General features: G+C 41.8%; 3 protein-coding genes across 14 annotated transcripts in view; 2 read left to right on the top strand and 1 right to left on the bottom strand.

Moving 5' to 3' along the window:
- Positions 1–35,510, top strand: part of dock10 (dedicator of cytokinesis 10) — a 210,030-nt gene extending 174,520 nt beyond the window's left edge. For 8 of the 12 annotated variants that reach the window (XM_062976588.1, XM_062976587.1, XM_062976590.1 and 5 more), the window contains exons 39-57: positions 108–209; positions 2,961–3,085; positions 4,682–4,794; positions 6,921–7,058; positions 9,693–9,875; positions 10,298–10,408; positions 11,895–12,110; positions 12,403–12,460; positions 12,912–13,010; positions 14,177–14,283; positions 15,076–15,198; positions 18,926–19,039; positions 22,164–22,310; positions 23,558–23,768; positions 24,613–24,803; positions 31,424–31,524; positions 31,736–31,874; positions 34,496–34,571; positions 35,122–35,510. In XM_062976588.1, coding sequence (XP_062832658.1) covers positions 108–209; positions 2,961–3,085; positions 4,682–4,794; positions 6,921–7,058; positions 9,693–9,875; positions 10,298–10,408; positions 11,895–12,110; positions 12,403–12,460; positions 12,912–13,010; positions 14,177–14,283; positions 15,076–15,198; positions 18,926–19,039; positions 22,164–22,310; positions 23,558–23,768; positions 24,613–24,803; positions 31,424–31,524; positions 31,736–31,874; positions 34,496–34,571; positions 35,122–35,189 — 2,422 coding nt within the window. In that variant the 3' untranslated portion in view covers positions 35,190–35,510. The remainder of the gene's footprint in view (positions 1–107; positions 210–2,960; positions 3,086–4,681; positions 4,795–6,920; positions 7,059–9,692; positions 9,876–10,297; positions 10,409–11,894; positions 12,111–12,402; positions 12,461–12,911; positions 13,011–14,176; positions 14,284–15,075; positions 15,199–18,925; positions 19,040–22,163; positions 22,311–23,557; positions 23,769–24,612; positions 24,804–31,423; positions 31,525–31,735; positions 31,875–34,495; positions 34,572–35,121) is intronic. The other 4 variants (XM_062976591.1, XM_008106276.3, XM_008106269.3 and 1 more) reach the window with 2 other exon arrangements.
- A 56,841-nt stretch (positions 35,511–92,351) lies between these two features.
- On the top strand, positions 92,352–103,082 carry ccdc195 (coiled-coil domain containing 195). Its single transcript, XM_008106278.3, has 3 exons — positions 92,352–92,748; positions 98,033–98,294; positions 102,650–103,082. The coding sequence occupies exons 1-3, from the start codon at positions 92,484–92,486 to the stop codon at positions 102,780–102,782; spliced, it is 660 nt and encodes a 219-aa protein (XP_008104485.1). The 5' UTR covers positions 92,352–92,483; the 3' UTR covers positions 102,783–103,082.
- A 1,603-nt stretch (positions 103,083–104,685) lies between these two features.
- Positions 104,686–136,412, bottom strand: LOC100565491 (guanylate cyclase soluble subunit beta-2). The gene is made up of 16 exons (XM_008106279.2): positions 136,112–136,412; positions 132,511–132,584; positions 130,116–130,210; positions 128,836–128,996; positions 127,425–127,524; positions 126,685–126,905; positions 125,606–125,717; positions 122,654–122,757; positions 121,021–121,237; positions 119,634–119,954; positions 118,495–118,643; positions 117,509–117,655; positions 115,960–116,114; positions 114,903–115,117; positions 107,008–107,112; positions 104,686–106,336 (listed from the first exon to the last, which is right to left on the bottom strand). The coding sequence occupies exons 1-16, from the start codon at positions 136,112–136,114 to the stop codon at positions 106,182–106,184; spliced, it is 2,334 nt and encodes a 777-aa protein (XP_008104486.2). The 5' UTR covers positions 136,115–136,412; the 3' UTR covers positions 104,686–106,181.
- Positions 136,413–144,179: the final 7,767 nt, after the last annotated feature.

Genomic DNA, 144,179 nt, shown 5'->3' with positions numbered 1-144,179 from the left:
TTCATCAAAGCAATCTTATGCATATTCACTTAGTAATAAGTCTTGTTCTGTTGTACAGGAAAATGTGTTTAGGATATCAAGTTTACCTCTTTATTTATTTATTTTAGGAAAATTGCTGCTGCTTTTAAATTTGCTCAAACCACCCAGAATAATGGAACGCTGAAAGGCTCTAACTCATCCTGTCAGGCATCTGGGCTTATTCCCCAGTGGTAAGAGTTACATTTCACTAATGAGCAATTAACTCCATTTATGCCTAAAGGCAGCTCCACCACCAACTTGTTTTCTCTTGCCTTTTCTCTCACAGTTGTTTAAAGAAAAGCTACACAACTATAATATCTGTGTACATTTGTATTGCATGCAGAAATTCTTCCCATGTAACAGTCAACTCATCAATCTAAGCAAAATTCATTTCCCTCACCACAGTACTGCTGAACAGACATATCTGATTATATGCTGTCTTAATATTTTGTTCAGAGCAATAGTAAGCACAGCCAATACTGAGCATTGGTATGCTGGGCAAAGTCGGGGGCTACACCAGTCTCCCAAGAGGTTTCTCATCAGTACTCTTGACACTGCTTTTCTTAAAGCCAAGAATGGGAATTTTCTGGCCCGTAGGCCACTTGTCCTTCTCACCCCAGCTATTTTTTCTAGAAGAAAAATCCACCATTTAGGGTAGTTTGTTATTCTTTACAGAAATTGAAGAATCTAATTGTACTCCAGAACAAATGACTTTTTCCTACAACACAATTGTAGCACTATAATTTCATTATAATTGCCACAGCTCTCTTCTGTGGGATCTTGGGTTTGTAGTTTTTTATGACATATTTAAAATGCTCTGACAAAGAGCTCAGGTGCTTCATCAAACTATAAATCCCAGGCCTCTGTAGAATGCTGCCAAGGCTGTGAAAGTAGGATCAAAGTGCTGCAATTGTGTAGTCTGAAATTTGTGGAGGAGTTCTACCACCACCCCTCTCTCTCACACACACCCCATTTTTATTTTTTAAACCCTGTGCTTTTCCCCAAAACTGGAAATCTATTATTTCTCCTCCTTTCCATTTTCCTTCTTTTTCCTTCTTTTCCTCCTCTCCCTCCCCCCCCCCCCTTTAACTAAAACGATCTTCTAGCCACCTCTGAGTCTCCCAATTTGTTGTCTAGACTTCTACAGGTAATAATTTATTACATGATTGCCTTAGCTGCATAGCTAAGTAGCATATTTCAACACAACTTATCCAGTTCGGACTTACTAGGCAGCAGCTCCTGTAAGCTATGGGGATCTGTTATGCTGATAACTGAAATACAGTGGACTGATGTTTTCATGCTCATCTTGTGAAATATCTTCACTGTGCCAGTCAGAAGCAGGATTCTTTTCATAATTCCTCCTTGCAATAGATATCACTGATGGGATAAGGCTGAAAATATCAGTCTGCTGCCTCCTGGTGTACAGGAAAACAGACTCCTATTGCTTGCACCTTCTGCTGTACCATATATCAGGATTTAGAGACTTTTAGGGACAATTTCTACCTATTGAATATTGAATATGTTAGGATCTCAAAAATGAATCACTTATGGATGCCTATGCACTCATAAATTCCAACTGTTATTTATTTACTGGAGAATGCTCCCTACTTTCTTTGGTAAGTTGCTGTGTTCTTATGTTACTTCCTCTGCTAGTTAATTTTATGAGTGAAATTAGCTAGAGCAAAATACTAAGAGGCATTACCATTGTTATCTCCCTTCCACTATCATCATTGCTATAAGACCGTGAGAATCATATGACTTCTTTACAGGTAAAAGTTAGGTATGAGAATACGGAAGATGTGTCTTTCTCTCTAGTGTCACTGCAGTTGCCTCACTCTTTCCAATGGATGCCAAGGTCACTTCATCCTTATAAAGCTTATGATAGACAGCCAAGACTATACTGTTTTGTATGGAATTTTAACTTTAAAGGGGCATTTAGTTCAAGGAAATGTGCTAGAGCTCTCTTGCAGAATGTTCTGAGTACTAGAGGACAGATTGCAAGATTCCACAAAATGAAGGCATGGCAGTTAAAGTGGTATCAAATTGCTGTCATTATGTACTACTGATAACACATTGTATTCTGTGCATCTTATAAACATACACATGAAGTGCTTATTTTGGAAAATGTATCCTGCCTTATGACATGTGAATGTTGCATTCTGTTTTTCTTTTGTTTTTTACCTATTTTACACATCTTAGTGAAGTTGAAGCAGGGAAACAATTGCTTATCCTTTCTTGCTTCTGTGTTCCATTATTAGTAAAAAAAAAAAAAGTCATGTTAAATCATATATCATATTAACAATTTGATGCCTCACGTTACGTAATACTGCCTGTGATGCTCACAAGTATAATTGTCTTTATTGAAGCTCACAAGTATAATTGATTTAAAATTGTACCCATAGTCTCTGGCACAAAATGTTCCAGGCATAAACTCCAACACTCCAGTTGTAAATAAACACAAAAGGAATACAGTTGCCTAGCTACCTAGGTTGCATAATATGAGTGAATAAAACATTAATTAAGAGTAGTTGTAAGTGGAATGATGGAGGAATGAAATAGCAGGCAATATCCCATTTGCAAAATTCTGCTGGTTTACTTTAGGCAGGGTTAGGATTCCTCTGCTCATACCTTTCCTAGTGACCTTCTGATCCCACTTAACTTTTTCAGCTTTTCCTTGCTTTGGAATATTCCACAGGGAAAGGTTCTCAACCTATGGTCCCCCAGGTATTTTGGTCTACAACTCCCAGAAATCCCAGCCAGTTTACCAGTTGCTAGGATTTCTGGGAGTTGAAGGCCAAAACATCTGGGGTCCCACAGATTGAGAACCACTGCTATAGGGGGGGGCATTCCCTAAACAAAAGCCAAGATCTTACTGCATGGTGCAATAAGAAACTTGTGGGCATAAGGTAGAACAGTTAATTGAAACACTTTTCATTCTACAGGATACATTCTGCTTCCAGCAGTGAGGTTCACAGGCATCACAGATCTCAAACTTTACCAATCATCCGTGGCAAAAATCCTTTTTCGAATCCAAAACTTCTGCAGATAATAGACAGCACCATTGCAAGTAAGCAGAAAAGAAGACCGTATAGTCAAGTTATCAAAGAACATGTTTTGCTGTCTTATGGAATGTTACTATGGTGTGGCGCTGGAACAAATGGAAGGTTCTGTTAGGTGGGCCAAAGTAGTCTTGGCTCTTAGCTGTCATTTAAAGATGAGGAATGATGGAACCAAGTAGACCTTCTATGGCCATCACAGACAAAGTCTTTGGTTTCTTTCATCCCTCATCTTTCCCTGGCAATGGTTCAATGGATGTATGCATATGAGGAAACTGGCAAGAATAGTAAAATGGCCCCACTGAACATTTTGACAACCTAAGCATTCCACATATAACATATGATTCAAATATAATGTGTGATTATAATGTACACACTGGGATAATGTAGCACTTTTGAGACTGACGGAAAGAAGTTTGTGGCATAAACTTTCATAAACTATGCATATAATCAAGTTGACTCAGTCTAAAAAAGCTTATGCTACAAATGTCTTTCTCTTCTCAAAAGGTGCTACAATATCCCTTTGCATACTAATCCAGGCTGATATGACTACAGTAGTCTCGCTTATCCAATCTTTGCTTATCTTATGCACCTTGGCTGCTTCTGCCTTGGAAGAATAAAAACAAGGCTCTTCCCCTTTCTCAGAGAATTGCAACAAGGCTCCCCTTCCTTCCATCCATCCTTCCTTCCTTCTCTGGCTCCTGCTCCAGACCCCTCATCTCTCCTTGCTGTCTCCTCCCTGGGGACTTTCATTTAGCCCAGGTGAGGCTTTGAGGAAGCGGCCTCCGTGCAGGTAAAGAGCCAACCAAGGGTAGCCAACCAAGGCTACCCGCTGCCCTGGCTGCTCCGCCGGCCTCTCTGGCGCTTTTGATCTTGGTACCCATTCTCGTCTTCTCCCCCTCTCTGCAGCCGGCCTTCTCTCCCCCCTCTCTCTCTCACCAGAAGCAGCAGAAATGTTTCCTTGAGGGAGGGAGGGAGGGAGGGAGGGAGGGGGAGAAAGAGAGAGAGAGAGAGAGAGAGAGAAAGCAAGCAAGCAAGCACTGAAGGCGGGAGACAAGGAAGGGGGGGACGTGTGTGGGAAGAGCCTGGGAGTGATGTTAATATCCCCCGCTCCCTCCCTCCTGCCTTTGCTCGGGCTTTATAGGCTTTTCCTTAATCCGTCCATATTATCTGACATTTTCGCTTATCCGACGTTCTGGTGGCCCATTTATGTTGGATAAGCAAGACTACTCTATGTCTTTATAGTATGCATGTGGTTTATTATGTACAGCGACATTTCAGAAAGGAGGCCTATGGCCGTTGTGTTAACACATGGGCACAGAGCTTAACCAAGACATTTTGCTGCCTGAAGCAAAGCACAAGGCTCTCCCACTCCACCCTCATCCCTTCTACAGAAGTAAACTTACATGGAACTGAATGTTACTAAAACTCTGATAACGGGGATGCATTCTCTATCTCACCTGCAGGGAGTAGGCTGGTTTTGGGTATTGTCTGGAAAATACAACTCGGCCTCACAACCAAAGAGTTAAAATGCAGTAAAAATGCCTGATCTTTTCTAAACATGCTCTGCCTTTGTTAACTTTTCCATGATATTTATGTTGTTGTAGGTGGCTCAAATGAAACAGATATTGTGAGCTACGTAGACACTGAAGCCAACATCGCTACAGAAGTTTGCCTTGCTATTCTTGATCTATTATGTCTTTACACTCAGCATCACCAGGTATAATTTTCATATCACAAAATCATGACATTATGCTTACGGTGCCAATCACAATTTCTATGGTTTATGCCAATCCATAATTTTATCAATGCATGACATATTTATTCATGAATGACATCAAACAATGGAAATGTCATATCTGTGCAGAATCTATGAATCATGCTTTTAAATATCCAGGAATGTACAGGGCTAATATGCTTCACAGAATACATTACAGTGTTTTCTTTTGTAGAAGATTATCTAATACTTTCCCCCATTACCATAGTTCATTCTTGCCTGTCAGATTTACCAAGCCACATATTTTGCTCTTGTCAAGTTTACTATGCAATATGTACAGCAATATAAACATTGTTTGATATGTTTTATTGCTTGTTTTTATATTGTCATGATCGGGCTTGGCCCCATGTAAGCCGCCCCGAGTCCCTTCGGGGAGATGGGGCAGGGTATAAGAATAAAATTATTATTGTTGTTGTTGTTGTTGTTGTTTGTTGTTGTGATAGACATTTGCATGTGGGGCATATACAAATTTTCCTATTTGTTGACTACCTTTATTATTTTTCAATGGAAACACTGGTGAAAAGGCTTGATTTATAACCCACTCACTTTGCACTTAACTACATTTCCTGAAGTGCATGAAATGATGGTTAATAGCGTCCAATGCAGGGGCATGAAACCTGTGGCCCTCCAGAAGTTACTGAACTACATCTTCCATCATTCCTTATCAAGACCATTCCTGATTGTCTGCATGGTCTTGACAGGAATTGGAGTCCAGCAATACCTGAAATGTTGTAAATTTCCCTGCTCTGATCTGCAGAGTCTCTTGAGTGTTTAAGTTACACAATTCTAGAGAAATAGAAAACACAAACAGGCTAGAATGTGTATGTTTACAAAAAGGTGTGTGTATTTAATTTTAAAAGCTGGAGTTCCAAAGAATCTGTACATTCTGAGACATTATTTATTTTGTCTTACACATCCATATTTAGGTTATGATCCATCATCTATGTAGGACACCAAATTTAAATTTGAACTAGTAGATATGCAGGTGGTTTGCAGTGGTTGTTATCAAGGTTCTTATCAACAAATAGCATCAACCCAGGAACAAAAATACTGAAATAAATGACTGAATAAGGAGGCTGAAAGACCATGAGTGTAGTTCTGAGAGAGAAAATATTCAACTGTGGCACATCTGGCTGTGCTCAGAGATACCATTTACCTTATGTTACAATGTATTTCTGACCCCCCCCCCCCCCAAGCTATTTTTAAAATTTCCTTCTAGTTGATGGATCTTTGGAATTCTAGCAATAACAATGGTAGCAGCAGCAGAAACAACAAAATAGAAGCTGTAAATTTAAAACCTATTGTACAAGTGGGAAAGAAGAGTTTTTTCCCCTAAATATTACCTTGCAGGGCAGGGAAAAAAGAGATATAAGCATTTAGTTCATTGTTATGTACATTCAAGTTGTTCTCAACTTATAGCGACCCTAAAGCCTTAGAAGGTATTTGCCTTCTGAGGCTGAGAGTGTGTGAATTGCCCAACGTCAACCAGGAAGTTTTCATGGTCAAGGAGGGTTTTGAACCTTGCTTCCTTACAGTCTTAGCCCATCACCCAAACCACTACACCACATTGACACTTATTTAATTAATTGGCACTTATTTAATTAATGTGTTCATTTACATTTTGTTAATAGTGTAGGAACATGTTTGATACCTTTTCAGATACTTTTAGTTCCATATTTAATACCTTGCTAAGAGGCAACTCTTATGTGGGTCTTTGCTAGTGTTCCTTCGAGATGCCATGGGTGCTTTAATCCTGTAGTTGACCACTGAGATATATGGCTTCCAATGTAGACTGTAAGATAGTGGCATTGTGCTAAGGGCTGTATAGAAAATTTAAGTTTGAAAATAGAGAGAAGGATCATGTAAGTGTCATGGGAGTGCCTTTCTTAATGGGCACCAAGAAAGAAATAGCAGAATTGGGAACATGACAACATGTTAAATAAAGCTAAAAAGAGTGAATTAACAGACAACGGACATGAAAAATAAAGTATATAAAAGAGAAAAAAGAAACAAAAAAAGTTAAGTAATTTAGTTTCAAAAGCTGAAATACTGTATTATTAACTTTTCAGAGGAAATTGCAACAGTCAGATTGTCAGAATACACTGATGAAAAAGGTCTTTGATACCTACCTTCTGTTTGTACAAATCAATCATTCTGCAGCAGCCCTCAAACATGTATTTGCTGCTATGAGGTTGCTTGTGAGTAAGGTAAGTGTCTGTATGATAGATACTCATTGTTGCTGAAACAACCTGGACTAATTTCTGGAAAAATATATAATTAGAGTAAAATTTCAGATTTTTGGGGGTTTTTTTTCCAATTCGAGTCCAATCTATCTTTGTGACTGCATCTCCCCCATGAACTGTCACGGGCTCTGAGAGCTGCCAGGGAGGCCCTCCTCTCGGTTCCACTTCTGTCTCGAGTGTGGTTGGTGGGGACGAGAGAGAAGACCTTCTTGGGGAGGCCCCCCAGCTCTGGAACGCCCTTCCCAGGGAACGTGGGCAAGCTCCCTAACTACAACACTTTTGAAAAGAGCTATAAACTTGGTTTTATCAGTAGGCCTTTGACAACATTTAAGATAGTTGCCAGATTGATTGCCTATTACTTTAGCATCTTATATCTATTTTTAAGGCGAATACAATCGGGATGCTAAAACATTGTTTGGATCTTTTAATCATGGCTATAGCCATATTTTACTGACTCTATTTAATAGAGATTGCTTTTGTTAATTTTATATGTTTGGTTTTATGTAACGTATTATTGATTTTATATGCTGTTTTATTGCATTTTATGTTGTATGGCACCACTGTGTATTTTGAAAGCTGCCCCGAGTCCCTGTGGGAGATGGTGGTGGGTTATAAATAAAGTTTATTATTATTTTATTTATTATTTTGATTTCAGAATTTGATCTTGAAATTTGAGCACTCTGGACAGTCCATTGCCTACACCATCTTTACCAAACTCCATGTATCAAATGCCACCTCTATAGTCAAAATTAAATGCTCTCAGAATTCCAACAAGTGTTTTGCATGTATTGAATCAATTGCATGAGATGTGTAGAAAAGCACTGAAGATCAATTGGAGCTATGTTCAGCCAATACAAGAACAGTAAACACTGCTTGTTACCATATCAGATTCTTCCCAGCAATCAATATTGAAAAACAGATATTATGAAGTATTTTCATCAAATAGCTTTCCCCTCCTCAGTGATCATTCTGTTCCCTGCTGTCCATCCAGTACTCATAGTGATTGTCTAAGAATGTAATTTTAGCATGCCAGTTTTGGCAAGATAATTATGATTTATTATTATGTTTATTTATACCCACTTTCTCTCCATAAAGAGACTCAAATTAGCTTGCATTAAAAGCATTTCAATACAATTTAAAATCTACATCTATCATTAAAACAGAATTAAATATCAATGGTATTTTTAAAAAATCACAGTTAAAATCCATAAAAACATATTCAAAGGTAAAGATGACAGCATAAAGACGGCTGTGCATCTTCCTCAAATGAATTACTCATACAACATGAGACTATAATGCTTTCCCCACCCCAGACGTTTGATATCATAACTCTACTTGTAATACCATATATTCCTATGACCGGTGAAGATACAATAGGCAAAAGCAGTTATACATTACATGTCAGATTGCTAGTCAACTATGGGCTTGTCTACACCAGCCCAAAATCGTGAAGTGGCCCAGGAGTCACAACTGGCTGTGTTAACAATGTCCGGGGACTTCTGGTCCTTACCCATGCTTGTAAACTGAGTTGAATCATTTTATACCTTGCTAAGAAAAGTTGTGGAATGCTTGGTGTTTTGGCAAAACTCAGGAAGAGCCGTTAACTTTGAACAATTGACTAGCTCTGATGCAAACTAGTCCACACAGGCTGGAACTGCCAACCTCTTTGCTCCCTTCTTCTCCCTGGTGAGGTGGGCATGTCTGCTGATGTCAGTACAGGGCTCCCGTGATAGTCAGGGGCTCTTCTGGGGCTCTGTGGCCATCCAATAGCAGTGATGACAACATGGAAAGGAAGCTTTCTCTTCAGATCGTATAAATCTGGTTTCTCTTCAGATCGTATAAATCTTTCGCCTTTTACACTGGAAAGGAAGGTGACAATCAAGTTGGGCCAAATAGGTTTTAGCCCAGTAGACTCCCCATTGCATGTCAGTTATGAAGTGTGTAAACACCTCCATGTCTGGCCAAGAAATCGTTCCAGACTGACCCTGAAATTACTGTCCAGTGTAGACAAGCCCTATAAGAAGAGAAAGTAGGAGTGGAGAAGTATAGATCATCGGATTCATGTCCTTATTGAATGAAATGGAAAGAGGGTAGACTTGTAAACTTATCAAAAGTATAAATAGGGTACTGTTCTGTAAGACAATGTTAATTTAGAAAACTTCTTGCTTCATTTGAACATTTATTTAATGGTGTCTTTTTAATAAATATCATAGATTAGATCTCTCTCTAGTTTTAGGTGAAAGAAATAGGGAAGCTCTGTCTCTAGTCAGACTTTGGATCTCAGAAAGATATTTACAAGTATAATGGTAATGCAATGATTAAGAGACTGGAAGTGTAATATTTTATCTATCTATTTACTGATTTATTGATTTCCCACCTTTTACAGCACCTGGAATTCATTAGTGAGCTCCCATTCAAGTACTAACCAGGTCTGACCTTGTTTAGTTTCCAAGATCAGATGGGATTGAGTGTTTTGGCAGTATTTAGCCTATGTAGAGATGCACAAAGTCCCCGGTTAACTTCCAGCAGTGTTGTATGTTGCCTATCGACAGTCTATAGTGAAGCTGTACTGAGCCTTTCTGTACATTTTTTCTCCAGTTTCCCTCAGCTTTCTTCCAAGGTCAAGCTGACTTGTGTGGCTCATTCTGTTATGAGATTCTTAAGTGCTGCAATCACAGGTCACGGTCAACTCAAACAGAAGCTTCTGCACTGCTTTATTTTTTCATGAGAAAAAACTTTGAATTTAACAAACAGAAGTCAATTGTCAGGTCTCATTTGCAGGTGAGTAAACCTGATGATTTGGTAAGTCAACACTAAATCTAGTAAGTCAACACTATTTCTCTTGTGGTATTACTTGAATTAATTTCTCTACTACATCCAAGACCTACAGATTTTATACAGCTCCCAAGACACTTCTGTTAGTTCGCATCACTTTTCTCCTTAACACTAATCCCAGCCTCCTGTGGCATGCTGCAGTCTTCCCACTCTGCCCAATGGAATTGCTGATTCTACTGAGATCCAATATAGGGTTTTGCTTTCAAAACTTCTAGAAAGCTGCTCATTGCCTCTTTGAACACATATGGGGACCTGGGGCTATTCTCAAAACTATTTGGTGTATTACGTTGGGCTGAACTTCTTGGAAAGAATCATGATTTACCAGCTTGATTTCCCTGTGCTAACATTCCTTTTTTTATCACCTTTAGCTCATCAAAGCTGTAAGTCAACTGATTGCAGATGCAGGAATTGGTGGCTCTCGGTTTCAGCACTCACTAGCAATTACAAATAACTTTGCTAATGGAGACAAGCAAATGAAAGTAAGAATTAATTTTTGATTTTGATGGCTACAGGTGTATGGGTCCTGAGACAACCTTCTAACCTACTATTGTTTCAGTTCTTATTGCAACACACAAGATATTGCAAATAGAAAAAAACATAGAACATGTATTTCATTTTCCATTGTCTCTGACGTGAATTGATCACTAATTTTGACATCTTTCCTAAATGGTGCTGTAGTGTCACTGCAGTCATTGGAGCTATTTCTGATGTAAATCATTTACTCTCTTTCAAATTATCATTTAAGAGAGTGTTAAATTGCCCAGGTTATTGTGGGCGGTAAGAAGAATTGCTTTCAGGTATCCTTCCTTCTGCTTCATCATGTCATGCCTCTCTGATTTATGAAGAATCCAGAGGCAGATACTTTTTGCTCTGCTAGCATCAAATGGAATCCAATCTCTTCATTTTTCAACTTTAAGAACTTTACAAAGGCCTGATCCAAATAAAACTACTGTAATTCATATTATCTATCTACTTATCCGTCTGTCCATCCATCATTTTCACCCAAGACTGGCTTACGGTGTGATAGATTGTAGTTGCAAGTCACACTGTAAGCCAGTCTTGGATGAAAAGTATATATGTATGTATAAATAGGTAAGTAGATAGATATGAATTACAATACTTTCTTTGGATCAGGTCTCTGTCAGATTCTTAAAGTTGAAAATGAAGAACTTGGAAATGTTGCTGAGATTCTATTTGCTGCTAGCAAAGTAAAAAGTCTTACCAGCATATGTCTGTGGGATTTCATGATTTGGGTATTATGTGATACAGTTAATGCTTCCTCAGAACTTGTAGTGCTCATAGTGAGGCAGTCAATGGCTATCTTGACTTGTAGTAGGGGAGGAGCTGAACCAATTGGGCCACCCAGAAAAAAAGAAATAGTGGAAGAAATAAGACAGAACCTATGGGCAAAAAGAGCTTAGATGCCATTCTGTGCAAGCTTAGAAAAGATATAACCACACAAGCAACTGGATACTGTGTGAGTTACTGGTACCTTTGAACCAAGAAGTAACTTTCCCAAGAGCTTAAAAGGGTTAATGGATTTTTACCTCCTTTTCCACACCTTTGAATCTGAATTCTTTTGACTAATTTATATATTCACTTGGAACTGAATATTTCAGAAATGCCTGGGAAATCATACATATCTGTGTTCCTCTGCATGGCTAGCTATGTGTAGCCACCACAACATAGGTGATAAACGTTTTAATGCTGCCAGAACAAGAGGAAATATTATACAAAAATGTAATCTAGTGCAATTCAATAGTTACCTTTAATTATGGCACAGTCCCATTTCAGTAGCAACATTTGACTGTGGGGCACTGGATGAAAAAAATCTGAAGTGGCTGCTATAAATATAGTGGTCGTGTATTTCAGTTGTGCCACCTAATCCAACTTCATGCAATTTAGTATAATAAGAGTGGATTCTCCAAGCTGAAAAATTACTGTGTTGCTTCTCCCCCCTCAAAGAACAGTAACTTCCCAGCAGAAGTGAAAGACTTGACCAAACGCATAAGGACAGTTTTAATGGCTACGGCTCAGATGAAAGAGCATGAGAAGGATCCTGAAATGCTGGTAGATTTACAGTACAGTCTGGCAAATTCATATGCCAGTACACCTGAATTACGGCGGACCTGGCTGGAGAGTATGGCCAAGATTCATGCTAGAAATGGAGATTTATCTGAGGTAACTTCTCTAAACATTGTCAGCATGTGGACCAGAGACATCGTTTTACAAATATTATACTCAGATTTAGTCAATATTCTTAGACTTTTTACTTGAATATCTTGGTAATTTTAACTGGCACTTGCTTCAAATAAATACATCAACATCAATTTGCTGTTTTGCTTAACTTGTCACACTTATTATTCTGTCAAGCAAAATAACCAGATTCCATTTTTGCATTTTGGGGCACTGATGAGAAATATATGTGTTACTTCATATTAAAACTTGTGTATTTTTGTTGTTGTTATTGCAGGCTGCTATGTGCTACATCCATATAGCTGCCCTTATTGCTGAATATCTGAAACGAAAGGGTAAGATACGTATATCCAGATACTATCCACTAATATAGAAAACAGTGAAACATGAGTCCAAATTCCAAATGACCTACATCTATCTGATGAGATTCATGTTCTTTTGTAGTTATCTCTTAAGCTGCTTTCACTCTTCTCAAATGTTTCCTGTGCAAGATATGACAACTAGTAAAAATGTTATTTTCCACAATGTTGCAGAACTTGGAAAGATTTCTTTCTTTTTGGATTTACTTCCTATACTAGATGAGAGATTCTTAGAGTTGTAGTTGTACTCCAAATAAATAAATATGTTCCATGCTCTGCAACCTTGTATGTTGTGTGAACGACAATAATACTCATTTTGGAAAAGAGGGTGGATTTTTGCATCTCATTTCATAGCGTATATCATTAAATATGCATGTATTAACCCATTGAGATAGCAGAATACTAATAACATCTCACACTATCATAGGTTACTGGAAAATGGAAAAGATTTGTACTTCTCGTATGCTCCTGGAAGATGATGAACTCTCTGATAGTAATGTCTTACTAACAACTCACACTGGAGGAAGTGAGTGTTCTAACCACATCTGTTTATGGGATAAACAACAACCTTCAAACCAGCTGCCTGCACAAATTGTAGCGATTTAAGGAAAGAACAGATTCACAAATGATATGTTTTGCTGTTGGGTATCAACTCTGATTCTGTTCTCTCTGGTTCTATTCTTGGTTTTGAAGGCTGGGTCATGTGTTTAAAGTTTTATCATTATGATGATATATGCATTTTTGGTACAAGAATTATCCAAAATAACTCCTCATGTTAATTGAATATTGATGCTAAGTTCAGGAAGGGTATTATACTGCTAAGCATGGCTAACAATGGTGTAATTGTGTGTTCACCTTTGAGAGCATTTTCTACTGTTTGCAGAGGTCACTCCCTCCTGCAAGAGACAGTTCTAAATATGTGGTGTGCATTGCTTTTGTGTTGAGTCAGCATGACCACTTCTGTGAGCCCCATGGTGGCAGCAGTGATGCTTTAAAAAAATGCCATCCTAGCTACTAGCTAGTCTTCCACAGCGGGAAGGACTTCTTTGCATTCTTGATAGGACCAATATCCCATATCCTACAGCAGTGGTTCCCAACCTTTTTTTGACCAGGGGCCCACTTGACCAGGGACCACTTTGACCAGGGACCACTCTCCAACATTAGTACCAAGCTGGAATTAATTTGGATGCAAATCAATTCACTTGAGTCAGGTTCATTGTAGATTTGATGGGTTTGCCCATCTCTCATACATGCATTACAAAAAGGCGTTCATATTTCATATTTTTGTAATTTCAGACTAAATACAAAATTTATATATGCTTCATTTTGTTGGATGGTCTATTATTTATGAAAAAGCTAGGAGCATTGTATTTTTTTTATAAATGGTCCAAATTATAAATGTCTAGCCTTATCATCCTTATAATTATTTTTGGTCTTGTGGAAACCTCCTCAAATAATGATTTTGGACAAGTACACACTTTGCCAGAATCTTCAAATTTTAACTGTTCCTACCTTGACAAGTGGCTTAATGACCAGGCTGGATTTATAATAATCCATCACAAATCCAGTGTGTTACATTCTTCTCTTCATCTATTGAACCGTAAAAAAACAATTATTCCTTTTTTCCACTTGGTAACTACTTTAAGGGGTTGTTATTGAAGCATTCATGAGATTCTTTCTCTCATTTAAAAGGCTTGTTTTCTATGGGATGGCCAGCTTTCCTCAACATTACACCAAATATTAAAGAAGAAGGGGCTATGAAAGAAGACTCTGGAATGCAGGATACACCATACAATGAGGTTAGCATTGCTAACTTTCTTGCCTGATTCTGTACCAGCTTTCTTTGAAGAAGACTCACTGGGTGCATTTAAATGTCAGCCAAAGATTTTTGAATACCATGGGTGAGATCATGTACACTGCCCAGTTGTTGCCACTTCTAGTAGAAGCAAACTATAAACAAGCCAGTGATGAAAATGTTGCTCTGTTTCTAATCACTAATTGCATTTTCCAAACCGTTTGAGAAAATTATTCTAAACAGAAAAAAATATTTTTCTAATCTATTTTTCTATGGATTATCACATGTTGGTTTAAAGCCAAGGAAGCTTCTTGTGTGCAATTTAATACCCAGTAGCCACTTAATCTTGGCCAATGTACTCATGGTCTGTGATCTCAGCCAAGTCCTTTCTTCCTGGAACTGCAGGCTACTGGTTGTGTTAGTTATAGTTACCATACCCAAATGCAAAAAATCAAGCTGCGTTTATGTATTAGCAGAGAGCATGTTATGATGTACATCTCTAAATATGTCACCATGTAATATCTACTGACACTAACTACACTATTTTCTGCCAGCACACCTACCAAAACAAGTATAATATTTTCTTTTTTGTAATTATTCATTTTTATTTGCACATACACGTTTTGTATCACTTTTCATATATACATCAACTTTTCCCCGCACTTCCTAGCTAAAGTTAAAAAAAGTAGCAGCAATTTTCAAAGCCTATTTAATCTATTCCTAAACCAAGCTTTTGGCTTCCATTCCATCTACTTTCAACACAGACTTAACGCTCTCTTCATGTATGGAATTGCAGAATATCCTTGTGGAACAGTTGGAATTGTGTGTGGACTATCTGTGGAAATCTGAAAGATATGAGCTCATTGCTGAAGTTAACAAGCCAATCATTGCAGTATTTGAGAAACAAAGAGACTTCAAGGTAAGGCAAGCTAAAAGTAAGCACTGGGAAGCAGGGCCGTAGCCAGAAAAAAATTTCAGGAGGGGTTTTGAAAATTTCAGGGGGGGGGGGTTTAACCCCTAGCACACACCCCTCCCTGCTACAAACCTGTCAATATCTGCTTGAAATATAGTGCCTGGAGGGACTCTTAATGTTTTGTGTCTCATAGACTTAGCATGGGGATTTGGTTAACCAGTTAAAATTCATGAGTAAACCAGGTTTTTTTTATAACCTGAAAAATTTCGGGGGGGGGGGGGTTGAACCCCTAACCCCCCCCCCCTCGCTACAGGCCTGCTGGGAAGTGTATGCTATCTATTAAATGGATGACTGCTTATATTATTATTTTCCACATTACCGGTCCATTAGTAACTTAGTGGTTTGCAGCATACATGGGGAACATTTTGACTTTCAGATGTATTAAGCAAGCTTGGAAATGTTACCTTTTCAAATTACAGAATGTCCCAGCTAGCCCAGACAGTGGCTGGGAAATTCCTGAAATTGTAATCCAAACAAATAGCTTTTCCAAATTCTGGTTTGGACTAGAGCTGTTACCACTTCTTATTGTTGGCTATACTGGGAGAGGCTGATGGAAGCTGTAGGCCAAATATTCCCCAGACTTGATTTACATTACATAAACAAGGAGTTACTGGGGTTTTTGAATGCGTAAGATTTGTTCTTCAAGTAGATAGCAAAATTCTCCAGGTAGGAAATAAAACCAAGGCTAAGTTTGAATGTTTTTACTATCTTGGTTGTTTAGTAACCAATGGGAAATGAGTTAGATGATTTATAAGCAGTTCTGCATAGAGCAAATATTCATATTCTAGAAATTCATGCCACAGTTGATACCAATAGGCTTACTAGAAAGCTGGTTACTGACTGTATGAGAAAGATCCACACATTTACTCTGTCATTACAATCACATAATTCATGACGGTCTTCCAACCAAATGACTGCATTGAGAGGAGTTTGGTCTTGGTACATACAATTTCCCCATCAAATGCAATATTGTATACAGCAGTGGTTCTCAATCTGGGATCCCTAGATGTTTTTTGGCCTTCAACTCCCAGAAATCCTAACAGCTAGTAAACTGGCTGGGATTTCTGGGAGTTGTAAACCAAAAACATCTGGGGACCTCAGATTGAGAACCACTGGTATATAGGGTTCTGTTACAAGAGCTTTCCAGTCTGTCGCACCTCTGGTTAGTTTCACCTTGCTGAAGACACCAAGCCACACGCAGGAAGTAGTCTTTTGTAGTTTATTTAGAACTAGCTTGGGGACCCGGCGATGCCCGGGTCATTTGAGAATGGTATTATTTGTCTTTTAATGTTATGTATTCTGTTTGGAGTGGGTGAACTACAATTCCCAGAATTGTGGCTGAATCCTCCCCAAACCCTGCCAGTATAAGTTGGCCATTTTGGGCGTGTGTCCCAGGTGTGGTGCAGTACTCTCTGGATGGGGGTGAACTACCGCAATTTGTAGATTCCCGGGGCAATTGCCCCGAAATATCTATCAGTATCCACAGCAGGCAATATGCAGTCTGTGTGCCAAGTTTGGTCTAGATTCATCATTGGCTGGGTTCAGTGGTCTTTGGATGGAGGTGAACTACAACTCCCAAAATCAAGGCCCCTTCCCACAAATACCTGGAATATGTTCAGTAGGTCATGAGGCTTCTCTGTGTGAAGTGTGGTCCTAGTGCATTGTCGGTGGGGGTCAGTATTTATCTGGTTGCAGGTGAACTATAACTCCCTTTTTCCTAAATTTGTCCAATATGTTGTATTGGTTATGGGAGCTCTGTGTGCCAAGTGTGATGCTCATTCATTGCAGGTGAACTATAAATCCCAGTACCTACTACTCCTTAACTTCCAGTTCCCCTCCAAACCCACCAGTAGTCAAATCTGGGCATATCAGGTGTGCATGGGAAGTTTGGCCAAGAGCCATCATTATTTGGGTTCATAGCGTTCTGGGTGTAGGTGAACTACCACTCCTGTATATTCCCCAGTAGGAGTGACAGTGCTCTGACTTGATGCAGGGTGAACTACAACTTCCACCATGTGGAGTCAATCCCAAAACTCCTCCAGTAAGTTTAGTTGCCGCTCAGTTCTGCTCTGTTTGTTATGCAGAGAGATTTGAAAGGGAAGGGCAGTGGGCGGGGCCATGCAAATTCCACAGCAATGGAGAACCCTGGGATGCCTGCCTGTGGTGGAAGAAAAAGCAAAATCTAGGATGAAATGGTCTCCAAACGAAAGCATTCATTGGGTGGTGGGCCGTAGTGTTTGGGAAGGACATTGGCAGGGGCTGGGCTGCATGTTCATGGCGCTCGCTGTAACCAAAATGTCAGTGGAAAAGAGTGACTTGCTAGATTCTGAACCCTGGCCATTATAGCCTGTTTGTGGAGGCCGGAGGCTGTCTGTGTGAGCAGGCATCTGTGCCACATACACACATATGAGTTTTCGCTGGATTTAGATTTAGATTTAGATAGGCAAAAGATAGTTCATAAAAGAGTAAAAGTCAGTTCCAAAAGATAATACAAAATCAAGGCTGTAAGCAATAAGTCCATAGGTACATGAAGCATAGAATGAAGTCCTTTTCATGGAAGCCCAAAAGTCCCAGCACACAGGATAAATCCACAAGATATTACAGGAAGGCAAACTTGCTTTTAGACCAAGCAATGGAGTTGCATTGACAAAGAGCTCCCTGCAAACAGACTGTTTTAAAAGCATGCGCTCTTGTTTATTAGCTAAGGGAATACTTCTCATCCCCAAAATTCCAGTCTCGAAGCCGATCAAAATCCCCAGTGCCAAGGCCAGGGAGCTCATTATCAGGCGGCAAAGCAGTATCCTCCCTTTCCACTCCTGGCACCTGAAATTGTTTGTTAGAAATAACATCCTGATTTATTCCCATAAGAACAGCTCCCTGCTCTTCATTTCACACAGCTGGAATGCAGCTATAATTCCCAGCATCAGAGCCATCTTCAAATTCATCCTGAATCCCATCATTAAGCACATAAAACCCAGAATCTTCATCAGAGTCATGCAAAGGCACATCAGAATCACACACAGGCAAAGGCTGAGCCACAACACAGTCCTACCTGGATGTGTGTATCTATCACACTTTTTCAAATATATGTATATGTATACCATATAAATTGAGCACAAAGCACAAATTCAGCATTTGCCTTTACAATATATTGAAACAGTGCATGGAGAAAGATTGGCCTCTCCTCTTTGAGACCATACAGAGGAGAAAGTCCACCTCTGGTACATTTCACTTATAATGATAAATGTAATTTGACTAAACCTATTTTAATTGGTCCCCCACCACTACCTCTAACACAGTGGATTAAGACATATGATGTAAGTAGGAATATCGAAAATGTTCTCAAGTTTTTTCATCTCAATGTTGCTTGTTGAGATACCCTGCCAAGAAATTTAGAATTGCTGCAGGATTTTTCACACTTGGGGTATTTTCATGAAAAATATGCACTAAAAAACAAGATTTAATGTTTTATAGTTTTCTAAAAGAACTACACAAATTTCTTTCCCAACATTTGCCAGTGTGTGACTAGTACTATCTGAATATTGTTGCTACAATAGGAAGAATGACATTGAAATTATTCATTCCCACTTCATATTCTGCCAACTAGTTATAACTGATTTGAAATCCGCTTTTGGTTTTTTAAAACATCTCATATTCCATTCTGTTTCTCCAGAGACTATCTGAGTTGTACTATGACATCCATCGCTCTTATCTAAAAGTAGCAGAAGTAGTGAATTCTGAGAAGCGCTTGTTTGGACGATACTACCGTGTGGCCTTTTATGGGCAGGTGAGTGGTTTGTATGTGTTTGAAAACCTACAGATACTATAGTTCTGTCATTATCTTTGGGCTCCGGATCTACAGATTCAATCACTCATGGATTGGAAATCATTTTTTAAAAAACAGATATTTAGTATTCACATTTTTTGGTATCCAAGGTACAGAGGGTGGACTATATATATGTTTCCCTTTGTGATTCCACAGATACTACCCTTAAATAAGGCATAGTAGCAAACATCAATTACTGGAATCCTATAGGTATATATTATGGAATGCTGCATTCTCAATATGGTACCATGCTGATATATTTAGAAGAAATGTGGGTTAGGAATCTTAAATAGTATTTTATTCAAGGGAAAGTCTAAACAGTATGAAGACTACATAAAACATTATACAAGAAATTGGGTTTATTGCCATGCTTTTAGGTAGAAGCCTGGGCTTTCTTAATGGGGAAAATACACTTATTGGGTCAAGTTGTTCTCTGATACAATGAGAGCAATTCATCACCTTCTTTCCAGCAGCAACATCAATTCATACCTTGTATCTTCAGGTTCTCTTTATAACAAGAATACAGAGGTAACAGTGCAGTCACATTTCTAAAGATATGGACTGCAGCTAAGATCCCAGAGCAGGCATCCTGTTTCCAGAAGAGACAGCATGGAAATAACCTCGTTACAGCAGTTGTACCACAGGATATATATGGTCTCCAGAAATAAAACTGCAAAATAATTTAAGCAATTATATTTTTTCCAAAAATCTGTATTCCTTTTCTACTTTCATTTGTCATACACTTTCTGGCTTTGCTTTCTAGCTTGCCTCTGATTCTTTATAGTACGTTGTAGAGCAGTCTTGTACCATTCACTATTTCTGCATGTTTATTTTAGTGCGGCATGAATTTATGCTTGCCTCTCCTATATTGCAAGAGATGGAGGAGCAAGCGTGCTCTTTGAAGAATGCTTTTTGAGCAAACAATTCAATTTAATCCCTTTTTAAAGTGTATAAAGAACAGATTGATCTGAGTCATTCTGCCCCCTAATTAGGTTTTAATGCAGAAATTTGCTCTTTTCTTCTTTTGATCTTATTCAAGGCTGTGGTAAGTCATCTATTCTTTTGCATGTTTTTAATTTAATTCTTCTTACACATTGTCCTCCCTGTATGGTCTGAGTTAGCCTTAACGCTGACAGCTTTTTAATATTCATTGTAAAAGATGAAATAACTTTGCTTTTACTCATTTTTATGCTGCTCTGTATCTAGCAAAACTAAACTAAAAGTTCTTCTAATGGGTCTTTGGATCCAAATGAATATGTTATTTTTAATTACATCTTATTTTCTTGAAAGCCATTCAAAGTGGTAAAATTTAAAACATATATTTTTAAAAGCCATAAAAGTATTAAAGACAACACATGAAATTAATCAGGTGATAACTTTTATTGATAAAGTGATGGAAGATATTTTGGAAGAATCACTTAAAATCAAAGCACAGCTGAAACGATATCACCTTACCAAGTTGTGCAAGACAATTGGCCATGTATCCAAGTGGGATTCCCTTAACAATGCATTCTGGACTACTGACAAAAGGACTATGCTCCTTGTAGCCACTTGATACATTTCAGTTGCCATGAGAAAACAGAAAGGGATTCATTAGATGCTGAATGAAGAGTGAGAAAGTGATCCTACATAAGACGGTGGGTTATGAGATATTGTACTCTTTGAGGCTGCAATACTGTATTGATTCACCTACCGTAAGAATAAATCCTATGAAATTCAATGACACTAATTCCTGAGTAGATACATATAGAACTACACAGAAATTGAATCCCACAATGAATAACGAATTCAGTTTAGGATCAGAATTATATATCCAAACAACAGACTGCCAGCAACATTTGAAATGACTGGAAGATATGTAGCACAGTATCACTTACTGATACACAAACTCTACTGCTATATTCCAGTTGCCAAGTATCTTTCACCAAAATGTAGACACCACTATGTAAAACCTTTTTAATTCCATTGGTGTTTACATTTCCAGTAGTTGTTTCATTTTTACTTTTGCAAAAAAAAAAAAATAACCCTGTGACACAGGGCAGATTTTGGAGTTCTTTGTAGGAATCCTTTAAGAATCCATCTTCAAACAACGAAATCAATGATAGTGATTAAGTACAGAGTATCCACAAAATGATACGAAGTCACACATATTTTTGCATCTCAGTTGCTTCTTTTGTAAGAGTCCCTTGCTATCTTCATCAGGTGAGGTGTTTATATCGAACAGCAGCCATCCAGATTAAAAGATGTGAAAATGTCCATGGAAAGTTCTTGGTTCACCTAAGTAGGGTTTATAGTGGAAATAGACATCATGATGCTATTTTGCAGGATATGGCAAAGCTATCATACATGTGGAATTCCACATAAGCATCAAAAATCCACAACGCATCCAATTTCAGCTGCATGTTTTCTAGCTAAATTTAATTGTGATTTAACTCCCATTGAAAACAGTAAGAGAACTGCTGGATTGAAGTCAAGTGTAATTTTGTTTATAATTGTACCCATTGGTGGCTTTACCTTACTAGGTTTCTAGTTAACACGATGCATTTCTAGATGGATTTTTCTGCGTACTGAGTGTAAATTCTGCTTAATTTGAATGAATTGGCTACATAACTCATAATCTTTGTCTGCGGCATAGTTGAGTGAAAAACTTTGCCCCTTTCTCAGCTATAGTTTTGACTAAACTTCAACCAATTATTGAACAAAATAAAAATAAATTATTTCTTTCTTTTCCAAATTTACCTGCCATTTCATATCCCCTGTGTCAGTTACTAGATTGTACCGCATGGTGGCACACTATCCCCATGGATGCACATAACACTCTAAAAGATACTTTGCTCTCAAAAGACCTTTTGTCCCACTATCAGAGGTTCAGATTCATCCTGTGCTAATACAGAGTTTGGTTTTTAACGCATTCCATTCCTTCATTACACCCAAGCTGATGCATTAAGATAAGCCAGTGTTTTCTGTATTTGAGCAATTGAGGTACGTTGTGCCTTCCATCAGCAGTGTATTGTGCATTGCTTGAATATAACATATTTGATTTACTTGTTTTGCTTTAATTGTTATACTTTTGTGTTTTAACCAGGGCTTTTTTGAGGAGGAAGAGGGTAAGGAATATATCTACAAAGAACCCAAATTAACAGGCCTGTCTGAGATTTCGCAGAGACTGCTGAAACTTTATGCAGATAAGTTTGGAGCGGACAATGTAAAAATAATTCAAGATTCCAACAAGGTACAAAACAAAAGGGAATGAATGAATGAATGTTACGTAGGCCAGTGAAGTTGTGTTCTGCTGTATAGGCTATAATTTTGAAGTTATTTGTGCTACTAATTCTAGCCAGTTTGGCATCGTGGTCTGAGCATCAGACTACAACTCTGGAGGCCAGAGTTCAATTCCCTGCTCAGTCATACTCTCAGTCCCAGAATCCATGCTAGGTCATCACAGTCAGAAACGACTTGAAGACACACAACAACAGCCATTCTAAATGCAAATGTTAGCAGTCAGAGTGCTATTCTCTGTATGCATGCAACAGTTTATAGCACTCAACTGAAAATGTCAGCATTTGTGCTAACTGATTAATAAATCATCCATAGTTGTTTTATGCTATTATTATGGATTATAAAAGTGACAAGAATAACTAAGGCAATCTGTATGCACACTAAAGGACTATTGGTTCCCCTTCGCCCCTTGGAAACACATAGGCAGCTTCACAAAATGGGAGACCAGTCAACAAATTCCTGTTTATCCAAACAGCCACCCTCAGATTGCTTGAATAGATAACAATTTCAGGTTGAAGGTTAGGTGGTGGGAGTATGTGTTTAGAAATTAGCCATATGCACAGCTGCTTTCTATTTGTGTTTATAATACACATCTCTGAAAAATTTGCAACAATATGGATGAAAATATTTTTATAAAACATAAAAATATAATGAGATATGAAATGATTTCAAGCAACTCATTTATTTTTGATGACTTAAGCTGTTGGATCAAATGCAAGTGGAAACAGAAAGGCCCTGTCCTGAAACTGATGACTCTATAGAGACTTCCAAGAGAATGTCCTGACTCAGTGCTCCTTCAGTAATCTGTGTCCTTCCCTCATTGTCGTGAGAGGTTTTCTCTTGCTTGCTTTGCTTCCTTTTATCTTTTCTACTCAGTCTGTATTGTTGTTGTTGCCTTTAAGTAATTCTCGACCTATGGTGACTCTAAAGTGAACCTATCACAGGGATTTTCTTAGCAAAATTTGTTCATACTCAGATAACATATGCATCCTGTTGACTGGAAAGACCAGAAACATGTTTACCACTTTCTCCTTCTTTTAATACATAGAGGAGCCCTAATCCTTGCCCACATTCATTAAAAGCCTATTTTTTCAATCTTTTCTTTGACTCATTTACCAGTTTATCTGTCATTGATTAGTGTTCAGTAGGATTTCCTGTTAAGATGTCAATTCTTTCATCTCATTCACAATATTTATACAGGTTAACCCCAAGGACCTGGATCAAAAATATGCTTATATCCAAGTGACATATGTTACACCTTACTTTGAAGAGAAAGAGTCTGAAGAGCGGAAGACTGACTTTGAAATGCATCACAATATCAATCGCTTCGTATTTGAAACACCATTCACTCTCTCAGGAAAGAAGCATGGAGGAGTAGAAGAGCAATGCAAGAGGCGGACTATTCTGACAAGTAGGCGTATTTCTGCACTATTTGATGTATGAAGGAGAGATTGAATGTCTTCTCTGAAACTGCTGAAGGCTTTGCTCAGGAGCATTTAGTTTCTAAATGGAATTTTGCATCTTTAGACATTTTTGTGCATTTCCTTTTTAACCAAAATTCCCTGAAATAATTAGATTAGGTTGGATCTTGGGAGCTAAGCAGAATCAGTTCTGATTGGATAGGGGTCCACCAAGCAATTCCAGGTGCTGACACCTACATTTCAGACAAAGGAACTTGCAAAACCATCTCTGAGTATTCATTTCCCAAGAAAACCATATTAAATTAATGGGGTAACCATAAGTCAACAGACCACACAAAGGCACATACACATGCACACACTTTCTTGGTCAAAATTCTTATATTGCTCTCAGAAAAGTTCATATGTGTACACATTATGAGAAGATGTCTATCATGATTTCTTTATCAGTTCTTTCGTTAGCTCCTGAGTGGATAATTAATTAATACTACTGATAGATTTTATAAAATAATTTTGTCATATGTGCATATATGCAAGACTTTGACAAAGGCAGGCAAACAGTAATGATGTTTATACACTTACAGATATTTAAAAATATATTGGAGGTTCATTATGGATTACTTATGTATGCTCTGCTACCAATCCCTACATTGTAATCGTAAATAATATCATGACTATTCTTAGATTGAAGGAGAGAATTGATGATCATGTATGACAAGACAAAACAAATTAGGAAACAAAGCTAAGAGATGTTCACTAGTGTTGTTTGTTGACTGTTCTGCACAAATCATTAGGGTAATTTTTCTTAAATGTATCTCCCCTTGTTCTTACATGCAGCCAGCCATTTGTTTCCTTATGTGAAGAAGAGAATACAAGTTGTAAGCCAAACAAGCACAGAATTAAACCCCATTGAAGTGGCCATCGATGAGATGTCTAAAAAAATTTCAGAACTCAATCAACTTTGCACAATGGAAGAAGTAGATATGATTAGGCTCCAACTGAAACTACAAGGAAGTGTCAGTGTCAAGGTAATTAGACATCAACCACTCATTCAGATGTACAGCATTAGCTGGTGGCTTCCATGATAGTAGGCACTGAACATATTCAAAATATTAATCCGAATTTTAAGGCAGCTGTTAAAGGGGCTGAACCTATTTTAAGGGAAATATTCATATCTTGGCTAGTTTTGTACTGTTCAGGGTGGATTTACCACCTCACTGGCATGGAATCCAGTGTATGCACTAGACATGTATGCATTTTTGTTCTCTTGTTATATACTTTACTAGCTGTGCCCGGCCACACGTTGCTGTGGCTTAGTCTGGTGGTGTTGGTCAGTCTACATTAGGTTGTATTTATGCTGTGACCTCCACCTTCTTTATACTCACATTAGTAGTAGTATTTGAAGTCTGTTACCTTCTTCAATTTTTGTGTTGATTGATAATTGCTTGAGATCCCTGTTGTCTTTGGTTTGTTGTTAATTGTAATGTCTGATTCTGCTGAGTGCGGTTTATATTTTTATTGTGGTACAATAGTCCTTTTTTTGTTTTGCCTGTGTAGGTGTTTATTATTATTGTTGTTGTAGTGGTCATGAAGGTTGGATAAGTTAGATGCTACTGTATTGTTTTTTGGAGGCCCAGTTTAGCACTGAGTGGCCTCTCAGCCTCAGTGCCTGGCTGTTTCTTACCTGTGATGGTGTTGATTCTTGTTGTTGTTGTTGTTGTTGTCATTGTTATTATTGTAATTGTTTTTTTGGAGGCCAAGTGTGAATGTAGGGATTGGGGAGGTGGATGAGTTGTGTTGTCAAATTTTGTATTTGTTATAGTCACAATGCGTTGTTGTGAGTTTTGTGGGTCCAGATTGTGGTTTTGTGGTGTGGTTGTGTTGTTACAACTGAGAGGCAAGGCTTTTGTGTTGTGTTGCCAAGTTTTGTATTTCTGGGGCGTTTAGTTGTGTTGTTATAGTCACGATGCATTATTGTGAGTTTTGTGGGTCCGGATTGTGGTTTTGTGGTGTGGTTGTGTTGTTACAATCGGGAGGGAATGCTTTTGTGTTGTGTTGCCAAGTTTCGTATTTCTGGGGCGTTTAGTTGTGTTGTTATAGTCATGATGCGTTGTTGTGAGTTTTGTGGGTCCGGATTGTGGTTTTGTGGTGTGGTTGTGTTGTTACAACCGGGAGGCAAGGCTTTTGCGTTGTGTTGTTAAGTTTTGTATTTCTGGGGCGTTTAGTTGTGTGCCAAATTTCGTATTTCTGGGGCGTTTAGTTGTGTTGTTATAGTCACGATGCATTGTTGTGAGTTTTGTGGGTCCGGATTGTGGTTTTGTGGTGTGGTTGTGTTGTTACAACCGGGAGGCAAGGCTTTTGCGTTGTGTTGTTAAGTTTTATATTTCTGGGGCGTTTAGTTGTGTGCCAAGTTTCGTATTTCTGAGGCGTTTAGTTGTGTTGTTATAGTCACGATGCGTTGTTGTGAGTTTTATGGGTCCGGATTGTGGTTTTGTGGTGTGGTTGTGTTGTTACAACCTGGAGGGAAGGCTTTTGCATTGTGTTGCCAAGTTTCGTATTTCTGGGGCGTTTAGTTGTGTTGTTATAGTCACGATGCGTTGTTGTGAGTTTTGTGGGTCCTGTGTGGTTTTGTGGTGTGGTTGTGTTGTTACAACTGGGAGGCAAGGCTTTTGCATTGTGTTGCCAAGTTTTGTATTTCTGGGGCATTTAGTTGTGTTGTTATCGCATGCTGCGTTGTTGTGAGTTTTGTGGGTCTGGATTGTGGTTTTGTGGTGTGGTTGTGTTGTTGTAACCTGGAGGCAAGCCTTTTGCATTGTGTTGCCAAATTTCGTATTTCTGGGATGTTTAGTTTTGTTGTTATAGTCACTGCGCCCACAACTTTATCATTTTATATATATAGACTAGCTGTGCCCGGCCACGCGTTGCTGTGGCTTAGTCTGGTGGTGTTGGTCAGTCTACATTAGGTTGTATTTATGCTGTGACCTTCTTTATACTCACATTAGTAGTAGTATTTGAAGTCTGTTACCTTCTTCAATTTTTGTGTTGATTGATAATTGCTTGAGATCCCTGTTGTCTTTGGTTTGTTGTTAATTGTAATGTCTGATTCTGCTGAGTGCGGTTTATATTTTTATTGTGGTACAATAGTCCTTTTTTTGTTTTGCCTGTGTAGGTGTTTATTATTATTGTTGTTGTTGTGGTCATGAAGGTTGGATAAGTTAGATGCTACTGTATTGTTTTTTGGAGGCCCAGTGTAGCACTGACTGGCCTCTCAGCCTCAGTGCCTGGCTGTTTCTTGCCTGTGATGGTGTTGATTCTTGTTGTTGTTGTTGTTGTCATTGTTATTATTGTAATTGTTTTTTTGGAGGCCAAGTGTGAATGTAGGGATTGGGGAGGTGGATGAGTTGTGTTGTCAAATGTTGTATTTGTTATAGTCACAATGCGTTGTTGTGAGTTTTGTGGGTCTGGATTGTGGTTTCGTGGTGTGGTTGTGTTGTTACAACTGAGAGGCAAGGCTTTTGTGTTGTGTTGCGAAGTTTTGTATTTCTGGGTCGTTTGGTTGTGTTGTTATAGTCACGATGCATTGTTGTGAGTTTTGTGGGTCTGGATTGTGGTTTTGTGGTGTGGTTGTGTTGTTACAACTGAGAGGCAAGGCTTTTGTGTTATGTTGTGAAGTTTTGTATTTCTGGGGCGTTTAGTTGTGTGCCAAGTTTTGTATTTCTGGGTCGTTTAGTTGTGTTGTTATAGTCACGATGCATTGTTGTGAGTTTTGTGGGTCCGGATTGTGGTTTTGTGGTATGGTTGTGTTGTTACAACCGGGAGGCAAGGTTTTTGCGTTGTGTTGCCAAGTTTTGTATTTCTGGGGCGTTTAGTTGTGTGCCAAGTTTTGTATTTCTGGGGCGTTTAGTTGTGTTGTTATAGTCATGATGCATTGTTGTGAGTTTTGTGGGTCTGGATTGTGGTTTTGTGGTGTGGTTGTGTTGTTACAACTGAGAGGCAAGGCTTTTGTGTTGTGTTGCGAAGTTTTATATTTCTGGGGCGTTTAGTTGTGTGCCAAGTTTCGTATTTCTGGGGCGTTTAGTTGTGTTGTTATAGTCACGATGCGTTCTTGTGAATTTTATGGGTCTGGATTGTGGTTTTGTGGTGTGGTTGTGTTGTTACAACCTGGAGGGAAGGCTTTTGCGTTGTGTTGCCAAGTTTCGTATTTCTGGGGCGTTTAGTTGTGTTGTTATAGTCACGATGCATTGTTGTGAGTTTTGTGGGTCCTGTGTGGTTTTGTGGTGTGGTTGTGTTGTTACAACTTGGAGGCAAGGCTTTTGCATTGTGTTGCCAAGTTTTGTATTTCTGGGGTGTTTAGTTGTGTTGTTATTGCATGATGCGTTGTTGTGAGTTTTGTGGGTCTGGATTGTGGTTTTGTGGTGTGGTTGTGTTGTTGTAACCTGGAGGCAAACCTTTTGCATTGTGTTGCCAAATTTCGTATTTCTGGGATGTTTAGTTTTGTTGTTATAGTCACTGCGCAAACAACTTTATCATTTTATATATATAGATTATATTATTACTAGCTGTGCCCGGCCACGCGTTGCTGTGGCGAAGTCTGGTGTTATGGGAAATAAAGTATTGAGGAATTGGTGGTAGTTAAGGTAAAGGGTAAATGTTTTCCCCTGACGTTAAGTCCAGTCATGTCTGATTCTGGGGGTTGGTGCTCATCTCCATTTCTAAGCCGAAGAGCCAGCGTTGTCCATAGACTCCTCCAAGGTCATGTGGCATGACTGCATGGAGCGGCGTTACCTTCCCACCGGAGCAGTACCTATTGATGCACTCACATTTACATGTTTTTGAACTTCTGGGTTGGCAGAAGCTGGGGCTAACAGTGGGGGCTCTGTCAGTTCCCCCAATTCAAACCTGCGGCCTTTCGGTCCAGAAGTTCAGCAGCTCAGCGCTTTAACATGCTGTGCCATCAGGGGATATTATTTCCTAAAGGTTGTGAATATACAATATTTCTGATTGTTTTGTTTTTTTTGTCTGTTGGAGGCAAGTATGAATGCTGCAATTAGGAAAAATGATTAGGATGTAATGGCCTTGCAGATTTAAAGCCTAGCTGTTTCCTCCCTGAGTGATTTTTTTGTTGGGAGGTGTTAGCTGGCCCTGATTGTTTCCTGTCTGGAATTACCTTGTTTTCAGAGTGGTGTTGTTTGTGATATTTTATATGCTTCTACTGTCTGTGGCCCTGAGAAAACAGAGGATTGGCCAGACTTTGATGATGGGAATCCTTTGTTGGGAGGTGGTAACTGGCCCTGATTGTTTTCTGTGTGGAATTCCCCTATTTTCAGAGTGTTGTTCTTTATTTAGAGTTCTGATTTTAGAGATTGTATTGTTCTGTTTTATTATACCACATTAATTTTTATATATTCTGATTTTAGTGTTTTTGAATACTTGGAGCCAGATTGTATTCATTTTCACGGTTGACCGCAACACAATAATAATAATAATAATAATAATAATAATAATAATAATAGTAAGGATAGTAATGATAGTAATAATAATGACTTTGGTAATACATAGTGCTTCACTGCCTTCTCAGCTTCCTTTCTGGAAGAATCCTTTCTTGGGAGGTGTTAGCTGGCCCTGATTGTTTCCTTTGTGGAATTTCCAATTTCCTTGCTTTATTTACTTTCTTTATTTCTTTATTTCTTTATTACTGTCCTGGTTTTAGAGATTATATTGTTCTGCATTATTCTATCCTAGAAATTATTTCATATCAAAGTAGAATCTCACTTATCCAACATTCGCTTATACAATGTTCTGGATTATCCAACACAGTCTGCCTTTTCATAATCAATGTTTTTGTAGTCAGTGTTTCAAATTCATTGTGATATTTTACTGGTAAATTTGTAAATACAGTACAGTAAAGTCTCACTTATCCAACATAAGTGGGCTGGCAAAATGTTGGATAACTGAATATGTTGGATAATAAGGAGGCGTTAAGGAAAAGCCTATTAAATATCAAATTAGGTTATGATTTTACAAATGAAACACCGAAACATCATGTTAGACAACAAATTTGGCAGAAAAAGTAGTTCAATACGCAGTAATGCTATGTAGTAATTACTGTATTTATGAATTTAGCACCAAAATATCACGATATATTGAAAACATTGACTACAAAAATGCGTTGGATAATCCAGAATGTTAGATAAGCGAGTGTTGGATAAGTGAGACTCTACTGTAATTACTACATAGCATTACTGCGCATGGAACTACCTTTTCTGTCAAATTTGTTGTATAATATGATGTTTTGGTGCTTAATTTGTATAACGATTACCTAATTTGATGTTTAATCAGCTTTTCCTGAATCCCTTCTTATTATCCAATATATTTACTTATCCTGCCGGCCTGTTTATGTTGGATAAGTGAGAGTCTACTGTATATTGATCATCTTATATTATCTGCTTAGAACTGGATTATATGAGGCCCCTTCTTCACAGTTGTATAAAATGCTCACTGAAGTGGATTATATGGCAGTGTGGAGTCAAGATAATCCAGTGCAAAGCAGATAATATAAGATTATAAATGGGTTATATAGCTGTGTGGAAGAACCTTGAGTCTACACTGCCATATAATCCAGTGCAAATTAGATAATCTGTGGAAGAAGCCTAAGTGAGGCCTAAATCTGCCTGTCCCCTAACTGAAACCTGGCTGTCCCTTGGTTGCTAGGCAACGAAGTGGGCAGAGATTAGCCCTCTAAACTGGCAGCAATTGGATAAAAACAATTATTGCTCTCCCTCTAATTAGGACTTTATTTTTCTTTTCTTTTTGTTGTATCAACCTTGAGGCGTGGATGATGGGTTGTGTTGTCAAATTTCGAGGTTGGGGGGCCTGTAGTTTTGTTGTTTTGTCCACTGCCCTGATGCCATCACTCTTTTATATATATAGATTGTTACTAGCCAAATTCCACTACAATCCTAAGAAAATTAAGTAAGCAAATAGAACAACTGAAATAAACATCTGGTTTTCCTGCACATAAGTTGTTGTTTCTATCATTACTCATTTAAATATCCAAATGAGAGGAAGACAACAATGACCTGTTCCTTCTTTTAGTTTCCTTTGCAACCAGCACTAGAACTTTGAGCTTTGTTGAACTTCAATAAAACCATTCTCATCCAGATTTAAACCAAAGCTGTGCAAACTGAAAAACAGTTCCAAGAGATAAAATGATACATTTTTCCATGTTAAAACCTAGCTGAATTGCTAGTTGAATTGTTTAGTGCTGATGATGGAACAACATCCCCACCATATCTAAAGGCCCACAAGGAAGGCAATCTGACAAATACCTCTCTCATTCATTGGCTTCCTGCCACCTGAAGCAGCAGGCTTAAACCTGGAAAAGAGCTAGCATTTCTTAAGAATACAAAAACGGACAGCAATTGTTCTTCATTTGAATTGATATTATGTTGACAACACAATTCATAGAAGATAGCTGGATGGGATTTTTGGGGGGTGCAGCTTTCATGGATGAAGCAAGTGAAAGATTGGTTTCTAACACTGCCAGATGAAGATTATCATACGTAGCACATTTGTACAAGCAAAACAAAAAAATCTATACTTCACAAGGTTTCTTCCTCGTTATGATGCATAATACTTTGTCTTGCAGGTGAATGCAGGCCCAATGGCTTATGCTCGAGCTTTCCTTGAAGAAACAAATGCTAAAAAGTACCCAGATAACCAAGTTAAACTTCTGAAGGAAATTTTCAGGTAAGTGTTTGAATTCCAGAAATAGCAAAGAAATCCTGGCAACACATCCAGCTATGGCCATAGAGAACTACATTCTTATCTTCATATAGAGAGGAGAGAGGGGAAAAGATTCAATTGCACACCTCCAACCGTGATCAAACTGCTTAATTCATCTTTAGATAGCAATGCTCATTTTCCCACTTAGATTTTTGTATTCTCTTGTGCTATGTAGGCAGTTTGCAGAAGCATGTGGCCATGCTCTTGAAGTTAACGAACGTCTTATTAAGGAGGACCAACTGGAGTATCAGGAAGAAATGAAATCTCATTACAAGGACATGCTCAGTGAGCTCTCTGAAGTTATGAATGAACAGGTTAGTGAATGAATACTTCTGGAATGTCTATAGCAGGCATCTTCAAACTGCAGCCCTCCAGCTGTTTTGGGCCTTCAATTCCCAGAATTCCTGACCATTGAACAAGTTGGCTAGGGCTTCTGGGAGTTGAAGGCCCAAACAGCTGGACAGTCACAGTTTGAGGATGCCTAGTCTACAAAATCATACAGATGTCTTTTTAAGGGGGCTTTGTTGTCTTACCCTAACTAGGGTCCCCCCGCCCCCAATTCTAATTTGTGCACTTTTCCAACATGTTATTTAGCTATAGAATGATTATTATCCAGCTAATTATATTAATGTCTAATCTATTTATTACCTTATCCTTGGGTCATTCATGTTTAGACTCTATAAAGTCACATATCGTGATTTTATCTCATTGGTTTCATAGGCTACATTGACTGATTGAATGTACTCTGACATAAAAAGGCAAAGATGAACAAACTGCAGACTGCATGATGTCACCATACCAACAATAGAAAACGTCCTTTTTTTTCTTTAGAGGGGGGTATGCAGCAAGTGTATACCTTATTTTTAATCTGAAACTACCTTTTATCTTTAAAATCAAGTACAGTAGAGTCTCGCTTATCCAAGTTTCTGGATTATCCAAGCCATTTTTGTAGTCAATGTTTTCAATATATCGTGATATTTTGGTGCTAAATTCATAAATACAGTAATTACAACATAACATTACTGCGTATTGAACTGCTTTTTCTGTCAAATTTGTTGTAAAACATGATGTTTTGGTGCTTAATTTGTAAAATCATAACCTAATTTGATGTTTAATAGGCTTTTCCTTAATCCCTCCTTATTATCCAAGATATTTGCTTATCCAAGCTTCTGCCGGCCCGTTTAGCTTGGATAAGTGAGACTCTAGTGTATGTGCTTTTCACACACTTCATTTAAATTGAAAATGTTCCCTTTTTGCCAGCATTGTACCATTAAATTCAGATTAGAAATGCAAATTTCCACTGCACTCACTCTTATTCCCAGAGGTTACCAATCCCAGTAGTCAGTGAATTTGCTACAATAAAAGAGACTTGATATAGAATTATTATTACTCAGTTAATTATATTAAACCTCCAGATCCTGTCTGATCTTGGAAGCTAAGGACCAGCTTGGTTAGTACTTGGGTGAAAGATCACCAACAAATCCTAGGTGCTGTAGGCTATATGTCTTGCCTAAGAAAACCCAGTGAAAGTCATAGGGTTGTTATAAGTCAACAGGTGACCTGAAAGCACATACATACACATAAGGAGACATGCCACTAGTTAGTTGTAACAGTGTTGTAACTCATTCTGTTCAATTGGTCCTGAAAATGGGGTGCAAACATATTGAAAAAAACCTGAAAATGGCAATCATATCTTAAACCATTCAGGAAATTTTGCAACAGTTAGAGACTCTATCAGTGGTATACTACAATAAGGGGACCAATGAATTTTATTGGTGGGAATATCACCTCAAAATCAGCTCCCACATGAAATGGAGCTCCTTGGATTGAAAACACACAGCTATCTCAAAAAAAACTGCTGCCTTCCAAATAAACCCCATATCAATTGATTTTTGACTTCATATCCTTCATATATGCCAGGAAACCATGGACTGTGGATATTCTAGTCTGATGAAAGAGCTCAAATCTCCCATGTTGGATTGTCCCATCTTCAAATCTTGGACACAGCTCCATATCAGCATAGATTGGGTGACACATAGTCTAATGGCCTGGCTCCTCAATTGGCTATTCAAGCCACTTAGTCCATCCATACCATTTCAATCTCACATGCCACTAAATAGTTTGTCCTGATTATTTATTATTATTTTATTTATTATTATTTATGTCATTTCTATCCCGCCTTTCTCACCCGAAGGCAGCTTATAGATCTGGCAAAAATTTAATGCCAATAAAACAACAATACACTCCAATAAAACATAAAGCAATTAAAAACAATTTACATTAAGCATTAAAACACATGAGACAGTATACAAAACTTAAAACATATGAAATGCATAAATCCATTCGTCCAAAGACCTTGCGCTTAATCCTTAACCCAGACTGTGTCGAAGCCATAAAAACTTGTTCATTAAACATTTGGGCACATAGCCAGGTCTTTAGTTTCTTTCTAAAACCCAGAAGGTTCTAATAGCCTCATAGGAGGAGATACGTTCAGACAGGTAAGTTGGGCCAGAAACGTTTAGGTCTTTATAGGTCAAGACCAGCACTTTGAATTGTCCTTGCAATCCCACATACCCATGTCAGCCTCATATGCTTGGCAAGCAAGACCTCTGTTCTCTATGTGACCACCCTATCCCTTCATAATTTGAAACATGTGATTTGGCAAGGGATTATTACATGGCTATGTGACTTGAACCCTTCATCTTCATTTTGTGTGGGAAATTGCAACTCTCATCACATGAATCCCTGTTCAGTCTGTGAATTGCTATTCAAATGCATATGGGAAATTATCTTGTTATAATTTAACCATATTTCACCATTAACTGTATTTTCTTGTTAGGATTGTGGGGCTCAGTGTGTTTGTCATTGTCCACATAGTTTGTGCCTCCACCAATAATGGCATCTTCATCAACATGTTTTTCTCTTTTTCTGGCAGCTCTGTCATGGTCAGTGCTTATACAACTTCTCTGCTTCACTGTCTAATATTTCCCTCAATACTATAGCAAAAAGTGGTATGTTTTGTTTTCTTTATGTCTACATTTATCTTCACTATCACATATTCCCAACTGCTAGTCTTCTGTCCTATCTGATCTATTTGCAAGACATTCTTGTTTAAGACTTCATGGACTTAGCAATAAGTCCTATTTCCACTTTCCCTTTCAATACAACAATTTTTAAAAAATCACATAGTGAATATTACGAATGTACTGGCACACAAAGATACTTTTACTGACATGGTAGCAAGGAAAAGCCCTTTTATGATTAATTATGTTACAGCTCTATCCATTAAGAGTGGAAATCATGACAACCTTGAAGTAGAAACATGTTTTACTGCCTTCCTGCTATCTTGATTCAGCAGACCTGGATTCTAGGAAAGCAGGAAATAGGATTATCAAAATACCACAAAATACTTGCATTTCTTTTAATACAGTAACTGCTGAATCATTAATAGGTGCAATACTTGGACATATATTTCAGATCAAACATTGAATAGATTACAATATTGCTAATTTCCATACACGTCCACTTATTTTCATCACTTTTTAAATCTTTTTTTTAAAGATCACATGCAAGGAGGATTCTGCAAAGCAACAAGGAGTGGAACAACCTTATTCCCATGTAATCAGTAGAACAATCGCAGCTCCACTTGGACCGGTGGTATCCTCAAATACTGACATTTGATGCTGCATTTGACTTTAAACAGAGTACTAGGGAACTTTGAGATTTTTTAAATAACAGTGTAGGTGAATCATGAAGGATTCCACAAAAAATGAAATGCGGTGCATTGTTCTTATTTATTGAATATTTACACTGTTTTTTTTAATTTTCAGGGTTTTTTTAAATGTTATTTCCTTTCCTGATATTTGCACATTTCGTATGGGGTTCTTCATTATGGGCCAGTCTTTATTAAACAGACTGAAAATAAAATTTACATTCAGTGTTTAGTTTCACAGCAAGCCTTTTATTTGCCATAAATGATAATATAATCTAATATAAATTCTAGTATACATATATTTTAAGGTCAAAAGTGGATGTTTTATAACATTTAAGTATATTGTAATTGTAAATAGAAGATGTGTAAAATATGTCATTTTTACAACAATTTTTAGTTAATGATTGACATGACTAAAATGTGGATAACATTTCAAATACCACTATATTAAAATATTTGTCTATGTGCAAAAAAAAAGTTATCTATGAATACTTCTTTGTGATACTGGAATCCCCTGGAAACACAGCACATTTGCTTGAGGGTCTGCTCCTGACAAAAGCTTGTTTGTTACTTTTGGACTGAAATTCCCAGAGTCCCCAGGTAATAGGGCCACTGACCATGCTGGCTGAGGGATTCTTGGAGATGCAATTCCAAAAAGTAATTTTTCAAAGCTCTAGTTCTGACCAGGTGCCAAGTTGCTGCCTTAGCTATTCTTCAAGTAGCTATTCTTCAAGTGTGTGGAGGAATGTGCATTTCTGGTGGAGGGTAAGATTGTATGTATCTGGGCACACATGAGATACAGCACACATGGCTAAATATGTCAAAAGACTGGGCAAAGAGTGTGTAGCCAAATATGCAATGTGAAGAGTAAGTGGAAGCATGTATACGAAGCCTTAGAAGGTTCCTGTTTTGAATTATTTATTATTTTATTATTTACAGCATTTATATTCCGCCCTTCTCACCCCGAAGGGGACTCAGGGCAGATCACATTACACATATAGGGAAACACTCAATGCCTTTTAACATAGAACAAAGACAAGACAAACATAGGCTCCGAGCGGGCCTCGAACTCATGACCTCCTGGTCAGAGTGATTCATTGCAGCTGGTTTCAGCTGGCTTGCTCTCCAGCCTGCGCCACAGCCCAGGCCCAATTACAAGCCCCAGAATCCCCTAATCAGTACGTGTAGTGGTTGAAGAACTGGAATGAATGTTCAACCTTTACGATATACAATATAGAGTGGTCAAACTTCACTCCTACCCCATTTTTGTTGGCACATTGCTGACAATGTGTTGAATCTAAACATAAGTCATGAGTATAGCAGACCTATTCAACTGGGTTAGATTGTTTATGACTAATTTGTCATGATAGTGTGAATGGTCTTATTCTAATTCTTACCCGTAACACAAATGTTCAGCTACACAATGGCTTCATTTCCCACTGCTATTCCTGTGGTTGCTTAGTTGACTTGGTGTAATCATTGGTAATTCTTCTATCTTTCACCTCTGTAATATACACTGTTGAGTGACATGCTCAGTTTAATGAAAACCAGTCATTTCTCACTATCAACGTCATGCACATGCTTCAGTGAAAGGAGTGCATATATTGAGATTTTTTATAACGCCTTTAAGATTCAATCATGGAAAAGTTTGTGGGGGGCACAGTCTTCTACTGAAATAACATCAATGTAACTTTTTAGGGGTGGTGGTTGTTGTTGTTTTTGTTTTTCTTTAAGATCTTCAAGGGTAGCCATTTCCAAAGGAGTTGTTCTCCCAGTGTTTAGAACTACAGCTCTCGCCATACCCCTGCCAGTATGATACTGCAATATTTCTTGCTAAGTAACTGGAGTTTTAATTAAAATCATGAAAAGGGGATCAGACTAGGGAAGGCTAATCTGGGAAATGCAAATGTTTCTTGATCAGTCAACAAGTAAGAGAACATGGACATCATTGAGGTGGATATGTCCACAGAGCTATAATGCCAACCGCATTTCTGCACATTTCAAAATGTGCATCCAATACAACATTGCTTTTGAACATTTCTTCATTTCCCGCAATCTTCAGAGACCTTAAATGTAATATTATTAATGGTTTTGGACTAGAAGGTGGCATTAGATCTAGCATGAGTGTACTAAAACTGGTAGTGAGCATGTCTATCTCAGAGATAGTTAAGAGGCAACATGATAGTCATGTTTAAATATTTGAAAGGATGGCATATTGAAGATCTTAGGCAGAAAAAATGAAATATAAAGATACAGAATGGGGGATGCCTGGCTCGACAGCAGTATGTATGAAAAAGATCTTGGAGTCCTCGTGGAAAACAAGTTAAACATGAGCCAACAATGTGATGCAGCACCAAAAAAGGCCAATGGGATTTTGGCCTGCATAAATAGGAGTATAGTGTCTAGATCCAGGGAAGCCATGCTACCCCTCTATTCTGCCTTGGTCAGACCACACCAGGAATACCATGTCCAATTCTGGACACCGCAATTGAAGGGAGATGTTGACAAGCTGGAAAGCATCCAGAGGAGGGCAACTAAAATGATCAAGGCTCTGGAGAACAAGCCATATGGGGAGCGGCTTATAGAGTTGGGCATGTTTAGCCTGCAGAAGAGAAGGCTGAGATGAGACATGATAGCCATGTATAAATATGTGAGGGGAAGTCACAGGGAGGAGGGAGCAGGCTTGTCTTCTGCTGCCCTGGAGACTAAGACATGGAACGATGGCTTCAAATTTCAGGAAAGGAGATTTCACCTGAACATTAGGAAGAACTTCCTCACTGTGAGAGCTGTTCAGTAGTGGAACTCTCTGCCCCGGATTGTGGTGCAGGTTCCTTCTTTGGAGGCTTTTAAGCAGGGGCTGGATGGACATCTGTCAGGGGTACTTTGAATGTGATTTTCCTGCTTCTTGGCAGGGGGTTGGACTGGATGGCCCGTGAGGTCTCTTCCAACTCTATGATTCTATGATTCTATAAGATGGAGCAAGCTTGTTTTGGCTGCTCCAGAGATGAAGACCTGAAGCTATGGATTCAAACTACAGGAAAAAAAGAATATACCTAAACATTAGGAAGAACTACTTGATAGTAAGAGTTGTTTGACAATGGAATGCACTGCCTCAGAATATGGTGAAGACTCCTTCTCTTAAAGTTATTAAACAGAGACTGGATGTCCATCTGTTGGAATCTCTCTGATTGTATTTTTTTTTTATCTGGCTGGTTCTTGGGATGCTTCTATATTGTAGAATTAATACAGGTTGACACCATTTTCAGTGTCATGACTAAATGCTTTGGAACCTTGAGAGTTGTCATTTGATGCACTTCTTTGGAAGAGAAGACTAAATACCTTGTGAAATTACAACTCCCGTGATTCTATAGCAATGTCCCATGACAGTTAAAATGGTGTCAAATTGCATTAACTCTAGAGGCACCTTTAGACTGGAAGTTCCTGATGGTCTCTTCCAACTATTTCTGATTTTTGGCAGTGAACAACATTCTTATTCCAGTGGTTGCTTTTCAGGCGATTGGAACCTGCAGCAGTCACCCTGCACTACACAGATATAGTCATTTGGGGGTAGAATTTAAACATACACAGCATAATATTTTCATTCCTATTGTTTAGGAAGTTATATGGTGTCTACACAAGCCAAGTTTTTGCTGGCATTACTGATGGAATAATCCTTTGCACTGGATACCAGCTGATGGGCTATAGGGCATTTTGTGCAATCTATTTGGGAATAAGTTCCTTTGAATAAACATGCAAATTAGATGTATATCTACAAATAATGAAACTTAATAGTAACCATGATTTAAAAGCTTGGTGTACAAACAGTGCTTCAAGTCAAGCCCAAGTCAAAAACAAATTTGCTTGTTGAGGTTCCATTTTTTCTGCCAGGTAGGTAAAATCTCAACTCGGAATGTTAATTTGTACCTTATATGTTCAAAACATGTTTTCCAGTCTCCGTTCCACCTGGAAGCTACCCTTACCATATTGAAATATGATGAATGGCTTTGATTATAAAATCACATTTAGAAAATACACAACATTTGTAATGGGCTGCACTGCTTTTCATCACGTATGATCTCAGAAAAAATATATAATGACAGTTACGGTCAAACTACAAGCCATGAAGGCAATTACATCTTCGAATGTCTTTCATTAAGTTCACATTTTCTTCCCAGTGGTTACCCTTGTAGTTTGGAACTGATGAGACTTTCTGTCAAACTCAGCACTGATTACTGTTGTGTGTCAATAAAAAAGACACCAGTAGTGCATGTGTGTGCACGCGCGCACACATATATACCATATATTCATTCATATCCCTCTGGCCAGGAATTGGGCATATAGCTAAGATGTGTACACCTGTGAAATTAAAAATAACAATGTTCTGGAACCTGAAAAAGGTTGACCTTGAGCAAGTTACAGAGTGAAGGTGTGAAGTAGAAGAACTACTGCTTCCACTGCATCATCATCATCATCATAATCATTATTTCCATTTATATCCTGGACCTAGCTCTTACTAACCTGATCAGTGGTGGAGATATTTTAATTGTTTTACACCATATAATTCTGGTTTTAAAGGATAATATCTGTTTTTTTAATTTAATATGTTTTGTTTACTTTCCACTTTTATGGATTGTTTCATTACTTATGTTGGTTCTATTTAAATTGGTTATTTGTTTGTTTTAGTATCATTTATTTTGATTATTGTTGTGTTATTTATACTGTTGTAAGCCACTCCAAATCCCTTCGTGGAGATAGGATGTTGTCAGGACCCAGGCAGCAGAGCACCAATAACCATGCACAGAGGCCAGAATCTATCTAATATCTTTATTAAAGAAATATGTAAAGTTAATAAAAGCAAGCGTATGAATTAGTCCAGGAGTAGACCTTTCAGGAAAGGTCAAAATTAGTCCAAAGAAGCAATGTCCAATATGAAATATTAAGGTCCAAAGTTGTAATCCAATAACCGAAACACTCACTTTGCCAGGCAAAGTGAGGGGAGATGACAAGGTCTTTTAGTCCATGAACTTGAACGAGGCTAGGAAGTAACTTGATTCTTGGAACAACAAGGCTTGGATACAAGGCAGCAAGGAACGAGGAGCAAGGACAAGATCCGTGGTATTTACTTGGCAAAATCCGGGAAACAAGGCAAGGCTGGGTCTTGGAAAGCAAGGCAAAATCCGTGGAGGAACAAGGCTGGAAAACGAAGGCTTGAATCAGGAACAAAGGCTTGGAAGCGGAGTAGCTGTCCACACACACTACTCCAGTTGCTGACGAAATTGACTCCGCAAGATCCCTCCGGGAGCAAGGAACCTAAATAGGCCTTGTTTTCCCCACCAGAGAACACTTCTCTGGGGAACCAGAAACGAAAGTCAATCTCTGTGTCCAGATGTATGACTCCCTAAAATTTCTCATGGGAACAGGCTTTAATCATCTGAATGCTTTGCTGCTATTCTCAAACTCCTGCGATTAGCCTGTTGCACTCCCTTCTGCTGGAGAATGTAATTACGGCGCGAAAAAGGGGGAGAAAAAGGGGGAGAACTCGACTCCGGGCTTGTTTGGGAGATTTCTGGAAGACAAGCCTCCTGCAGGTGCAGAGGCTCAATTTCTGGCTGAAATGGTTCCCTTTCTGGCTGAAATGGAGGAAAACCCAAGTTCTCCTCTTCGTCAGTCACAACAGCACTAGGAATGGGACTACATGACCCATGAGTCATCACACTATCCCCCTCCTCAAGCCCCCTCTCAAACTGGGACTCTCTCCCCGAGGCGCGAGGCCGCGGTTTGGCGGGATAGGTCTGATGGAAGCGGCGGGTTAGATCAGGAGCATGAACCGTGGAAGCGTCTTCCCAAGAGCGCTCTTCGGGGCCAAAACCCACCCAGTCAATGAGATATTGTAGGCGGCGGCGGTGAAAGCGAGAATCCAAAATGTCCTGAACCTCGAACTCTTCTTCTCCGTCCACCAGAACAGGGGCGGGGGCCGGCCGGTCTGCATCAGGGCGCACACCATCCGCCGGAAGGAGCAGGGAGCGATGGAACACTGGATGAATGCGCATAGAGCGCGGAAGTTGGAGTTTGAAAGTCACGGGGTTAAGTTGCACCACCACTGGATAGGGACCAATGAAACGGGCATCTAGCTTCCGGCAGGGACGGTGGGAGGGCAAAAAGCGAGTGGACAGAAGAACCCGGTCTCCTACCTTGATTTCGGGGCCCGGCTGGCGATGCTTGTCAGCGTGGCGTTTATAGTCCTCCTTGGCTTGGTCCAGTTGCTGGAGCAAAAGTTGCTGCGCTGCTGTGAGTTCCTGCAGCCAGTCCTCTGCTGCGGGAACTTCTGAGGTTTCAATGACAGGAGGAAAGAAACGTGGATGGAAGCCATAGTTTGCAAAGAACGGGGTTTCCTTAATTGAAGCCTGGACCCCATTATTGTAGGCAAACTCTGACAGTGGTAACAGGGAAGCCCAATTGTCCTGTTGGTAGTTTACATAACAGCGAAGGTACTGTTCCAAAGTGGCATTGGTGCGCTCAGTTTGCCCATCTGTTTGAGGATGATGAGCCGAAGATAAACGAGAGTCTATGCCCAATAGTTTTTGTAGTGCCTTCCAGAAGCGAGAGGTGAATTGGGACCCACGGTCAGTGACCAAACTCTTGGGCAATCCATGCAATCTGAAAACATGTTGGAGAAATAGATCTGCAGTCTCTTTGGCCGTGGGAAGGCCTTCGCAGGGAATAAAATGGGCTAACTTGGTGAAAAGGTCCACCACCACTAGGATCGTGGTGAATCCACAGGAAGGTGGTAGATCAGTTATAAAATCCGCAGAGATTATTTCCCATGGGCGAGATGGGGTAGGAAGGGGATGCAGAAGCCCTGAGGGCTTTTCCCTTCTTGTCTTGGAGCGCTGGCATACTGGGCAGGTGTTGATATATTTTTCTACATCCTTGCGGATCTTGGGCCACCAGAAATCTCTTAGGATCAAATGCATAGTTTTGAATAGCCCGAAATGCCCTGCTGGCTTGCAGTCATGACACAAACGAAGTGCCTTTTCCCTACCCGGTCCTGGGGGGATGTAAACATGATTTCTATAGCAAAGCAGCCCATCCTTAAGCGAAAAGGGGAAATGTAGTCCTTGGCGAAGTTGGTCCTGCGCCCAGGCATCTGCTTGCTGACTAGCCCTGATTTCTTGAGCACAAAGGGGCCCTGGAGTAGAGGGAGTTGATTCAATGGGAGTGGATTTGGTGTTCCCCACTGTGAGCGTGGCAAAGTTCCCGGGTTGTAGCAGCTGGGACTCAAAGGTCTCCTTGCGTCCTGCAGCGTATTCCGGTTTCCGTGACAGAGCATCTGCTTGCTTGGTCTGGGCTGGGGTTACATAATGAATTTGGAAGTTAAAACGTTCAAAGAATAAAGCCCAGCGTTGTTGTCTCTGATTTAGCTTGCGGGCAGTTCTTAGATGCTCTAGATTCCGATGATCAGTATGGACTTCAATGGGAAATTTGGCCCCTTCTAACCAATGTCTCCAAGTTTCAAAGGCTGCCTTTATGGCCAATAGTTCCTTTTCCCAAATGGTGTAGTTTCTCTCTGGTGCGGTCAATTGACGGGAATAAAAGGCACAAGGATGAAGATGATCTCCCACCGGTTGTAGGAGTACAGCCCCAATTGCTACATCGGAGGCGTCCGCCTGCACAACAAAAGGGGTTTCAGGATCTGGGTGCTGAAGGATTGGCTGGGACGTGAATAATTTCTTTAGTTGCTGGAACCCTTTCTCTGCTTGATCTGTCCAGCGGAAGGGCTGTTTCCCACGGATGCAGCTGGTGATTGGGTCAGACCAGCGGGCAAAATCTGGAATGAACTTGCGGTAATAGTTCGCGAACCCCAAGAATCGTTGCACCTCTTTTTTGTTGGTTGGCGCCCGCCATTCCAATACTGCTGAAACTTTTGCCGGGTCCATGGAGAGCCCTAGTGGCGAGACGCGGTACCCCAGGAAATCTACCTCCTGTAGATCAAAAGCACATTTTTCCAGCTTGGCATAAAGTCCATGATCCCGCAATCGTTGTAACACCATTCTGACGTGGTTCTCATGTTCTGATTGTGATCTAGAAAACACCAAAAAATCGTCCAGGTAGATGATCAAGAACCGATCTAGATAATCCTGAAAGATGTCATTGACAAAATGCTGGAACGTTGCGGGAGCTCCACATAATCCATAATTCATAACTCGGGACTCGAATAATCCGAATTTAGTCTGGAAGGCGGTCTTCCACTCGTCCCCTTCTCTGATGCGAACTAGATTATACGCTCCCCGAAGATCCAGCTTGGTGTAGACCTTGGCTCCTCGAAGTCGGTCTAGTAGGTCCGAGATTAAGGGCAGGGGATAGCTGTTCCGCTTAGTGATATTGTTCAATGCTCTATAGTCCACCACCAGTCGTAATTCCCCTGACTTCTTTTTCACAAACATCACTGAGGAAGCGGCTGGGGATTGAGAGGGTCTGATGAATCCCTTGCGAAGGTTTGACTCTATGAACTCCCTGAGAGCTTCTTGCTCCGGTTCAGTCAGGGAGTAGAGATGTCCTCGCGGGATCGGGGGCCCCTCCACCAAGTCAATGGCACAGTCATAAGGTCTATGTGGGGGTAATCTCTCGGCCTCTTTTTCATTGAATACATCCCAATATTCTGAGTACTTCTTGGGCAAGGTGATAATGGGTTCAGTGTCTGTGGTATGGCAGATCTTAGCTACAAGGCAATGGTTTTGGCAATATTTTGAAGCAAACTGCAGTTCTCTGTTGGACCAGGAGATGCTTGGGTCGTGAAGTGTCAGCCATGGAATACCCAAAATCACAGGGAAATGGGGAACCTCGGTAACAAAGAAGGAAATCTCTTCCATATGTTCCCTTATCCACATTCTGGTGGGTTCCGACCACTGACTTACAGGACCCGTCTTGAGGGGGCGGCCATCGATGGCTTGCACCACACGGGCATTCTTGAAATCATGATATTGTAATCCCAGAGAGTCGGCATACTCTCTATCAATGAAATTGTTGGTGGCTCCGGAGTCTATCATGGCATGGATCATGACGGGTCCTTTTTTTGCTGACCACAAGGTGACCACTAGAAGGAACAGGACCCCGGTTGGCGGCTCTTGAGTGGGTTTTTTGACCGGGTTGGCGAGCCTCTCTACGCCCGGTCGCTGGCTTCCCCCGCCGGCTGTGCGCCAGCCGCCTCAGACGTCTTCGTCTCCGTGGAGGACGCCGCCGCCAGACGGGCGGCGGGCTTCCCTTTGGCTGGGCATTCTCTGGCGAAGTGGCCCCCGTTTCCGCAGTACCAACAGAGATTTAGGCGTTGGCGGCGTGCCTTCTCGGCGGCATCTAATCTGGGACGCACATTGCCCAACTGCATCGGCACCTCCTCGCTCCCTCTGGGGTATGGGCTGGTGGCGGGGGTCTCCATACTGGGCGCGGCTGGACGCCGGTGGGAGCGGGAGGTTTCACCCCAGCTCTACCGCTCTGGCCTCGGACCCATTGTTTTCTGTTGGCAAGCATGACTTCAGCTCGTAAACATTGATCAATGAGTGCTTCAAGAGAGTGGGGAGGATCCACCTTGGAGATTTCTTCCAGCATCTCAATGTTGAGGCCCTCCCGAAATTGTCCTCTAAGGGCTACATCGTTCCATCCAGTGTTGTGGGCCAGCACTCGGAACTCGGCTATGTACTGGGACAAGGGTCTGTCTCCTTGGGAGAGGCGCCGGAGTTTGTGGCCGGCTGCCTCCAAATTGTCCTCGATTCCCCAGGTCTCCTTAAGGTGGTCCAAGAAGTGTTGCGCTGACCTTAGATGTGGGGAGGCTTGGTCGAACAGTGCCGTCGCCCAGTTGGCCGCTGGCCCGTCTAGGAGACTGTAAACCCACGCCACCTTGATGTCTTCTTGGGGAAACTCGGCAGCACGGGCCTCTAGATAAGCCTGGCATTGACGACGGAAAACATGAACCTTAGAAGCTTCTCCAGAAAACTTGGTTGGCAACGCCATGGCCGGGAGACGGATTCCGCGTTCCTTCAAACCCTTTATTTCCCCATCCTGCGCATTGAGCTTATCACGGATCCGGTCCACCTCATCCTTGTCGATGGTGTAGCTGATCGGTTGGCCTCCCGGCCCGGCTCCGGTAGACATTCTGGCCTAGGTTAATTGGTGCTTAGGGTGGCGGAGTCAAACTGTCAGGACCCAGGCAGCAGAGCACCAATAACCATGCACAGAGGCCAGAATCTATCTAATATCTTTATTAAAGAAATATGTAAAGTTAATAAAAGCAAGCGTATGAATTAGTCCAGGAGTAGACCTTTCAGGAAAGGTCAAAATTAGTCCAAAGAAGCAATGTCCAATATGAAATATTAAGGTCCAAAGTTGTAATCCAATAACCGAAACACTCACTTTGCCAGGCAAAGTGAGGGGAGATGACAAGGTCTTTTAGTCCATGAACTTGAACGAGGCTAGGAAGTAACTTGATTCTTGGAACAACAAGGCTTGGATACAAGGCAGCAAGGAACGAGGAGCAAGGACAAGATCCGTGGTATTTACTTGGCAAAATCCGGGAAACAAGGCAAGGCTGGGTCTTGGAAAGCAAGGCAAAATCCGTGGAGGAACAAGGCTGGAAAACGAAGGCTTGAATCAGGAACAAAGGCTTGGAAGCGGAGTAGCTGTCCACACACACTACTCCAGTTGCTGACGAAATTGACTCCGCAAGATCCCTCCGGGAGCAAGGAACCTAAATAGGCCTTGTTTTCCCCACCAGAGAACACTTCTCTGGGGAACCAGAAACGAAAGTCAATCTCTGTGTCCAGATGTATGACTCCCTAAAATTTCTCATGGGAACAGGCTTTAATCATCTGAATGCTTTGCTGCTATTCTCAAACTCCTGCGATTAGCCTGTTGCACTCCCTTCTGCTGGAGAATGTAATTACGGCGCGAAAAAGGGGGAGAAAAAGGGGGAGAACTCGACTCTGGGCTTGTTTGGGAGATTTCTGGAAGACAAGCCTCCTGCAGGTGCAGAGGCTCAATTTCTGGCTGAAATGGTTCCCTTTCTGGCTGAAATGGAGGAAAACCCAAGTTCTCCTCTTCGTCAGTCACAACAGCACTAGGAATGGGACTACATGACCCATGAGTCATCACAGATGTGGTATAAATAAAATTATTATTATTATTATTCCACTTTTCTTCCAATAATCAGACTCAGGGTGATTAACAATAGTGAAGGCAATGAAACCACTTCTGCTGGATCATAGGTACTAGCTAGAAACCTTCAGAACACACAAATAAAGGAGACACAGTCTACTTACATTACATAATTATATACTATAGATTTGGATTTTGAAGGGGCACTTGAAATTCTGTTATAGTATTTTAATCTAGAGCATAATTTATGGTGTCCTGTAGCATATTTTAAAGATATCCTTAGAATACTATAGTGATGCCACTGTTAATGTCAGAAAATCCCATATTCTCCACATCAGGGAGCTGTCTACACACAGATCTCTTTGGCTGTCTACCCAGGAAGACCTTCAGATTGTTTGCAAAACTGGGTTTGATTAATGTTGTTTTTACCTGCAGCAATTGCTGTATTTTACTGTTTTTAATCCGGGGGCATTGTGAAGTCATTATGTTTATGTTGGCTGCTTATTGTTTTATGTTATCGTTTCTGCACTTTTTGTTCCCTGTCAGCCGTGGCCACCCGCAGCACCTTCAAGGTCCAGTCAGTCACTTCAAGGATACCATCCATCTATCTTGCCCTTGGTCGACAGCCCCTCTTCCTTTTTCCTTCCATTTTCTTGTGGTCCAAGGCACTCTCAGAATTTTCCTCCAACACCACAGTTCAAAAGCGTCTATCTTCCTTCGCTGGGAGATGGTGGCCGGGAATAAATAAAGTTTATATATTATAAAAGAAAGAAGTCCAAAATATCTTGGGGGACCTCAGTCACCCTTCCTTAACGACTCCCTTGCTTAGTTTCTCGTTCCAGATGGGAATAATTATTTTGTTACAGTTGCTGCATTTCTATATTCCCTCTCATCCAGACAACTCAAGAATGTTTGTGTGCTTATTGTTTAAGCATACAACAAACCTGTAAAGGAAGTTTGATAGAGAGAGCCCTGAGGACCAGAATAGTGTCGTTGAAGGCCAAATGCTTCCTCCAAGCTTCACTTTGTCCACTTTGGTTTAAGCTTTGCCCTTCTTCATCCAACAATCTGTATCCTGAAACAGCATCTTCAGCACAATAATAATAATTTTATTTTTGTATGCCGCCTCCATCTCCCAACGGGGACTCGGAGCAGCTCACATATCATACAATCATATAATATCATAAAATCAATAGTTAAGACATCAAAGAATGCATTTAAAAACAAATTAACAAGTCATGATTTAAAATAGACATAATTAAAATATTTAACAATCATCCAAAAATAGAACATACATCAAATATAGACAACAAGCAGGGAAGATAAATCTGAACAAAAATCAAACTATAAAGTGACAGGCAAGTGTCAATGTGGATATGGGCCAGGTTAATAATGGACTTGTCTACTCAAAAGCACAACGGAACAACCATGTTTTTAATTGCTTCCAGAAGACAGTGAGGGTCGGAGCTAACCTAATCTCCCTGGGGAGGGAATTCCAGAGTGATAAAAGTTTCACCAGTCTTGAGAGTAGAGTAAATATATTCTCTCTTATTGGTTGCCCATTGCTTGCAATTGGAGTGAACTGTTTGGTTAAAAAACCCAGGAAGGATGGAAGAGAAAACTACAGCTGGAGCCCAGTACAGCATTGGAGCATATCAGAGCTTCTTATTGTAGAGCACTCTGACTTCAAAGGCAGATAAGTTAACTTACTGATAAATTAAAAATAGTTGAGAGCCTTTAATTATTTCAAGTCTTTAAAAAAAATCTATTTCTTTCCTTCTCCACAATTTCATGAAATTAACATTTTGACAAGGTTATCAGTTTCTCGTGTAGTGATTTTTTCCTTTTTTCCACCACTTGGACTGTGTGCCTCCTTTGAAATGGAAATAGTTAAGCAGAAAGATATGCTTCCTTTTTCAGTTCATTTCTCAGTTCTCATGTCAGAAGAATGACATAAAAATACTATATCAGAAAAACAGACACTCTCTAGAGAGCTTTTGGTTGTACAGTCAAAAAACGAACAACAAAGCAACGCTTAACCTGATGTTCACTTTTTCTCTTCTATCCTTAGTTCCCAGAGGAAAAATGAGTCAGCTTGGTATTATTCCCTTATTCTAGGAGCCTTAGAAATAGTACATGCCAAGACTTGAAACTTAAAAACTCAAAGTGGGTATTTTATTATCTTAAACTTCATACCACACACAGCTAGGACTGGACTGCTTGAGGCAGAACAGTCAGTAGCACCCATTAGAGACATAACTGTCACTGCAAAGTTACAAAACTCTACTTAATGCATTTCAGCCATTATTTAGAAATATGTGGCAGAAAATCCCACAACCACCATTTGTTTGGCAATAGAAATTGGAACCAAAATGTTTTGGATTTTTGTTTTTATTTTTGGGATTTTGAAATATGTGTATTTGCATATACATAGCAACTTGCTATTAGCAAGATACCTTGGAGATGGAATCCAAGTCTACATATGAAATTAATTTATGTTTTATATGCACCTTTGACACATAGCCTGACAGTAATATTATATGCATAATAATTGTGTACATTGAATTATCAGAAAGCAAAAAATGCTACTTTATCATGCTCCTATGTAGAAAATTGTGTATATTTCCAAATATTTTGGAATATTTTGGATTTTGGAATTCCAGATACTTAAATAATAAAATAAATAACAATATGTGCTCTTTCATGGCATCCAAAATATTCTTCCTATAGAGAACATTTTATTTGGTTTATCAGTAGCTTTCATGTAATATATGGGTTTCTTGTGCCCTAGGGCCTGTTTGTGTTACAAGGTTAATGGCAATCTTCTCTCTGTGTTACACATATACAGAAAGAGAGCAACAGAAAAGGGTAATCAGACACAAATATTTATTTAAAAATAAGGGTAGAATGCTAGACATGAGATAAATTACACAAAGCCAGGAGAAAGCAACATGCAATCCATGAATTCAACTCATAAGGGGTCTGGGATATACCTCTATGCCTTCCAGAAAGGTCTGTCCCTACTTCAAGTTCCATTGCTATATACATCTTGGCTTCCAATTGAGAGTACAAACCAGAGAAGCTTTTAGCTCTGGTCTCAGATTTTGCCTCTTATTCTTCTAAATACCAGTTTCAGCAGAGACAGGTCAGAGGGCTTTTGTCATTAGTGCTATGAAGTCATATGATGCCTGAAGCAGGGAAAGAAGAACCACCAGTGATTGTATTGTACTCCCCATTTCCAATTATGCCCGGCACCCTCCGTCCAAGTAAGTGGGTCTCAACCTGGGGTCCCCAGATGTTTTTGGCCTTCAAATCCCAGAAATCCTAACAGCTGGTAAACTGGCTTGGAATTCTGAGAGTTGTAGGCCGAAAACATTTGGGGATCCCAGGCTGAGAACTACATGTCTAGATCCATCATGCATATGCCCTCCAACAATTCAAAGACAACTGTCAAACAACAATAGATTGTTTTGAGGATGTGAAATGTTATTAATAAGAAAGAACACACAAGCTATGAGAAACTAGAAGTTTGAGCTCATTAGAGAATATCGTATTCAGTCTCCTCCTCTCTGCTCTCCCCTGCTCAAATGCAAGCTACTATTGGACCTCGAACTCAATTTTTAATAAGGTGAGAACAATGCAGAATGTGGGATGAGCAGAAAAAAACTGGAACATTCAAAAGCACCCCAAAAAGTGGAATGGCTAATTGGGACTACCACCATGCTATTTCAGCCAGTGAAGTTTTTTCAGGGCAGCAGTGACTTTCCCAGTAGGGAAGAAGACACAATTCTGGCCTAATTCTAGTGCTATTGCAGTCTTTCATGCTGTGGGCTTCCCATAGGCAGTAGCTAGCCACTGTCTGAACAGAATTCTGGACCTAACATGTATTTAACCAGATCCAGCAGGACTCTTCTTATATTTTTATATTCTCAGGGGATTATGGAACAGACTGAGTAGTCGACCAGGACATAGATCTGAAGATGGTGCCAAAAGCAAGGTTTTGACTCCTTCAGTTGCCACCTGCTGAAGGACTTGAACTTCCATTGTTATTTATCATTGATGAAGTGCAGTTGAGAAAGTCCCTTGGGGCTATAGGAAATTACAATCTGCTCTCATAAGCAAATCCAACAAAATGGGGTAAAATGCTGTCCTCTTAGTACAACTTGATACAAACCACCAACTTCCTAATCTTTGAGGGGGTGGGGGCATATGAAGTTTTCTGTAAGCAGACAAAGTTGGACAAAACTCCAACCTTGCTGAATCTGTTGAGACATTATTTATGCATGTGTTGGTGTCATCCCAACACTCCTAAAGGAGTTAAGAGTTATACATATTTTATAAGTAATCACATCTTCAGTGACACCAAACCACAAGCAAAGGTTTCAATTTCAAATTAGAGGAAGATGGATTTAATGTTTAATAGGAATCATTCCTTGCAGACTAATTATGTCTTCACATTCCCTGTAGATATTTTATTTAGATGACACTAGGTAGCCTGCGACCCGTTATTCCTCTGGATAATACAGAGATGGCACACTGAGATGTAATTCATCATTAACTACAGATGCCCGCACAGTATCCAACACTTCATAGATGAAAACAAGAGATATACAACCAAGAAACACTAAATGATGGACAAAATGGAAAAAAAGTTTGAACGAGGAAGAATAAAGAAGCTGCATCATTTTGCTTTTGCCCCAGCCTACTAGAAAGAGAAGTATTCCCCCACTCCTCTCCTTTCCTTTTGCTGAATTAATTCACTTTGTCAACAATTTAAGTAAATTGAGGACTAAGGAGGGAATGGGAGAAATAGAGAGAAACTGGGACATTTTTTTAAAAAAGCAACCAAAAAAGCAGGTTGACACAGGATTAATCTGGACTTGGCTAGATGAAATTTTACAAAAATGGCACATGGCTATTAAAAGTGCAGAGAGGTTCTTCTATTGCAAGAAGAAAAAGAAAATGAAAAATAGAAGGCATGTACCGGTAATACACCCATCAATAGTGGCACTAAGCATTTCTTCTCAGCTTGGCCAGCCTAATTCTCTTCTCTTTTAGTTTTCCTGTGGCACTAAAGTGAACCCAAAAATTATTTGCTGAGAAGAACAGTAACAGTCTCCCTGAAAAAATTATTATTATTATTATTATTATTATTATTATTATTATTATTATTATTATTATTTATACCCCGCTTTATCTGCCCTGAAGGGGACTCAAAGTAGCTTAACATAAAAGCATCATCATCATCATAACCATTTAAAATATACAAATATATGAACATTAAAATAGGATTAAATATAAACTGTATTTTTAAAATTCTCAGTTAAAAACGGTTAAAACATAATTAAAAATCACAGCACCCCCTGAATTTCTCTTAAAAACCTTCATCTTTAAAAGCCTGTCTAAATAAAAAGATTTAGCCTGCCGTTGGAAGGACAGCAAGGAGGGGGCCATTCTAGCTTCTCTGGGCAAGGAGTTCCGGAGTTGAGGGGCAGCCACCGAGAAGGCTGTTCCCACCAACCGAGCTTGAGATGAAAGTGAGACTGAGAAATGGATCTCTCCTAAAGATATCAGGACTTGGACAGGTTTGTACAAGGGGATGCGGTCAGCCAAACAGCCTGAAACAAAACCAAAATGGTTTGTCCTGAACACCTTGTGCAAAAAGTTCAGTCCAATGTGCAGTGTATTCTATGTATGCTTCCTTGGCACTAAATCCAGCTGCATTCAACATAGTTCATTCCCTAGTATAGCTTGGGAAAATAACTTCACTGGAGCCTTCAGAATGTCCCAGCCAGCATGGAGAAAACATGATACCGTGTTTCCCCGAAAATAAGACCTCCCCAAAGAATAAGACCTAGCAGGGGTTTGGGGGGATTGCCAAATATAAGGCCTCCCCTGAAAGTAAGACCTAGCAACTAAGGCTGCAGCAGAGTTCCATTGGGAAACATGGCTGCAGGGCAGAAGCAGCACTCATTCATACACCGGAGGGAGGGAGGGAGGGAGGGAGGGAGGGAGGGAGGGAGGGAAAGTGCTTGCTTTCTGTGCCTCCCTCCCTGCCTTGCCTTTCCTTGCCTGTCCCCCAGCCGAGGCTTGAAAAACCTTCCGTGGCTGCTGCTCCGCTGCCGTTTCTTCCTTCTCCGTCCTGGCCATGCTGGCCATGCTCTCTTCTTCCCAGAGGCTTCTGATTGGCTCCTGGAGCCAGGGTAAGGGAGGGTGGGAGGGAGGGAAGGAAGAGGGCTTTCATCCTGCTGCTTTTGCTCCTTAAAGGTACAGGACGCATTGGGATTCTCCTCTCATCTTCCTATCCTATGCCATGAAACTGATTATTTTATACTATTATTCTATTGCCATATTATTATCATCATATTCTGTTACTATTATTATATCCCATTATTATATTATCCTATTATTTTAAATCATTATATTATATTTTTCTATTATTATTATTATATCATTATATTATTATTCTATTATTCTATTATATTTTCATATTATTATATTATTATTCTGTTATTATTAAATTCCATTTTATATTACCCTATTAATATATTTTATATCATTATATTCTATACTATTATTCTATTATATTATCATATTATTATTTTATTATTATTAGCATATTCTGTTATTATTATTATATTCCATTTTATATTATCCTATTAATATATTTTATATCATTCTATTCCATTCTATTATTCTATTATATTATCCTATTATTATTATATTATTATGCTATTCTGTTATTATATCCCATTATTATATTATCCTATTAATACCATATTATTATCATTTTCTGTTATTATTATATCCTATATTATATTATCTCATTAATATATTGTATATCATTATATTATTATTATATTATCATATTATTATTATTATTATAGTATATTATATTATTCATCATTCATGACTACATTGAAACTAGAATAGAGAGAAATCAGCGTGGAAACCTTGTGAAACCTAAATTGCAAGAGGTACCATAGATTGTTGTACATGTAAATAATGCTAGTAACAAGAAATTCTTGATAGGATTCATAGTTTGTCTGGTTATGCTGGTTTGTGATGACAACTACTTTACAGTATATAATAAATGTTCATTTTGTTGTTCAACAATAAATGTGAGCTCTTCTTCATGGAAAAATAAGACATCCCCTGAAAATAAGACCTAGTGCATCTTTGGGAGCAAAAATTAATATAAGACCCTGTCTTATTTTCAGGGAAACAGGGTAGATGCAATATAGCAGCAGTGGGAAAAGTGTGGTAAAAAGATTTCTTTGGGCCATAAAATGCCTCAGTAAAGATTTGAAAAAAGTGACAAAAATTGCTCCTTATCTGAGAATTTGAGGCAAAAAGGAAAAATTTTGAGAGGGTGTTGCCTTACCAAGAAATATTGAGGAAAGCGCAATGTAGTGCCTAACCCTTGAAAGTCAATACTTTCAGGAGTGGGGTATGTGCCTTTAAATTGCCTCACAACTTATGGTAACCCCATGAATTTCATGCAGCTTTCTTAGAGTAAGAAATACTCACAAGTGGCTTTGCCCATTTCTTCCTCTAAAACATAGCTTACAGTAACTGGTACTCATTAACCGTATGTCTAGTGAATTCAATGGGGCTTAGTGAGTAAACCAATATATATATCGAGAAGTGTACCAAACAGGATTTGAGAGAATTGAGAAGGGATATATGTGGGAAAAGAAACATTGTTTTCCTTTTTCTTATAGCAATTTCAGAGCACAATTTCTATTCCTACCTTATTTTTCAACAAAAGCTGACAAAAGAAATAAGATGCAAACAACAAAATTGCATGTTTTTTTCTCTCTGAAAAACCAAATAAGATTAGGAAGGCTAGGCTGGAAAAAATGATGATGATGATGATGATGATGATGATGATGATGATGATGATGATGTGTAGACTTTTAAAAATATTCACAAACAGCATAGGCATGGAGATATATCCAACTATTGATGAGCAGTCAGGTTAGATGCTAAACAGTGTAAACCAAAGTCAGTATCTACATAGGGATACAAGAGAAGCTTAGATATTCTGTTCATACTTCTCATGTAGGCCCCCGCACATCAACAACACAGAGACACAGAAAATCCCCTGCCAGGCTGAGACATTCCTATGCTTGATAAAGCACTTGAGCATTACGACAAGCCCTCTTTTGCTTTGTCTTCAGACACCACTCCACATGATGTCCATGACAGCCTGAGCTTCGTGTCTGCTGTCAACGTCCTTCCTCTTGCCACACTTCAGTTGTCAGGCCTTTCCATTCCCTGCAAAAGCATCAGCATATTGATCCTGAAGCTGGCTTTCAATTACAAATTTAAATTCCCTCTCCCAGTGAATGCAGCAGAAGCTTCAGCTCAGTCGGATGGCTGAATGTGTGTTCATTTTGTTTCCTATAGTCTGAATACTGCTAAGTGCACTTTGAGATGTGGTAAAATTATTCGGTATCTCAAACATTTTTTCTGCTATTTGCCAAGAGTATTTATAGAGGAAAGTGGGTGAATGTAAGGATAATACCTGACCACCTTCCTTCTCCACTTCAGAGTTTCCACCAGTCTCCAAAAATAATAGACAGAACACTGTTGGTGATATATTGGTGCTTTATATATGCATAAGTCCTTTTATGTTAACTGCAAAAGAAATTACCAGACAGCTCCTTGTATAACAATGGGATTTTCCCTACCCCAAAATCCCATTGTAAAAGACAGATCTTTTCACTGAGGCGGGAGGTTAAGGAACCCCAGGAAATACCATATATGGGCAGAGATGGCGACAGCTAGCGACCCGGGTGCATAAACTCACAGAAACATGTGACTTCTGGGAAATCATGTGTTTCTGAGGAAATGAAAGCTAAAGATAAACAAACAGCGCATGCGTACGCAGGCGCTCTGAAAGATTTGTGAGCACGGCACAAAAGGGTGCAGCCGGCCTGCTGGTCAGCACTGATTGGGCAGCGTCACAACTCTAAGCCAATGAATTTGCTTGTGGGCGGGCATAACCCGAACCCTGTAGTGTGTATAAATGTTCACTCAGCATGCCACTGGTCGGTTCCCCTGGAGAAGCACTTACTTTGTGCTAGGGGGACCCCTAGTGGCCATTAGCGAAATAAAACTGCTTTCTGGGAAATTCCTTCAGTTGTCCGTCTTCAAATTCCTCCACTGCGCCAACAAGAACCGTAGCACGAAGGTTCCGCTACATTTTCTGGTGACCCCGACGTGATTTTTTCCTATAAGACGGGCCAAGAGATTTGGAGACGGATCCCGTTGGCGGGACGGCCTCAACTCAGCGGTGGGGGCCTGAGGCAACTACCGTGAGACGAGAAGGGGCCCCTGAATACTACACGACCGGCTGCGGTGCTTGCCTCTGATGCCAACGCCGACTGACGGTGAGAGCTGCAACATCAGCGAGGTTCCACAGAAACCGGCTAGGAGGAAAAGGATCCAGGGGAAAAAGCCCAGGGGCGAAGGTTGGTCCGACGTCTACAGAAATCTGGCAAGTATAGGGGTTTGCATGAGATATTAAGGGAACGCCAGCGCTGGGAGGGACAAAAAAAGTTCCCAGGGAGGTAGAAAGGGGTTCTGTCTTGTGTTTCCTGACGCATGCCGTGAGTGGCCGGGTGCCTAGGCCAGGACAGTCCCCTCTATTAGGCAGGATGGGTGTGATGACCCATGGGCCTTGTAGTCCTGCTCAGGACATTGTAATTCCTGATGAAGATGAAAACTTGGGTTTTTTACCTTCCCAGTCTGAACTGGATTCCTCTCAGCCAGATCTTTCCCAGGCAGATCTGGGAACCTTGCACCTGCAAGAAAGTTGTCTCCCAGAAGTATGTCAAACAAGCCCAGAGCCTACTTCTCCCGTATTCTTGCGCCGGGAGTTTTGTAAACAACAGAGAAGTTTGGATTCAGCTTCGCGCAGGAGTGCGAGGATTGCAGCTAAGAATGTGGCCAATTAAGACTGCTTCTCGTGAGAATCTTTGGGGAGTCTCACATCTGGTCTCAGAGTTAGCTTTCGGTTCTGATTCCCAGAGAACTGCTTCGGCGGGAAAGCTAGACTCTATTTAGGTGTTTTACCCGCGTAGTAACTTCGCGGAGTCAATTCGTCAGCCTACGGAGCGAGTTGTGTCTGGACAGCGCGCTCCGATTCAAGCCTCGCTCCTGCTCAAGCCTTGCCTTGCTATCCAGCCTTCGCCTTGCTTCCCAGCCTTGTTTATCTACGGACTTTGCCTTGTTTCCCAGGATCAATCCTTGCCTTGTTCCACGGATTTATCAAGTTATTCCACGGACCTTGTTCTTGTTCTTAGTTACCTTGTTCCACGTTCAAGCCTTGTTTCAAGTATCAAGTTATTTCCTAGCCTCGCTCAAGTTTCATGGACTAAAGGACCTTGTCATCTCCCCTCACTTTGCCTGGCAAAGTGAGTGTTTCGGTTATTGGATTACAACTTTGGACCTTAATATTTCTTATTGGACATTGCTTTTTTGGACTAATTCTGACCTTTCCTGAAAGGTCTAATTCTGAACTATTTTCTACACTTGTTTTTATTAACTTTATATATTCCTTCAATAAAGATATTAGATAGATTCTGGCCTCTGTGTATGGTTATTGGTGCTCTGCAGCCTGGGTCGTGACAGTTTGACTCCGCCCCCTAAGCACCAATTAACCTCGGCCAGAATGTCTACCGGAGTCGTACCTGGGCCGAGCGGCCAGCCGATTACCTACACCATCGACAAGGAAGAGGTGGACCGAATCCGTGATAAGCTCAATGCACAGGATGGAGAAATAAGGGGTTTGAAGGAACGCGGAGTTCGTCTTCCGGCCATGGCGTTGCCAACCAAGTTTACTGGAGAAGCTTCTAAGGTTCATGTCTTCCGTCGCCAATGTCAAGCTTATCTGGAGGCCCGTGCTGCCGAGTTTCCCCAAGAAGACATCAAAGTGGCATGGGTTTACAGTCTTCTAGACGGGCCAGCGGCCAGCTGGGCGACGGCACTGTTCGACCAAGCCTCTCCACACCTAAGATCAGCGCAACACTTCTTGGACCACCTCAAGGAGACTTGGGGAATCGAGGACAATTTGGAAGCAGCCGGTCACAAACTCCGTCGCCTTTTCCAAGGAGACAGACCTATGTCTCAGTATATAGCCGAGTTCCGAGTGCTGGCCCACAACACCGGCTGGAACGATGTAGCCCTCAGGGGACAATTCCGGGAGGGTCTCAACATTGAAATGCTGGAAGAAATCTCCAAGGTGGATCCTCCCCAGACCCTCGAGGCACTCATTGATCAATGTTTACGGGCTGAAGTCATGATTGCCAACAGGAAACAGTGGGTTCGAGGCCAGGGCAGTAGAGCCGGGGCAAAACCCCCCGTTCCCGCCAGCGTTCAGCCACGTCCGGTGTGGAGACCCCCACCGCCAACCCCATGCCCCAGAGGAGGCGAGGAGGTGCCGATGCAGTTGGGCAATGTGCGTCCCAGACTAGATGCCGCCGAGAAGGCCCGTCGTCAACGCTTAAACCTCTGCTGGTACTGCGGGAACGGGGGCCACTTCGCCAGAGAGTGCCCAGCCAAAGGGAAGCCTGCCGCCCGTCTTGCGGCGGCGTCCTCCACGGAGACGAAGGCGTCTGAGCCGACTGGCACACAGCCGGCGGGGGAAGCCAACGACCGGGTGTAGAGAGGCTCGCCAACCCGGTCAAAAAATCCATCCAAGAGCCGCCAACCGGGGTCCTGTTCCTTCTCGTGGTCACATTATGGTCAGCAAAAAGGGGACCCGTCATGATCCACGCCATGATAGACTCTGGAGCTACCAACAATTTCATCGATAGAGAGTATGCCGACTCTCTGGGATTACAATATCATGATTTCAAGAATGCCCGTGTGGTGCAAGCCATAGACGGCCGTCCCCTCAAGACGGGCCCCGTAAGTCAGTGGTCGGAACCCACCAGGATGTGGATAAGGGAACATATGGAAGAGATTTCCTTCTTTGTTACCGAGGTCCCCCATTTCCCTGTGATTTTGGGAATTCCATGGCTGACTCTCCACGACCCTAACATCTCCTGGTCCAACAGAGAACTGCAGTTTGCTTCACCGTATTGCCAAAACCATTGCCTCGTAGCCAAGGTATGCCATGCCACAGACACCGAGCCCATCATCACCTTGCCAAAGAAGTACTCCGAGTATTGGGATGTATTCAATGAGAAAGAAGCCGAAAAATTACCCCCACATAGACCTTATGACTGTGCCATTGACTTGGTGGAGGGGGCCCCGATCCCGCGAGGGCATCTCTACTCCCTGACTGAACCAGAGCAAGAAGCTCTCAGGGAATTCCTAGAGACAAACCTTCGCAAGGGATTCATCAGACCCTCTCAATCCCCAGCCGCCTCCCCAGTGATGTTTGTGAAGAAGAAGTCAGGGGAACTACGCTTGGTGGTGGACTACAGAGCATTGAACAATATCACCAAGCGGAACAGCTATCCCCTGCCCTTAATCTCGGATCTACTGGATCGGCTTCGAGGAGCCAAGGTTTACACCAAGCTGGATCTTCGGGGGGCTTACAACTTAGTTCGCATCAGGGAAGGGGACGAGTGGAAGACCGCCTTCCAGACCAAATTCGGATTATTTGAGTCCCGAGTTATGAATTTCGGTTTATGCGGAGCCCCCGCAACGTTCCAGCATTTTGTCAATGACATTTTTCAGGACTATCTAGACAGGTTCTTGATAATCTACCTGGACGATTTTTTGGTGTTTTCCAGATCACAATCAGAACATGAGAACCACGTCAAAATGGTGTTACAACGATTGCGGGATCATGGACTTTATGCCAAGCTGGAAAAATGCGCTTTTGATCTACAAGAGGTAGATTTCCTTGGTTACCGCATCTCGCCTCTAGGGCTTTCCATGGATCCAGCCAAAGTTTCAGCAGTATTGGAATGGCGGGCGCCAACTAACAAGAAAGAGGTGCAGCGTTTCTTGGGGTTCGCGAACTACTACCGCAAGTTCATTCCAGATTTTGCCCGCTGGTCCGACCCCATCACTAGCTGCATCCGTGGAAAGCAGCCTTTCCGCTGGACTGATCAAGCAGAGAAAGGGTTCCAGCAACTAAAGAAACTATTCACCTCCCAGCCAATTCTACAGCACCCAAATCCTGGAACCCCTTTTGTGGTGCAAGCGGACGCCTCTGATGTGGCAATTGGGGCTGTACTCTTACAACCGGTGGGAGATCACCTCCACCCCTGTGCCTTTTATTCTCGTCAACTAACCACACCAGAGAGGAATTACACCATTTGGGAAAAAGAACTACTGGCCATAAAGGCAGCCTTTGAAACTTGGAGACATTGGCTAGAAGGGGCCAAATTTCCCATTGAAGTCCACACTGATCATCGTAATCTAGAACATCTAAGAACTGCCCGCAAACTAAATCAGAGGCAGCAACGTTGGGCTTTATTCTTTGAACGTTTCAACTTCCAGATCCATTATGTGACCCCAGCCCAAACCAAGCAAGCAGACGCCCTGTCACGTAAACCGGAATACGCTGCAGGACGCAAGGAGACCTTTGAATCCCAACTGCTACAACCTGAGAACTTTGCCACGCTCACGGTGGGGAACACCAAATCCATTCCCATTGGTTCAACTTCCCCTACTCCAGGACCCATCTGTGCTCAAGAAATCAGGGCTAGTCAGCAAGCAGATGCCTGGGCGCAGGACCAACTTCGCCAAGGTCTGCATTTCCCCTTTTCGCTTAAAGATGGGCTGCTCTGCTATAGAAATCATGTTTATATCCCACCCGGACCGGGCAGGGAAAAAGCGCTTCGTCTGTGTCATGACTGCAAACCAGCAGGACACTTCGGACTATTTAAAACTATGCATTTGATCCTAAGGGATTTTTGGTGGCCCAAGATCCGCAAGGATGTGGAAAAATATGTCAACACCTGCCCAGTATGCCAGCGCTCCAAGATACGAAGGGGGAAGCCCTCAGGGCTTTTACACCCCCTTCCTACCCCATCTCGCCCATGGGAAATAATTTCCGCGGATTTCATCACTGACCTACCACCTTCCTGTGGATTCACCACGATCTTAGTGGTGGTGGACCTATTCACCAAGTTAGCCCATTTCATTCCCTGCGAAGGCCTCCCCACGGCCAAGGAAACTGCGGATCTATTTCTTCAACATGTTTTCAGACTACATGGATTGCCCAAGAGTTTAGTCACAGACCGTGGATCTCAATTCACCTCTCGTTTTTGGAAGGCACTACAAAAACTATTGGGCATAGACTCTCGCTTATCTTCAGCTCATCATCCCCAAACAGATGGGCAAACGGAGCGCACCAATGCCACTTTGGAGCAGTATCTTCGCTGTTATGTAAACTATCAACAGGACAATTGGGCTTCTCTGTTACCACTGTCTGAGTTTGCCTACAACAATGGAGTTCAAGCTTCTACAAAAGAAACGCCGTTCTTTGCAAACTACGGCTTCCATCCACGTTTCTTCCCCCCTGTCATTGAAACTTCAGAGGTTCCCGCAGCAGAGGATTGGCTGCAGGAACTCACAGCGGTGCAACAACTTTTGCTCCAGCAACTGGATCAAGCCAAGGAGGACTATAAACGCCACGCTGACAAACATCGCCAGCCGGGCCCCGAAATCAAGGTAGGAGATCGGGTTTTCCTGTCCACTCGCTTTCTGCCCTCCCACCGCCCTTGCCGGAAGTTAGATGCCCGTTTCATTGGTCCCTATCCAGTGGTGGCGCAATTAAACCCCGTGACTTTCAAACTCCAACTTCCGCGTTCAATGCGCATTCACCCAGTGTTTCACCGTTCCCTGCTCCTTCCGGCGGATGGTGTGCGACCTGATACAGACCAACCGGCCCCCCCTCCTGTTTTGATGAATGGGGAGGAGGAGTTCGAGGTTGAGGACATTTTGGATTCTCGCTTTCACCGCCGCCGCCTACAATATCTCATTGACTGGGTGGGTTTTGGCCCTGAGGAACGCTCTTGGGAAGACGCCTCCACAGTCCATGCTCCTGATCTAACCCGTCGCTTTCATCAGACCTATCCCACCAAACCACGACCTCGCGCCTCGGGGAGAGGGCCCCAGTTTGGGAGGGGCCTTGAGGAGGGGGATAGTGTGATGACCCATGGGCCTTGTAGTCCTGCTCAGGACATTGTAATTCCTGATGAAGATGAAAACTTGGGTTTTTTACCTTCCCAGTCTGAACTGGATTCCTCTCAGCCAGATCTTTCCCAGGCAGATCTGGGAACCTTGCACCTGCAAGAAAGTTGTCTCCCAGAAGTATGTCAAACAAGCCCAGAGCCTACTTCTCCCGTATTCTTGCGCCGGGAGTTTTGTAAACAACAGAGAAGTTTGGATTCAGCTTCGCGCAGGAGTGCGAGGATTGCAGCTAAGAATGTGGCCAATTAAGACTGCTTCTCGTGAGAATCTTTGGGGAGTCTCACATCTGGTCTCAGAGTTAGCTTTCGGTTCTGATTCCCAGAGAACTGCTTCGGCGGGAAAGCTAGACTCTATTTAGGTGTTTTACCCGCGTAGTAACTTCGCGGAGTCAATTCGTCAGCCTACGGAGCGAGTTGTGTCTGGACAGCGCGCTCCGATTCAAGCCTCGCTCCTGCTCAAGCCTTGCCTTGCTATCCAGCCTTCGCCTTGCTTCCCAGCCTTGTTTATCTACGGACTTTGCCTTGTTTCCCAGGATCAATCCTTGCCTTGTTCCACGGATTTATCAAGTTATTCCACGGACCTTGTTCTTGTTCTTAGTTACCTTGTTCCACGTTCAAGCCTTGTTTCAAGTATCAAGTTATTTCCTAGCCTCGCTCAAGTTTCATGGACTAAAGGACCTTGTCATCTCCCCTCACTTTGCCTGGCAAAGTGAGTGTTTCGGTTATTGGATTACAACTTTGGACCTTAATATTTCTTATTGGACATTGCTTTTTTGGACTAATTCTGACCTTTCCTGAAAGGTCTAATTCTGAACTATTTTCTACACTTGTTTTTATTAACTTTATATATTCCTTCAATAAAGATATTAGATAGATTCTGGCCTCTGTGTATGGTTATTGGTGCTCTGCAGCCTGGGTCGTGACAATGGGAGGGAAAAATTCAAAGAGCTCCACTCCCTTACAATGCATCTTAGATAATTTTGGCTCTTTTGCTAGCAGAGCCGTAGCAGGGAATCCAAGGGACCTAAGAGATTATAGACTGAGAAATTTGTGTCAGGGAGAATGGCCAGATTTTGGTTTAGGTTGGCAAGTAGAAGGAACGTGGGATCTGAAACTGATCCGAACAGTGGAAGAATATTGTGCTGTGAATCATCCGAACCAGTGGGTCTATATTGCTACGTGGGAACGGGTAGTTAGAGAAGATCCAGGTTGGGTTCGACAGTGCAGGAATGGCAAATGTATGGTGGTGAAGAAGGAGGGGAAAAAGAAGGAAGTTTTCCAATCCAATGAGGAGGACTACCCAGATTTACAGTTGAGTGTACAGGCTAGACAACAGGAATTATTGCCGCCACCCTTTCCACCGCCCCCCCCACCCCAGGGAACAGCCCCCACACTAGGAACGAGACCCCCACCCTACTCTTCGGAGTCAACCGAAGCGGCCAAGAAACACTATCCTAGCCTAGAAAAATATCAGGAGGAAACAAAGGAAAAGAAGAAGTCACAACGGATGCCCAGTGATGCTTCTCCGGCACAAACTCGGAGACATGGAGCTCCGGTGTGGTCTGGTGATTCACCGACCGGACCGGCCCTCCAGATGCCCTTGAGAACGGTGCCTGTGATAAACAACAGGAATGAGATAGTTCAAGCATACCAGGTAGTGCCTTTCAGTAGTAGTGACATTTTGAATTGGAAAAATAATACTCCACCTTATAGTGAAGAACCCCAAGCTATGGCTAGGCTATTGGAAGGGATTATGGCAACCCATAATCCCACCTGGCAAGATTGCAGACAATTGTTGAATATGTTGTTCACATCAGAGGAGAGAAGAGCAGTGTTGAATAATGGGGTAGCCATAGCCCAGGTTGGTGCCCCACAAGATGGTGATGCAGCCGAGTGGGGAGCACAGAGGTTTCCTGTGGAAATAGATCCCCAATGGGACACCGCAGAAGAAGGACATTTGCAGAGACTGAAAGGATTCCAGCGTATATTGGTAGAAGCGGTAAAGAGGGGCCCGCCGCGACCCGTCAACATTGTAAAAATTCAGGGAGTGGTACAGGAAAAATCTGAGTCACCAACAGCCTTTTTGGAAAGGCTGGAGGCAGCATATAGAAAGTATAGCCCGTATAATTTGGAGGATGAAAACGGTAGGAGGGCGATTCAACAGTCTTTTATCAGTCAAGCGGCTCCTGACATCCGGAGAAAGATTCAAAAGCAACCAGGATTTCTAGGAAAGACTATGAATGAATTGTTGGCACTCGCAGATCAAGTTTATATGGCGAGGGACCAGGTAGAAGAAGAGAAGAAGGACAGGAAGAAGAAGCAGGAATACCAAGCATTAGTTACCATGATGGAACAAAGTGCAAGTGGACAGAGAGGAAGAGGAGGATATGCCAGAGGGGGACAAGGAGGAAGAAGGGGGCCCCCTCGGAGGTTAGGTCGAGACCAATGTGCTAAATGTAAGAAGTTTGGACACTGGAAAGGTGAATGCCCAGAAGGAAGAGAAGGAAGTCAGGAAGGACCGAGAGAAAGAGGAAGGCCTGAGAGAGGAAGAAACCCAGGAAGGGGAAGAGGACGTGGGAACTACGTACCTTTTCCTGCAAGAGAGGTGATAGCTGCAGCAGCTGTGATGGAAGAAGAATGGGAAGATATGGATGGAGGAGAGGAATGAGGAAGCCAGGCTCTTGTTTTGTTGGACCCCGGGGAGCCGATGGTCACACTTGAAATCGGGGACCAACAATTGGACTTTTTAGTGGACACAGGTGCCGAAAAATCAGTAGTAAATACAAAAATTAGTCCACCAACTCGGGAAACTACGAAAGTAATAGGGGTGTCTGGGAAGACCCAGAAGTGCCCCTTCCTTAAGGAACGCACCTGCAATCTGGCCGGACATCAGGTCAAGCATAAGATGTTATATCTCCCAGACTGCCCAGTCCCTTTATTGGGAAGGGACATTTTATCAAAATTACAAGCACAACTCCAGTTCATGAAGAATGGACAAGTGGAGCTATCATTTCCCATGGAAGAGGAATGGAGACTGTTTCAAGTTAGGATTTTTACTGAAGAAATACAATGGCCATGGCATGAGACTCCTTTAGTGTGGGCAGAAGATAATCCTCCAGGATTAGCTAAATATGTTCCACCGGTGGTGGTGGAAGTGAAAAGAGGAATGGGGCCCATATGCAAGCCACAGTATCCCGTCAGTCGAGAGGCAGTGCAGGGGATCAGAAAGCATCTAGAGCGACTTCTGCAGCATGGGATATTGGTACCATGCAGTTCCCCATGGAACACGCCCCTGCTCCCAGTCAAGAAACCAGGAGGACAAGGAGAATATCGCCCAGTCCAAGATTTGCGGGCTGTAAATCAAGTCACCGTTCCCCTAACCCCGGTAGTGCCAAATCCATACATCATGATGAGTCTAGTACCAGCATTTGCCAAATGGTTTACTGTATTGGATTTAAAGGATGCATTCTTTTGCATTCGATTGGCCCCTGTATCCCAACCGATCTTTGCTTTCCAGTGGGAATCTCAGCAGTCAGGGCAAAGGACCCAGTATGTTTGGACACGCCTTCCTCAGGGGTTCCGGGACAGCCCGACCATTTTTGGTCAAGCCCTGGCCAAAGACTTACAGGATTTTGTAATACCTAAGGAAGAGGGAATTTGGCTTCAATATGCAGATGACCTGCTTATCGCTTGCCGGACACTAGGGGGCTGTAAAGAGCATACTTTGAGATTTCTCAAGACATTGGAAGAAAAGGGTTACAAAGTGTCAAAGAAAAAGGCCCAGTTGTGCTGTCCCACGGTGAAATATTTGGGGTTCCATCTGACCGAAGGAAAGAAGATGTTAGGAGCTGAAAGAAAGGAAGTTGTTTGTGCCATCCCCACTCCCAGTACCCGGCGACAGGTGCGGGAATTTTTGGGATCAGCAGGATATTGTAGACAGTGGATCCCCAACTACGCCGTGTTGGCTAAGCCACTGTACCAGGCTACGAGAGGTGGAAGAGAAGATCCATTTGAGTGGACAGAAGAATGTCAACAGGCATTTAAGGCATTAAAAGAAGCATTGATGTCATCTCCAGCATTAGGACTGCCCGATTTGGAAAAACCATTCACTCTGTTCGCTGCAGAGCGGGAAGGAACAGCGGTTGGAGTATTGACCCAACCACTAGGTTCATGGCAAAGGCCGATTGCCTACTTGTCAAAGCAATTGGACACAGTGGCTCGTGGATTGCCACCTTGCCTGAGGGCTGTGGCAGCATCAGTAGATTTAATCAAAGAAGCGAATAAATTGACCCTAGGACAGCCACTGACAGTTAAGGTGCCCCATAGCGTTAAGGCACTGTTAGACATTAAGGGACCGCGCTGGCTCAGAAGTGAGAGGTTAATGAAATATGAGGGATTGTTGTGTGACAACCCACTGGTGACCCTGGAGACTTGCTCCACTCTGAATCCGGCCACCTTGCTCCCAACTCCAGGAGACACCACGATCCATCAGTGTGCCCAGGTGATGGATGAGGTATTCTCCAGTCGACCGGATTTGAAGGATGTGCCACTAACTAAGGTGGACGACACTCTGTTCACAGATGGAAGCTCCTTTATGGAAAATAATCAAAGACACTCAGGTTATGCGGTTGTTCGGTGGGGGGGAGAGACGCTGGAAGCAGAGTCACTGCCCCCGGGGACTTCTGCCCAGAAGGCCGAATTGATTGCCCTGACCCGAGCGTTGGAATTGTCAAGCGGAAAGCGGGTTAACGTCTACACAGACTCAAAATATGCCTTCACCACCCTCCACGCACATGGAGCACTGTACAAGGAGCGCGGGCTCCTCACGTCTGGAGGAAAGTGCGTGAAACATGCTGGAGAGATTGTGGATCTCCTGGAGGCGGTTTGGAAGCCAAGGCAGGTGGCTGTGATGCATTGTAAAGGGCACCAACGTGGAGACGATCCCGTAGTGCAAGGAAATAGGCAGGCTGATCTGGCAGCCAAAGAGGCAGCTAGGCTGCCCTATATTGAACATCAGGTAATGGCCCTACAGGTAGAATTAACTGAACATAACATTACATATACACCAGAGGAAGAAGAATGGGCCTTAAAGGAGAAGGGTCAGTGGTCAGGAGAACTCATAGTGATGCCAGACGCCCGTGTCTACGTCCCTAAGGACTTGGCATGGCACTTAGTCCAACACATGCACCAAAACACACATTTAGGAAAAATGGCATTGGCAAATCTGCTAGGACGACAGTTGTATATCGATGGATTACATAGCCTAACGGCAGCAGCAGCCCGAAGATGCTGGACATGTATCAAAAATAACCCCAGAGAAGGACCCCTCAAGCCACCAGGAGTCCAACATGTGGGTGGGGTACCCTTTGAAGCTTTAGTCACTGACTTTACAGAAATGCCCCCATACAAAGGATACAAATATTTACTGGTGTTCGTGGACACATACACAGGATGGGTGGAAGCTTACCCTACAAGAACTGAGAAGGCTGTAGAGGTGTCAAGAGCTCTAATGAAAGATGTTATTCCCAGATTTGGCATACCCTTAGAAATTGGATCAGATAATGGCCCCGCATATATTCAACAGGCTGTGCAAGGATTATGTAGAATTTTGGGCATAAAATGGAAGTTACATTGTGCATATAGACCCCAATCTTCTGGAAAAGTGGAAAGAATGAATAGGACATTAAAGGCTCAGCTTGGGAAACTTTGCCAAGAGACAGGATTGCCGTGGACGGTGGTTTTGCCCATGGCATTATTAGGAATCAGATGTACACCACACAAACGGACAGGACTCTCCCCTTTTGAAAGACTCTATGGACGACCCCCTTTGAACTTGAAGGGAGCCTTAGAGACAGGAGCTGAGCAGCACCTCATAGGAGAGAAACAGACATTGGCCCAGGTTCAGGCTTTGGGCAGACAAATGCAGCAGTTAGAAAAATACATTTCTGAATTGAACCCACCATTCCCTACCACACCTCTACATTGTTTGTCACCAGGTGACGAGGTTCTGGTCAAGGATTGGAAGATTGAGCCATTGGGACCCAAGTGGCGAGGACCCTATGTTGTGCTCCTGTCTACCCCCACTGCAGTGAAGGTGAAGGAGATTAAGCCGTGGATACATTACACCCGTGTAAAACTAGCACCTGAGGAGTGGCGGACGGAGCGAGTTCCTGGTGAGGACCTGAGACTCAGGATCATCCGGCAACTCCCTAAGGGGTCAACAAGGCCATGAAGCTGATCCCTTCGGGTGCAACGGAGCGTCGGTGGTCAAGTATGTCGCAGCATGGCCCAACAAAGGCGCTCTCCGGGAGATGGTGGCTAGACATTTTGAGAGGAAAAAGTGGGAGACAAGCTATGAGGAGGGGAGGAAAGCGCACTGTGTTTGGTATATTATTTGTGCTGAGTTTTATTCTCTCTTTTGGAAAAAGAGCACATGGGAATTGGATAAAAGAACATGCCAATTATATGTTTGAGCAGCACGGGAAAGAGGTAGCATTAATATATGAACACCCCCTCACCGTAGGAGATTTTTCATTTCTTCCCGATTTAATTGATGAACCACAGATTGTGTTGGAGGGATTGTCCAAGGCTCAGGAGGGTCCACCTACCGTGTTTTCTAGCATACCGCAAAGGATAAATAAAACTCGGTTTCGACGGTTTAGATACCATACCTCCACCAGGGGTTTGTGCTTCTGTTGTGGAGGATCGGGAATATGGAATTCTGAGTGGAAACACTGGGGAACTAGGCAGGCGTTCTTTTCCCGATTAGGCAATTATTCCCATTGTCGAGACCGGTTCTATCTACATGGACGATTTAATACATCTTATGTCTCACGATTAAATCTAACCGCAACCGAGTGGGCTAGCATGTATCCAGATTATCCCACATTTAGTGTGAATGATTCTATTGAGGGCCTAAAATCTTATATGAACATACTGCAACAATTAACCCAACTGAGCCTAGGTAAAAGCCTCTGTCCGTTATGGCAAATTAGGGATCCAAATCTATGGTTTTTCTTTGATAAATGGGCCACAAATTATCACCCCGGCAACTACCAGTGTGTCGGTGTGGGTTATTTGACATTCCCAGTTCAGGTCTTACACAAAGGGCATCAGCGCCTGAAACGGGACATTGTGCAAACAGGCCCTCTAGGACCAGAATGCTCGGATGAGGTCATTATCAACAAGGCCCTGTCAGGTTCAGAAGCCTCCCGTGTAGGAGGAGGCCTGATCACAGGCTTGTTGACACTGGGTGCTTACCCAGGGATTGTAGCTCAAGCAAACCGTAGAAGTGTTCTAGGCCTGACTTGCCGCCTTGAAAAGTCCATAAATGCCACTGGTAAAATTTTCCGGGAAATCCAGTCTGAAGTAGAAGAAATCAGCCAGATGGCCCTACAGCATAAGTTGGCCCTTGACTACCTACTGGCGGCCAGGGGGGGGTTATGCGCCATGGTTAGAGGACGTTGTGTAGTGAAATTTCATAACTTGAATAATACTATTGAAGATGACATCGAGTCATTACAAAAGTTAATTTACAATAATGTCCAGGAGATAGAAGGTTGGTCTCCCTTCTCCTGGGTGACTAGCTGGTTACCCTCAATAGAATGGTTGAAGAACATATTGTTGGTAGGGATTTTAGGATTGTTCATTGTTCTCATAGTTATGTGTTGCACTCCAATAATGATGCAAATGTGTACTAGGTGTGTCACACAATCTTTACCTGAAAAAAAGATAGCCATACTCCAAGCCAAGCGGGATTGGATGGAACCATAATGCTTTGCTTCAGCTTTTGTACATGCGCTTCGCAAAAAGAAAATGGGGGAGTGAGGCGGGAGGTTAAGGAACCCCAGGAAATACCATATATGGGCAGAGATGGCGACAGCTAGCGACCCGGGTGCATAAACTCACAGAAACATGTGACTTCTGGGAAATCATGTGTTTCTGAGGAAATGAAAGCTAAAGATAAACAAACAGCGCATGCGTACGCAGGCGCTCTGAAAGATTTGTGAGCACGGCACAAAAGGGTGCAGCCGGCCTGCTGGTCAGCACTGATTGGGCAGCGTCACAACTCTAAGCCAATGAATTTGCTTGTGGGCGGGCATAACCCGAACCCTGTAGTGTGTATAAATGTTCACTCAGCATGCCACTGGTCGGTTCCCCTGGAGAAGCACTTACTTTGTGCTAGGGGGACCCCTAGTGGCCATTAGCGAAATAAAACTGCTTTCTGGGAAATTCCTTCAGTTGTCCGTCTTCAAATTCCTCCACTGCGCCAACAAGAACCGTAGCACGAAGGTTCCGCTACATTTTCTGGTGACCCCGACGTGATTTTTTCCTATAAGACGGGCCAAGAGATTTGGAGACGGATCCCGTTGGCGGGACGGCCTCAACTCAGCGGTGGGGGCCTGAGGCAACTACCGTGAGACGAGAAGGGGCCCCTGAATACTACACGACCGGCTGCGGTGCTTGCCTCTGATGCCAACGCCGACTGACGGTGAGAGCTGCAACATCAGCGAGGTTCCACAGAAACCGGCTAGGAGGAAAAGGATCCAGGGGAAAAAGCCCAGGGGCGAAGGTTGGTCCGACGTCTACAGAAATCTGGCAAGTATAGGGGTTTGCATGAGATATTAAGGGAACGCCAGCGCTGGGAGGGACAAAAAAAGTTCCCAGGGAGGTAGAAAGGGGTTCTGTCTTGTGTTTCCTGACGCATGCCGTGAGTGGCCGGGTGCCTAGGCCAGGACAGTCCCCTCTATTAGGCAGGATGGGTGTGATGACCCATGGGCCTTGTAGTCCTGCTCAGGACATTGTAATTCCTGATGAAGATGAAAACTTGGGTTTTTTACCTTCCCAGTCTGAACTGGATTCCTCTCAGCCAGATCTTTCCCAGGCAGATCTGGGAACCTTGCACCTGCAAGAAAGTTGTCTCCCAGAAGTATGTCAAACAAGCCCAGAGCCTACTTCTCCCGTATTCTTGCGCCGGGAGTTTTGTAAACAACAGAGAAGTTTGGATTCAGCTTCGCGCAGGAGTGCGAGGATTGCAGCTAAGAATGTGGCCAATTAAGACTGCTTCTCGTGAGAATCTTTGGGGAGTCTCACATCTGGTCTCAGAGTTAGCTTTCGGTTCTGATTCCCAGAGAACTGCTTCGGCGGGAAAGCTAGACTCTATTTAGGTGTTTTACCCGCGTAGTAACTTCGCGGAGTCAATTCGTCAGCCTACGGAGCGAGTTGTGTCTGGACAGCGCGCTCCGATTCAAGCCTCGCTCCTGCTCAAGCCTTGCCTTGCTATCCAGCCTTCGCCTTGCTTCCCAGCCTTGTTTATCTACGGACTTTGCCTTGTTTCCCAGGATCAATCCTTGCCTTGTTCCACGGATTTATCAAGTTATTCCACGGACCTTGTTCTTGTTCTTAGTTACCTTGTTCCACGTTCAAGCCTTGTTTCAAGTATCAAGTTATTTCCTAGCCTCGCTCAAGTTTCATGGACTAAAGGACCTTGTCATCTCCCCTCACTTTGCCTGGCAAAGTGAGTGTTTCGGTTATTGGATTACAACTTTGGACCTTAATATTTCTTATTGGACATTGCTTTTTTGGACTAATTCTGACCTTTCCTGAAAGGTCTAATTCTGAACTATTTTCTACACTTGTTTTTATTAACTTTATATATTCCTTCAATAAAGATATTAGATAGATTCTGGCCTCTGTGTATGGTTATTGGTGCTCTGCAGCCTGGGTCGTGACAGTTTGACTCCGCCCCCTAAGCACCAATTAACCTCGGCCAGAATGTCTACCGGAGTCGTACCTGGGCCGAGCGGCCAGCCGATTACCTACACCATCGACAAGGAAGAGGTGGACCGAATCCGTGATAAGCTCAATGCACAGGATGGAGAAATAAGGGGTTTGAAGGAACGCGGAGTTCGTCTTCCGGCCATGGCGTTGCCAACCAAGTTTACTGGAGAAGCTTCTAAGGTTCATGTCTTCCGTCGCCAATGTCAAGCTTATCTGGAGGCCCGTGCTGCCGAGTTTCCCCAAGAAGACATCAAAGTGGCATGGGTTTACAGTCTTCTAGACGGGCCAGCGGCCAGCTGGGCGACGGCACTGTTCGACCAAGCCTCTCCACACCTAAGATCAGCGCAACACTTCTTGGACCACCTCAAGGAGACTTGGGGAATCGAGGACAATTTGGAAGCAGCCGGTCACAAACTCCGTCGCCTTTTCCAAGGAGACAGACCTATGTCTCAGTATATAGCCGAGTTCCGAGTGCTGGCCCACAACACCGGCTGGAACGATGTAGCCCTCAGGGGACAATTCCGGGAGGGTCTCAACATTGAAATGCTGGAAGAAATCTCCAAGGTGGATCCTCCCCAGACCCTCGAGGCACTCATTGATCAATGTTTACGGGCTGAAGTCATGATTGCCAACAGGAAACAGTGGGTTCGAGGCCAGGGCAGTAGAGCCGGGGCAAAACCCCCCGTTCCCGCCAGCGTTCAGCCACGTCCGGTGTGGAGACCCCCACCGCCAACCCCATGCCCCAGAGGAGGCGAGGAGGTGCCGATGCAGTTGGGCAATGTGCGTCCCAGACTAGATGCCGCCGAGAAGGCCCGTCGTCAACGCTTAAACCTCTGCTGGTACTGCGGGAACGGGGGCCACTTCGCCAGAGAGTGCCCAGCCAAAGGGAAGCCTGCCGCCCGTCTTGCGGCGGCGTCCTCCACGGAGACGAAGGCGTCTGAGCCGACTGGCACACAGCCGGCGGGGGAAGCCAACGACCGGGTGTAGAGAGGCTCGCCAACCCGGTCAAAAAATCCATCCAAGAGCCGCCAACCGGGGTCCTGTTCCTTCTCGTGGTCACATTATGGTCAGCAAAAAGGGGACCCGTCATGATCCACGCCATGATAGACTCTGGAGCTACCAACAATTTCATCGATAGAGAGTATGCCGACTCTCTGGGATTACAATATCATGATTTCAAGAATGCCCGTGTGGTGCAAGCCATAGACGGCCGTCCCCTCAAGACGGGCCCCGTAAGTCAGTGGTCGGAACCCACCAGGATGTGGATAAGGGAACATATGGAAGAGATTTCCTTCTTTGTTACCGAGGTCCCCCATTTCCCTGTGATTTTGGGAATTCCATGGCTGACTCTCCACGACCCTAACATCTCCTGGTCCAACAGAGAACTGCAGTTTGCTTCACCGTATTGCCAAAACCATTGCCTCGTAGCCAAGGTATGCCATGCCACAGACACCGAGCCCATCATCACCTTGCCAAAGAAGTACTCCGAGTATTGGGATGTATTCAATGAGAAAGAAGCCGAAAAATTACCCCCACATAGACCTTATGACTGTGCCATTGACTTGGTGGAGGGGGCCCCGATCCCGCGAGGGCATCTCTACTCCCTGACTGAACCAGAGCAAGAAGCTCTCAGGGAATTCCTAGAGACAAACCTTCGCAAGGGATTCATCAGACCCTCTCAATCCCCAGCCGCCTCCCCAGTGATGTTTGTGAAGAAGAAGTCAGGGGAACTACGCTTGGTGGTGGACTACAGAGCATTGAACAATATCACCAAGCGGAACAGCTATCCCCTGCCCTTAATCTCGGATCTACTGGATCGGCTTCGAGGAGCCAAGGTTTACACCAAGCTGGATCTTCGGGGGGCTTACAACTTAGTTCGCATCAGGGAAGGGGACGAGTGGAAGACCGCCTTCCAGACCAAATTCGGATTATTTGAGTCCCGAGTTATGAATTTCGGTTTATGCGGAGCCCCCGCAACGTTCCAGCATTTTGTCAATGACATTTTTCAGGACTATCTAGACAGGTTCTTGATAATCTACCTGGACGATTTTTTGGTGTTTTCCAGATCACAATCAGAACATGAGAACCACGTCAAAATGGTGTTACAACGATTGCGGGATCATGGACTTTATGCCAAGCTGGAAAAATGCGCTTTTGATCTACAAGAGGTAGATTTCCTTGGTTACCGCATCTCGCCTCTAGGGCTTTCCATGGATCCAGCCAAAGTTTCAGCAGTATTGGAATGGCGGGCGCCAACTAACAAGAAAGAGGTGCAGCGTTTCTTGGGGTTCGCGAACTACTACCGCAAGTTCATTCCAGATTTTGCCCGCTGGTCCGACCCCATCACTAGCTGCATCCGTGGAAAGCAGCCTTTCCGCTGGACTGATCAAGCAGAGAAAGGGTTCCAGCAACTAAAGAAACTATTCACCTCCCAGCCAATTCTACAGCACCCAAATCCTGGAACCCCTTTTGTGGTGCAAGCGGACGCCTCTGATGTGGCAATTGGGGCTGTACTCTTACAACCGGTGGGAGATCACCTCCACCCCTGTGCCTTTTATTCTCGTCAACTAACCACACCAGAGAGGAATTACACCATTTGGGAAAAAGAACTACTGGCCATAAAGGCAGCCTTTGAAACTTGGAGACATTGGCTAGAAGGGGCCAAATTTCCCATTGAAGTCCACACTGATCATCGTAATCTAGAACATCTAAGAACTGCCCGCAAACTAAATCAGAGGCAGCAACGTTGGGCTTTATTCTTTGAACGTTTCAACTTCCAGATCCATTATGTGACCCCAGCCCAAACCAAGCAAGCAGACGCCCTGTCACGTAAACCGGAATACGCTGCAGGACGCAAGGAGACCTTTGAATCCCAACTGCTACAACCTGAGAACTTTGCCACGCTCACGGTGGGGAACACCAAATCCATTCCCATTGGTTCAACTTCCCCTACTCCAGGACCCATCTGTGCTCAAGAAATCAGGGCTAGTCAGCAAGCAGATGCCTGGGCGCAGGACCAACTTCGCCAAGGTCTGCATTTCCCCTTTTCGCTTAAAGATGGGCTGCTCTGCTATAGAAATCATGTTTATATCCCACCCGGACCGGGCAGGGAAAAAGCGCTTCGTCTGTGTCATGACTGCAAACCAGCAGGACACTTCGGACTATTTAAAACTATGCATTTGATCCTAAGGGATTTTTGGTGGCCCAAGATCCGCAAGGATGTGGAAAAATATGTCAACACCTGCCCAGTATGCCAGCGCTCCAAGATACGAAGGGGGAAGCCCTCAGGGCTTTTACACCCCCTTCCTACCCCATCTCGCCCATGGGAAATAATTTCCGCGGATTTCATCACTGACCTACCACCTTCCTGTGGATTCACCACGATCTTAGTGGTGGTGGACCTATTCACCAAGTTAGCCCATTTCATTCCCTGCGAAGGCCTCCCCACGGCCAAGGAAACTGCGGATCTATTTCTTCAACATGTTTTCAGACTACATGGATTGCCCAAGAGTTTAGTCACAGACCGTGGATCTCAATTCACCTCTCGTTTTTGGAAGGCACTACAAAAACTATTGGGCATAGACTCTCGCTTATCTTCAGCTCATCATCCCCAAACAGATGGGCAAACGGAGCGCACCAATGCCACTTTGGAGCAGTATCTTCGCTGTTATGTAAACTATCAACAGGACAATTGGGCTTCTCTGTTACCACTGTCTGAGTTTGCCTACAACAATGGAGTTCAAGCTTCTACAAAAGAAACGCCGTTCTTTGCAAACTACGGCTTCCATCCACGTTTCTTCCCCCCTGTCATTGAAACTTCAGAGGTTCCCGCAGCAGAGGATTGGCTGCAGGAACTCACAGCGGTGCAACAACTTTTGCTCCAGCAACTGGATCAAGCCAAGGAGGACTATAAACGCCACGCTGACAAACATCGCCAGCCGGGCCCCGAAATCAAGGTAGGAGATCGGGTTTTCCTGTCCACTCGCTTTCTGCCCTCCCACCGCCCTTGCCGGAAGTTAGATGCCCGTTTCATTGGTCCCTATCCAGTGGTGGCGCAATTAAACCCCGTGACTTTCAAACTCCAACTTCCGCGTTCAATGCGCATTCACCCAGTGTTTCACCGTTCCCTGCTCCTTCCGGCGGATGGTGTGCGACCTGATACAGACCAACCGGCCCCCCCTCCTGTTTTGATGAATGGGGAGGAGGAGTTCGAGGTTGAGGACATTTTGGATTCTCGCTTTCACCGCCGCCGCCTACAATATCTCATTGACTGGGTGGGTTTTGGCCCTGAGGAACGCTCTTGGGAAGACGCCTCCACAGTCCATGCTCCTGATCTAACCCGTCGCTTTCATCAGACCTATCCCACCAAACCACGACCTCGCGCCTCGGGGAGAGGGCCCCAGTTTGGGAGGGGCCTTGAGGAGGGGGATAGTGTGATGACCCATGGGCCTTGTAGTCCTGCTCAGGACATTGTAATTCCTGATGAAGATGAAAACTTGGGTTTTTTACCTTCCCAGTCTGAACTGGATTCCTCTCAGCCAGATCTTTCCCAGGCAGATCTGGGAACCTTGCACCTGCAAGAAAGTTGTCTCCCAGAAGTATGTCAAACAAGCCCAGAGCCTACTTCTCCCGTATTCTTGCGCCGGGAGTTTTGTAAACAACAGAGAAGTTTGGATTCAGCTTCGCGCAGGAGTGCGAGGATTGCAGCTAAGAATGTGGCCAATTAAGACTGCTTCTCGTGAGAATCTTTGGGGAGTCTCACATCTGGTCTCAGAGTTAGCTTTCGGTTCTGATTCCCAGAGAACTGCTTCGGCGGGAAAGCTAGACTCTATTTAGGTGTTTTACCCGCGTAGTAACTTCGCGGAGTCAATTCGTCAGCCTACGGAGCGAGTTGTGTCTGGACAGCGCGCTCCGATTCAAGCCTCGCTCCTGCTCAAGCCTTGCCTTGCTATCCAGCCTTCGCCTTGCTTCCCAGCCTTGTTTATCTACGGACTTTGCCTTGTTTCCCAGGATCAATCCTTGCCTTGTTCCACGGATTTATCAAGTTATTCCACGGACCTTGTTCTTGTTCTTAGTTACCTTGTTCCACGTTCAAGCCTTGTTTCAAGTATCAAGTTATTTCCTAGCCTCGCTCAAGTTTCATGGACTAAAGGACCTTGTCATCTCCCCTCACTTTGCCTGGCAAAGTGAGTGTTTCGGTTATTGGATTACAACTTTGGACCTTAATATTTCTTATTGGACATTGCTTTTTTGGACTAATTCTGACCTTTCCTGAAAGGTCTAATTCTGAACTATTTTCTACACTTGTTTTTATTAACTTTATATATTCCTTCAATAAAGATATTAGATAGATTCTGGCCTCTGTGTATGGTTATTGGTGCTCTGCAGCCTGGGTCGTGACAATGGGAGGGAAAAATTCAAAGAGCTCCACTCCCTTACAATGCATCTTAGATAATTTTGGCTCTTTTGCTAGCAGAGCCGTAGCAGGGAATCCAAGGGACCTAAGAGATTATAGACTGAGAAATTTGTGTCAGGGAGAATGGCCAGATTTTGGTTTAGGTTGGCAAGTAGAAGGAACGTGGGATCTGAAACTGATCCGAACAGTGGAAGAATATTGTGCTGTGAATCATCCGAACCAGTGGGTCTATATTGCTACGTGGGAACGGGTAGTTAGAGAAGATCCAGGTTGGGTTCGACAGTGCAGGAATGGCAAATGTATGGTGGTGAAGAAGGAGGGGAAAAAGAAGGAAGTTTTCCAATCCAATGAGGAGGACTACCCAGATTTACAGTTGAGTGTACAGGCTAGACAACAGGAATTATTGCCGCCACCCTTTCCACCGCCCCCCCCACCCCAGGGAACAGCCCCCACACTAGGAACGAGACCCCCACCCTACTCTTCGGAGTCAACCGAAGCGGCCAAGAAACACTATCCTAGCCTAGAAAAATATCAGGAGGAAACAAAGGAAAAGAAGAAGTCACAACGGATGCCCAGTGATGCTTCTCCGGCACAAACTCGGAGACATGGAGCTCCGGTGTGGTCTGGTGATTCACCGACCGGACCGGCCCTCCAGATGCCCTTGAGAACGGTGCCTGTGATAAACAACAGGAATGAGATAGTTCAAGCATACCAGGTAGTGCCTTTCAGTAGTAGTGACATTTTGAATTGGAAAAATAATACTCCACCTTATAGTGAAGAACCCCAAGCTATGGCTAGGCTATTGGAAGGGATTATGGCAACCCATAATCCCACCTGGCAAGATTGCAGACAATTGTTGAATATGTTGTTCACATCAGAGGAGAGAAGAGCAGTGTTGAATAATGGGGTAGCCATAGCCCAGGTTGGTGCCCCACAAGATGGTGATGCAGCCGAGTGGGGAGCACAGAGGTTTCCTGTGGAAATAGATCCCCAATGGGACACCGCAGAAGAAGGACATTTGCAGAGACTGAAAGGATTCCAGCGTATATTGGTAGAAGCGGTAAAGAGGGGCCCGCCGCGACCCGTCAACATTGTAAAAATTCAGGGAGTGGTACAGGAAAAATCTGAGTCACCAACAGCCTTTTTGGAAAGGCTGGAGGCAGCATATAGAAAGTATAGCCCGTATAATTTGGAGGATGAAAACGGTAGGAGGGCGATTCAACAGTCTTTTATCAGTCAAGCGGCTCCTGACATCCGGAGAAAGATTCAAAAGCAACCAGGATTTCTAGGAAAGACTATGAATGAATTGTTGGCACTCGCAGATCAAGTTTATATGGCGAGGGACCAGGTAGAAGAAGAGAAGAAGGACAGGAAGAAGAAGCAGGAATACCAAGCATTAGTTACCATGATGGAACAAAGTGCAAGTGGACAGAGAGGAAGAGGAGGATATGCCAGAGGGGGACAAGGAGGAAGAAGGGGGCCCCCTCGGAGGTTAGGTCGAGACCAATGTGCTAAATGTAAGAAGTTTGGACACTGGAAAGGTGAATGCCCAGAAGGAAGAGAAGGAAGTCAGGAAGGACCGAGAGAAAGAGGAAGGCCTGAGAGAGGAAGAAACCCAGGAAGGGGAAGAGGACGTGGGAACTACGTACCTTTTCCTGCAAGAGAGGTGATAGCTGCAGCAGCTGTGATGGAAGAAGAATGGGAAGATATGGATGGAGGAGAGGAATGAGGAAGCCAGGCTCTTGTTTTGTTGGACCCCGGGGAGCCGATGGTCACACTTGAAATCGGGGACCAACAATTGGACTTTTTAGTGGACACAGGTGCCGAAAAATCAGTAGTAAATACAAAAATTAGTCCACCAACTCGGGAAACTACGAAAGTAATAGGGGTGTCTGGGAAGACCCAGAAGTGCCCCTTCCTTAAGGAACGCACCTGCAATCTGGCCGGACATCAGGTCAAGCATAAGATGTTATATCTCCCAGACTGCCCAGTCCCTTTATTGGGAAGGGACATTTTATCAAAATTACAAGCACAACTCCAGTTCATGAAGAATGGACAAGTGGAGCTATCATTTCCCATGGAAGAGGAATGGAGACTGTTTCAAGTTAGGATTTTTACTGAAGAAATACAATGGCCATGGCATGAGACTCCTTTAGTGTGGGCAGAAGATAATCCTCCAGGATTAGCTAAATATGTTCCACCGGTGGTGGTGGAAGTGAAAAGAGGAATGGGGCCCATATGCAAGCCACAGTATCCCGTCAGTCGAGAGGCAGTGCAGGGGATCAGAAAGCATCTAGAGCGACTTCTGCAGCATGGGATATTGGTACCATGCAGTTCCCCATGGAACACGCCCCTGCTCCCAGTCAAGAAACCAGGAGGACAAGGAGAATATCGCCCAGTCCAAGATTTGCGGGCTGTAAATCAAGTCACCGTTCCCCTAACCCCGGTAGTGCCAAATCCATACATCATGATGAGTCTAGTACCAGCATTTGCCAAATGGTTTACTGTATTGGATTTAAAGGATGCATTCTTTTGCATTCGATTGGCCCCTGTATCCCAACCGATCTTTGCTTTCCAGTGGGAATCTCAGCAGTCAGGGCAAAGGACCCAGTATGTTTGGACACGCCTTCCTCAGGGGTTCCGGGACAGCCCGACCATTTTTGGTCAAGCCCTGGCCAAAGACTTACAGGATTTTGTAATACCTAAGGAAGAGGGAATTTGGCTTCAATATGCAGATGACCTGCTTATCGCTTGCCGGACACTAGGGGGCTGTAAAGAGCATACTTTGAGATTTCTCAAGACATTGGAAGAAAAGGGTTACAAAGTGTCAAAGAAAAAGGCCCAGTTGTGCTGTCCCACGGTGAAATATTTGGGGTTCCATCTGACCGAAGGAAAGAAGATGTTAGGAGCTGAAAGAAAGGAAGTTGTTTGTGCCATCCCCACTCCCAGTACCCGGCGACAGGTGCGGGAATTTTTGGGATCAGCAGGATATTGTAGACAGTGGATCCCCAACTACGCCGTGTTGGCTAAGCCACTGTACCAGGCTACGAGAGGTGGAAGAGAAGATCCATTTGAGTGGACAGAAGAATGTCAACAGGCATTTAAGGCATTAAAAGAAGCATTGATGTCATCTCCAGCATTAGGACTGCCCGATTTGGAAAAACCATTCACTCTGTTCGCTGCAGAGCGGGAAGGAACAGCGGTTGGAGTATTGACCCAACCACTAGGTTCATGGCAAAGGCCGATTGCCTACTTGTCAAAGCAATTGGACACAGTGGCTCGTGGATTGCCACCTTGCCTGAGGGCTGTGGCAGCATCAGTAGATTTAATCAAAGAAGCGAATAAATTGACCCTAGGACAGCCACTGACAGTTAAGGTGCCCCATAGCGTTAAGGCACTGTTAGACATTAAGGGACCGCGCTGGCTCACAAGTGAGAGGTTAATGAAATATGAGGGATTGTTGTGTGACAACCCACTGGTGACCCTGGAGACTTGCTCCACTCTGAATCCGGCCACCTTGCTCCCAACTCCAGGAGACACCACGATCCATCAGTGTGCCCAGGTGATGGATGAGGTATTCTCCAGTCGACCGGATTTGAAGGATGTGCCACTAACTAAGGTGGACGACACTCTGTTCACAGATGGAAGCTCCTTTATGGAAAATAATCAAAGACACTCAGGTTATGCGGTTGTTCGGTGGGGGGGAGAGACGCTGGAAGCAGAGTCACTGCCCCCGGGGACTTCTGCCCAGAAGGCCGAATTGATTGCCCTGACCCGAGCGTTGGAATTGTCAAGCGGAAAGCGGGTTAACGTCTACACAGACTCAAAATATGCCTTCACCACCCTCCACGCACATGGAGCACTGTACAAGGAGCGCGGGCTCCTCACGTCTGGAGGAAAGTGCGTGAAACATGCTGGAGAGATTGTGGATCTCCTGGAGGCGGTTTGGAAGCCAAGGCAGGTGGCTGTGATGCATTGTAAAGGGCACCAACGTGGAGACGATCCCGTAGTGCAAGGAAATAGGCAGGCTGATCTGGCAGCCAAAGAGGCAGCTAGGCTGCCCTATATTGAACATCAGGTAATGGCCCTACAGGTAGAATTAACTGAACATAACATTACATATACACCAGAGGAAGAAGAATGGGCCTTAAAGGAGAAGGGTCAGTGGTCAGGAGAACTCATAGTGATGCCAGACGCCCGTGTCTACGTCCCTAAGGACTTGGCATGGCACTTAGTCCAACACATGCACCAAAACACACATTTAGGAAAAATGGCATTGGCAAATCTGCTAGGACGACAGTTGTATATCGATGGATTACATAGCCTAACGGCAGCAGCAGCCCGAAGATGCTGGACATGTATCAAAAATAACCCCAGAGAAGGACCCCTCAAGCCACCAGGAGTCCAACATGTGGGTGGGGTACCCTTTGAAGCTTTAGTCACTGACTTTACAGAAATGCCCCCATACAAAGGATACAAATATTTACTGGTGTTCGTGGACACATACACAGGATGGGTGGAAGCTTACCCTACAAGAACTGAGAAGGCTGTAGAGGTGTCAAGAGCTCTAATGAAAGATGTTATTCCCAGATTTGGCATACCCTTAGAAATTGGATCAGATAATGGCCCCGCATATATTCAACAGGCTGTGCAAGGATTATGTAGAATTTTGGGCATAAAATGGAAGTTACATTGTGCATATAGACCCCAATCTTCTGGAAAAGTGGAAAGAATGAATAGGACATTAAAGGCTCAGCTTGGGAAACTTTGCCAAGAGACAGGATTGCCGTGGACGGTGGTTTTGCCCATGGCATTATTAGGAATCAGATGTACACCACACAAACGGACAGGACTCTCCCCTTTTGAAAGACTCTATGGACGACCCCCTTTGAACTTGAAGGGAGCCTTAGAGACAGGAGCTGAGCAGCACCTCATAGGAGAGAAACAGACATTGGCCCAGGTTCAGGCTTTGGGCAGACAAATGCAGCAGTTAGAAAAATACATTTCTGAATTGAACCCACCATTCCCTACCACACCTCTACATTGTTTGTCACCAGGTGACGAGGTTCTGGTCAAGGATTGGAAGATTGAGCCATTGGGACCCAAGTGGCGAGGACCCTATGTTGTGCTCCTGTCTACCCCCACTGCAGTGAAGGTGAAGGAGATTAAGCCGTGGATACATTACACCCGTGTAAAACTAGCACCTGAGGAGTGGCGGACGGAGCGAGTTCCTGGTGAGGACCTGAGACTCAGGATCATCCGGCAACTCCCTAAGGGGTCAACAAGGCCATGAAGCTGATCCCTTCGGGTGCAACGGAGCGTCGGTGGTCAAGTATGTCGCAGCATGGCCCAACAAAGGCGCTCTCCGGGAGATGGTGGCTAGACATTTTGAGAGGAAAAAGTGGGAGACAAGCTATGAGGAGGGGAGGAAAGCGCACTGTGTTTGGTATATTATTTGTGCTGAGTTTTATTCTCTCTTTTGGAAAAAGAGCACATGGGAATTGGATAAAAGAACATGCCAATTATATGTTTGAGCAGCACGGGAAAGAGGTAGCATTAATATATGAACACCCCCTCACCGTAGGAGATTTTTCATTTCTTCCCGATTTAATTGATGAACCACAGATTGTGTTGGAGGGATTGTCCAAGGCTCAGGAGGGTCCACCTACCGTGTTTTCTAGCATACCGCAAAGGATAAATAAAACTCGGTTTCGACGGTTTAGATACCATACCTCCACCAGGGGTTTGTGCTTCTGTTGTGGAGGATCGGGAATATGGAATTCTGAGTGGAAACACTGGGGAACTAGGCAGGCGTTCTTTTCCCGATTAGGCAATTATTCCCATTGTCGAGACCGGTTCTATCTACATGGACGATTTAATACATCTTATGTCTCACGATTAAATCTAACCGCAACCGAGTGGGCTAGCATGTATCCAGATTATCCCACATTTAGTGTGAATGATTCTATTGAGGGCCTAAAATCTTATATGAACATACTGCAACAATTAACCCAACTGAGCCTAGGTAAAAGCCTCTGTCCGTTATGGCAAATTAGGGATCCAAATCTATGGTTTTTCTTTGATAAATGGGCCACAAATTATCACCCCGGCAACTACCAGTGTGTCGGTGTGGGTTATTTGACATTCCCAGTTCAGGTCTTACACAAAGGGCATCAGCGCCTGAAACGGGACATTGTGCAAACAGGCCCTCTAGGACCAGAATGCTCGGATGAGGTCATTATCAACAAGGCCCTGTCAGGTTCAGAAGCCTCCCGTGTAGGAGGAGGCCTGATCACAGGCTTGTTGACACTGGGTGCTTACCCAGGGATTGTAGCTCAAGCAAACCGTAGAAGTGTTCTAGGCCTGACTTGCCGCCTTGAAAAGTCCATAAATGCCACTGGTAAAATTTTCCGGGAAATCCAGTCTGAAGTAGAAGAAATCAGCCAGATGGCCCTACAGCATAAGTTGGCCCTTGACTACCTACTGGCGGCCAGGGGGGGGTTATGCGCCATGGTTAGAGGACGTTGTGTAGTGAAATTTCATAACTTGAATAATACTATTGAAGATGACATCGAGTCATTACAAAAGTTAATTTACAATAATGTCCAGGAGATAGAAGGTTGGTCTCCCTTCTCCTGGGTGACTAGCTGGTTACCCTCAATAGAATGGTTGAAGAACATATTGTTGGTAGGGATTTTAGGATTGTTCATTGTTCTCATAGTTATGTGTTGCACTCCAATAATGATGCAAATGTGTACTAGGTGTGTCACACAATCTTTACCTGAAAAAAAGATAGCCATACTCCAAGCCAAGCGGGATTGGATGGAACCATAATGCTTTGCTTCAGCTTTTGTACATGCGCTTCGCAAAAAGAAAATGGGGGAGTGAGGCGGGAGGTTAAGGAACCCCAGGAAATACCATATATGGGCAGAGATGGCGACAGCTAGCGACCCGGGTGCATAAACTCACAGAAACATGTGACTTCTGGGAAATCATGTGTTTCTGAGGAAATGAAAGCTAAAGATAAACAAACAGCGCATGCGTACGCAGGCGCTCTGAAAGATTTGTGAGCACGGCACAAAAGGGTGCAGCCGGCCTGCTGGTCAGCACTGATTGGGCAGCGTCACAACTCTAAGCCAATGAATTTGCTTGTGGGCGGGCATAACCCGAACCCTGTAGTGTGTATAAATGTTCACTCAGCATGCCACTGGTCGGTTCCCCTGGAGAAGCACTTACTTTGTGCTAGGGGGACCCCTAGTGGCCATTAGCGAAATAAAACTGCTTTCTGGGAAATTCCTTCAGTTGTCCGTCTTCAAATTCCTCCACTGCGCCAACAAGAACCGTAGCACGAAGGTTCCGCTACATCACCATTTAATACTTGGGCTAAATACAAAGCCTTAAATGGTTCAGGCCCAGGCTATTTAGCAAACCACATTTCCACATACAAAACTGTCCGGGCACTCGATTCAGCAGAGGAGGTCCTGCTCTCGGTTCCAACCTCATTGCAAACACGGTTGGTGAGAACAAGAGAGGGGGGTCCTTCCCTGTGATCACCCCCCACATCTGGAGCTCCCTCCCTGAAGAGGTTTAAACAGCTTCCTCTTTAACCTCCTTTTAAAACAACTAAAAACTTTATTATGTGCTCAGGAGTATAAAGACAAAGAGGTTTAGTGTGTTATATGGACTGCTCACCCTGGCTGCTGGCAGTAGTTAATTTTATAATTTATAATTTTAAACTTTAAACATATTTCTCTGGTCTGACTCCTTCATTTTCTTGATTTGTTTTAAATAATGAGCCTTATTTTTAGTTTAAATATGGATCTGCGAGGGTTTGGGTGGGGTGGTTATTGATGTGTTTTTCTTTTCTATGGAATTGAATGTTTGCTGACTTTTTTGTTCACCGCCCTGAGTCTCTTCAGGGAGATAGGACAGTATATAAATAAAGTGTTGTTGTTGTTGCTGCTGCTGCTGCTGCTGCTGTTATACTTGGGATGGCCATTTAGCAGCCAGACAAAGGTGCAAAGCAATCCAGGTAGCACACAATGGTAGAAAGGAGAAAAAAATCCTCTCTGCATTATATCTCCAGAGCACTTATTGACAAAAAAGGAACTCTGGATGTGAAGATGCCACTGGATGCTGCCTGGGTACCCCATATCTTCTCCTCAGTTACAGAAAAATAACTCTATTCCACGGCAGGGGAGGGGTAAGTGTCATATTGCTGTAGTGTTATGTCCCATAGCATTATGAAGGACATCCTTCCATTTCTTGTTGGAAGAGATCACATGGGCCATCCAGTCCAAGTCCAACCCCTTCCTAAGTCCAGAAGATGAACTCTGTCTCCTCCCCCTCCCCTCCCTTTTTGGGGGCTGTTTCAGATGCTTCCCTAACAAAGTATGATGGACGCTGACAGGAAGTTCCCCTGTGGCATGGGAAGAGCTCTGTCATAAATCGTACCCTCAATGGATTCTAAGTGATTCAAAACTATGGGGAGGGGAACAGTGTGGGATAAAGTCCTAGATGTATTTCCACTGTCTTCTGACTCTCTGAAATGACCGTACTGGGATGGTTGGCTTGCTTTGATCATTTTGAGGTGGAATGACATTCCGTCCTCTATGATGAGTTATCATGTTGTTCTTGTGTGGTTTCTAGTCATTACAGATTTATGGTGATCCAAAGGCAACACCATCATGAGGTTTTCTGGGCAAGATTTCTATTTTTGTTACAGAGTAAAAACTGGAATAGAGATCAGGGATAAGATAACAATGCAACTCATTGTCAAAGCATGCAAAAATTACACATTTCTGGCAATGAGGATAATACAATAATGTGATTCTGCAGATCTTTTAAAAATGCTCTTTTATATATGGTACATACACTTAACATTATGTAACAAAATTTGAAACATTTTCTCTTCCTAGTTTGAAAGTGTTATTTCCTATTTAATTGTGTTGTACTTACTTTGAAAGTTGTTGTTGTTCTCCAGAAACTTTGGAGCTGCCATTTTTAACCTTTTGTGACCATAAAAACAAAGTTATTGCAGTTTAATAAACACAAATCACATACATATACATATGGTATATTATTCCAAAATGTCAATTGCAACATCAGAACTGACTTGAGCATTCAGTTCTTGGTAGTGTTGCATGCCTTCAAGTCTGACTTATGCCAACCCTAAGATGACCCTGTCAGGGATTTCTTTGGCATGATTTGTTCGCAGGGGAGTTGCCTTAGCTTTTCTCTGAAGCTGAGAAAGTGTAACCTGGGTCCGGGCTGTGGCGCAGGTGGGAGAGCAAGCCAGCTGCTGCAATTAACTGCAATGAATCACTCTGACCAGGAGGTCATGAGTTCGAGCCCCGCTCGGAGCCTATGTTTGTTTGTCTTTGTTCTATGTTAAAAAAGCATTGAATGTTTGCCTGTATGTGTAATGTGATCCGCCCTGAGTCCCCTTTGGGGTGAGAAGGGCGGAATATAAATGCTGTAAATAAATAAATAAATAAATAAACCTGCACAAGGTAATTCAGTGAGTTTCCACGGCTTAGTGAGAATTCAAAACCTGGTTTCCAGAGCCATGCTGCCAACTGGTGATGGCCATCCTAGAGCAAATGCTAAATGTGTGTGTGTGCTTCCTCAGCAGCTAGGCTTCGGACTGCTGGCAATGATGTAAAGAAGTGGAATATCAAAACATTTGTTATTTGGTAAAAAAATTCCGTTTCAGGAATGACTTGAGAAACTGCAAGTCACTTCTGGTGTGAGAGAATTGGCTGTCTGCAAGGATGTTGCCAAGGGGACTCCCGGATGTTTTGATGTTTTTACCATTCTTGTGGGAGGCTTCTCTCATGTCCCCACATGGAGCTGGAGCTGATAGCGGAAGCTCATCCATGCTCTCCCAGGGTTGGATTCAAACCGACAACCTTCAGGTCAGCAACCTAACCTTCAAGCCAGCAGTACTGTCGGCACAAGGGTTTACCCCACTGCACCATGGAGGGCTCCATTTGGTAAATGATGGGCAGGGAAATAAACAATATTCATGATTCAATTGATGCTGTTTTGATTAAGCTTGTCTTCTGTCTAAAATGGTTACATTTAAATTGATCACATAATAGTGACTTTCAGAGACTCCACTACATGGGGCGGGGTTAGGACCATTTCCTTGTACATTTGTACAGGCCTTTCCGGGATGCAGTGATCATTTGCAAAGCAATTTGGCTTTTATTGAAAGAGCAAAGAATTGACCTGTCTGAATGTGGGGGAAAGCAGAACTAGGTTGGCATAACAAATGACCGCAAACAGCTACTTAGCAATTCCAGTAACAAAGCAACTGTCTCTTGCTCCTGAAAGCAAGCTTTTACAAAAAAAATACTCTAAATTCATATGACAGCCTTCATTTACTTGTGGGCCACATTGTTCTCTAGAAACAGTGAGACAGAAAGTGTGAGCATATGGACTTTCCCTCCCACCTACATTCCCATTGCAAAGTTCAATCCCTGGAGTTCTGCCAGATTTCTTCTGAAATGGCCTAACAATTCCAAAGAGCCTACTCCAAAAGGAGATTTCCTAGTTTCCCTCACTGCTTACTTTAGAACTGCATAGGCTTTTGAAAAAAGAGGAGAAAGACATTTTAATTAGGAACTTTCTTTTCCAAAGTAGTTTTGCGTTTAAACTCTGCCCGCCCCAATAGTGGTCCTTTGTTTGGTGGTGATGGTAGTGATGATCTACAATTAATATATTAACATCATTACATTGTTGTCATTTTCCTGTTACTGTGCTCTTTATTAACATCCTGAATCAGGATTCAAGGTGGTTTACAAATTAAAATCTGCTAGAATTTAGAAACAAACATAAAAAGGCTATCTTTAAAATGTAATGTTTTAACATTAAAAACAATTTAAACCACACATTAAACAAATTGAACAAAACGATTGCAAAACAGCAATAAGCCCTTTCTTTAAAAAAACCCAGTCATTTTCCCAAAACCTATGAGAATAAAAATGATTTTTGGAAGAGTCTGCATTGGCATAAAAACTTAGATTAATACCTGAGTTTCCTATGGTTCTGATGAGTATTGTGATGAGTTAAACTGGTTTTGCCCCATTTCAGGTACATTCTTGTTTAGAGAGGGTTTCTCTTTGCCTTCCTCTGAGGCTAAGTGCATATAATTTGCCCAAGGTGACATGGGATTTCCATGGCCAAGCAGGGATTGTAACTGTAGTCGAAAGAGTCATAGTTTAATGTTCAAAGACTACACCATACTTACTAGCTGCAGGCCTGCAATGAAAACCTTTCCCAATATTATTGTTGTTTTTAATGTATTTTTGGATGCTGGATTTGAAAACACAATAAAAATGTCATACCACACACAGTTCTTTTACGAATTTCATTACAAATTTCATTCAGTCACATATTACAACATAAAAAACATCAAAGCAAGATGTGAAAAGACTACTTGATGGCGGAAATCTGAAGTCATTTTTGGATTTAGAACGCCAACATCCTATAAAACCAACATACATTTTTAAAACCTTTTAATAACCCTCAATTTTGCAGGCCTATGATTCCATTTTTCTCCCAGCATGAGATCCAAGGAGCTCACAACATATATTAAAAGCAAAAATAAAAGCAAAAGACTGTCATTTTCCATTTTTTCAAGAAGATACAAATCATATTAAAACAACATTAAATTCAAACTGTACAAAAATATTTAAACTGGTGATGAAAATAAAAATACAGTCTCCCATTAATGAACTTTCTGCTATAGCTACTTATTATTTAAAAGCCTATCTTAATGAAACGGTCTTTGCCAGGTGGCAGAAGGAGAGCAAAGGGGCCCAGCCTAAACTTCCTATGGTAGGGAATTGCACAGCATGAAAGCAGCCACCATGAGGTTGCCCTCCCTTTTGCATGAGCAGAAACAGAGAAGGTATTTGATCTTTCAGATTCACCTAGTCACTTGGAGTTCCACCTTCATGCTGTTATTATTAGTGGACCATACCAATAGTATTGCTATGCTTCAGAACACTTTGCCACCAGCCAGGAAAGAGCTTTCGTGCCAATCCTCTCTTTTGAAGGACTCAGCCATCATACTCTTGGTATCAAAAGGAGAAATCTGGAAGTTAAACCACAAATCTTATTTTTAGTCCTCAATAGAGCAGAGCCAGTGAATCAATTAAATTTGCCTATGTGTTGACTCATCCTTCAACAGTCTGCCTACATTTCTATGCCTTGCACTTTGGCCCAGCTCGCCCTCATTCAAACTTTTGAACTGTTTTTATGCTTTGGTTTATTATGTTATTGTTACTATCTTTTGTTTTACTTTGATATTGTATAAGCATTTTATTGGATTGTTGTTGTGTGTCTTGTATGTATTTTATCTTGTTTTACTGTAATTGTTTGGGTTTGGCCCCATGTTAGCTGCCCCGAGTCCCTTCAGGGAGATGGAGGCGGGATACAAAAATAAAGTTATTATCATTATTCTTATTACATGTTGATCCACTATTCAAACCTTTGTAATTGAATGGTGGATCAACAGAGAATACCCAGCTGGATTCTTTCCATGGTCCCCTTCAAGAATAACTCTTTAAAGATCTGCTTCCTCTTTGCCTCCAGAAAAGGACTATAATATCCTTAGGTCACAGGTCACTCCTAGAAGCCATTGGGTTTCAACCCAAGAGATGATTGAGCACAACAATTATTGGCCTGAAGGAGATCAAAAGGCCAAGTGTAACAGGTGACTGTTGACAGAATGGACTAAGAGGTCAGAAATGATACGATAATTGGGCACCTTGGGTGTCACTTAGCCTGCACATGATCTCTTGCTGGAAAATCGGGGAGAACAAGAATAAGAAACTTGAGGACAGAGTAATATTTGAATCTTTTGGATGCCATGGCTTTTCACTCTGCAGCCCATAGAACCAGTGGGAACATTTGTGTCTGACCAAAGACTCTGAGTAAAATATTTCTGTCATCACTGGGTTAAATTCTCCTGTGCCATGAATATATACAAATGGTGAGGAGGCAAGTACTCTGCAAACATAGTTCAACCGAGTTGCCTACATGGCCTCTGATTCACCTGAGTTTAAAACTGTTATTTATTTAATTATTTTGAGTTTTCACTTTTATAACAAGGTTTATCTTTTATTAGGTGCAAAGAAGATACTAAGCGAGCTGCTTGGGGGAAACAAAATGGCAACTGCTCATCACATTTGCAGCCTTGTGGCCATCATAAACTGCCAGATTACTAGGAATGGGTCACCAAAAGAGCATATTGACCAGGGTCTGCACAAACCTGGATTTTCTGGTGCAAGATATTTTATTGTACCAAACAAAACAAAAACATACCTTGAGTTTCCAAATCTTGCAATTTAAGTTCATATTGGATCCCTCCTTTCATCTTCTACAAGTTTAAAAAATGGTATTAGTTTCATACGATTTAACTGCATGTTTTCAGTAGTAAAAAGAGTTTGGCCTTCTCAGTTTCCAACTAACGCAAAGCTTTATTTTTAATTCCCTTGCCTACAAATTACTCTAAAAGCAGTTCAGTAAGAAACAGGTTGATTAGATTTTGGTCATTTCTTTCTTGCTATATCAGTGGTGCACTAAAAATGGAGGGGGAGGGGGGAAAGGGTTTTGGGTAAGGGATCTAGCTACATGTCCAGTGCCTGCTCATTTTTCCTTTAAAAAAAGCAAAAGAGAAAGAAACAAAAGAGCAAGAAGGGGAGAGGACTCTGATCTCACAAGACCCCTGTAAAATTAAACATCCAAGATGCTTTCGCATTCATCTTTCACTTGGCCAATGGTGGCATGCAGCAGCCACCATTGTCCAAATGGAAATGGCGATAGGGATGAGCATCCAGTGGCCCATTGATCATCACCTGTATCCAGCTCAGAGAGAATTAAAAAGATGAATGAGGGGTGAGGCGAAAAATTTCCCCCTCTCTTAGCATGAAAGGATAATAACAATCCTAAGGAAAAATTCAGTGTGTGCTGGACACGTGACTAGCCCCCTTTCCCCCTCCCTTCATTCACTATGTATATGCAAATGCGAGTATTCAAAAATCTTTTAAAAAATTAAATCTAAAAAAAAAATTGGCAGTTTAGATAAAGGGAACTCAACCTTCCATCTGGCCAAGCATCAGCACACCACTGAAGATGTACAGACTTGCTGTGGTGGCTTAATGAATTTAAGCCATAGCTTTAAGTTAAAGCTTTAAGTTAATTTGCATAACAAATACATTTTTCTTTATTTAGAAATGGTAAAAAAGAATGATTGCATTAAAGGGCATATATATATATATATATATATATACACACACACACACACACAATCCTCCTGTGCTCCTCACCAAGTTCATTTGCATTTTCTTAGGCATACTAATCAGATGGGGAAAAATTCTACAAGAGGGCATTTTACTGCACAAAACAATCCCAGGGAGCAGGTAACAGGAGCACTTCATGATATTGTCTTTCATTTCTAATGCAAGATTCATGCTTGGTCCATCTCTCCTTTCCCTCCCACAATATTGCTGTGCACACGTTTAGTAAATGTTATAAACAAAAAAGATCTTCAGTAGGGTGGAAAATATATTTCTCATTTCTGGGTAGTAACAAGCCAAGGGAAACCTGTTGTTTAATAGGGCTTTGGTAGGCAGGGAAGACTCAGAGGTGATTTGGCCACTTCCTTCCTCTGAAATAGATATAACAACAAAAAAAGGTGACCAACAACACTGTTCTCACTGACACTGAAGGTATGTTTCTTTACTTTTTTGTGATGTAGCTACAATTAATAAATTATAAGTTTTAAAAAGATAATGGAGTAACAAAAAAAATCTTACTATTCATGCTTTGGCAACCCCAGATCCTATACTTGTTGCTTTGGCTGCACTTTAAAGGGAAAAACTTTATATTATGGCTTTTACATGCAATTTATATTAGTTCACACAAACACTCTCCATTCATCTGCCACTGGCCCTGCCCATCTGTCAAAATTTAAAACGCAATGCAGCCCGTGTCAAAAAGCAGACTCTCTGGCTATAGAAACATTGCATAATTATAGAAGTTTGACACTATATTAATTGCCACGGCTTCATGCTATGGAATTTCTGGATTTGTAGTTTTGTTTATTTACGCTTCTCAGACAGAGAGCTCTGGTACCATGACAAAGTACAAATCCTAGCATTCCATAGGATGAAACTATGGCAGTTAAAGTGGTGTCAAATTGCTATAACACTAGCATGTGAATTAGTCGGTTTGTGAGTTCTTCTTCATTAATCATTTTTGCCTTTTTGATCTCACTCCAATGTAGCTTAGTTACATGTGTTGTGGTTTTCATCTGTGAAATGTTGAAGAGTACCTGAGTGCAAATTTTGAGGCAAATGTGGGAGGAATGTTTGCCTTAGTGCTCATTGAACATGATCCTGCTTTGCACAATCAACAGGGCCCGCGTATGTGCAGAAGGAGCTGCTGCCAAAAGAAAGCTCAATTTGGAAAAATGAAACCCAGAATGAATAAATCATGGAGAGGCTCTTGAAGCCTTGACAGTTTATCCAAGCTCTGCTGGTGGTGAAAGACTGCACAATGTTGAGCCCAGGGAGGGAGTGCTATTGTTCAGATGTGTTTATGTGCCACATGAGCTCCTCACCTTGGATTCATGGTTTCTTTTTAAAAGCAAGCTCTGCTGGAACTGGCAGTCTGGCAAGGAGGGAGGGGGGAAATGGAAGGGAACAAGCGGCTCATGAGAGTCATCCAGGAAATGCGCTCCGAGATCATCAAGCTAGAGAGGGAAAACAGAGCACTTCGTGGGGAACTGAAATTCGGTGGGCAAAAGGGATCCAAACAAGAGGAAGGAGCAGAAGATGAAGCCAAAAAGGAGGAAACCAGGAGCCTTCCAGATGCAGATGATGAGGCCAGCGGTTCTCCCTTGGCACTGCGCAGGAATGCCTCGGCTGACTCAGCTCTGATGCTACAGGAGCAAAAAGGTACCAAGCAGCCATGGTTTCTGCAAGGGTAATAATTCAGTGCTTGGAAAAGTTGCTTTTTTATATTGGACCCCCCCCCCCCCCACACACACACACACACACACACAAAGAAAAAAGAAAAGGTCTTCAATAAGCTTAGACATTCTGCAAGCCACCATCTGAAAGAAAAGCAACTTTTCCTGCTTCTGGATAAACTGTGACTGTAAATAATGAGACAAATGAATCCCTTTTGTTCTAGTGCAGGAGGCAACTTGTGGCCTTTTGGATATCCTAGGGCAGCAACTACCATCCGCCCTAGCCAATATACATTTAAAGGGCCACTCATTTTGATCACTGCCAAATTAGAACAGGGGATAAAGCAGCCTTTCCCATCCTGGTGTACTCCAGATATTGATAGATGACATCTCATCCTGACAGTTGACTATGTTGTCTGGTGACTATGTGAACTGTAGTCAAACAATGATAGATTACCCTAGGTCAAGAAGGCCAGAAGTGAAATATTTCAACTCTCTGGTTAGGCTCAAACATAAAATACCCCAGAACTATTCCAATTGAACAGATGCAATTACTCCTCTGCCATTTTACTTTCATAAGCTGCTTTAAAATGTCCCACAGTTTCTTTCTCCTCCTCCCATTTCCCCCCTTTATCCTAGCTTATTTCAATTGCTGAAAACTGAGTTCAAAGTTCAAAAATAGTTTGCATTCAACTAACAAAGCAGGATGAGAGCAGAGAAGGAATCAGAATCATGCTCTTCCCTATAAATTCAGGAACAATTTAACTGTTGCAGTTTCTCCTAGCTTGTGTGTTCTTCTCATTAATAACTTTGGCATTTTGATCACACTCTGATGTTGCTTGGCCATTCATGTCTTGGTATCATCTGTGAAATGTTAAAAGGTATAACAGAAGTCTTTGGAGCCTAAATTCCCAATCTTTAACACGGGAACCATAGCAATCCAATGCACATAAACTCTTGTGATGATGCACATGCTAAAAAATTAATAGAACTTCTATGGTATAATGAAAAAAATCATTAAAGGGCTAAAAGGATTAGGCAACAATCCAAAAGTTATTAAAATTATAAAAAGCACCCACAAATAAATATCTGGCTGGCAATTAAATTAGTGTAGCCTTGAAAACACTTACAGTTGTCTTTATTACAATTTGATGAAACAGGGTACCTTAGTTCCAGTGCTTTTTTGTTGAAAATCTTATATTCCATCTATCTCCTGGACAGAAGACTCAAAGTAGTAAAGAAAGTCTCAGTAATATTTAAAACAGACTTCAAAATATTTTTTAGTAAGTAAGTATTGTCTGTCAGTTACACTAAGTAATTAAGTTACCTCATCTGGCCCAACCTTCACAAATCTAATACAAAAAAGTCATTCATCTGTGCTCCATGTTTCCAACAGTTTTGGGAAGATCAACCCAGAATAGTTAACTTACTTAAATTGTTAAATGACATCCAAATGTTACTATTTTATTTAAGATCATAGTAAAGGTAAAGGTTTCCCCTTGACATTAAGCCTAGTCGAGTCCGACTCTGGGGGGTTGGTGCTCATCTCCATTTCTAAGCCAAAGAGCCGGCGTTGTCCATAGACACCTTCTAGGTCATGTGGCTGCCATGACTGCATGGAATGCCGTTACTTTCCTGCTGAAGCAATACCTATTAATCTACTCACATTTACATGCTTTCGAACTATTAGGTTGGCAGAAGTTGGGGCTAATAATGGGAGCTCACCCCATCCTGTGGATTTGAACCACCAACCTTCTGGTCAGCAAGTTCTGCAGCTTAGCAGTTTAACTTGCTGCACAACTGTGGCCCCATAAGCCGTCCTAAAAGTTTTATCAGCACTTACAACAATTACTTTTGGGAGGACTATGATTTCAAGAGCCTCCAACAGTTATGGGAATATTGGAGTCAGGTTACCCTAAGTAACTTCTACAACTCGGGATCTATGACCTAAGACAGTATGCTCTTTCTGGGACTTGATGAATCTATGTTGTCAGAACACCTTGCAAAGTGGCATAGCCACTGAAGAATGGTAATAACTTAATATTATGAGTGCACACCTAATATCATGAGATCAGAAAAAGTCCAACTTCAGGTTGTGACAGGAATATTTTGAAGCAACAGATGAGAAAATGATGTTCTTAGGGTACTCATTTCCTAATCCTCTGAGGTTTTAATACTTAAATTCTGTACTGTAAATGAAGCCCATGAACAAAATGGCTGCTAATTAACTGAACTAAAATAGAGGTAGCCTAATCAAAGTAGATATAACATGATCAAAATGCAATACTCTTGCCATCAGCCTAATAGCTATGTTTTGTCCTTGTTGCTATTTTCCAAAACATCTCAAGGGCAAACCCATCTAGACCATGTAGTCCAACCTGAAGAATACCTGTGAATTAATGACAATGGAAAGGTCCACCTTTGCCAGACACAGTGCTAGCTGATGGGAGAGAACACTCATTTCAAGTATAATACATCCAGCAAGTGTTCTGAATCATTAGTATACCCCAATAGAAATGCCAAAAGACAACACACAATGCAAAGCTGATCTTTTTGAGAGAATGCAAGATGGGTTACATACTGAATCCCCAGTCAGATAATTTACCTACTCGAAGTATTTCTGTCTGGCTTTTATCAGGTTTAAGTTTCAGTGTGTAGCATATTGGCTCCAGATAGTCTAGATGCTACTAACCTCAACATTCAACTCCCTTGAGACCTCACCTAGTGGTTTCATGTATATGTTAATAGCAGGGAGGACAAAGTAATACATTACACAACGTTCTATTAAACTCTAGTCAAGAGAGAAGCACTGGTCACCCACCACCACTTTCTGATTCCTATTGCTCCAAACTAAATGAAAGCTGTAGAATTCCACCAATCCCAATTCCTTTAAAAGATACAAAAAATGTTGTTTATATCAAATGCCACAACTATCTCATCACACTAGAGCAGACATGGGCAAACATTTTTGACCTGGGGCCACCTTCTGGGCCCAGCTACAAAGGTTGGGCCAGGAAAGAGTTCGGCTGGGACCAGAAGGAGTGGGGCTGGAAGGGCTGGGGGTGGGAGGGAGGGAGAGGGCAGGGTCAGGATGGGAGGGGAAGGGGAGGAGGAGACACATAGCACTCACAAGAGCATGTTCACCAGTGCTATGTTTCTTCCCACTTCTCCAAGTTTGGGAAAGGCACCCAGCCTTCCCAAACATCAGAGGAGAAGGAGAAACATGGAGCTGGTGAGAACCCTTTTTCTAAGGCTGTGTTTCTCACTCGGTTCTCCTCTGAGTCCTGGGAAAGCCTGTCTTCCCAGGACTCAGAGAAAAAGGAATAACACAACGTTGGTGATAGCCATCTTGCTAGCATCATGTTTCTCCTTCTCCTCTGAGCCTTGGGAAGGTAGACCGCCTTCCCTAGACTCAGAGAAGAACCGGGGGGAGAAATAGAGAGCTCTCATCAGCGGCATATTTCTCCCCTGCTGCTCCTCTGTGTCCGGGGAAGGCAGGCCACCTTCCCAAGGCTCAGTGGAGAAGGAGAAACACAACGCTGGTGGGAACTCTCTGGAGAGCAACCACCAACACTGTGTCTCTGCGTCAGCCCTCATCTCAGCCTAGGGACACAGCGGGCCACTGCATCTGCATGCTCAGAGGAGGGCTGAGGCAGACAGGGGCCTGAGGGAAGAGGCCAGAGGAACACATCTGGCCCATGGGCCTGAATTTACCCATGCCTGTACTAGAGCATGGATTCACTTTAAATTCGATTGCTGCCTCCTGCAAAATTCTGAGGTTTGTAGTTTAGGGAGGGGTCTTTAAACTGCTCAGCCAGACAGGTCACTAAGCTACAGATCCCAGAATTCTGCTGGAGGCAGCATCCGGATTTAAAGTAGATCCATGCTCTAGTGTGATGAGACACTTACCACCTTTTCTCACAAGGAGCTTTTGGCCCCTTGCTATTCTTTGGCCATGGGGCCTGCCCAGTGCCATCACATGACTGGCCTGGCCTTGCCCCATTCATGGTTGAAGTAGCAAGGAAGCATCGCAAGACACTTCTTCACCAATGACGGTAAGGTAAGTGACTTTTGGGTAGCTCAGTTGGAGCTACCCACTTTTTTTTTGGGTTTCCTCCATCTGATAGGGGACCCCACACACCTCTTGTTTTGCTGGCAATTGACAGCAAAAATGGAACAAAATGGGGGAGGAGCATCCGTTTCATGAGATCCGTTGTCATCTTCAACAAAGCAACCATCATGATGCACAAATTGTGAATGTTCTAATCACTTAATACCTCCATCCTGGTCCTAATGTTGCACAGTGCACACCCTATTTCCATTAAAAAATGGCAACCTAAAATGTGAGGGCCAAGATTCACTAAAGCAGTTATGAATGCATAACCAAGAGTTATGCATTCATGACTGCTTTCTATTTAAGATTACTATGTATTGCCTAGTTTATGGGATATGCAGAGATTATGAAAGTCCCCCAGTCCTCACTTTCTAGACAGCTGCTGCTCTTAACCAGTAGAGATCTCTTCTTCTATTAATTGGGAAGTGACTGATTGACATTCCTATTTACCCTCACATGTAAGCTATCTCCATGTGAGAGGGAATTTCAACAGAGGTATTGCTTTAGGCTATCACATTGAAGAGTGCTAATAGAGGAGACAGAAATGTCAATCAGCTGTTTTCTGATTTGCAAGGAATTAGACCCCCATTTATTGCTTCTGCTTGCAAAGTGTAGATGGCAGTAGTCAGGTTGGAAGACACTGTGTAGCTGTGAAACTAAGGTGGTTACATGTGTATAACTACCTTAGAGAATGCCAGTCATAATAATTTAGTTTTTGAGCCCAAAGCAAGAAAAGGTAAAGAAGATATCTATGTCAAGAGTTCTAGATGTTCATGCAAATGTATTAATTCACAGATTATTGCTAGAAGTGTGCTAGGCAAAATGTCATGTACAGTATCATTCCTTTAAAGCTGTGGTTCTCAAACTTAGGTTCACTGATACACCATTTCTGCTGTAGAGTTCTCTCTAAATCCAACAGCTTTTTGGCATCTCTCATCTCCATTCAATCTTAATTATTCTACTTAATTAATTTATGGATGACTTATTTCCATAACTTTGGATTTGGGGCTACATAATGCTATCTTAATTTTACATAAACTAAACTTCCTATACATCCTGTTTTGAATGGAATGTCCCATGCTTGAGAGCCAATATTTGGTCCCATGTTGAAGTTATATGGGATGCACCTATACTATTAATTACATTCTTTGTACAGGCAATATTATGACTGTCAGACGTTATTCCATCTCCTCATCTGTGCCTTCACTGACTGGCAAAAAGCATTATAAATCTGACAAGAGGAATCCATTCAAGGGAGCTCTTGAAGTAAAGGGTATAATCAAACCACCAGCCTTTCCTACAGATGTGCAAATAACCAACAAAGAAGATAAAGGATATTCAAAAGTACCATCGGATTGCCTCTCCAGCAGTACACCAAATAAAAGGCGATCTTTCCAAGACCATGTTTACAAATGCAGGTAGGCCAAATGAATGCTAAAATGATGAATAAAGTGTCAAGAAAAACTCTTTTCATATTATTTAAGAACATTAAAACTTTGTTAAGTTGAAACCTGGATCAATATCTACATTACTTAACTGTATGTGTGCAGTTGGCCTTTGACATTGTTTTCTCTAAAAATCTCAGTGTCCTTCAGAATGACTCATAGAGTACCTTGGAAGTCCTAGAGATTCCTATAGAGAACACCTCTGAAGGAATCTCTAGGTTTTTCAAGGCTCTTCCAGACAGGCCCAAAAATGCGGGACCTGTCACGCTTTTATCTGAGGCATTTAAACGACACCTCCGGTCAAAGCGAATTAATTCAGAACAAAGCGGGATTTACCTACTTTATTCCAAATTAATTAGATACCCCATTAGATCTGGCCCTTCCTGAAAGGGCCAAGTCTAATGGGGTATTGGGCCTGTGGGGACTCAACCCCAAGTAGTCCTGGGACTACCCAGGAGTAAGTCTCCACAGCCATCTCAATTTTTCAGGCTTCCAAAAGTCCAGAGGAGAGGGATGGTGCCTACCCCTTCCCCCTAAGCCCCCAAAACAAGTCTGAAAACTTATTTAAAAATTACTGGGCTGCCATTTCGGTGATTCTTCCATCTTCCTGTCACACAGAAATGACTTTCCTTGCCCCATGTCCTGGTGAGGGTTTTAAAGTTTTCAGGCTTGTTTTGGGGGACATCAGGGTGGCTGAATGCCATCCCGATAGTTACCAGGATGGCATCTGGACACCTCACTCAGAAAAGCCCAGGCTTGTGGGTGGGGGGGGGGGGGTTGGTAGATTTAAACCCATACTGAAGTGGGTTTTTTAAACCTGCTTCAACCTGGATTTAATTTCTGTCTGAAAGCACCCTCAGTCTGGTACTAAAGAACACTTCTCTAAGAATCTCTAGGTCCTACAGTGCAATTCTGTGATCAGCTTTCCATGGAAGATGACTGTACAGTCACCCTAAAAGATCTAGCAAGTCACCCTGTAGGACCTAGAGAATAGGATTACTAGAAAGTTGTTCTCTTATGTAAAGAAAAATAAAATCATGGTGATTCCATTTTTGTTGGGGTTTTGACTTCAGCCCTCAGGAGAATGGAAGGCTTATGATACATACCTATGTATAAGAGATCCTAAGAAACCCTATTAATGAATTGTAATGATCGGAACAGGACACCAGCAGAAGTAACTGATGTGGACTGACACCTGATGCATATTGGGACTGATGTAAAGCGCATCAAGACCAACACAATATACATCCCATTGTGCAATGGTTACTTTGCCAACTATAGTAATGTTACAGCTGCCCTCTGCAGGATATAGCAATATAAGGCTGCTCAATTCGTGGCAACTTCCCCGCAGTATTCTGGCCATTATTTGGTAATTCATATCATCGAGTACATTTTATCTTGCCAGAAGATATCTCACACAAATGATATTGTTTAGTGCAGTCATGTGGCTGGAACTAACAGAAGGATTATCCTTCAATATGCTGTTTAAGTAGTGCCATAATTTATTTAAAGTACTATTTCAGGGCTGGGGATAAGCACTCCAGTGTTCCATAGATGGACAGTGTAGTTCCATATCTCTGGCAGTTGCCTATTCCATATTAAAGTAAATACATCAGGACAGTGTGCAAGCAAGGGACTTTGACCTTCCAGATGTTTTAGCCTACAACTTGATCCTAAGCAAGGATTCCCCGGTGGTCCAATGGGTTAAACCCTTGTGCTGATAGACTGCTGACTTGAAGGTTGACTTGCTGACCTGAAGGTTGTCGGTTCAAATCCAACCTGGGGAGAGCGCAGATGCACTCCCTCTGTCATCTCCAGCTCCATGCAGGGACATGAGAGAAGCCTCCCACAAAGATGGTAAAACATCAAACACCTGGGTGACCCCTGGGCAACATCCTTGCAGACAGCCAATTCTCTCACACCAGAAGCGACTTGCAGTTTCTGAAGTTGCTCCTCACACACACACACACACACACACACACATATCCTAAGCAGCATAATGATTATGATACTTGTGAACTAAAACATCTGGAAAGCAAAATGTCCGGTGTAAATCATTGGAAGTATGCAAAATCCTTTGTTATTATTATGGAAATAAAATGAGTTCTTGATGCCACTCAAGCTACAATCCTAAAAATATAACCCACTGACAATATGGCATGCTTTAAGGTAAATAGTAAAATACATAGTAATCAAGACCTGGAAAAATTTCAACTTCAGCCCTGCATCTGGATACATATGAAGCTGTAAGACATAAGCTACAATAGAAAACCCACCTCTTCTCAACTGTGGCCTCCTGAACTTAAACAATTTCTTGGTCAGTAGAGAGTGAAGGGACATGGCAGATAAGCATCCCACTATTTTACTATATCTGAATGCACAATGACAGGCAACCACAGGAACCTCCACAGATCTCTTTAGATAAGTGGTTCTCAACCTGGGGTCCCCAGATGTTTTTGGCCTTCAACTCTCAGAAATCCTAACAGCTGGTAAACTGGCTGGGATTTCTGGGAGTTGTAAGCTAAAAACATCTGGAGACCCCAGATTGAGAACCACTACTGTAGATGATGTCATTATTCTATGTCCAGCTGTAGAAAAACAATAGGATACTTGTTTGCTCTGTCCTTGCAACTTCTCATCAAGCAGGTTCAGGAGGCTTCAGCTGGGATAAGGTACGTTTTGGTGGGATATCTGAATTACATGACCAGTAGTGGAGTCTGAGCTCTGCATTGACCAAAATGAGGGAAATATGAAGTGCGTCTAGCTTATATCAGAGTGAATTCAAATTATGCCATTGCAATCAACCAACAGGATACCAGTCTCTTTTACTGAATGGCATTTAAGACAATTCTTCAACCATCCCTGGTGATTCTGGAAACTGTAATACAAAGAAGGAACTTTTTCAAGCTCTAGAATGGCAAGATGATTTTATGGCTAGAAATAACTATCATTATGTATATTGCGCTGTCTTTGGGCTGTCTATTAAAATTACTAGACTTAGCTTCCAGATAAATACCAAGAGCATTGAGAGATATTTCTTCCTAATTTATGCCAGTCTGGCCAAAGTCAAAGAAATCTATTTCTGATTATCCTGCACCCATATGTGTCAGTTATTTAAATTTACTAAATTTAGCTGGCTATAGCTATCAAATATATTGGGGAAATCATATGTAGATTCTCTTCAAGATTAAGAGCATTCATTCATTATGTATTGTTCTATGTGGACCTATTGGGATAGTTCAGTTCATTATATATCGTAGCAATTACATTGTGTGGTTCTGTTGGAATATTAATGGTAATGCAAACACTGAAGGCTAGATGTAGAATAATTACAGTCTACTCAGAGTTAATGTAAAAGGAATCATTCATATTTCCCTTGAACATTGTTGCCTAGATTACAGACATGTTTCCAAATTTAGTTTTTCTCCAAATTGTGGCCGACACTCAGGAATGCAGGTACAGATTAATAACCTAGAGTTAGGGATCTGTAAATGTTCTGTAGTCAGGTAAGTTTACTTATTTATTTTATTTATTTATAGTATTTATATTCCGCCCTTCTCACCCTGAAGGGGACTCAGGGCAAATCACAATGTACATATACAAGGCAAACATTCAATGCCATATGAACATAGAGACAGACACAGAGGCAATGTAACATTCTCCAGCTTCCAGATTCCTGAGGGTATTCTCGATTCTGGCCCAGGGGGAGCAGCTGCTTCATCATCCACTATGACAAATGCTGCTGGATGATTTTGTGGTGTCGTAAATTAGTTAATTTAGTCTCCCCACATAAGCGGTACCTACATTTCCTACTTGATAGATGCAACTATCTTTCGGGTTGCTTAGATCAACAATGAACAGGGCTATTTTAATGGTCGAGTACTCACTCCAACACGGGCTGGCTTCGAACTCATGACCTCTTGGTCATAGTGATTTATTGCAGCTGGCTACTAACCAGCTGTGCCACAGCCCATCCTTTTCTCCCATGGGTGGGATTCAAAGCGCTGTATGTTCTTACTGGTAAGAGGAGTTGGAAATGTCATTCTTCTTGTGTCCTGAATGAAAACTCCTCACTGAGTCCACCTGTCAGCTCTTAACGTGGGCTAAGGAGTGTCAAGCCAGAAGACATTGCTTACTTATGCAGATGTAACTAAATAGTGAATGTAGAATATTAGTGTGTGCCACCCAAGAGCCTTTCACTAGATTGTACAGTTCTAATATGGGTAGATTTAGTGATAAGTCACGTTGTGCTAATGTGTTTGCAAACAAGAAAGAAAAGCATTTCATCAAAGGTTGTTCTCACAATATTTTGTATGTTTTCCCCTTAGGGGTAAAGTAAAGGCCGTCAGTTTCCTGTTACCAGTGGACATGTCACCTTATTCAGAAAATCAAGGTTCTTTCACATGCCCACAAAATCAGAACACAAAACAGTTAAGCACCATTATTGAAAAGGACATGTGAGCTGGTGAATTTTTAAAGGACCATCGTTGACTCCAGAGATAAACTAGCCTCAACCAATAGCTCTGCCTAGGATTACATTTCTGTAAAGTGACTTGGCAGAATGCCTTCGGAGAATCACTCAGGCAGCATTTCAGATCACTCATTCATTGCTTAATGAGGAAATAAAACTTGTGTCAGCAAGATCATCAAAAGCCTATGCAAGTAGTATTGGAAACCAATAATAACATATACCTCTCAATTGTATATTTTTGTTAATTTCATGGTTTTTCTCAAAGATTCCATTAAACAGCTTTTAATATACCAGTCTTCACTATGGTCTTTTTAGGAATTCTTAAGATAACATATCCTCTTCATAAACTGCCAGAAATATAGAAAGTATAAAGACTATGAGAGGGTGCCCATGAAGCTGAAAAGTATCTGTCTAAAAGTTTAAAATGCACATTAAAATACAGTAAATTTCATGTACTCAGTTTTCATTATGAAAATTATTCAGTCTAAACCAGGGGTTGGGGGGGGGGGGGAAGCAGCCTGCAGATTGTGTGCAATCCCAGGGTCATTTGGGACACCAAGGGCCCCTCAGGAGCCAATACAAATTGCACTAAAATGCCTCAAAATGACATATATAGAGTACCTTTCCACTGTATTTGAGGACCTCTGTGGTCAAAATTATTTTAGCAATGTTTTTAATGCCTCAACATTTTTCAAAATACCCTTTAGGACCCAAAAAGGACCAAGTACAAGGGAAAAAAAGTATTCACAAAGGCAACTGTTTTGAGGATCTCCCTAGCCTTGCAGAGTTGCCACTCCAGTCTAAAAACTGAAGCTTGTGCATTTTATATGCTATCTTTAAAATGTTAATTTGTGAAAATAATTGTACCTCTGTATATGAATATGTATCTTTAACTGCTTGTTCAAATGGAGTAATTCACTGGAGGTAATAAATGAGCCTCTATGAAATGTCTCCATTTTTAAAAACATAACATTCCATGATTAGGGTCACCTGACACAGTGGTGAATATTTATAAAGTTGTAATAGCCTCCCTCAATTAGAGTTTGGATTTATCTAGAGCACGTTGCACTGTGACCCTTACCATTGAATATGTTGTGAGTCTGATAGGAACTCCAGGTCCCACTATTTAATGGATAAAGGCTATAAGTTGGTGAACATACTGGCTGGAGGCTCCTGGGAAATTTAGTCTAAGCCAGTAACATTTCCAGGTTCCAATCAAGGGGAGAGAATCTTCATCCTGAGGCTAAGCTGACAATTTCAAGAAGCTCAGCCAGAAAGATAGTAAATTGATTTCTGTTGTTTATCCACAGTATCTGATGTTCAGAGACACACTGCGTCTATATATTGAGGTTCAATTTACAACTAATAACCACTGACAGTTGGAACCTTCATTATGAGCCTTTGAGTTACTCTAGTAACCACACTTTTTATAGTTCATTGTCTTTCTAGGCAAGAAGTTCAGTCATTAATAATTAAAGATGTCACATCAACCACTTTAGACAATGTATGAACTAAATCTAAATTAGCTAGATGAACCCTGGGGTGAAGTATAACGGATTCAAACATTTAAAACATTACATATACAGCAAAAAAAAAAAACTGAAGTTATGTGGAAGAAAGAAGACAGATTACTATTAAGGTAGGGTTAAGTCCTTTCAATGTCCAGTCATTTTGAATCAAACTTGCAGTTATGCACCTGGACCTAACTGGACAACAGGAGTGATGGAAATCTCAAAACCCATCCAGCAGTGATATACTTGGGGAGACACGATGTCCAATTTATCGCATCTGAATGTACCTTTGACTTATACCAGGTATAGTAACACCTGGTGGTCTTTCTAAAACAGCTCTTCATAAATAATTGCTTGCTTTCATATACAAATAATGCTAATACAATTTCATATAAAACATTTATTGCCCAAATATAAATGATACATACACCATGAAGGTGCATTCACAGTGACATTCATACAGATAAGAAGACCATACCTGTATATACTGAAACTTGTTGGGATCTACACTAATCCCATCCAGTCATTTACACAATGCAGCTAGGGCTGCTGGTCTTCCATAACTTTTACTGACATTGGTTAAAACTAAGATGTTAAACAGCTGTGGATGCAAACAATCTATTGACCTTCTATTGATCAGTGTTTCTCAACCTGTGGGTCCCCAGGTGCTTAAGCCTGCAACTCCCAGAAATCCCAGCCAGTTTATCAGCTGTTAGGTTTCTGGGAGTTGAAGGGCAAAACATCTGGGGACCCACAGGTTGAGAACCACCGTTCAAGATGAACCACAGTTATTTATAGTTCTCTTTCTATCTCCACACCTCAGTTTCCATTATCATACAAAATTGCTGTAGGTGGTTCAAGGCTTAGTGAAGGACTTAGGAAAAAATGGAAACTATTTGCTCTTTATTTCCTGAACTGATTTTCTTCCTGAAATATAATACGCATAGGGCTCTATATTTTGGTTTTTTTGGTATAAAGGTATAAGAAGAGAAACTGTTGACAAATTGCTGATCTACACTGAGACCAAGATCCTAATTGAAGCTGGGGGATCTTAAAGTTGATCCATCCTAATGTAAATGTTTGGGGGGAAATAGTGGATGGCAGGCACACCCACCCATCCTTTGGCCAACCAGTTGCTATTTGGGAGCTGTACCTGGGCACTCTCCAGCAGCCATTTTGCAGCCTGGGAAAACCATCGTATGAGAAGGTACAGAAATACTTCCTTACAGAACATCAGGAAAAAAAATCATCCTAACACAGGTCCTGGTTACTTCAGCAAAAAGCCCCAAAGGATTCTGACTGAAATATTTTCTTCACTTGTCACGGAGGCCCCTTCCGCACAGCTGTATAAACTCCCACATTATCTGCTTTGAACTGGGTTATATGGCAGTGTGGACACATATAACCCAGTTCAAAGCAGATATTGTAGATTATCTGCCTTGATATTCTGGGCTATATGGCTGTGTGGAAGTGTCCGGGGAGGGGTCAGGGTCTAGAGGCTAGTGGTACAGGAGAAGCCATAACCAAGCTCATATGCACTGTTGTCCTGAAAGCATCCAATCATGCTTTCCTGAAATGTTGACACACTTTGGGATAAGACAACCAACCTATTAAAATACGCTGACATGTAGAGGACAGGCCTCCTTCTCTCACACACAACTAGATGTGCCAAGTTCATACACATAAGACGAGTCAACACTGATGGTCAAAATGCCAGCCTTTCTTTCATTATTGCTACCGGTGATTTCAAAATATTTCAATATCGGGAGCACATGCTGTACTACTTTTTACACAAAATCAAGACCCCAAGAGAGGAACAGCAAAATACAACATCACAGAACACACTCCCACCCTTCAGTTTGAAAATTCAAGAGCTGTTTAAAGCATAGTGCAGAAATTGGATCTGATGTTCCTGATCCGTGGTGTTTCTGCTGCTGGTCTGCTTCTTCCTTGCATATGATGAGGATGGGGCTCTTTGTCTGACAGCTGGTCACCCTGAAGACTTGCGTAGGATTCAGCATCAAATGTTTTGACTGTAAAGACATAGTTTTTTTCTGTGAGAGCTTACCAAAATCATGGACATCATGAGGGAACATAATAAAGTTTTTGAAACCCGAGTCCCTATAAATAACAGAAAGGATAACAACTGAGGTCCCTTCTACACTGCCATATAATCCAGAATACCAGGCAGATAATCCACAATATCTGCTTTGAATTGGGTTATCTGAGTCCACACTGCCATGTTATCCAGTTTAGTGTGGATTTCATACAGCTGTGTGGAAAGGGCCTTCCTTCTGTTCATGGCTGGAGAGCTTCAAAGCTGTGCTACCAGAGAAGACACAAAGGATAGAAACACAGCTTTCATGCAGCAGCATGAAAGCCAGACAGTGGTAAGATAAGTTCTAGGCTTGCTTTCCAAACTGCAAACAGATTTGAGATCGTAATTGGCAATCTGAGTGTTTGGACTTCATTCTGCCTTTTCTTGTGTTCACCTTAGGTTGTAGGAGACTATACTTAAAGCTTCCAAAAAGTGAACATGAGTTCATCAATTTACACAAGTATTGCAAACAAGTAATTTCAAGTTCCTTCCCCTAGCACCAGGAATCGCTTTTACCCTTTTAGATGTGATAATTCTAACCTTCAGGTGATGTGAAATTAACAGCACCCTAGTCCCAATCCCATTGAGCACCAGCCTTCTTGATACCTGCTAAATCCTTTGTTCTTGTTTCATTCTTTTCTTCAATGTTGGTGTCTGCATATTTCATTGCTATGATAGGAAGCAATTCTTCATTTGAATTTGGCTGTATATCTTGAAAAAGAGTAGAAAAACAAAAGAATTTAACTATTGGAAAAAGATTTGTAATAAAATATTGCAATGTGAAATCCTCCTATTTAATATTCAATTCAGTCAGAATGCCTTCTCTACGGCACTCCATAAGAACATAAGAAGAACATTCTGGATAAGACCAAAAGTTTATTTACCTTGGCATTCTGTTAACATTGGCCCCTTCTACACAGCTGTATAAAATCCACATTGACTGAATTATATGGCAGTGTGAACTCAGATAATCCAGTTTAAAGCATATATTGTGGATTATCTGACTTGATATTCTGGGCTATATGGCTGTGTGGAAGGGCCCACAGTGAGCAAGCAAATTGCCTATGGAAAGCCTATTAGCAATTTGTGAGTATAACTGCCATCTCATGTTCCCCAGTGTGATGACCCATGGGCCTTGTAGTCCTGCTCAGGACATTGTAATTCCTGATGAAGATGAAAACTTGGGTTTTTTACCTTCCCAGTCTGAACTGGATTCCTCTCAGCCAGATCTTTCCCAGGCAGATCTGGGAACCTTGCACCTGCAAGAAAGTTGTCTCCCAGAAGTATGTCAAACAAGCCCAGAGCCTACTTCTCCCGTATTCTTGCGCCGGGAGTTTTGTAAACAACAGAGAAGTTTAGATTCAGCTTCGCGCAGGAGTGCAAGAATTGCAGCTAAGAATGTAGCCAATTAAGACTGCTTCTCGTGAGAATCTTTAAGGAGTTTAACATCTGGTCTCAGAGTTTAGCTTTCGTTTCTGATTCCCAGAGAACTGCTTCGGTGGGAAAGTTAGACTCTACATAGGTGTTTTGCCCGCGTAGTAACTTCGCGGAGTCAATTCGTCAGCCTACGGAGCGAGTTGTGTCTGGACAGCGCGCTCCGGTTCAAGCCTCGCTACTGCTCAAGCCTTGCCTTGCTATCCAGCCTTCGCCTTGCTTCCCAGCCTTTGTTTATCTACGGACTTTGCCTTGTTTCCCAGGATCAATCCTTGCCTTGTTCCACGGATTTATCAAGTTATTCCACGGACCTTGTTCTTGTTCTTAGTTACCTTGTTCCACGTTCAAGCCTTGTTTCAAGTATCAAGTTATTTCCTAGCCTCGCTCAAGTTTCATGGACTAAAGGACCTTGTCATCTCCCCTCACTTTGCTTGGCAAAGTGAGTGTTTCGGTTATTGGATTACAACTTTGGACCTTAATATTTCTTATTGGACATTGCTTTTTTGGACTAATTCTGACCTTTCCTGAAAGGTCTAATTCTGGACTATTTTCTACACTTGTTTTTATTAACTTTATATATTCCTACAATAAAGATATTAGATAGATTCTGGCCTCTGTGTATGGTTATTGGTGCTCTGCAGCCTGGGTCGTGACAGTTTGACTCCGCCACCCTAAGCACCAATTAACCTCGGCCAGAATGTCTACCGGAACCGTACCTGGGCCGAGCGGCCAGCCGATTACCTACACCATCGACAAGGAAGAGGTGGACCGAATCCGTGATAAGCTCAATGCACAGGATGGAGAAACAAGGGGTTTGAAGGAACGCGGAGTTCGTCTTCCGGCCATGGCGTTGCCAACCAAGTTTACTGGAGAAGCTTCTAAGGTTCATGTCTTCCGTCGCCAATGTCAAGCTTATCTGGAGGCCCGTGCTGCCGAGTTTCCCCAAGAAGACATCAAAGTGGCATGGGTTTACAGTCTTCTAGACGGGCCAGCGGCCAGCTGGGCGACGGCACTGTTCGACCAAGCCTCTCCACACCTAAGATCAGCGCAACACTTCTTGGACCACCTCAAGGAGACTTGGGGAATCGAGGACAATTTGGAGGCAGCCGGTCACAAACTCCGTCGCCTTTTCCAAGGAGACAGACCTATGTCTCAGTATATAGCCGAGTTCCGAGTGCTGGCCCACAACACCGGCTGGAACGATGTAGCCCTCAGGGGACAATTCCGGGAGGGTCTCAACATTGAAATGCTGGAAGAAATCTCCAAGGTGGATCCTCCCCAGACCCTCGAGGCACTCATTGATCAATGTCTACGGGCTGAAGTCATGATTGCCAACAGGAAACAGTGGGTTCGAGGCCAGGGCGGTAGAGCCGGGGCAAAACCCCCCGCTCCCGCCAGCGTTCAGCCACGTCCGGTGTGGAGACCCCCACCGCCAACCCCATACCCCAGAGGAGGCGAGGAGGTGCCGATGCAGTTGGGCAATGTGCGTCCCAGACTAGATGCCGCCGAGAAGGCCCGTCGTCAACGCTTAAACCTCTGTTGGTACTGCGGGAACGGGGGCCACTTCGCCAGAGAGTGCCCAGCCAAAGGGAAGCCTGCCGCCCGTCTTGCGGCGGCGTCCTCCACGGAGACGAAGGCGTCTGAGCCGACTGGCACACAGCCGGCGGGGGAAGCCAACGACCGGGTGTAGAGGGGCTCGCCAACCCGGTCAAAAAATCCATCCAAGAGCCGCCAACCGGGGTCCTGTTCCTTCTCGTGGTCACATTATGGTCAGCAAAAAGGGGACCCGTCATGATCCACGCCATGATAGACTCTGGAGCTACCAACAATTTCATCGATAGAGAGTATGCCGACTCTCTGGGATTACAATATCATGATTTCAAGAATGCCCGTGTGGTGCAAGCCATAGACGGCCGTCCCCTCAAGACGGGCCCCGTAAGTCAGTGGTCGGAACCCACCAGGATGTGGATAAGGGAACATATGGAAGAGATTTCCTTCTTTGTTACCGAGGTTCCCCATTTCCCTGTGATTTTGGGAATTCCATGGCTGACTCTCCACGACCCTAACATCTCCTGGTCCAACAGAGAACTGCAGTTTGCTTCACCGTACTGCCAAAACCATTGCCTCGTAGCCAAGGTATGCCATGCCACGGACACCGAGCCCATCATCACCTTGCCAAAGAAGTACTCCGAGTATTGGGATGTATTCAATGAGAAAGAAGCCGAAAAATTACCCCCACATAGACCTTATGACTGTGCCATTGACTTGGTGGAGGGGGCCCCGATCCCGCGAGGGCATCTCTACTCCCTGACTGAACCAGAGCAAGAAGCTCTCAGGGAATTCCTAGAGACAAACCTTCGCAAGGGATTCATCAGACCCTCTCAATCCCCAGCCGCCTCCCCAGTGATGTTTGTGAAGAAGAAGTCAGGGGAACTACGCTTGGTGGTGGACTACAGAGCATTGAACAATATCACCAAGCGGAACAGCTATCCCCTGCCTTTAATCTCGGATCTACTGGATCGGCTTCGAGGAGCCAAGGTTTACACCAAGCTGGATCTTCGGGGGGCTTACAACTTAATTCGCATCAGGGAAGGGGACGAGTGGAAGACCGCCTTCCAGACCAAATTCGGATTATTTGAGTCCCGAGTTATGAATTTCGGTTTATGCGGAGCCCCCGCAACGTTCCAGCATTTTGTCAATGACATTTTTCAGGACTATCTAGACAGGTTCTTGATAATCTACCTGGACGATTTTTTGGTGTTTTCCAGATCACAATCAGAACATGAGAACCACGTCAAAATGGTGTTACAACGATTGCGGGATCATGGACTTTATGCCAAGCTGGAAAAATGCGCTTTTGATCTACAAGAGGTAGATTTCCTTGGTTACCGCATCTCGCCTCTAGGGCTTTCCATGGATCCAGCCAAAGTTTCAGCAGTATTGGAATGGCGGGCGCCAACTAACAAGAAAGAGGTGCAGCGTTTCTTGGGGTTCGCGAACTACTACCGCAAGTTCATTCCAGATTTTGCCCGCTGGTCCGACCCCATCACTAGCTGCATCCGTGGTAAGCAGCCTTTCCGCTGGACTGATCAAGCAGAGAAAGGGTTCCAGCAACTAAAGAAACTATTCACCTCCCAGCCAATTCTACAGCACCCAAATCCTGGAACCCCTTTTGTGGTGCAAGCGGACGCCTCTGATGTGGCAATTGGGGCTGTACTCTTACAACCGGTGGGAGATCACCTCCACCCCTGTGCCTTTTATTCTCGTCAACTAACCACACCAGAGAGGAATTACACCATTTGGGAAAAAGAACTACTGGCCATAAAGGCAGCCTTTGAAACTTGGAGACATTGGCTAGAAGGGGCCAAATTTCCCATTGAAGTCCACACTGATCATCGTAATCTAGAACATCTAAGAACTGCCCGCAAACTAAATCAGAGGCAGCAACGTTGGGCTTTATTCTTTGAACGTTTCAACTTCCAGATCCATTATGTGACCCCAGCCCAAACCAAGCAAGCAGACGCCCTGTCACGTAAACCGGAATACGCTGCAGGACGCAAGGAGACCTTTGAATCCCAACTGCTACAACCTGAGAACTTTGCCACGCTCACGGTGGGGAACACCAAATCCATTCCCATTGGTTCAACTTCCCCTACTCCAGGACCCATCTGTGCTCAAGAAATCAGGGCTAGTCAGCAAGCAGATGCCTGGGCGCAGGACCAACTTCGCCAAGGTCTGCATTTCCCCTTTTCGCTTAAAGATGGGCTACTCTGCTATAGAAATCATGTCTATATCCCACCCGGACCGGGCAGGGAAAAGGCGCTTCGTCTGTGTCATGACTGCAAACCAGCAGGGCACTTCGGACTATTTAAAACTATGCATCTGATCCTAAGGGATTTTTGGTGGCCCAAGATCCGCAAGGATGTGGAAAAATATGTCAACACCTGCCCAGTATGCCAGCGCTCCAAGATACGAAGGGAGAAGCCCTCAGGGCTTTTACACCCCCTTCCTACCCCATCTCGCCCATGGGAAATAATTTCCGCGGATTTCATCACTGACCTACCACCTTCCTGTGGGTTCACCACGATCTTAGTGGTGGTGGACCTATTCACCAAGTTAGCCCATTTCATTCCCTGCGAAGGCCTCCCCACGGCCAAGGAAACTGCGGATTTATTTCTTCAACATGTCTTCAGACTACATGGATTGCCCAAGAGTTTAGTCACAGACCGTGGATCTCAATTCACCTCTCGTTTTTGGAAGGCACTACAAAAACTATTGGGCATAGACTCTCGCTTATCTTCAGCTCATCATCCCCAAACAGATGGGCAAACGGAGCGCACCAATGCCACTTTGGAGCAGTATCTTCGCTGTTATGTAAACTATCAACAGGACAATTGGGCTTCTCTGTTACCACTGTCTGAGTTTGCCTACAACAATGGAGTTCAAGCTTCTACAAAAGAAACGCCGTTCTTTGCAAACTACGGCTTTCATCCACGTTTCTTTCCCCCTGTCATTGAAACTTCAGAGGTTCCCGCAGCAGAGGATTGGCTGCAGGAACTCACAGCGGTGCAACAACTTTTGCTCCAGCAACTGGACCAAGCCAAGGAGGACTATAAACGCCACGCTGACAAACATCGCCAGCCGGGTCCCGAAATCAAGGTAGGAGATCGGGTTTTCCTGTCCACTCGCTTTCTGCCCTCCCACCGCCCTTGCCGGAAGTTAGATGCCCGTTTCATTGGCCCCTATCCAGTGGTGGCGCAATTAAACCCCGTGACTTTCAAACTCCAACTTCCGCGTTCAATGCGCATTCACCCAGTGTTTCACCGCTCCCTGCTCCTTCCGGCGGATGGTGTGCGTCCTGATACAGACCAACCGGCCCCCCCTCCTGTTTTGATGAATGGGGAGGAGGAGTTCGAGGTTGAGGACATTTTGGATTCTCGCTTTCACCGCCGCCGCCTACAATATCTCATTGACTGGGTGGGTTTTGGCCCTGAAGAACGCTCTTGGGAAGACGCCTCCACAGTCCATGCTCCTGATCTAACCCGTCGCTTTCATCAGACCTATCCCGCCAAGCCGCGACCTCGCGCCTCGGGGAGAGGGCCTCAGTTTGGGAGGGGCCTTGAGGAGGGGGATAGTGTGATGACCCATGGGCCTTGTAGTCCTGCTCAGGACATTGTAATTCCTGATGAAGATGAAAACTTGGGTTTTTTACCTTCCCAGTCTGAACTGGATTCCTCTCAGCCAGATCTTTCCCAGGCAGATCTGGGAACCTTGCACCTGCAAGAAAGTTGTCTCCCAGAAGTATGTCAAACAAGCCCAGAGCCTACTTCTCCCGTATTCTTGCGCCGGGAGTTTTGTAAACAACAGAGAAGTTTAGATTCAGCTTCGCGCAGGAGTGCAAGAATTGCAGCTAAGAATGTAGCCAATTAAGACTGCTTCTCGTGAGAATCTTTAAGGAGTTTAACATCTGGTCTCAGAGTTTAGCTTTCGTTTCTGATTCCCAGAGAACTGCTTCGGTGGGAAAGTTAGACTCTACATAGGTGTTTTGCCCGCGTAGTAACTTCGCGGAGTCAATTCGTCAGCCTACGGAGCGAGTTGTGTCTGGACAGCGCGCTCCGGTTCAAGCCTCGCTACTGCTCAAGCCTTGCCTTGCTATCCAGCCTTCGCCTTGCTTCCCAGCCTTTGTTTATCTACGGACTTTGCCTTGTTTCCCAGGATCAATCCTTGCCTTGTTCCACGGATTTATCAAGTTATTCCACGGACCTTGTTCTTGTTCTTAGTTACCTTGTTCCACGTTCAAGCCTTGTTTCAAGTATCAAGTTATTTCCTAGCCTCGCTCAAGTTTCATGGACTAAAGGACCTTGTCATCTCCCCTCACTTTGCTTGGCAAAGTGAGTGTTTCGGTTATTGGATTACAACTTTGGACCTTAATATTTCTTATTGGACATTGCTTTTTTGGACTAATTCTGACCTTTCCTGAAAGGTCTAATTCTGGACTATTTTCTACACTTGTTTTTATTAACTTTATATATTCCTACAATAAAGATATTAGATAGATTCTGGCCTCTGTGTATGGTTATTGGTGCTCTGCAGCCTGGGTCGTGACACCCAGCTATTTATATGAAGAATCATAATATTACTGGAGGTATTATTCACCCTTCCTGGCTTGTAGTCATTGATGACCCATTCCTACCAGTGTTTATCCACTCTCTTTTAAAAACCATCCATATATGTGATTATATCTTCAAGTTGCTTCTCGGCTTAGTGACCTCACATGCTTTTCTCAGACAAGGAATACTCAGAGCAGTATTTTCTTTCCTAAAATATAGCCACAGTATCTGGTCTTTATAGATAGTCTCCCATCCAAACACCCTCCACAGCTTCAAATATCAGAGATGATTAGGAGCCTTTTTTGTATTTAGGCCCCGTCATCAACAATTTTATGGCTGTCGATTCCATCTATTATCTATGAACTGTGCAATTCCATGTCATTTCCTCTTCCTGCTAACTTTCCATCCCCTATGTAGCTTGCTCAGAATTGGACTGTTTTGTGGGTCTCTCCCACCTTAGAATTTTGGAACTTCTGCAAATACAAGGATGCCCTCAACCATGTGCAATCATTGTGAAAAGATGGTGTTATAATAAGTAACAATGTCATTCGTTAGACTGTTTTCTATCTGCATTTATGGTTTTGGTACCATTGCCACAACCACAAATTTCCTAAAATCCATCTTAAAACCAGGCAACCATACTGAGTGTGGAAGAGCTCATTCACTTGGTGCAGCTGCCTGGCATAAAAGTTGTGTTTTAAGGGGTGAGATCTGGAGATGAACTGTAGTTATGACATTATGGCTGTGTATCCCATAAAGCAGTGGTTCTCAATCAAGATGTTTTTGGCCTTCAACTCCCAAAATCCTAACAGCTGGTAAACTAGCTGGGATTTCTGGGAGTTGTAGGCCAAAAACATCTGGGTGCCTCAGGTTGAGAACCACTGCCATAAAGAATCTCAGTTGTCCCAACACTGATATAAAAAACAGGAGGAAAAAATGATGTTTTTCATCCTCTACCTTGAGGATACAACTTCTGAAATTCGTCAGCTCTGCATTCCTGAAACAGTTGAGCAGATTTGTGGCTGACATCAGGTGCCCTGACTGACCTCCCCATAATTTCATTCTCTGTTGCAGTTGTATTTTGAACCAGGAAGTAAGTGTGCATTTTCCCTTTGCCCTTCACATCAATTTCTCCTCTTTCCATCATCTCAAAATTCTTGTGCTTTAAGCACCTGAAACATAAAGAGAATAACACATTTCAGCAGAGAGCATGAAATACACACTTCAGAGAACAACACATTTTAGCAGAAGGTATGAAAAACGTTTCATATAAAGTAACGGCATCAATAAGCTTTATTAAAAGTGGCATCAAATTGTGCCAAGTTGTAAGTCGCTCTGAGTCCCCCTTGGGGTGAGATAGGGTGGGATAGAAATATGGGAAATAAATAAAGTTTGCTTATTACTATGCAATGCACTTATGACATCACTAAGATTTCAAATTTGATTGTCATTACACTGAAAGATTACCAGTGTCGATGCAGAAGTAAACCAATATAATATGATGTACTGCTGTCAGTGGAAATTGGTGTACTCAGTATATTTGGGAGATAGGCCGCAGCACCTTGACTAACTCACTTAAGCCCAAACGTGATTCACTTCTCCACTGACTTTAAAAAATGCACAAATGCAAACAAGAAAAAGGAAGAAAGGAAAATAAAATAAAATAAAGCCATTTTGGTTTTGGAAAATTGTCATTTATTTGTTAAACAATGCTAGGGAGCACAGTCTATTTCACAGGTGTGATGCCATTCTCAGATATTTCCAAGGGAGTATATTCACAATTTTGTCAAAACAAGGGCAGTCTGGAAGGGATTGTGAGTTGCACCACAATAGTCCCTTGGGGGATAGGCCAATTTAGTACCAAATATACTGCCTTTTACTGATCAGGACCACATTCAAATAGAGCAACACAGCTCAGACAAGAGGGATTATTGTGTTACAAGCTGCATGAGCTTGAGGCAATATTTTCTTGAAAGATTATTAGAAAAGAATGGATTGCATATAAAGTACTTACTGATAAACATTGGCACTCAGATGAATTTTGTTAGGAACTCCATGGCTTTCCATTCGGGATGCTATATTTACAGTGTCTCCAAATAAACAATAGCGTGGCATTTTTTCTCCAACAACACCAGCAAGAACAGGCCCGGTGTGGATCCCAACTCTGATCTGAGTGAGATTTAATTTAAAAAAAAAATCTTATCTACAATATATTTTAATTCAAGTGCAACACATCCATCATCTCTAATATGTAAAGAAAAATAGTGTCAATCCGTAATCCGGAGCTTCTTTAGGTGAAGTATTTTAATCCAAAGGCAGGCAAAAAATTATTGAGATCTACTGGTAGATCTTTGAGTACTTCAAATGAATGAGCAGAGTCCCTAACTACCACTAGCAGAAAATGAAAAGTGACTCCACCCCAAATTGGGACACTTAAAGGCAGATATTTTAAAACACTGGAAGATGTTTGCAAGAGGAATGGTCCAACCATAATTTCTAAATAAATTCTACTTTTGCCCCTGTTAAAATTTTGCAGGAACTGGGGAGTGATGTGGCTTTTTTTAAAAACCTGCAAGTTCTGGAGGTAACCAGTGAGGTAAAAAAAAAAAGGTACTATGCCAAAAATTTTAGGTGTATGTACATATGCATGAATGTACCCCATACTGGAGCAACATTTGTCTCTGATGTTTTTCTGGAATCCAAAAAAAAAATATTGTCTTTCTCCAAGCACAACTGCAGAGAGTGAATCACAAGATTATTCTCAGACATCTCATGAGTGCTGAACATCCTTTACAGCTTTGATAAAATCCCATTAAATCCTACTTCTCTAGTCTATAGTGGATTAATGTGCTGAGGCTACTCAAAACTAATCCTGCAGAAACACTAAGGATACTTGTTTTTCTATTGCTGTAGCAGCATATATCAATACAAAATTGGAAAGATATGTACTGCATCTCCCAATGTCAAATCCAGATCTCTGTGGACACTTTGACACTCCTGGATGATCAAACTTCACTGTAGCATTTAAAAGAAAGGACAACATTCTGCCTGCATCCATTAGAATTCATAAAGCTTCCCTTTGAACTAGAATGTGTACATCAGGAATGGGAAAATAAGTGGCCCTTCAGATGTCATTGGACAACCATTTCAATCAAAACTAGCCAGCATAGCCAGTGATGGGGGATTATGGGAATTCTAACCCAATGAAAACCTAGAATACTGCACATTCCCAAATACCTGGAATGAGTTATCTTTGCCATGCATATCGAAAATCTTGTTATTATAAAGACAGTATGGCTCTGGAAAATTGTGCTGGGTCACTTCTGTACATTTTCCAAGACAAACATGATGCTTTTCAGATGATGGCTTGTTAAGATAATGGAGGACTCAATGGAATTAACCTTAAGGCCATTCATTTTGTTGGGTTTGAGTATGAGTGAATCTCTGAGTATGAGTGAATTGGGATCCAACCTATTACTTGCAGAAAAATATGAAGTTGCATCCAGTCCAAATTATCTTCCTTCACAAATAATAAGCAGAAAACATATTACTTTGATACTCACTTGAATGGGACATCCAGAAACTGGGTTCTTGATGTCTTTGGCTGCTATGATCATTCCTAGAGCAAAGTTGGCAACCCTTTCAGCATGTGTTGATACAGGCACAGGGACACCGCCAACCACCATGTAGGCATCCCCTATAGTCTCCACCTTTAGAAAACAAGCAGAGACATCCTAAAATGGCAATAATCTCTGTTTGAGCTTCTTTGGAATTACTATCAAATATTATTAAAATGACATCCTAATCATTTTGAGCTTTGAGCAGAGCAACTCCACCTAGACCTAATTTTCTTATTATGCAGAATGTAACCGTTGATCAACATGTTTGGGTTGCATGTGCTTTTACTATTGCCCGAAGAACTTATATTTCAAGACTGAAAGCTAAACATTCAATGGTCACATCTTACTGCTTCAGCTACACAATAAAATGCATTTTATAGTTGTCAGCTTCAAAAAAATGTGGGTTTGGAAATACAGTCAATTTATATAATGTCCAGTGTAGTTCCACATACCTTTTTGCTTCCTTTCTCACTTTTATTTTTGGTTTCTTTTCTTTGCAAAGTTGTCCTCAACTACTATGCATTTTCTGTTACCACTATTACAATTACTATTACTATTATCGTAATTTATCTTTTGGAGATTTTTTAAATCATTTTGTTATGCTATTGCTATCTTCCTTTGTGGCTTAACTAAAGGTAAACCATGGACTGGGTGACATAGAAGATGTCTTAGAGGACATCGAAGAACAATCAGACCAAGGCAAATGGTCTAGACAAGGTGAAGGGGAGAACAAGGACACAGCAAGGCAAAAACAACCTATTTACTTTACTTGTATAAACATTGCTAGAATCTGAAGCCAAAGAAAATAGAAAAAATAGCCTCAGATGCTCTTCAAGATGTAGAAAGGCTATGAAGGAATTGTTCTGTGCCCCTTCCTGTACTCATGTCAATATCATGAAATTAACCAACACAAGATGCAGATCAAATACCTTATAGACATCATGCACGGTGGTCAGCCTGTCAAATCGTAGATACATTTCATTTAACATGAGTACTATTTGAATAGGTTCACACTGAGCACAAATGTTGGTGAAAGTTACGACATCACTGAATAATATTGTGCACTCTTTGAACTCTCCTATAAGGAAATATATATAGATATACATCAATATTAGAAGCCTTTTTGTAGTACTACATTCATTCAGTATTCTAACATTGACTTATAAAAATATCTACTTGTAAGCTATTTTAAAAATTATTTACACAGCTTTTTGGTTACTTTGCCAAGGGAAACAGCCCAAGAAGACATAACAAAGGATTATTTAAATACCATACTGCAGTAAAAGGATCAAAACAACATATTATCAAATATTTTGTATAATAGCACATTTGAACCAAATGATTCTTTATGACCTTGATCTTGTCATAAAGGTGAAGCAAAATTTCAGCATTCCATTAAAAAGAAGATCACACAAACTATAGGCAGGAGGTTCCAAAAGCTAAAAAGAAAGGCATGATGATAAACACTCTTCTGTGAAACCTGAGAATATCATATTCAACAGTTTACTTCTCCTGGAAATCAAGTTCATCAGTTTTTCCGAGCTCCTACTTTCATTTCAATTCAACTTAGAAGCATTTTATATTGGACGACACACTATATACAGTGATTCCCAAACTCTAATTTTCCAGTTGTTTTTGGAAATTTTCCAGTTGTTTTTGGACTCAGATGCCTCAGCTGCCTTGGCCAATGACCAATGATTCTGGGAGATGAAGTCAAAAACACCTGGAGGACTAGAGCTTGGGAAATCTTGTACTAATGTTTTAAATATAATAATAGACAAAGCCTGGGGAAAACTATATATTTCAACACTATATCTCACAGAATTTTCTACTCGCCCAGGGACTGTGGTCCAAAAAAACCCCAACTTCCCTAAATTGCACTGCACCACACTCCAGTGACAGTATTAGAGAAAAGTATTAGAGAAAATGTATGGGACTCAGACCCAACTTGGGTCTGAGTCCCATACATTTTCTCAGCATTCCCCAGATTCTGAATCTCATTCTTACAACATAAGCAAATTGCATATCACAGCTCTCCAAGTGTTTGGCCCATATTGTGTGCATTCACCTGCCTCGACTCGTTTCCCTTCTTTGAGCTGGTTGGCCACATGCTTAGGGAGCATGGCATAGAGAAGGGCTTCCGTCTTTTTCTTCTCTTCCTCAAGATGCTTTGACAGGATCCTCAGTTCCTCTTTCTTCCTCTCAAGTTGACTGGACAGCTCCATCTCAGCCAGCCGCTGTTGGTTGAGAAGGATCAGATCTCTGGTGACATCATGGGGAGCAATGTCCGCAATGTGCATGTGCCGCTCTTCCAGCTCATGCAATGTGCGTAGGAGAGGGGAGCAGAGGTACAGCATACACTGGACAGACTCCATCCAGATCATCTGTCCTGATTCACACAAAGGTATAGTCATGGGTAGACTTCCTGTACACCATTCCTTTTATTTAAATGCATTTAGTGCTTTTTGTCATTTCTACAGGCTCAGTGATCTAATCCTCCCCTCCCATTCTCTTCTACTCCACCCAGAACAAAAATCAGCTATCCAAACTACTATGATGGCACCACTAGTTGCCGGTTCAAATCCATGAGATGGGATGAGCTCCTTTCTGTCAGCTCTAGCTTGCGGGGACATGAGAGAAGCCTCCCATCTAACATAACCAGGTGTCCCCTAGGCAACATCTCTGTAGACAGCCAATTCTCTCACACCAACTGTGATTTGCAGTATGTCCTCAAGTCACTTCTGACATGATAAAAATAATCATTTCAGATTTCACAGGGAAGGACAGAGAAGGAGAAAGAGCAGGTTTTTTTTTCGCAAGATGATACTTTAAAAGCATTTAAGTAGAAACTAAAAAGCCATTTCTTACAAGCCATTGGCCTTCCTGCAAGGGAGCTGAGCTCAATGGCCTACAAGATTTTGTCCAAATCTATGAGCCTATGATTCAATAGAAACAGCTGTTGTGACTTCTAATGATTGCTATATGCCCTCTTTTTTAAACTAGAAGAATCTTGCTTTTGGCGGGCATGCCTACTAAACAAAATTTTTCATTCTTTGTGAAAATAGTAGGCCATGTGTGTATGACCAAAAACAGTGACTGCATCTCCTAAGGATCATATAAGTGTGATTTCCCACCCAATCCCATGACTTTGTTCATATAACAAAGAAATTCAATGTACACAAAAGCCTAGTATTTGCAGAAGAAAAGGCTGAAATCTTTTCTTCTGATATTTAGCTTTCCCTATGCAATGTTTTTGGGAGATAAAAAAAGCACTGAGCTGCATGAGTGCCCGGCTTTAATCTGAACTGGTACAAAGATCCAAAGTCAAAGATTTAGCCCCTCAGTGAGAAGCAGTTGTGTTTCATAATTACTGCTGAAGCCGACATAGTAAACTCTTTGAGTAGTCACATCAGTATCTCCCAACTGTAACATTTATTGAGAAAACAAGTTACTACCTCTCAGCTCTAACATTGGACGCTGCTTCCAGGATTCTGGCATCATCTCTCTCTTAGTTCGGAAAACAAATTGGCTGTTGATAAATTTCTGAACACTGGAGATGGTGAATTTCACTTCAGGGCGTACAATACTGAAGTACTGATTAAGACGAATGCCCATAGTTTGAAGGCCAGGAACAATCTTTTGAATGCTGATTCCAGCCTGCTTTACTTTCAGCTTTAAAAAAAAATGTTTCAACATAACAACACAAGATTCTTGAGCATTCCTGGAAGATTTTCATGCATGTCCCACTAGAACTTCATTTCTTAAATATCTCTGAAGTAGGTGTTGTTTACATTCTTTTTGAAATGCTTCTATTTAATATATGTCCATGCTGTCTCTCAGTTTTCTCAATTACTCCTTGCTCTGTGTCTTTCCTGCCAACACAGAAGCTCTTCCTAAACCATAGAATACCATGGCCAGGTCTTAATTTTAGTCCTAAATAGAGTAAACCCATTGAATAATTGTTCGATAATAAATTAACATACATATATTACATATACATATATTAAATACCATTGATTCAGATGTTCTACTCCAGTTGGAACTAATAGAAGAATTTAGGTCTATGTCCCCACATAGACTTAACAGCTGTTAAATCATGGTCGCACATTACTATGACTGATTTGAAATAAGAATGACAACTAGTCTATGATAATATAGTTGGTAGTATTTCAAGTAAGATAAAATTGGGGTATACCGTTAGACTGTTAGACTAAGACTAGAGACATCTCCTCAAATACCAACGACTATAAAGTTCACTTAATTATCTCGAACTGTTATCTTCACCAGAGACCTAACTTGCAGAATTTATATGAAGATGGAAATGAAAAGGCACATCATCTATGCAAATTCAGCTCCTCAACATATGACAGTGTAACAAACATTTCTAGGGGCTATTATATTATAAGATTACAGACCACATAAACAAGCTGCTAACATTCAACAGGCAATAGTAACAATGAAGTATTTGTAACAATCAATTTCAAGGGGTCTTATTTCTCAATGAACATCTAGGATTGTGCAGGTATGGAGCTGGATAGGTCTGGTAGAGAAGTCTGCTGAACTACTAAGCAATCAGTGATGCTACACTCTAACCAAGACATTAGTTCCCGCCATGGAAGGAGGAGGAAGGGAGAATAAGAAACAAGACATTGGTGTCTGCACACTGCCCAGAAAGAAGTGAGGAGGGACAATGTGGAGTGTGGCTATTGCTTTGAATGCCTGCTGGACCAAAGGTAGCATGAGAGATCATCTTCCATGCCCCAGTTCAAAACAATAGCCATGCTTCATGTCACCCCTGCCTCCTTCTGTCTTAACATAGTGTAAGGAGGTTGCTGGAAGACGTGCTGTTTTCCACATTAGAGCTGTGCATGAATGTACATTTATATGTTCACATGAAGGGAGGCATCAGCACCGAAATGCAACCATATTAGGTGTATTTTTTTTTAATGGAAGCCTTTGACGACACAATGGAGGCAAAATTAGTGGAAGACATTTTTGGACTGACAACTTCTAAGCCTTGGATATTTTAAGTGTCTGTATGTTTGGTTCACATATAACAGGAAGCATGTTGTCATTAGCTTGACATACCTCTTCATCAAAAACAATATGGAAAGGAAGCCCATTGCAGAATGTCTTTGGATCAATCCAGAGGGTTTTAGGGTAGACAGGATCAAATGCCCTAAGAAGCCGTCCTGCAGCATGGAAGGCAAGGAAAGGGAATGCTCTTCATATAATTTGTTGATGAAAACAGCATTTGTGATAAGCATGATTTTACACAAGGTTTAATCTCTATTCATAAATAAATATCCTTTGCTGTGCCAAATGTGCTTTCAGGATAAAAACCATTCATAAAGGTAATTAACGGTTTTATCCATTGGACTCTAATATGTCTCTTTTCCCTTCCTATAGCACTGCAATTTCTAATCATATTGGATATAGTAAGATTGCAAGTACTGTATTCTTTAGGTACAAGTTCATCAATTATTCACTGGAAATCAGAAAAGACTAAAAAGATCCCAAATTTGGTGAACACAGTGAAAGGAAAATGCTTGCATGAGACCTGAGTCATTATTCTTCAAATATACAAATATAAACATATTTGTATTATGTAGGTTGAACATGAAATGTTGTAATAAATGCAAATAAATGAATTTGGTTTATTATAGCTGATAGTTGGTGTACACAGTGATGAAAGAGAGAGAGAAGTGCTGTCATACACAACTACATTGCCAATCTATACAACATTATGATGCCATGCAGGTCAGGCTGCCTTCAAAATCCTAGTAAATCCAGTGACTTCAGTTACAAATGAGTATGCAGTGGCAGATGCACCTGTAGTGGTAACTCTGCTTAGGCCATTGTGAACTGAATACAAAAATTGCATAGCAGCTAGAAAAGTACAACTGCATATATAACAGACCTAACATATGTATAGGACACTATGGTGATAGCCCAAATCTCAAGATGAATACAAAATGTTTTAATCTATAAAATTAGAAAGTAAATAATAGTCTAAGTCCAATGTGATTTAGTTGAGAAATACAATATGTCTTTCTTTAAGAACCATTTAAAAAGGGATAATACATTTTTAGTTGAATAGACTCAAAAGGTGCCTGTATATATAAATCTTGTATTAACTTACAGATGAAATAAAATTCAAAAGGAATATTAAGAGTAACCAAATTGAGATACATACATATTTTACACATCCTGAGAATACTCTCTCTCCTCTGAACCCACCCCTTTTTGCTTTTAATTTCTATAGTGTCCAGGTCTAGTCCAAGTCATTTTGCTGCCTGATTCCCAAAACAAGATGACATCTTAATTTAGCACTTTTAATGGGACATTTATCAGCCGGGACCAGTGGTTCTCAACCTGTGGGTCCCCAGGTGTTTTGCCCTACAACTCCCAGAAATCCCAGCCAGTTTACCAGCTGTTACGATTTCTGGGAGTTGAAGGCCAAAACATCTGGGGATCAGAGGTTGAGAACCTGCCTTGACGGCAGTGGCCCGAACTTAGCAGGCACATTTCTTCACCACATCCTCTCTACCACTACCTGCCCCTTCACCTAATAATAGGATCAGGATGAAATGTCACAGAATTTCATAAGCCAAAATGGACCTATTTAAAATTGTTTATACATTCAAGATAGATATTGGGAAGACAGAGGACAGGCAAAGGAAAAATGTGATCCAATTTCATCCCATGTCTTTAAGTTTGCTTATAATACGGAATAAGGATTCATGGCCTAATAAAGAAAAATAAGTACTGAGGAGCAATATGAACAAAGCATAATTTCAGGAAGAGATGCCTCCATAACAGTTAAAGGGAAGTAAAATGCATGCAGAGCCCTGAGGAATCCAACTGAAGGGCTATCTAATCAAGAATTCTGTTCACACTGCAACCAGCCAGGTAGCTATGGCAAGCCTACATTCAGGACATGAATAGCACCCCTCTGATCGTGCTCCCAGGCAACTTTTATTCAGCAACATACTATCTGTGACACTGGGGTAATCCATCATGGCTATTAGCCATTAATAGCCTTATCCTTGATGAATTTGTCTAATCTTCTTTAAAATCCATTGAAGTTGGGGCTAACCACAAAATCACAGCCGTTCAGAGATTCCCAGAGTGTGAACAGAATTTTAGAGAGGGGTTTTTAAAAAAATGAGTAGTTTTGTAATACATAGTGAAATGTTGATATTATACATTCTGCATTCCGATTTATAGCAATAATTAATGAATCATGCATGCATTTGGCTGACATATTGTCACAAAATCATTGTATATTTTGAAATATACAGAGGTTAAAGTTTTCATGTTTCTCTATGCTTATGTTTTGTTTTGTTTTTTACTGAGACACTGCTAGAGGAAGAAACTGAAATTTAACTTGAGCCCTGCACAAACTAAGCTTTTAGCTGAGAAACCCATACAATAAGTTGTGGTTTGTCTCAGGTGGGGTTCAATGGTTACATTGTTCACAGGGTTATTGTGGCAAATTGAGGCAAACTTCAGATAACAAGATCCTGGCAGGAATTCACATTCACAATTACCAATGTGTCACCTAGAGTTCATAACTGAATTTTCATTTGTGATCTGTGACGTATTCAACAATGCATGGAAATAACAGGGACTCTAAAGGTCACCCAATCCTAACTACTGTGAGTTATGGAGGTTTGTTCTTCTGCCAATCAAGATCACTGGTGTGAGGAGGGAGGCATTGCAACAAGAAATCCTACTTTCAATTGTTGCACTGAAGATCATTTGTGGGAGAGAGTGGAAAGATCAGTCTGCTTCATTGCAATTGGCAGAAGAGCAGACCACCGTTTTTTGCAGATGCACCTGTAAGTGGGAAGGAAAAAGACCATCTACACTTCCTAAAGCTCACTTGAGGAATGATGTCATAACAGTCATATATAAGAATAAATATGTCACTTTGGTTATCCAGTGAGAATAAACATGAAACTGATGTAGTTGAGATGTCAGGCTATTTTTTTAATGAAACATCTCTAACATTTTTGGAAATATATCTTTGTTTACCTTTTCCTATTGTTACAATTCCTCGGATTGTTTCCCAGTGACTTTTCTTCACAGGACAGGGAGAAAGGAGATTTGTTTTATCTCTGATTTTATTCATGGCTCTATCAAGATCCTGTGAAATAAATAAACCCAAAGTTATGATAGCATATTATTAAATATTTCAAAGTGAGAAACTTAACAAGGATTATTAACTAGCTAAGAAATAATACCAAAAAGAAAATATTGTTTTAATTCCCTTCCTGATATTTGGGATATATTTGGAATTTGTGTAAGTAGCACTCATTATTTCAAACTACTTCCCCCTCCCCCCCCCCCAAAAAAAAAAAGAATTCCTATATATGTTTTTAAATGATGGGTTTTACTTCTTTTTTGTTGTACAAATCTTTGGGGAAATCTTTATAGTGCTAGGTGTACAGTATAACCTAATCCTTAAAATATTATGCTGGAGAAAGCACAAGTGAAACAAAAAAAAAATTAAGTGCTGCATCCTAATGACAGCATCAACTAAATATCAAATCAATTCAATTGTATTCTTAGATTACCATCTCTACCAGCGAGTAATGAATACATTGAAATCAGTAAGACAATAGTACTGAAAAAATGCATCCAGGATTGGGCGAATGCTCATTTTTGTAGTGCAAATTTTGAACTAGTCAGAATTTTTTTTTAATCATTTTAATTTGAAAATAGTGCTTCCCCATTCATTTTAATCCAAGGGTCCTTCTACCAATGATAATCCTAATGTTGATTATAATGGCAAATGCAGCCAATGCACAAGAAAAATGTGTTTCTGCTATATCAGTGACTTTCAACCTGTGGGTCCCCAGGTGTTTTGACCTACAACTCCCAGACATCCCAGCCAGTTTACCAGCTGTTAAACTTTCTGGGAATTGAAAGCCAAAACATCTGGGGACCCACAGATTGAGAACCACTGTGCTATATGAACACCACTATCAATATAGGCTCTGAAACAAAATGGGAGTTTTGTCTCGACTGTTACAATCATAAAACAGCCTTGATGCTTCATTTGTATGTATGCATTGTTTCTAATGTTTTTATTCAAAGTAAACACACAGTACCTCTTTATTTAGCTGTTTCTCCAGCTGGGTTCCTGAACTTGAAAGGTATTGTGGAGAGGTAGAGAACCTATTTCTCCTTTTGTATGAAAACACAGGTTTTTGTGTTACTAGGAAAACAATATGTTCCTTTTTTCCAGTTCTTTCTTCTTCTTCTGTTTGGTTTACTATTTCCATGGAAATTTCAATGTTGAAAAAATCCAAGGCCGCTGCACCAATTATGCCTGAAGCAAACGAAAAATATTACATTCTGATTCTTTTCTAATGTTATTATAATGACTTATGGAGAGCCATTATTGCTCAAAAATAACCATAGTAAATGTGCTTAAGATTGTAAACCTATTTAGAACTGCAAGTGTGCTTAAGACTTTAGATTGAATGACCACTGCCAAAAAATGTTTAAAGGTAACTAGGCATTGCTAGTTCAAATCCTATAAACTAAACAATCTAAAGTTTAGATTAGAACAACTAAAATCAGTAAGACTCCAGTTTAGCTATCACAAGCTTATTTTAGTGGCTTTATTCTATGCACAACACTGGGTCAACACCATAAGGAATAAAGAAGTCTCTTTAGTGAATGGTTTAATTATGCAGTCAATTAATGAGGGCATAAATAAATGAAAGCATAAAGGTGTGAAAAAACACTGGAAAGGCAAAAACATAATGGATGTTTGGTAGTATTGATTCAGTGGCTCCCAATTAATTGTAACTTTCCAGTGTTTGCTACAGAGAACAATACATACCTGGAACAATGTGGCACAAGCCTCGTCTGTCTGAATAATAATGCAAATGCATTGACCCGTCTCCATTCTTTTCCACCCTAAATGAGGGGGCATTCATTTTCTGAAAAACACTCAAAACGTCAGTTTGAACATGACATACCCTATACCCTCCAATATTTCCTAGATGGAATCTGGGATATGAATGGCCAAGCAATATCAGAGGGTGGTCAAGATGGCAAAAATATTAATTAGGAAGAACACACAAATGAGAAGAAACATTTCTTAGACCTTTCCTCTCTGTACTTCTGAGTTGAGTGCAAAGTACTTTGGTACTTTGACAGCAGTGACTGAATTCAGCTGAGGATAAAGAGGTGGGGGGGATGGGAAGAAGAGAGAGTAACTGCCTGGGACATTTTCAAAGCAAATAAAACATTGGGATGACCAAGAATGAATCAGGACTGTCCCCACCAAACTGGGGCAGTTGGAGGGTATGCATATTTTAAGGTCAACTTCATAGTGTGCAGATTGCCACTGAGAGCAATTTTCTGGCCCCATTAAGCCAAAGAGCTGAGCTTTGATGACTTTACCAAATTAGAATTATGATATGATTAAAACAATACATCCTAATTAAGAATATTATTTTTTAAAACCCAAAGAGGCAGTGCTGTTTCCCATGCATCTCTCTTAATACCCTGAATATGATAAGTTCTCTTGCTATCACCAACACATTCGGCTAATTATAGAACGCTAGAAAATTTACACAGCATTGCAAACGCTGGTGATTTTACTTATGATTTAATTTCCTTAGGCAATAAAAATAAAATGATTTTACTAATTAGATCATTATTTCATGGGTGCACTCAGACTGCAAAATTATAGTACTGTTACAGGAGTTAGATACCACTTTGCTGTGACTCCATTCCATGGAATCCTGGGATTTCTGTATGAGGACTTTGAAATTTTTAGAGAACTCATTTGAGTATTTTTGCTCATGGAAGCTAATTCTAAATATCTCAGAAAACTACAAATCCCGGAATTCCAAAGAATAACCAAAACAATTAAAATGAAATACAATGATGTAATTGTGTGAATACACCCTATATCACTCCTGAGATTGATTCCAATCATAAAATTTCATAAAAGATTGATCTGTATCCCTCAGCCTTAAATTTGTTTCATATCAGATGCAATGAAAAATGGGCCAAAAAGGGCAGACATATGCCACATACACTAAAAAAAAACCCGGACATTTTCAAATTTGTCTCAAACTTTAGCAGTCCCCTCCCACCCAAACAAAATCAGTGGAAAAGAGCTCCTAGCAGCTATGGCTGTAGGAAATGGGAGGAAGAGAGTTTCATCCTTTTATTACCTGCTACAATCTTGAGGAAAACTTCTTCTCTGAACCAGTATAAGAGGGTTATACTATACTTACCTGGTAAGATAAACTCAGATAACTATGCAGAGCATCCAAATTCTCTATAAATTCATAGAGATTTCCTCCCAGAGTTCTCAGCATATGGTCATAACCTGACCGCTTACAGAATTCAAAGAAATATTCTCCAAACTGCTTCAGGACCATATCTGGGGGAACATCTGAAGAAATAAATGTACAGTAGCATAACAAAACTGTTATGTTTAAGAAATAAAAACTCAACTCAATTCAGATAAATGAGAATACTTTGATTCACATTGCTTTAGGCAATAGAGTCGTGATGTATCAACATTCTTACCTGTAATTGCTGTGGGGTCTATTTAAATTACATTTCAGTTAAGGCAAAACATACAGATTCTGAGCAACACGAAGCTTTCTATCTGTAAAGGGAAGCATGTGGGCACAGAGAGATCATGCAATATTTTGGGGAAAGTGGCTGTATTTTAGACTATATTTCTCAGACGCAACTCGCCAACATGGTCACTAAGGATTCTAGAAGTAGTAGACTAAAAAATAAATATTTCAAATTTCAGGAGGTCCAATTGTTGCCATGGCACCAGGAACCTGATGCTTTTGAACAACATGGTTACTCCACTATTTAGTTTCAATGTATACCCAAATGCCCCCCACCCCCATATGTATTCTTTTCAGACCTGGAATTAGCAAATTATGAGAAGAGTCTGAAGTTGAACTTCAAACATTTCATAAAGGGTCTCCCTGCCTTCCTCTCCATGATAACTGGAGCACTGGTTGAGGCCATCTCAGAAATCTTCAGATTAGTGTGATTCAGATGATGGCTGAATTATAACCATTTGCATTTCAGAATTTCTGGACAATGAAGTCCACCAAACTATATGTGTGTGTGTGTATTACACACACACATATATAAATGGGGTGATAAACATGTGGTTCTTCAGTGTTCTTGGACTGGATTTCACAAGTTCCTTCAACTAGGGCTAAAGGGAGTTGCAAGCAACCAGGGTTTGAATCCCTACTCAACTCAGGAAGACAAATGGGTGGCCTTGAGCAAGTCACACTCTTTCGGTCTTCTGAACAAATCTTGCCAAGAAAACCCCATGACTGATTCACCTTAGTGTCGCCATAAATTGGAAGCAGCTTGAAGGCACACAACTAAACATCTAATTTATTTTCACTTATCAGTTCTGATGCTGCAATTGGAATTTTACAGTATTATAAATAAAATGGACAACAGTTTTTTTAAAAAAAAAATCAACAGACAATATATTATATATTACTCCCACTCCCCCAAAAATGCATACCCAGAATTTTGCATGCTTTGTCAATGAGTTGCATTGTGATTTCATCTCTGTAAACTTCAAAAGTCAAAAAAGTATCCTCTACTCCAGTTTGAACTCTGTAAGAAAATTACAAATATTGCCATTAATAATAGTATAATTAATATCATAATAGCAGCTGATAGATAAAACTCCTGACTGGCAGAAGTTCCATTTCATGCTGGCCAGTATTTCTACATCCAAGGAACATTGGAAGATTTATTTCTATAGACTATATGGACTATGTGTGAGTGTAATACACAAAAGGAACTTTGACTATACTGCTGATTGTGTTTTTTGAATTCATTGCTCTGAATACTTAAGAGTAAATTTCTGTTTTTTGCATTCTTCATATTTGTGTTGCATATTTTTTTGAACTGGCTAAACTGTGTGTTGTATTACTGGATTACTGGGTTACATGCACTGAACAATCTGCAACACTTTCTACTCCTGAAAAAAATAACTTTGAAAAAACATCCCTCTCATAAATGGAAAACATGGAGACTTAATAGAATGTGCATATGGCAAAAATGAGGGCCATGATTTCCCTATATTTTGATGTGAAAGGGCTCTACATCCTTATTGCTCTATGGTATATTTCAACAGAATGAACTGAATCCATTTCTGAGTAGTCTTAGAAATTAATGAAATCATTTGAAGAGATGGATATATGTGTGTGTGAGAGAGATCCAGGCATGTAACCGGGTTGGGGGGGGGGGGGGGCTTGAGGGGTTTCACCCCCCCCCCCCGCCCCCGAAATTCTCAGGTTGGTCCGCGAGAAGGCCTTACATTTATTATTTAAACTGTTATGTTTATTCATATCATGATCGGATCACCATGCTCAATATATCCCATATGCATGGGGGTTATGGGATAACGATACAAAAGGTTTGCTAGGGTAGATCCTCTCACTTAGACTCAGCCCCCCCCCCCCCCCCCCCGAATCAAAATCCTGGCTATGGGCCACTGAGATCAAACTACTTTCAGACAATTTCTCTTCCCTTTCCTTCCTGTTTTCTTCAAAATCTTCTAGTTAACATGGTCTATAGATATGTTATATCTTTGCCAAATCTGGACTTTATATTTAATCCTCAGAACAGTCAAGGGAATGTTTCCTTTGTTTCTTTAGCAAATAAAGGAGAAAACGAGTGGAGACGTATTTCTTTTTGGTTACAGTTATTGACACTTAAAGCTGCCAGCTGTAATAACTCTGAAAAGTGATGGAACTTCATTCCTGTATAATGACTCTTTTGCTACTAGACATAGAAGTCAGCATGCCGTTAGAAACATGTTCACCCAGCAACAGCTATTCGGAATCATTTTGCATAACAAATAAAACAGTAAGAGCAGAAAAGTGCTATGAGTCAAATCAAACACTGCCTTTGTCTCAGTAAATATTTTGAACTATCCACAGCAGAGAGAAAAAAAACATTTTTCTACAGTGATATGCCTTCTGTCACCATAAATTCTTTAAGTATTGCTTACCAAAAGGCTCTTTCACTGTGGGGTACCATACTGAGTCATGTTGAAATTTACTTAAGGTATTTCCAAATCTTAGCACTCCGTGTGCACATTTTCCTTTTAGAAGTGTTGACATTCCTTCAGTCTAAAATAGTTTATATATTTATTCTATCTAGTCTGAAGAAGTCTATGTTACCACTGTGACACTATTTTTAAATAGTGTTACTATTATTGCAAAATGCATAAAGACTTCCCTCTGAGTGCTGGGAGTTCTCATGTAGATTTAGAAGGAGGACTAAAATTAGAATAATGCATCTTTAGCCTGAACCATTGGAAAGTCCCTGCCAGACAGCAAAAACAACAGAGTTAAAATCAGTGGCTAACAATGGTCTAATAGACCAACTCTCTAGAACACACACAAATACATACAATGCACTTCTTTTCACTTAATTAGAGAATGGGAAACATGATGTACACCAGATGTCATGTTGGAAGCCCTCATTACTGACTAGGCTGACTAGGGATGTCATGAGTTACAATCCAAAAACATCTGAAGAACATTCAGATCTAAATAGTCTTTGCTCAACAATACCTTCAGGTGGCAAAAAAGCAAATGGAATTCTAGGCTACCACAACAAGATTACAGTGTCCAGACTGAGTAGTTCCACTCTATTCCACTTTGGTCAGACCTCATATGGAATTCTGTGTCCATTTCTGAGCCTGATAGTTCAAGAAGGGTGTTGACAGAAGAAGGCAATCAATATAATCAAAGTTCTAGAAACCAAGCCCACAGAATTTTGGTTATTAAATACAGTATGTGTCCACGTGGGTGAGTATGCATCAGAAAGTATTGTTCAATGATTTCTGAGATTCTTCTAGCCCTGAAAGACAATGAATAAATTTTGAAAAGCTAAAATACCTTAGTTTTTCCCATATCTCTTCACCATACTTTTCAACCACCAGAGACTTCAGGCATGTATTTATGAAGCCATACTGCAAAAGTAAATGAAAACAAGGAGAGAGATTACAGAAGGTCACTGGACAGTTTGTTCAATTTGAATTTACTGTATTGGAATTTTTTCTTATTTATTCTATTACTCGGGATCATATACTATTTCCCTCCAACACTATTGCATGACTTAAAGCAGTCCTCTTTGTTTGTATATAATCAACATAAGTACAATGAATTTGCTTCCCTGCTGATGTTTCAGTACACAGCTGGAATGCAACAGCATTGTGTACAATATTTGACTGACAATCTCATAAATTGTCTACCATGTATGTTTTAGTTCTGGGTGAATTCAACAAAATGTGATTCTAGGGACTGAAATATCTCACTTGCTTCTATGAAGATTAATTTTGTACAATGTATCAGATTGGTTGTGCTCCTATAATTGTAAACACAGTTATGTGAAAGGGGACTCCTGCAAAAAAAAACAACAAAAAAAAACAGGTCTGCCTTGCAATAAAATGGTTGGACTCAGGCTGTTGCACATGTACTCCACAGCGAAGATGCGCTGAATAGGACGACATAACTTGTTTTGATTGGAATGAGTCATATCCCTCACCATTTCTTACTGACTATATCTGAATTTCTTTTGTGCATTCCAGTTGTCTGCATTACATTTCCAACTATATTGCTTCATGAAAAAATGAGGTTTATTCCAATTACTGCATCATTCAAAATATGTGGTATTCCTACAGTGCAATCCTAAACACACATTCATTTGTAGTACATTTTCTGTGTAAGCATGTTCTCTATGTTTTTCATGAAATGTTGTGCGAGTCCTTGACACTCTTATAGAGTTATCTCATAATACTATTTCAAATGTGCAGTATATACCATTCATTCAGGCTCAGTAAAATCACCCACATGTTATTGGACCACAAATTACACATGAAACAACAGTTTAATATGAAGCCCAAATAAGCCAATGCAATTTTTGGCTGCATCAACATGAATACAATCTCCAGGCTAAGGGACATAACAGCAGCCCTCCATTCTGCTGTTGTCATACCTCACTTGGAATAATGTGTTCTTATCTGGGCACAACAGTTCGAGAAATATACTGGCAAGTTGGAATATGTACAGAGTGAAAAAGATGAAGATAGGCTTGAGGTGTTATGTATACTTAGCTTGAAGAAGACAAAATTAGGAAGTGATATGATAGCCTTGGTGTAGTGTGGTTTAAGCATTGAACTACAACTCTGAAGATCACCGTTCAAACCCTGGAAATTCACTGGGGTTTCTTGGGGAAATCACATACTCTCAGCCCCATAAAACCATGTGATAGGTTCATCTTGGATTGCCATAAGTAGGAAATGACTTGAAGGCAGACAACAATGACAGCCATTTTTAAATACCCCAAAATGTCATTTAGGAGATATAATAAGCTTGCTTTCTATTGCTGCAGAGATTAGGACAGGAACCAGTGGATTCAAATTACAAGAAAAGAGTTTCCACCAAAATATTTGGAAGAAATTCTTTACTATAAGAGCTGTTTGAGAGTGGAAAAAATGCCTTAGAGAATTCTCCTTCTTTGGAAATTTTAAAACTAAGATCGAATCGGCATCCTTAGTTTGTATTCCTCCATGGCTGCAAGCTGGACTATGCGACACTTGCAAGATATGAAAGGCCCTGCAGACTAATTCAGTCAGAGAAGTCAGCCATAGTAGATCACTTGATGAACCAACTTAGATACAGAATGTTATTTGAGAACTAAAAATTGCTGGACTACTCTATGAAACACCATGTCAGACTACACAGAGAAGACAATGAAATCCACAAGCATGTGGACAATTTCAACAGAAAGGCGGAATTCATGAAAATGAACAAAATCTGGCTATCAATATTAGAAAAACTCTAAAATCAGGACAGTAAATAAAGAACATTTTTTTAAAAAACAGGGGAATTCCAGACAGAAAACAATTATGGCCAGTTAACACCTCCCAACAAAGGATTCCCCCAGGCAGGAAGCAGCCAGACTTTGAAGCTGCAAGGCCATTCAATTCTGATCAAGGTATCCAATTGCACCATTCACACTTGCCTCAGGCAGACAAGCGTTCTTTCTCCCACCCTGGACACTCCACAGGTATATAAACCCCACTTGCCTAGTTTCCAACAGATCTCACAACCTCTGGAGATGGCTGCCATAGATGTGGGTGAAACATCAGGAGAGAATGCTTCTGGAACTTGGCCATACAGCCCAGAAAACTCAAGGCAGCTCAGCTTGCAAGATAGTCATTTAAAATAAATTTTATTCAAGAAACGCCTGAAAGAGCAGCAATGATAGAACGAACAATCTATCATTTGGGGGATAAAAATACTAAAAACTAACCGCACAACTACATTTTATCTTCAGCTGAATACCCATTTAAAATAACATAAAGACAAACATGAAACATGCTCATACACACAAAATTAACAAATGAACAAAAGTCAGCTCTATGAATCTCTCACTATCTGATGGTTTCTATCCCTTATTAGTCTACTCCCTTTAAATAATCACACTTCTTCTGTTGATTGCACTCTATTAGTTCATAAATCTACAGCTGAGATAGTCAAATGTGCTTGTGTTCAGCCTGTCTGGTTTGCCAGGTAATGGGACATATTAACAATATCCCACCTCTCCTGCAACATTGGGATTCAAAGCAGTTCATGAAGCCTTCTCTGTTGCCTACATCTACCTCTTGTTTAGCTCCCCCTCCCAAAGAGTTGGTCAGTCATTAAGTGCAATGAGGTATAACGCTCAACCCAGTAGTGAGTGGAACTGTGTTCAGAGCTTAGTCTCAGATAAGAGTGTCTAATGCCAATACAGAACTGCAGCCATAGTAACCGATGTCGCGTGGATGTATCTCAATGTCCACTAGCACCCTGCTTGCTTTCCAAGTAATATATCAATGTTAGAAAGATCCTCTTATTTCCAGATGACATTGTATTATTATTATTATTATTATTATTATTATTATTATTATTATTATTGGCAATGATCAAAAGAAAAATGTGCAGCCTTTGGGTGAAGAGGACAGCAATGGAGAAAAAGAGCAAGGAGGTATTTCTGACTTATACTTGGGCAGCAAACGCTCCTACTCCTTGGAGTATCCATTTCCTCTCTCCTAAACCATCCCCACCCAGTATTGACTCATGTTCAGGTCAGTTTGGTCATTGAATTCGGGGCTGGAAAGGAGCAGCTACAATTCGCAAGCCTTGGAGGAGCCTCTGAAACCTGATCTCAAGCCGACGGTGTTGAGTTTGGAGTCTTTTTGTGATTCACATCGCCTTCTTGAATGCACTTATTCCGAGAGCGCTCCTCTTAAGTTAATAGGGTTTGCCTGAGACCATAACCTGTGGGGCATGGGTTTGAATTATCCCCTTTTTCCTCCGACGGGGGGGGAGGGGGGGCAAGGAAGAGATCGGGCTTCTCCCCTGTCCTGTCTTCTCGCCTTGACCCTCTTCCATCTTCTTCTATTGACGCAACGAGGGGAGCAGAAGGGGGGAAACACAACAACAATCAACTCACCATTCTGGCGCATGACTCAAAGAAGCCAATGGTACAACATGGTGCGGTGCCCAAGATCCTCGCTTTAAAGAGCGGCAAACCCCATCCTTCGCGGAGCTACTTAGGGGAAACTACGGACCAGCTCTTTTCTGCAGACCTTTAGGAAGGAAGGGCTCAGGAATCTGCTCGGCATGCTTCCAGCCCACAAGGTTCAGCCTCCCACCCGCGCCCTCCAGGGCTGCTGTCGGCTGTAAGGTGAGATCGGCCACGACCGAGCGCCTTCCGCTCTTTGGGATCCGACTCTTTCTCGGGGTCCAGTTACGCCGACGCGGAAAGAGCGCCCCCCTCGGCGCCCTGCGGGAATGCCGCCCTTGCACTTTCCCCTTCGCTTTAGCTGGGCTGCAATGCACCGCCGGGGTCGCTGTCCAAGGGCCGGTGGTGCTGAAATGCCGCCCGTCCAGCGGTTGCCTTCAAGCGTTAGCCAGTTCTGTCCTCCAGCCTGGGCAAACCTCAGTTTTTCCACTGACCTTCAAAACTCATCCTACAATCATAGAGTTGGAAGAGACGCCAAAAGGCCATCTAGGCTAACCCCCTGCCATGCAGGAAAAGCCAAGACAGATGGCCATCCAGCCTGTGTTTAAAAACCTCCAGACGTGGACACTACACTACCTCCCAATGTGTAAAATTCCACTGCCAAACAGGTCTAACCACCAGCAGGAAGTTCATCCTAATGTTTAGGTGGAATCCTGGAGTACTTTCAAATGCTGGCATGGGATAGTGGTCTAATCTCCCCATTAGTTACCCTCAGGACAGGCTTATTATTTATTTATTATTTATTTATTATTTATTTATTTACAGCATTTATATTCCGCCCTTCTCACCCCAAAGGAGACTCAGGGCGGATCACATTACGCATATAGGCAAACATTCAATGCCTTGACATAGAACAAAGACAAGACAAATGCAGGCTCCGAGCTGGCCTCGAACTCATGACCTCTTGGTCAGAGTGATTGGTCTCAGCTGGCTGCTCTCCAGCTTGCACCACAGCCCGGGCCCAAATAATAATAATTATTATTATTGTTATTGTTACTATTATTATTTGATACGCAACACGATTAGTACTTTCAAATGCTGGCATGGGATAGTGGTCTAATCTCCCCATTAGTTACCCTCAGGACAGGCTGATTCTTATTATTATTATTATTATTATTGTTATTGTTATTGTTACTATTATTATTTGATACACAATATGATTAGTACAGTAGAGTCTCACTTATCCAAGCCTCACTTATCCAAGCTTCTGGATTATCCAAGCCATTTTTGTAGTCAATGTTTTCAATATATCGTGATATTTTGGTGCTAAATTCGTAAATACAGTAATTGCAACATAACATTACAGCATATTGAACTACTTTTTCTGTCAAATTTGTTGTACAACATGATGTTTTGATGCTTAATTTGAAAAATCATAACCTAATTTGATGTTTAATAGGCTTTTCCTTAATCCCTCCTTATTATCCAAGATATTCGCTGATCCAAGCTTCTGCTGGCCCGTTTAGCTTGGATAAGTGAGTCTCTACTGTAAATGTAAAGGTTTCCCCCTGAACTTAAGTCTAGTCACGTCAGACTCAGGGGGTTGGTGCTCATCTCCATTTCTAAGCCAAAGAGCCAGCGATGTCCATAGACAGCTCCTAGGTCATGTGGCCAGCATGACTGCATGGAGTGCCGTTACCTTCCTGCAGAAGCGGTACCTATTGATCTACTCATATTTGCAAGTTTTTGAATAGCTAGTTTTGCAGAAGCTGGGGCTAATAGTGGGAGCTCACTTCACTCCCCAGATTCGAACCATCAACCTTTCAAGTCAGCCAGTTCAGCAGCTTAGCAGTTTAACCCACTGTGCCACCAGGGACTCCACAACAAGATTAGTACACAGCAAATTGCTGGCAGTTGTATTGGATCACACATTAGACACTTCCCACATGTCTAGGACTGTGTAATGTATTGGCAAATAATGCATGCTGATTTGAGTAGGGTGGCCTTTTGCAGCTGATAGATGGCAATTTTGTCAGCGCTGATTGTATTTAAGTGCAAACCAAGGTCTTTAGGCACTGCACTCATTGTGCTGATCACCACTGGGACCACCTTTACTGGCTTGTGTCAGAGTCTTTGCAGTTTGATCTTTAAATCCTCGCATTGTGTCAGCTTTTTCAGGTGTTTTTGGTCAATCCTGCTGTTACTTGGGGTTGCAACATCGACGATCCAAACTTTGTTTTTTAACACGATCATGAGGTCAGGCGTATTGTGCTCCAAAATTTCTGAATTTGGAAGTCTCAGAGTAGTTTGATGTGTTCATTTTCTGTAACCTTTTCAGGTTTGTGATCCCACCAGTTCGTTGTCACAGGCAGATGGTATTTGTGGCACAAGTTCCAATGGATCATTTGAGTAATGGTATTCTGTTTCTGCTTGTAGTTCATCTGTGCGATCTTCTTGTAGCAGCTTGGGATGTGATCCATCATTTTGTCTGCTTCCATGCAGATGAAATTTTATTATTATTATTATTATTATTATTATTATTATTATTATTATTATTATTTACATGTACATAACAACACAGCACACATGCACATTAAGTTCAAGTGTCTGGGATTCATCTCTGAATATTGGGCTCTTCCCAAGGGCCTAGAATATTAGAGGTATTTTCGTAAAATGTGCATGGTTCCAAGAAGTGCTGCCTTCTGCAGCATGTGGATTGATGTTCTCTCCAAATTAAGGCATTTCAAGTGCTTTATGAGGTTTCTTGGAATGCCTCCAAGAGGACTAACCACTATTGGTACCACTGTTCTACTTCTTATTGTTATTATTATTACATTATTGTTATTGTTATTGACATTCGAAATTGGCTCATGACATTAATAGAAAATAGAAATATTAAAATAGAATTAAGCTTACTGAAACAAATAAGTTAAAAACATATGAAACAAAAAACCATGCAATTTTAGGTTAGATCAACATGAGTATAAGGTCCAGGAATGCATCTACACTACAGAAATAATGCAGATTGACACCACTTTAACTGCCATAGCTCAATGCTATGAAATTATGAGAGATATAGTTTGGTGAAGCACTAGCCCTGTTGGACAAAGCAAACTAAAAACCATGTAAGGCTACAATTCCCATGATTCCATATCATTGAGACATGGCTGTTAAAGTGATGTGAGATTGCATTAATTTTTGATATCCGGTTTAAGGAAAGTAGTAGCAGCACTCAATTCAGCTGTGGTTTTACCTCACCTAGAAGAGTGTGCCCTGTTCTGGGCACCACAGTTCCAGAAAGATTTTGATAAGCTAAAACATGTTCAGAGGAGGCCAACCAAGATGGTAAATGAGGATAGGCTGGCTATGCTTAGTCTGGAGAATGCATAGTCTGTATAAACTGTTACCATAAAACACTATACACCACTCCCTGACTTGTTCTTTAAAATATACTGTTTTAAAACCTGCCCAAATAAAAAAGTTTCAGGCCACCATCGGAAGCAGAACAGGGAAGAGGCCCATCTGGTCTCCCTAGGCAGAGATTTCCAGAATCCAGAGGCAGACACTGAGAAGGCTGTGAAACTGGATTTCCTAAAGAATCCACTATCCAAGCTGCCTATAGATTCGTTTATTTTTCTGCTATGAATAGAACTCAAGATGGCATGTGTAAGTGATATGAATCATAATAGAATCTCATGATATAATTTAGGTCTCATTTACGGAACAGCAAAACAATAATTTTGTGTGTGTTGAAAGGATGCCATGACTAACAGGAGTGTCAAGAAGGAACAAAGGTTAACAATTATCTGGAGAAAGTGCAGGGAATCATTTATTTAATGAGGGATCTGTGGAAAGGAGAACCCAAAAAGAGATAGAAGAGATAATCTAGAACTGTGAGCTATGGAACACAATAAATCAGATTTTTTTCTTGTCTTTTTATTATTTTTATTTCTTGTCTTTTTATAAGTCTATGCTTAGAAGCTAGAATTAAAAAAAAACAGGATAAACTTAGAGTACATCTACATTCTATAATTAATGCACTTTGACATCACTTTAACAGCCATGGTTCAGTGCTTTGGAGTTATATAAGTTATAGTTTGCTGAGACACCCACATTCTTTGTAAAAGAAGGCTAAAGACCTGTAAAACTACAACTCCCATGATTCCATAGCATTGAGCTGTGGTAATAAAAGTTATGTCAAACTGCATTAATTTTATAGTGTGGATGCACTCTAAGAGTTGTTTCAAATTAGACAGTTGAAACAACCACAATAATGGGGGGAAACCATGAATGCTACAAGAAAAACTTTTAGAATTGGAAACTCAGTTGTAAAATCCAAATTGAACATTAAGATAAATTATTTCCCTAATTTGTAAATGTGGAACACAATTAGGACAAAGTAAAGATAATTTTGAGGAACTTCAGAAACTGAAATAACAATTTATAGATATCAGACAGGGGTAAAATGAATTATAAATGCCATTCAAATATATTATTGCAGATCTCTGTCCCAGCATCTATCTAGCAATGATCTTTCATCTATCTATTTTTTATCTGTCTATCATCTATCTATCAATCAATCAATCATCTATCTATCTATCCATCTATCCAGCTCAACTGTCTTTCTATCTCGACTGTCTATCTTAGTTCTGAGAGCAAGGATTTACATAACTTTATTATAGAAATAATTTTTACTTAGGAATGAAGTAGGTAGCTTTCACCGCTACTATATCTTCAGAGCATATATCCGCTAAAATGAGATGAAAGTGTTCTTAAATCCTGCTCCAATATTTATGGAATGGAGAAAGTCATAGCATGTGATGATTCCACTTTCATCTTGCAGATGAAAACAGAGAGGGGAAATTATCCAGAGAAATCTGCCAAGTAATATATAAAGAACTACAGAAGAGAAAGCCAAGTAGCTGCATAATGGGATGCTTGTAAGACTGTGATTGGTGCTTTTCATTAGCATTATGGTGGCTAAATAGAGAGGAGAATCTTACATAAACGAAGTTCACAGATAACAGACCAAATATTATGAACCAATTTACTGATAAGACGAACCATTACAGCTACACATGAAAAAATTTAACAGACACAATAAGCCCAAAAAGAAGGGGCCTAATGCAAACAAACATTTTTAGTTGTGAAGGGAGCTAAATAGGAAGGGCTATTTCCTTGCTTTATTCCTCTCCATTCTAAAATCTATCTTAGCTGCTGATTTTCCGTAATTGCCTATATCAGGCTTTCTGTGTGTATATACCAGAGATTGGGAGCTGTAGAAGGCTAGCAAGGCACATCAATCTCCTAAGAGACTTTCGGGGCGGGGGGGGGGGGGCTGCATCTGCTCTTGCAAAACATTTAAAACTCCCCTCCCCCAAATGCCTGTGGGGGTTCTGAAGTCACTTTCACCATGTTTTTAAAGGATGGTTAGCAGGGCCGTAGCCAGAAAAAAATTTCGGGAGGGGTTTTGAAAATTTCGGGGGGGGGGGGGGGGGGGTTGAACTCCTAGCACGCACCCCTCCCCGCTACAAACCTGTCAATATCTGCTTGAGATAGTGCCTGGAGGGACTCTTAATGTTTTGCATCTCATAGACTTAGCATGGGGATTTAGTTAACCAGTTAAAATTCATGAGTAAACCAGATTTTTTTTATAACCTGAAAAATTTCGGGGGGGGGGGTTGAACCCCTAAAACCACCCCCTCGCTACAGGCCTGATGGTTAGTATGCTGTCGCAGCCAAGCTGCTCTAAATGTCTTTAGCACTAACGCGTCTTAACTTTCTATCAGCTTGGGGGATGCTGGTTTGCCTTCCTTTTTGAGCAAGGAACCCCAAGAATCAATGTCCATGCTATTGCTTGCAAGATATGGTAATGATTTAACTGGTCTTGGGCCTATCTCCACCCAGACACTATCTTGACTTCCCCACAACAAAGTCCATTCTTAAAGTTTGAATGTATCTGATTGTTCTTGAAGTTGCTGCTTGTAGATCATTCTGGAGGTGAAAGACAGATGAAAGATTCCCTTGCTCACTTTCTCTGATAGAGGGGCTTCTGGGGCACCAAATGCCCAAGTTGATCAGGCTGGAGGTTGAGAAAGCAGGTCTCTCCTATTGAGGCCTGGCACCTTGCTGAAGATGCTGAAAAATCCACAGGCTGTCACTGACCAGTAATAGATCAGTATAGTTGCATGAGTTTCGATAATAGTAGTGGTATCGGCTTGAAATGGCATGTCCAAGCCTGGATCTTGTTGGGACCAATTATAGACACGTCTTGCTTCCAAGATTCCCTGGTGATAATAACCTAAAACTAAACATGGCTCTCTTTTCACGGGCAAAGGGTTGGGTCAACTTACTGCTCCAAACTAGAAAGCCCCACTCTTGCAAAACTAACAGAAAATAGTTATTCTCAAGCTGTGGGTGAGACAGCCTAACAAAATGAGCTGGAACCTATACAGTTCCATCACTGTTAGGGTCTTCTGTGCAGGTGTGTGCACAACATGGAGTTAACATAAACATATTAGATGTTTTGAGGGCAAACAAAGTTTTGTCCACACTTTACTCACCCCTGTTGTACACAGTAGCATTCTAGACTGTGTGAGTTGCCCTATTGTAAATTGAGATCCAGAAACCATGAGCAATCTGGACAATGAATTTCTCATAGGATGTTTTCATGAAATCCTCTATGTTTCTTTCATCTTAAATTTGTACAAATAAATTTTAGATTCTCTTTCTATATGTAAAATATTTCTATAGGATATAGATTACATGCTGTGTTTGTGTACACCAATCTGTGCCAGTTAAATTTGGGCTCTGAGTTTCACATCACATAAACACTTAGGCTTCCAAGCCCCACCATTCCATTTTCCTGGTGTCCTTCTAATCCTTTATGTGGTGAAACGTAAATCCATCACCTTTGTCCTATTCTGTTCCTTTTATCAGGAATCATAAACTAATAGTCTGCCAGATGGCAGCTTGGACATTCCTATAGTAATTGTTGTTTTCCTCATACAAGCATTTATGCTTTCATAATTTATTTATTGCATTTTAGTCCACTCAAAATTAAAAATGCCTGAGAATAACATTAAAGATTATGAACACACTGCATAGTAAACAGCCACAATGATTAACAAAACATACAAATATACATTTACTTTATTTCTACCCCGCTCTATCTCACCCCAAGGAGGACTCAGAGCGATTTTATAAGTACAATTACACACACACACACACACACACACACACACACACACACACACACACATATATATATATATATATATATATATATATATATATATATATATGAAATGAATCCTTTCGAATGTGTGAAGACTTTTAGAATAGAGCTAGTGTGATATAGTGGTTTGAGTATGAGACTATGACTCTACAGATCAGGGTTTGAATGCTCGCTCAGCTGCTTGCAGGCTCCTTGTGAAGAGAAAAAGCGGGGTATAAATAAACATAATATTTATTGTCATGTCAGGAGAAACTTGAGAAACTGTCATTTCTCTTTTTATAGAATTGGCCATCTGCAAGGATGTTTCCCAGGTGACACCATCCTGTGGGAGGCTTCTCTCATGTCTCCACATGAGAAGCTGGAGCTGACAGACAGGAGCTTACCTTGCTCCCCGGATTCAAACCACCGACGTGCCAGCACAAGGGTTTAACCCATTGTGCCACCGGGGGCTCCAATAATAATAATAATAATAATAATAATAATAATAATAATAATAATAATAATAATTGTTACGAGGATTTAAAGATCAACTGCAAATACTCTGGCACAAGCCATAAAGTGATCGGCACACTGGGTGCAGTGCCTAAAGACCTTGGCCAGCACTTGAAAATCATCAGTGCTGACAAAATTACTGCAAAAGGCCACTCGACTTGGATCTGAATGCATTATTTACTGATACATCACATAGTCCTAAACACTTGTGAAGTGTCCGACGTGTGATCCAATACAACAGCCAGCATAGTAATCCTGTTTGCTGTATACTCATCTTGTGTATATGATGATGATGATGATGATGATGATGATGATGATGATGGAAAC

The sequence above is a fragment of the Anolis carolinensis genome, chromosome 3 (assembly GCF_035594765.1).
Source record: "Anolis carolinensis isolate JA03-04 chromosome 3, rAnoCar3.1.pri, whole genome shotgun sequence".
Taxonomy (NCBI): Eukaryota; Metazoa; Chordata; class Lepidosauria; order Squamata; family Dactyloidae; genus Anolis; species Anolis carolinensis.
Note: the sequence above shows the minus strand (reverse complement) of the source record. Positions and strands in the feature narration are given on the sequence as shown.

Coding starts and splice junctions, on each gene's coding strand:
- ccdc195 (XM_008106278.3), top strand. CDS start 92,484: ATGGAAGGGAACAAGCGGCTCATGAGAGTCATCCAGGAAATGCGCTCC. Junction 92,749..98,032: donor GATGCTACAGGAGCAAAAAG/GTACCAAGCAGC, acceptor TTCTTTGTACAG/GCAATATTATGACTGTCAGA. Junction 98,295..102,649: donor GACCATGTTTACAAATGCAG/GTAGGCCAAATG, acceptor TTTTCCCCTTAG/GGGTAAAGTAAAGGCCGTCA.
- LOC100565491 (XM_008106279.2), bottom strand. Junction 119,955..121,020: donor TCCAATGTTAGAGCTGAGAG/GTAGTAACTTGT, acceptor TGTGTGAATCAG/GACAGATGATCTGGATGGAG. Junction 106,337..107,007: donor AAGAACAAAGGATTTAGCAG/GTATCAAGAAGG, acceptor ATGTCTTTACAG/TCAAAACATTTGATGCTGAA.